The following is a 144,179-nucleotide window of genomic DNA, read 5'->3' as shown; positions in this document are numbered from 1 at the left end:
TTGACCCAGTTCACTGCCCGTTCGGTACAGTACTGGAGTCTCTGCAGTCTCACCATCCACGGGGCTAACCCACTCCACCACAAAGGTCTGTTAGTGGGTAGTTAGTGGGTCCCCTTGGTCATACGTTTCCTCCACGGTCGGGAAATCAATGCTTCATCAGGAAGCAATGAAGCATGGAGAATTCTTATCCAGACTCAATGGGACCTCTGGCGACTCAACAGATATCGCAATGTTCTCTCTGGTTCTCCTTAGTGCCTCCAGGTCCGCCCGGACTAGACGCCATAATACAGACTTGGCCGAGGCCTCTTCTGAAAATATTTTCCCGATCGCTCTGCACCAGGAGTTCTGGAAAGAGCACGCCGGTACGGCTAGTCCGAGCATGAAAAAAAAAAAAAAAAGGAGAGTCTTGGACCTCCCCTCTCAGGCTGGGGGCGCGATCTGCTACCCCCACATGGAGAGGTGAAAAGTTATGGGTATGGTCCCTGGGGGGGCGCAACTCACAGACTCTGGTCTCTCAACCGAGGTTGTTGAGACCCTGCTCCAATCCAGAGCTCCCTCTACGAGGAAACCTTAAGTGGAACCGGTCTGCTTCAGGGTGTCACGAACACCGTCTAGACCTAGTTACTGCCCGTTGGTACAGTACTAGAGTCCCTGCAAACTCACCTGTCCACAAAACCAACTCACTCCACCCTGAGGGTGTTCGTGGCGGCTTACTGGCCTACCACGCCCCTTGTGGTGGCTCGTTGGTATGGTCTCCTCGATGGTGCACTCAGGTTGAGACCCCGAGGGGTCTCAAGCCTCTATTACCTCCACTCGTAGAGTGCGACCAATGGGAATCTGCAGTGCTGCGGGTTGGTCCTCGCCTCTGACATTACGTCAGATTCTATGAACTCGACCTCAGAGCCGCTCCAGGCTCCGCTGTCCTCTCGACTTAGCGAGTCTAGGTCCAAGAGAGTCAGCCACCTCCCTAGCCAGGAGGAGACTTCTCAAGGCGCATTCTTTCTGCGGAAAGAAGAGAAGTCGTTCTTCGCCACAACGCTCCACGTGTGCCTGAGGGCCGAGGAGTGTCCCTGCATCCTCGTGAGCCCGAGGGCCGAGGATCAGGCTGCCCTACTTTGTTCTCGTGTGCCCGAGGGCAGAGAACCATACAGCCCTCTTGTCCGCGGAATGCTAGACAATGGCTTATTCCCCCTCGTTTTCTGGCGCAAGAAGCTACCAGACCGAGTGTATTTCGGTCCCTCTGGTTCTGGCCTTTCCCAGACCAAGGACTAAGACTCCTCGCGTGCCTGAGGGCCGAGGAGTGCCTCTTGCGCTGGCTGGGCAACCAGGCAGAGGCCCACTGCTATCCTCGTGCGCCTGAGGGCCAAGGATTTTACAGCCCTCTTGTCCGTGAAATACTAGACAATGGCTTATTCTAATCGTGTCCTGGCAGGAATACCAGGCCGAGCTTTTGGTCCCTCTTGTTCTGGCAGAACCCCAGACAAAGGACTAAGACTCCTTGTGAGCCCGAGGGCCGAGGAGTACCTCTCGCACTGGCTGGCGAACCAGGCAGAGGTCCACTTGTTCTCGTGTGCCTGAGGCCCGAGAACCATACAGCCCTCTTGTCCGCGGAATGCTAGACAATGGCTTAATTCCCCTCGTGTTCTGGCGCAGGATGCTACCAGACCGAGTGTATTTCGGTCCCTCTGGTTCTGGCCTTTCCCAGACCAAGGACTAAGACTCCTCGTCTGCCTGAGGGCCGAGGAGTGCCTCATGCGCTGGCTGGCTACCAGGCAGAGGCCCCTACTGTCTTCCCCGTGTGCCGGGGATTGCAGTGCCCTCTTGTCCGCGTCATGCTAGACAATGGCTTATTCCCTCGCGTCCTGGCGTAGCTCCAGGCCGAGCCTTGGGTCCCTCTTGTTCTGGCTGAACCCCCAGACAAAGGACCACCCTCTCCTCATGTGCCTGCGGGCCGAGGAGCACTCTTGAGGTCGAGTGCACTGTCCTCGTGGGTCTGCGGACCGAGGACTACCCACACCATCTGTCCGCGGAATGCTAGACAGTGGTCATTCGGTCCCTCTTGTTCTGGCTAACTCCCAGACAAAGGACTAAGACTCTGCGTGTGCCTGAGGGCCGCGGAGTACCTCTCGTTCTGGCTGGCAACCAGACAGAGGAAGACTACCATTCCTCGTGTGCCCGAGGGCCGAGGATTACAGGGCCTTCTTGTCCGCGGAATGCTAAACAAGGGCTCTCTCTTTTCCACCCTGGTTGAACAGACACTGCGCAGGGCTTGGAAATTATGGGGGCGTTGGTAGTCTCGTTCCCCATAGCGTTCTATGACGCGGCTCGAGTTCCCGGAAGGGAACGTCTCGGGTTACGTATGTAACCTTAGTTCCCTGAGGGAACGAGACGCCGTGTCTCGGACTATAATTCCCGCACCCTGCGGCGCTCGCTTCATTCCTAAAGAGCTGCCGCCGGCTTCAAACGCACGCGCTTTATACTTCCCGGTCGCTGACGTCACCGCGCCTGTGACGTCACTCCCGTCATTCATTGGTTGTAGACATGATTCAGAGTGCTGCCCGCCAATGGCGTTCCCCATAGCGTTCCATGATGCTGCGTCTCGTTCCCTCAGGGAACTAAGGTTACATACGTAACCCGAGACGTTTTACAGTTTATTCTGACATCTTGTCCTTGAGCTGCTGTTATTAATGATGGACTCTGCGTTACAGTGTACTGTCCTCTACACTCTGAAAGAAAGAATGAGAATACAATTAAGAAACAACTGCAAATGATTAATAATTTAAAAGTCAAAAAATTTATTTCTTTGTTAAAACTTTACTACACAAACCTTGAGCAAACAGTGTGAGTGTCCAGATGAGGATGATGATGTTGTTCATTGTTGTTGTTTTGTCTTGTGTGATGATGAAGATTCTGTTCTGTTCTGCTGTCAGTCATGAAGTGTTAAACTCACAGCACTATAAACACTCTCATGCAAAGTGTCTCTCTACGTAAATGCTCTTCACACACAGAACAGGCAGCTGTCAGTCTCAGATTAATTACTTACTGTGTAACGCTCAGCCAAATCAGGCAGGCTACACAAATAAAAGTTAGTTCGGTAATCCCTCTCTTAACCCTTATTCAAAGGGAGTTATACAGAATAGACAAACAACGTGAAGACTGGATACCATCCACAAGTGTATTTACAGTGCAAAAGACCAATACCAAAACGACAACATATGAACATATAAAACATATAGTATGAGCGTGTGTAAACTCCAAAAAACAGTCCAATGTTTGTGTATGTGTGTGCGTGTGTACGATTGCTTCGGCCTCACCGGTAAAGCATTTAAGTCCGTGAGCACGAAGACGATGAACAGCGCTGTCCTGTAACAGAATCGCCCGAAACACAGTCCAACCAGGTCGTAATCCTCAACGAGATTAATCCACCAGTGCAGTATTTCCACGAAGGCTGATAATCACAGGTAAAGACAGCTTTAACGATCGTATATCCAGAGAGCCCTCCGGAACGCTGAAATGCCGGCTTCTTTTATCGGAAGTGTATAATCAGGTGTTTTAGATGACGTCAGGGAATTCCCTAACGTAGCGCGGCAGAACTCTCGCGAGACAAGAACAGGGGAAACCACATTTTGCGGGACAATACAGACAAGGGGATAAAATTGCACCAGCAGATACAAATAAATAAGCAATTTATCAATTCATTAACTGCTTATAAATATCCCTCTTATGTGGCCGTGCTACAACTGAATGTTCATGAGAAGCTTTAAATGCTAATAATATGAATATGAACTATAGAAAACAGACAGACAATAATGAGTTGTTGTTGTTTTAACAGATAAATGTTCCCAAAACTATTTTCATTTAGCTTGTATTCATACGTATATTATTCACATATTCTATTTGTTCCCTCATAATTTATTCACAATTGTTTTCTGTGTTAAAAATTAACTCTATAGGTACATTATAAATTATATTAAAAACATGCAATTGAATTTTCATTGAAAATGTCTTTTAGAAATTAATGAAATCAATGACAATTGATTTTGAACAACCTTTTTTTAAATAAAATGTATAAGCATTTTCTCTCTCTCTCTCTCTCTCTCTCTCTCTCTCTCTCTCTCTCTCTCTCTCTCTCTCTCTCTTTTGCTCTCGATTTGAAATAGAGCAGAGCTGGCATCATCTCTCCTACATTGAGCGTGAAGAGATGTCTACAAAGATCAGCAGCACTGATGTGAGACAAACACAGGTGTCCCTTCAGACCGAAGCCGGAGCTGAAGGTGTTCAGGAGCATCAGGTCTCAGGACAGCAGTGCTGGAGTCCAGCAGAAGGACGGTCTGAACATCTGGAGCAGCAGCCTGACTCTCTCATGAGGCTCTCAGTAAACTGTGAGGAGAAGTGAGGAGAGATCAGTGTTTAGGGTAGATCCACTCACTCTCTCCTCTGGATTGTCACTGATGTCTCAAATGGAGACCAACAGCAAATGAGACTCCATTCATTCTCCACACTGAGCTTTACTCTCTCTCATCTGTCATCTGCTTTACGTTTCACAAACAACATCAGATATGACTGCATGTGTTTTTTTACACAGCTTATATGCTTTAAAATGAATATTTAAAGATGTTGTTGTCACACCCTCAGCACGTTCCCTCAGCCCCACCACGATCTGTCACAAACCAACCAATCTCCAATGCACCACACCCGTGAACCATCACCAGAAATACTTACCTCTGTCATTCACTCACCGGCTGGAATCGAAGTTACATGGACACCTTCTGTGGATCTTCTCTTCTCCGCGCTGATTCTCCTGTGCTCCTCATTGGAACCCCTTTGTGTACCTGTGGACACAAAACACATGCCTTTAAGGGAAGTGCCTTTTGCTCTTGCTGGTGACTGTTGATGGACTTGTACTTACCTGCTGGATTGTGCTAGAAAGATTTGTATGCTTCAATCCATACTTGCCTGTTTTTAACCTGTTTGAAGTATGCACTATTCACAATAAACACTAATTATTACCTACCTTCTCCGTGTGTGTGTGGACGTGACAGTTGTATCTTCATGCCTTGATTGTTTTTCTAAGTATTTTCCATTTCACCGTAACATGAGAGGATGCTGAACATCTGCTGATGGAGCTGCTCTATTCTGAGAGGAACAGAATCACTCAAATATGAGTTTGACTGTTAGACACTTTATTCTCTGAAATGAGTCAGTTGAGTTGGACTAATGGAGAGATGAGGTTCATATTCATCAGTTCACACTGAGACTCTCAGCAGTCATACTGACCTCTGAATGATTGAATCAACTGTTGACTCTGTGATGAGACACAGTCAATGATTCACTCTGATGTGTGTCCTTCAGTATCTGTGTCACTCACAGCTGTTACTGAATCACTCTGGCTGCTGTTTTTGATTTTGAATGATGAACTAAACCAGGGTTCCTCAAATCAAGTCCTGGAGAGCCACTGCCCTGCAGAGTTTAGCTGTCAATCCTTGGTCAAACTAAGGCTAAGAGGCTAAGTGTATCCCATTATGCATCATGTTCTAGTAATAAATAGGGATAATTTTTGCTATTAATAATACTTAACTTACATATAATTTGGTAGTAAAACAAAGTGATGCACTTTTTATTGAAGCAAAGATTAGTATATTTGTATTGTACATCATTTTCAACTGACTTTTAGCATTTAATTGGAAGCACCACAAGTTAAATTGTGACTACTGAACAGACATTTAGAAGTTTATTTAAAAATGCAAAGCATTGCAAATAAAAATAAAGGTCTGTAAACACTTGCATTTTTATAAGTGTGTCCCATCAGGCAATGAAAAGTTCTTCACACACTTGTGGTCTTCATGCTCACTTGAACACTTGGGCCAAATACAGGAAATATGTCATATGAGTAGTCAAGTGGTTAAGTGGAAAGACAGCAAGTGTGGTTATTTGGACAGGGCATCACTTACCTGTGATTTTCTATGAATTTGATAAGGTTGAAGCTAAACTCAGCAGGAATCCTGAACTAAACCCATCCATGCTGATGTTGTGTGTGAAAATCGTATGAAAGAATCAGATTATCCAGACAATAAATTACTGATGAGACTCGATCATGAGTCAATAAGTCTATTATAATCATGTGCTTGTTTAGGACTGATGATTTACCTGCTCAACAAAAACCTACACTGAGTTCCTTTAGATCTCCAGTCAAATCTAGACATCACAATATTATCAACACAAGAAAAATCTTGGAAAGATTTTAACTTTGTGGCAGCAAGTTTTGATGAACAAGCACCTCACATGTTTATTTATTTATTCATTTATATGTGAAATCTAGTAAGTGATATATTGTATTATTTTTTCTTGGTAGCATCACACCCTCAGCCACTTCTCAATCGTTACATTCACCTGAACTCTTGATTGGACTGTATTTAAAACCCTGACTGTTTGTTCACTCAGTGTGAAGAACTGTTTGTTTCACACTGCCATTCTGAGTTGTCTGTTGTGGATTATTCACATGGTTTTATGACTCTGGACATTATAACCCATGCATTCTGATCTTGCATGGCCTGTGAATGTTGTTTGTCTCTCTGCCTGTGTTTGCCTTTTGTTTGACCATCACCTGGTTTTGAACACTCTCTGGATTCTCCTTGTTGTTTTTACTAATGCACTTCTGCACATGGATTTAGACCCTCACTGCTCACTCTCTGCCTGATACAACTACTGTATATCATATAAAATAAATTGTCTCTGAAAAGTTTTACGCTGTCATTGTGTTGTTTGTCATCCTCTCATCAGCAGCTGCAGTATCTCTCAGCTGTATCAGTGCAGTCACTGTAACTTTGACTGACGAAGGTTTTTGTACGTCTCTTTATCACTGTGTGAACACATCACCACTGTGATAACTCTGACAGTAATAATCTCCTGTATCTTCAGTCTGGACTCCACTGATGGTCAGAGTGAAATCACTTCCATAGTTTGATCCACTGCCACTGAATCTAGATGGAGTTCCTGACTGGAGGTATTTTATGCCATATATGCGGAGTTTAGGAGCTTCTCCAGGTTTCTGCTGATACCAAGACACACAGTCACTACAGCCAGAAATCGGCTGACTGGTTTTACAGCTGATCATAACAGTTTCTCCTTCTTTTATGGATTTTATTGCTGGATTCTGAGTCACTGTCACTTGTCCCCAGATCTCTGAAATAAGACATTTGATTCATTTAGTGGTTAATGGACATTAGATGTGTGTAATGTTATTAAGTACAAAGTGTTTACCCTGGATGCAGAGAGTCAGAGTCCAGATGAGGATGATGATGTTGTTCATTGTTGTTGTTTTGTCTTGTGTGATGATGAAGATTGTGTTCTGTTCTGCTGTCACTCATGAAGTGTTAAACTCACAGCACTATAAACACTCTCAGAGCACTGACGCATGTGCTGACAATGCAAACAAGTGGGCAGGATTTACAGCAGCTTGAGCTGCTACCAAACCCATGTTATAGTATTTTTGATTTTACATTCTGACTAATGTGATGTCGTCAGTGCAGTTGGTTTTGTTTTAATCTATTGGTCTTTGTGGAAACGTGGCATGAGCCACGACAAGAGGATATTTCCCATGGAGTTTACTGAACTTCTTGAACAATGGAGTCACACAGTGCACTCATATACACACAGTTTGTATGTTGTTATTCGGTGCTATTGCTCCGGGACAGAACAGCAGTTTTTCCGACCGTGTGAAGACAATGCGAGCAACCTCCAAAAGACAAGAAAACACGTAACTCCACATACTCTATAACTAAACAGCTAATATTAATACTAAAATAAACATAAGACATAAACTTAAAGGGACCATGCTCTTTACCACAGTTACTTTTAATAACTATCGTTGAAAACCGTTTGAAATATCTAATTTTCTGTATTTGACTCAAGCCAGTGACCATCATGCAGCTGCTTTGTATTATTGTTGATCACAATAATCAACTAATTTAACAAAAGACAATTTTGCTAAAGAATAATTAGTGTGCACAATAAATGTTTGATTCATCTGCATTTTTTTGTGATCTGTGATGATTGAACTGCATATGAAGAACTGAAGAGGTCAAAGGTCATCAAATATATTTCCTTAAAAAGTGTTATATCAGCACATGACAAGAGAATAAAAGATAATTAAATGAAAAGTGAGAAAATGAGACAACTAAAGTTTGAACCTGGTTTTGAAAAAAGTACACAAAAGTAAATTTCAAACATAAAATAATAATAATAATAATAATAATAATAATAATAATAATTTAACTAAAACTAAATGACTGAGTGTTGTCAACAGCTGTGGTGTTTGTACTATCAGTGTGTTGAAGTGTTGTTTGCTCTCTCTCTGCTGGAGTTTGTGTTCACTCGAGTGGAATAGAGGTTTTTGTACGAGCGTTTCATTAGATTGTATCACTGTGGTACACATTCGGTGGAGGAACTAAACTGGTGCTCGGTAAGTCTGTCTATTTTAATTCTCCACTGCAAACATACACGTTAGATTGTGTACAATATTATTTTTAATTTGAAACAGACTTTTGTTTCTAACAATAATATTTTTAGTGACACTTTACAGTAATGTTTCATTTGTTAATATTAGTTCACTGCATTAAATAACATGAACTAACAGTGAAAAATTATTGCAAAGCAGTTATTAATCTCAGTTCATATTTCCTGCAGCATTTACTAATACAGCATTACAATCCAAAGTTTCTTCTGTTAATATTAATTAATGGACCTGAGTTAAAATGAAGACAAAAATAACCAGTTGTACCTTTATTAATCAATGTTAACAAAAATTAATACATACTGCATTGTATTGCTCGTTGTTAGTTAATATTAGTTAACGCAGTAATTACTGAACCTTATTGCAAAGTGGTACCTATTTTGTCGCCTTGGAATTATAAGGTTCTTTCTGGTTCCATAGACTTCTGTAGATAGAACCCTTTTTGTTTTCAAAAAAAGCCCAAAATGTGCACAGCTTACAAAAGAAACATCACATAATGTAAATAATTTGTCACAAAATAAGAATATGTGAATAACTCAGTTTCGACAAAAATGTCAGATAGAACCTTATAATTCCAAGGAGACAATTTTTAAATATGGTTTTACAGTAAATATTGAATCTGATTGATATTTCATCAATATGTATTTGTTTATCAGATACATATTATACATGGAAAATAGACATGAAATGAAAAAATGTTAAAATACATGTAACAATTTAAATGGAGGTACTTTCTGTAGATCAATAATTTTGAATCTCTTTTGGTCATGTTTTGCTAAAAATTCAGTATTTGAAATTGAGTTTTGAGTTAAATATCTCACCTAACTAAAATGCAAAGACAATATTTAATAAATAACAATTATAAGTGCAAATAACTATAGATTCTATTTACACGATGTTGAAACAGCAGGATTTTCTGATATTTATACTTAAATAGATGCAATTATCTGCACCTCAGTATTGTAGTAAATTAAAACAGTGTGCAGTATTTACGTACTGAGTGTAAATTATAGTTTGAATTCAGTGTATTAAATGGTACTGCCTTATTGCGACAAAAAGCCCTCCCTACACCTACCCTAAACATAACCGATACTTTATTCTCAACTTTTCAATGATGTCCTTCATTTTTACTGATAATAAATGCCTTTCTGATATGATATGAGATTTGAAAAGGGAGAAAAAAAAAAGTTCATCAAAAGGGGGATGCATCGGTCACGTCGAAAAGAGTGACATATACACTTTATCCCCTGCACCACAGGAGCTGACTATGTATAGCCATCTTTTGTAATGTTGACTATTCCAATCACACATTGGTGGGTGGAGTTAGTGTAAATAGTCTCTGCCAACAAGACGGGCTATTTGCACTTAAATAGACACTCCAAAAAAAAAAAAAAAAAAAAAAACTGGGGTATACTTATCTTGCTATGGTTTGTTTAATTTAGGAGCTTTCATTAAAATGCATGTAGTGTTTGTGTTTTTTCTTAGTGTTTGTGAATGTGTTATGTTTGTCTCCTGCAGCTGGTCCCACAGTGAAGCCCTCGTTGTCTCTGCTGCCGCCCTCTTCTCTGCAGATCTCTGGAAACTCAGCCGCACTGCTCTGCCTGCTCAGCTCTTACTCTCCACAGGGGGCGCAGGTGACCTGGACACTGGACGGCTCAGAGGTCAGAGAGGGGGTCGTGACCAGCGCAGAGAGCGAGCAGAACGGCCGCTACAGCCGCAGTAGCGTCCTGACCCTCAGCAAAGCAAGCTGGGAAGCGGGAGAGCTGTACGTCTGCAGAGTAACACATGATGGAGCTCCTCATGAGGTCTCGTTCACCAAGAGTCACTGTTAGTCGCTCATAGTGCTGATGTTTGTGTCCTGAAGATGAGCCGTATCTGAGTGTCCTGTGTCAGGCAGGATTCACATGAGTCTAGTGCTGCAGCTGTAGTCATTTACAACTCAATACTGAAAGAGAGCTCTAGTGTCAAAGCACTGGCTGATCTTTCAATCTGCTGTGTTTGCTGTAACATTCAATAAAGCTTCTCAACAAACTCCATTTGTGTCTGACAACATCATTCAACTAACAGATGAAGATGCATGTAGTGTTTGTTCAGGTGTTTTCCAGAAGCTTGATCAGTAGCAGTAAATCTAGTCAAATAAAGCTCTTGGGGTTTGAACATGGTCTCTGGAGACAGAGCTGCTCTATTCTGAGAGGATCAGAGTCACTCCACCCTGACAATGCAAATGGGATTTTCAGTCCACACTCCCAGTGTCACTGTTTGATTGGTTACATGATCTGGACTGAAACACACCAGTTTCACTTCTGCTGTAGTCAAGCAGCCCAGGTGAAAAGGAAATGTATTTAAATAGTGCTTTTTGGACATACATATATTTAAATTATACCATAATAAATGCATATTAAATTTATTATTTTGAAACAATAACAATAAGCATATTTCAAAATATGCTTAAGGTAAATGTTTAGCTATTTGGACTATATTTTAAAATATTAAATTATGTTAAATTGGAACAACTTTAAGTACATTTAGTGAAATTTAAGTGTGTTTACTTTACAATGAATTTAAAATATTATTTAAATACTTCATTTTAATGTGATTCAATAAAATTTCAATAGCATTTTAGCTAATTAGAAACACATTAGCATTACATTACTAGTTTACTATTAAGCAGTTTTTGGTATTAAAAATAGTATAAAAAGTGAAAAAATCTTTAAACATACATGATTAAACATAAAGATAAAATGCTGGAGTACATTAAAAAAAGCACAGCAGCATTTATAATATCTTGACCAAAATGCATAATATAAATAAAATATTAATAAAATGCTTTGGGAACCGTTTTTAACCATTTGTAGAAGATTTCAGTTATGCCATACTATGAATATTACATCACTGAATATAAGCATCAAAATGCAATTTTACTGAAAAACTCATTGCAAAAGTGAATAGCCCTTTTTATTTATTTCATTTTATTATAATGTTTTTTAACTTAAGCTTGTAAGTGGCTGAACAAAACAAAGAAACAGAGTTTATTGCCACAAGTGTATTGTCACTTCATTGAGTATGATATTGAGTTTTCAACAAATAAGGGCTTGTGATTCAGACACAGGGCCTGTGAAAGAGAGAAAAAAAAAGATTAACAGTTTTGCATCCATGTTTGAATATATGAATTATAATTTGTATAGAGACACATTAGAATTTTTTGAATTAAATATCCTTATTGAAATGCTTAGATTAGAAGTTTATACATTGTGAGAATACACTTATAGCACATATAGCTATAATGTATTATGCGGCAGTGAATTAATGTGCTTTATAAAACATTAACATTTAAAAAAATAATAATAATCAAACTACCTTACTTTTGAAAAACAGATTGAATGTTCGTTATGTAAATATTGAAAACATATTGCAGCAGGCCTACACATGGTTATAAAGTACGTATACAATAAACCCTATCAGACCTGAATAATTTTGCTATCTTCTTTCATAAATTACACAAAATATGCTTTAAGAGTAAAATTAAAAGAAGAGAAAAAAAAGTATGTTTTCTGTAAATACACTAAAACTTCACTTAAAGAATGCTTGTGTTAAGCATAAGACTTAAAAGCTCAACTATTAGCAAACTATATGAAACAAGTTCAAAATAAAGTATCAGGTAGAGTTATAGGGCAGGTGTAGGGAAGACTTATATTGTTCCAATAAAGTGGCATCCATTTAATAATCTGAATTCAAATATATAATCTACACTCAACATTTTATAATGTTTTATCCTGCTATTTGTACATAGTGTAAATCGCTAAAAGAGCAAGACTTCTGTAATAATAAATAACATTACTGAATAAGTAATGTAAAAAAAATATATATAATTTTAATATAAATTTAGAATTTACAGAATCACAAATTTTGTGATAATTATATGTTGATTCATTGTCAAATATATTTTTGTTTATGTTTTGCTGGCTGCATTTGAAGAACATAATAGATGAAATCAACTGAAATAAAAGAAGACATTAAATCTATTAAGCTAATGCATTCCCAAGATCAAGAAGATGAATGAATATGAATATAATTTTGTTCATTGTGTCTTTTATTAGTTCAGTTCAGTTCAAGTAGCTTTACTGGCATGACATTTGTTACAGTATTGGCAAAGCATTTTATATACAGAGTATAATAACATCAAGGTAATAAAACAGACAATAAATCAGAGAATACAATAAATATATTAAATTAAATACAATAAATAAACATAAAATCAGCAGACAGTATTTATTATATTGATTATAATAATGACAAATATATAGTGAACAATATGTGAAATTAAATATAAATAATTAACCATTTCGTATGGTGTGTATAGAATATACATATTTTGCAGCTAGTTTGACTGCCACATCATCGTCTCCGAGTCTATAATGTAATTTCTCTGAGTCATTTAGAGACAAAAATGAACAATTCAGTGCTTCAAATAATGGAAAGAAGATTTGCCTTGTAGTGGCAATTATTATTATATTATGTAGTTATTATCACAGTGCTATAATCACTCTCAGAGCACTGAAACATGTGCAGACAATGCAAAGTGACTTGGTAACACTTTTTATGAAACCCCTATTTATAATGCATTATAAGGGCATTTTTCTATATATAAAAAAAAAAAACTAAAAACTTATAATATGTTATACCACCTCATTAATAATCAACAATTATAGTAAATTATAATACGTGAGTATTTGAGGTTATAACTTTTAAGATTGTGATTATTTATAACACACAATGGAAATCATATTAAATCTACTTAATTTATAATGGACTATATCATATTAAATTAATTTTATTTACAATGTATTACATTTTATTTTGAATCGAATCTTGAATTGTCTGATTCTCTGATATCCTTCAGTAGTTTGACGATTGACTCAAAGTAAACAAAGAAGAGGTTGAGACATTACAGAACTGCAAAAGTATTATTTTAAACAAGAGCAGCTGCAATTAAAGAAAGATCACTGTAATACATTTACACTGTAACCAGATGAACAGATATACTGTAATGCTTAAAGATATAATGCTTTTGCAAAAAGCTTTATTTATTTACGTGTCACAGCTGTTACTGAATCACTCTGGCTGCTGTTTTTAATTTTGAATGATGAACTAAACCAGGGTTCCTCAAATCCGGTCCTGGACAGTCACTGCCTTGCAGAGTTTAGCTATCAATCCTTGGTCAAATAAAGGCTAAGAGGCTAAGTGTATCCCATCATGCATCATGTTCTAGAAATATATATATATTTTTTTACTTTTGTTTTTATGTTTTTACTAATAAGAGTTGTTGCTGAGATCTCACAAGAGGTCACAGAAACCTTGCTGATGTAAGTTAAGTATTAATAACAATTAGATATTACATTTAATTTGGTAGTAAAACAAAGTGTTGCACTTTTTATTGGAGCAAAGATGATTTTTTTTTATTGTACAACATTTGCAACTGCTTTTTATCACTTAATTCAAAGCACCACAAGTTAAAGTTTAAATGTTTATTTTAAAATGCAAAGTACTGAAAATACAAATAAATCTTTGTAAACACTTGCATTTGGACAAGTCAGTACTTACCTGTGATTTTCTATGAATCCTAAAGACCTATAAATCAGATGAAAGAATCAGATTATTGGGACAAGACTTGATCATGAGTCAGTGAGTCTATTATAATCATGTGCTTGTTTAGGACTGATGATTTACCTGCTCAACAAAAACCTACACTGAATTTTCTTAGTCAAATCCAGACATCACAATATGATAAAGACAAGGACAATCTTGGAAAATTGTTAACAGTGTGACAGCAAGTTTTGAAGAACAAGCACAACACGATATTTTTTTAAATTTATGTATTTATAGACAATGTAAAATCCAGCAAGCGATATATTGTATGATTATAATTTTTTCTTGGTACACAGCAAAATCCCCAGTGGAAAGGTGGCTGCACACTAGAGGATTTTAAGACCGATTTGCACCCCTGAAGGATCGGTGGTGTGGCACGTATGATCTCGCGAGTATCCGTGAGATTTCGTGTCACTGTGAAATCGTTCCTACAGTCAACAAGTGTGTGGTCTCGTGGTCTGGTCGAATCATCTAGTGTGCGCGTTCAGAGGTATTTAGGCTAAAAATCTGTAGAAAGTGTCTTCATGTCTGTGGTCTACAATGATTTTAAAATCGGTTAAGATGTGAAAATCGTCTAGTGTGCAGCCAGCTTTAATTTAACACCCTAAATGTGGGCTCATATAGCAGTGTTGAAGTTAATGAGATAATTAGGTGATAAACTGATCATTATTGAAGACACCTGATGTTAATAATCAGAATCACCAAAGGAGAAAACAACAATTTTTAAGCAACCATTACCCTTAAATCAGGGGGTGATCATCTTTTAACATATTCATTTATTTGATTTGTATCACTGAGCTCTAGTAATTATAACTTAGAAACAGCAGCCAGACATAATCTAATATTGAAAACATCAGGTGTCTTCAATAATGTTCAGTCATCACTTTGTTAATCGCCTAATTATCTCATTAACTTCAACACTGCTTCAGTGTCTATATGAATCCACACTCAGTATTAAATTAACATTTTGCTGTGTAGTATCACAGCCTCAGCCACTTCTCAACCAGTCATTACATTCACCTAAACTCTGATTGTAGTGTATTTGAAACCCTGACTGTTTGTTCACTCAGTGTGAAGTGCTCTTTGTTTCACGCTGCAATTCTGTGTTGTCTGTTGTGGATTATTCACTTGGTTTAATGACTCTGGATACGCTGTGTCATTGTGTTGTCTGTCATCCTCTCATCAGCAACTGCAGTATCTCTCAGCTGTATCAGTGCAGTCACTGTGACTCTGACTGACAGAGGTTTTTGTACGACTCTTTATCACTGTGTGAACACATATTGACTGTTTGGATAGTGAAAACTCTGACAGTAATAATCTCCTGTATCTTCAGTCTGGACTCCACTGATGGTCAGAGTGAAATCACTGTCAGATCCACTGCCACTGAATCTAGATGGAGTTCCAGTGTTATGGGTTGATGTCTCATATATGAGGAGTTTAGGAGCTTCTCCAGGTTTCTGTAAGTACCAGGCTAAAAAATCACCAACATACACTCTACTGCTGGTTTTACAGTTTATTCTGACATCTTGTCCTTGAGCTGCTGTTACACTCTGAATGAAAGAAAAAGAGTAGTTAGACAAATCTGACAATGATGTACATTTCACATTTTAAAAAAGGTAATAAAATAATATTTTTAATTTAAAACCTTGAGCAAACAGTGTGAGTGTCCAGATGAGGATGAGGATGTTGTTCATTGTTGTTGTTTTGTCTTGTGTGATGATGAAGAGTCTGTTCTGTTCTGCTGTCAGTCATGAAGTGTTAAACTCACAGCACTATAAACACTCTCATGCAAAGTGTCTCTCTATGGAAATGCTCTTCACACACAAAACAGACAGCCGTCAGTCTCAGACCGCAGATGAATTATTTAATGTATGTTCATGTTCTACAAAAGATTAAAAGGTTCAATACTAGTATGAATATGAACTATAAAAGACAGACAGACTGTAATGAGTGTTTGGTGTTATTTTAACACATACATGTATCCCAAAACTATTGTCATTCAGACTGTATTTTATTCACTTTTTTGTGTGTGTGTGTGTGTGTGTGTGTGTGTGTGTGTGTGTCAATAAAGTACAGCTCCATTGGATACTTAAGTGTTGAATGTTTATACTGATAATGCTATAACCCATAAAAAAAACATAAAAAAAAAAAACATGTAGCAAATGAATGTAATTAAATTTTTTTATCAAAAATGAGTTTTAGAATGAAAAGAAATTAATAACAATTGAATGGAACCTCAATTTTTCTTTAAACAGGCGTTTCCCTTCAGGCCAAAGCCGGAGCTGAAGGTGTTCAGGAGCATCAGGTCTCAGGACAGCAGTGCTGGAGTCCAGCAGAAGGACGGTCTGAACATCTGGAGCAGCAGCCTGACTCTCTCATGAGGCTCTCAGTAAACTGTGAGGAGAGATCAGTGTTTAGAGTAGATCCACTCACTCTCTCCTCTGGATTCTCACTGATGTCTCAAATAGCCCTCCTGTTACCCTAAAATCCGCTAACACCTTTTTCCCACTGGGGTCAATTTGACCCCAAATTTAAAACCTCTAGAATATGATATTATTTTGCTAAAAGGTTAGTGTCAGGTAATTGATGTCTTTGTTGACTACTTAACAACACTCTGAAACACCCCCCAACTTTCACTGTCAAACACCTGTGACAAAATCTCACTGACAGAAAACCTTTGCTTAGAGGCCATTTTCGATTGAGAGAGCAATTCAGTTGACAGTGGTTCTCGCAATACTACAGGTATGGTTGTGTTAGTTTTTATTTTTATTTTTATTATACTTAACATATAAAATTATAGTGCATATTATAAAATCATAGCATGTTATAGTGACCTCAATATCACCCAAAACAAATGTGTGTAAATTTTTTATATTTCTTATGTTTTATACAGCTAAAAGAACCTGGGGTCAAATTGACCCCAAATAACACCGATGTGACAAAATGTGTACAGGGCATTGAAAAAAATAATATCATGTTAATTTTATGTTTACCAAGTTTTCCCCATTAAATTAGGAAAAGTCATTCAATCTGAAGCAAAAAAAAAAAAAAGTCAATTATATATGTACATACGTTAAACATTGAATGGGGTCAAATTGACCCCAAGGATAACAGGAGGGATAGAGACCAACAGCAAATGAGAATTCATTCATTCTCCACTCTGAGCTTTACTCTCTTCTGACATCTGCTCTGCTTTTCACAAACAACATCAGATATGACTGTATGAATGATTTTACACAGCTGACATGCTTTAAAATCAGTAATTAAAGAAGTTATATCTTCATGTCTCGATTGTTCTTCTAAGTATTTTGAGTTTTACTGTAATGTTAATCATACCTCCCACCAACAATACCTGCCAGACCTTGAGGGTTTGAATCTCAGGTCTGAGTCTATTTTTACCATTATTTACCTAAACTGCTGTAATTATTCATTATTTTATGATTAGTGTGATGAGGCCCTGGTTCCAGATGTTATGAAATACAGCTGAATTAAGAATTATACTAAAATATTTGATAATGGCCAGATTGAATTTGTGTCCTGTCTACTTAATCATCTTATTTATATTAATAATTCAGACAGACATGGGATACATATTATTGGCTCAATGATGATCAGTTGCTTGTTTGAATCCTCATTCGTAAATTGAATCCCACATTTCTTCCTCACTGACACCTCAGATCTACTGCACTACACCAGAAAACATACAGAGATCATCAACATTGCCCTCCGCACCTGAATAAAGAAATACATGTAAGAATGATATTTGTGGACTATAATTCAGTCTTGAATTTCAGTACAACCCACAGAATAACAATTAACACTACTCAGTGTTTATATGGGAACCACCAGTAGAGCTTTGCCAAAGTTAATAAGATAATTAAGTGATTAATTACACAATGATTGAGTATTATTGATGATACCTGCTGTTAACACGTAGAATCACTGAAAGAAAAAGGAACAAGAACAGGAAAAAAGACCAGCAGAAACACTATGAATGACTAACAGACACATTTTTAGAGAAAATCAACTGAAATAAAAGTGGTTATTGAATCTTTCAAGGTCTTAGCAGTCAACTATTAAACAGCTCCACAAACAGCATTACCATCTTCACTCTTTACAAACCAGTTTGTCTTGATTTCTTTTTCGAATTTTACCAGAGTTAACAAGGGTTACCTGTAGTTTGTTCATGCTTTTGAAAGATCATCTGAAAGCTTTACCTTGGGTTTCTGTTTGTTAATCATTGTTTAACATTTGCAAAAATGTTTTTCAAGAACATCTGTGTTTTGACAAAGAAAGAGAAGTTCTGTTTACAATATTCAAATGACTGTCAAAAACTTGTTTAAGTCTAATGTAGTTTGATGATTGACTCAGTAAACAATAGTGAGATTTTGACTTTACTCAACTGTGAAATGTTTTATTAAACAAAAGCAGCTGCTATTGTAGAAAGATCACTGTGATGCATTTACACTGTGACCAGATGAACAGCAATTGTTTCTCAAAGATGCAACAACAAAAGCAATAATTTTTCATTGCTGACACGTCAAAAATCATCACACAAATCTCAACAATGGTGACAATAAACAAAACATTCAGGTAAACAGATCCACTCTAAACCTCACAAAACAAGCTGTTGAAAAGTCACAAAAACAACAACAACAATAATAAAAAAGGTGAATTATGCTGCATAATTTATTCAAGCCAAAATGCATGCTGGAAACATGGATGAGTTTTATACGCTGAATCCCATCATGCACTGCGATGTGAAGCTTTTTGTTGGTGGAAAGGGACAGAGCTTGAGCTTATATTTTATAGATAAACATTAACCATGACAACATCTGCAGAAACAGATATATATATATATATATATATATTATTATTATTATTATTAGGGCCGGGACTCGATTAAATTTTTTTATCTAATTAATTAGAGGCTTTGTAATTAATTAATCGAAATTAATCGCATTTTAATCGCATATAAATATTTGACCTGAGAACAGTGAAAAGTACGTTTTTTTATATGGATTTTTAGTACACCATTGAATAATGACTGAATACATAAGCTTAAGCAACAAAATATTGTTTATTTTTGTTCAACCAAGTCCAACAGACCAGTGCAAGATTGCCATTAAGTGTAGCAATAGGCTCGATGTGCTGCGGTGATATGCGAATTCCTTGTTGCATAGCTTGCACACAACCATGCTCTTATCGACGCTTCCATCCATTCGTTTTTTATAACAAAATTTCCCATCCACAGGGCCAACCAAAGCGGTCCCATCAGCTTTTTTGTCCATGTTCACTGTGGTTTGTTTTGCTGCGTCCCAATTCACCTACTTATACTATGCCCTATGAGTATGTACTCTTTTTGTGAAGAAAAGTACATACTTTTGAGTATGTAGCAGAATAGTAGGCAAGCTTTGGGACATACTACTTCGTCATAACTGCTTCTTTAAGGGACGCTCTGTTGCTTAGTTACCTGAATCCTGTCACTGTTTAAACTGCCCTGTCAATCATCACAGTTAACATCATCTACATTTCGTTTAATTTAATTTCCTACCGTATTAGAGAGAAATTAAGAGGCACGTTCTTTAACGAGTCTTTCATGCCGATAACTCTGCTCTTGTGTTTGCTTAATTATGCATTTAAACATTAATGACCAAACCTATCATTCTTAATGTTGCTGCACATGGAATATAATGCGGATAACATTTAAAAAATATTTTTTATCAGGTTACACACTGATTATTTATCACTCAAACCCCTTTCTCTACCTGTCCGTTGGTCGCGCATATCCTCCATGTTTGTAGTTTTTTAACACTTTTTATGCGTGTTTGTAGTTCTAATCGAATCCTCGTTCACGGCGCAGTGTGTTGTGGGCAATAATAGCCGTTAGAGTGTGCATTGATCGTTAAGTAGTAGACCATCCGGGAATCTTTGGAATACTTTTTTAAACATACTACGATTTGGGACATATACTATGGACGGACACAGCTTGTCTGAACGCTAGTTGGTGCTCCAGTATAATCGGTCCGCCGAATCTCATCCAGTGAGAAACGTTCCGCGGTGCAAAACTAAGTGCGATTAAAATGCGTAAAAAAATTTTAACGCGTTATTTTTGTGTAATTAATTAATCTAAATTAACGCCTTAAAGTCCCGGCCCTAATTATTATTATTATTATTATTATTATTATTATATTTTTTTTTACAACAGTTCTTTTCCGGTCCTCGAATCTAAGAGTGCGATATAAGAGTCCAACAGAACTTCAACAGCCGTTTCACCATTTGTAATTGTATCACTCGGTTTGCAGTACTTTTCACATCGAGAGTCATGGCAGACACCCAAACCCACTATAATTGTAAAAAATATTTAAGAGGTTTTCAGAGAATGTACTTGTTAGTTCAAATAAGCAGTTTATTAATAAAGATAGGGCTGGCTCTGATGTCAATAGGGGTTAAACATAAGTTATACTTTGTTTTGGGCAAATCTAACGGGCAGTCTTTAGTCTCATTTGTTCCAGAACAAATTGTTTTGGCAAAATCTTATCATGTTTATATAAATTCAATGCTGTATATCAGAACGTTGCCTGAGTACATTCAACTGAATTGCCTAGCAACTTTTTGATGGCTGTTGTTGTTTATTAAATATTATTATTCAATAAATAAGTATTAAATACCACTATTATTATGTAAATAATAGCGGTATTAAATTATGTATATTATATAAAAAATAGTAGTATTTAATAGTGTTTAGTAATGAGAAGTGGTGCATGTGTTTGCGATTGATTGTTCCACCGATTGTTTTTACAAATCAGCAATAAAGACTTTTACATTAAAAAAAATTATGCTGTCAGAAACGGAAGTTGTTTTTAGTTTCAACATCAGCTTAACGCAGCTAACAAATGCACTGAGCAGCGCTGTCATCAGAAATCAGATGACAAAGATGAATCTTTCCTCAGCAGACATTCAAACTAATGTTTTATAGTGAAAATGGGATTGATCTGAAGAATGAATGCTGTATCAGATGCAGGTGATCACACTCGCCCAGTCCATCTCTCTCTCATAATACTGTACTACACACAATACGGTCAGCCTTTAATGCAGTAATACAACAAGCTTTCAATGAAGCAACTCAACGTTTCTTCGCTACTTGTTCTAAAGTGACGTTTTAGAATTATGTCGTGTTCCAGGAAACCCGTTACCCGTGTTTTTCCAACCTTTTACCCATGAAAGTGCACTGGAGCGGCAGTCAAACCCGTGACTTCGCACCCCTGAACTCGTACTCGATCGATGTACTCCCAGTTCGGAGCTTTGACGTAACATAGCCCACGAAACAACAATGTCAGCCCTTACGGTGCGGTGTTTATGCAAGTAGTACACGGTGAAAAAATAGAGCTTAGGACAATATAACATTGCACTCAAATTAATAAAAATATAAAAAATAATAAATGCGCCCAGGCAGTTTGGCGTGACTTACATGGAACACTACAAAGTGGTGAGTTGTGGCTTAAAGTCGTGATTTACCAGCTCAAAAACCTGCCCGGAAAGCAGCAATGGTAACGGAGGCCTGGGCTCAGCTGTTCAGCTGTCAAACTTAAATTTTAATCAGTGGTGGAAGAAAGTAGTTCTGCACAAAAGAGGGCTTTTAAAGACATATGGGTCCATATCAGCACACCGTGATTACACTGCAGCACTCGGTCTGTGAATCACATCCGAATCACAGCCGTGACGATATACAGCAATATCTCACGTCTACTCACTCTTTTTTTTTTTTTTTTAAACCTACTAATCTTATGGCATTATTAATAGAATTCTTATTGCACTGCTCTTAACAGTCTGTGCAATTATCCCCACATTATTAGACAGTAGTAAGAATTTTACAAATGCAGCTATAAATGCCTTTTTCTTGATTTTTAAACATATCTATAATGTGTTTAATAACTGTATTTTCATACTTTGTTAATGATCATATCATATCTAAATTAAGTGTTACATTATTTACAAATCAATTATTTAGTTGTCATTAGTGGTTCATAAGATCATTTAGAAAGTGTAAATAAATCATTATACATATTATTTCAAAATATAGTAATAGTGTGTGTATATAAATGCCTTCTTAACACATATTCCTACTATAATTCATGATTAATCAGGTATTTTAGTAGTTGTCAGTTAACTGTTTTTGTGAGCTCATCTAAAGTGTAGACTATTTATACCTTGCAAAGCTTTTACAAAGGAGATTTAAAGGCTCAGTTATCAAATGAAGAAAAGGAAACAACACAGAGCAATACAGAACACACACACACACACACACACACACACACACACACACACACACACACACAAATATACATATAAAATAAAACTGTACAACTGTACACTTTATAAAATGTTGTTACTTTTTGTTTAGAAGATAGCTGAGCCTTTAAATCTGCTTTGTAAAAGTTTTAGAAAGGGCATAAATAGTCTTCACTTTAGATGAGCTCACAAAAATAGTTAACTGACAACTACTAAATGTTTTTACCCACCTGAAATAATCCTGAATTACAGTAAGAACATGTGTTAATAAAGCATTTATTAGCACATTGAGTAACTATTGTATGTCTTAATAATATGTAGAAATCTGCATTTAAAGTGTATTAATCATTTAGTTACACTTTCTAAATTATCTTACGAAACTCATAAATAACTGTTAATAATATAATACTTAATTTAGAAATGATTCATTGATCATTAATACATTTATGTAAATACTATTATTAAAAACATTACAGATATGCTTATAAATCAGGAACAAAACATTTATAGCTGCATTTATAAACTGCTTACTACTGTCAATTATTGTGGGGATAATGCTTTATAAATGATGAAGTGACTATTTACTAATGCTTAACTAAGGGTTCATAGTGTGTAGTTATTATAAAGTGTTACCGAACATTAAATTCACAGGCAACAGCTCTGATGGACATTCTTGCATTCAACATGGCAATTGCACGCTCCCTTAACATTTGCAACATCTGTGCTGTGTGATAAAACTGCACATTTTAGAGGGGCCTTTTATTGTGGCCAGCCTAAGGCACACCTGTGCAATAATCATGCTGTCTAATCAGCATCTTGATATGCCTTAGATCTTTGAGTTCAGCTCATGGTACCTATTATATACCTATTGTAAAAATGCTTAATATTATATTAATTGTATGTTTTATTATTAATCTTGAAATCTGAAGTTTCTTTAAACTCTAGTACAACAAGTCGTATTGGATCCTCTCATCAGCAGCTGCAGTATCTCTCAGCTGTATCAGTGCAGTCACTGTGACTCTGACTGACGGAGGTTTTTGTACGACTCTTTATCACTGTGTGAACACATATTGACTGTTTGGGTAGTGGAAACTCAGACAGTAATAATCTCCTGTATCTTCAGTCTGGACTCCACTGATGGTCAGAGAAAAGTCTTTTCCACCGCTAGATCCACTGCCACTGAATCTAGATGGAGTTCCTGAATAAAGGTTGTTTATGTCATAAATCAGAAGTTTAGGAGCTTGTCCAGGTTTCTGCTGATACCAGGATAAGTCATTAGAGGTTAGTGCTACATCCAAACTACACTCTATTGTAACTGTTTGACTGAGCTGGACATTTTTAACTTTAGGCTGAGTCACAGTGTATCCTCTGGATTCTGAAAAAAATAAAATAAAGCCAATGAATGTGTAAATCTCATTTATAGCACAATACTGGTATATTCAAATGCTATAAGACAACAACAGCACAATAATTTTGTCAAAAATTGTCATTCCACCTTGAATAAAACCTGCAACGGTCCAGATGAGGATGAGGATGTTGTTCATTATTGTTGTTTTGTCTTGTGTGATGATGAAGATTGTGTTCTGTCCTGCTGTCAGTCATGAAGTGTTAAACTCACAGCTCTATAAACACTCTCAGAGCACTGACGCATGTGCTGACAATGCAAACAAGTGGGCAGGATTTACAACAGCTTGAGCTGCTAAAAAAATCATATAGTAGAATTATAGAATATATCACTTTACATTGACTAATACAACTGTTTAGTAACAATTGTTGAACCATTTTGCAATAAATCAATTTTTGTTTATATTTGACTGACTGATATGACAGTGTTCTTGTTTTTCATACTGATGTGTATAATACGGTGGCCGACAGAGGCCAACGCGCTGCAAACAAGAAAACACATGCAAACAGAAAAAAACAACAACAAATTAAGAAAACATCTTCATCAGTTTGACAACACACCCAGTCAGCAAATTTCCTCTGGGCCGGATCTGGCCCATACCAACAGCTAAAGCGTGGCCCAGATAAGTTAAGGTTCCCCGGCCCAAAACTGGTCCACACCTTTTTACCCAGAACCGAACCAAAACAGTGCCATAACCCAACCTAAAATGAGCCAAATCATGAAAACAGATGGGGCTGATATATGGATCTTATGTGGTATTCTTATATGGCTGAGTTCTGTAAAGGGCAATGGCCCCTATGTGGACCACATTTGGCTGATAGATCAAAAGCCATAATTTAACCATATTTATGCCACACCTATTATTTATTTAAAATACCAATAACACAGTAAATCTTAAACACGTATTAAACACAAAATTGATTCACAGACATTTGTAATATAATACAATTTTAATATCAGAAGTACAATACAGAACATAAAATGTAGTGTAAATGTCAAATGAGTAAATAAATGTACAAAAATGGATACTTTTAGTAAGTCTCGCCAGCCTTTCTTTCACAATCTGTCAGGAAAAAGGAGAGAAAAAAGATTATTAGCATATCATAATTAGTATTAGATATTATTTCAATATTAAAACAAGCCATGACATGAGTGCTCGATGGTGGTAAAGGTAATCCTGTTTTATTAGCATTTTTCGACGGTATTCAAACTAATTGAGATTACATGAGACGAAAGATTTGTTAGTTTTTAAATCACGTTATAACTAGTAGAAAGGAGAAAGGATGATTGCATTCATGCGCTCTCCGCTTGTAACATTACTTACAGCGGTCTGTCACGTAACATCAAAGAGCGTCAAAAAGGCATTTGTCATTTAAATTTTCTGATATAATAGACATAATTTTAAAGATGAGACTTATCGAAATAACAAAACCCAAATCTTATAATGATTTCTGGACAGCAGGTTTGTATAGTGACGTTTTATTCACGCATATGAATTCAGCACATGATCGTGGTCAAAACGAAACTGTGTTTGTTCGGTACACATACCTAAGCACACAATTTTTTTCTGTACGAATAAGCGTACCATTACATCCCTAGAAAACATTTAAAACACCAAAACTGCACTTACCTGAATAAGAGTGTGTCTGGGCAAAGGCTGTTGTAGACTCAGGAGCAGAGCGGGAAATAACGGACATATATTTTCAAATTTTCAGTAATCCACCAATAGGAATACAGGAAGAATCAATGAATGGGCTGACATTTGGACTGCCACAAACCAGCCACACATGACTATAGCAGCTATGTGTGTTTTTCCAAGTAAAAGCCAAATGTTAACCATAAGTTAACATATTTCAGGATGTGCCATAGCCTAGCCAAATATGGCTCTTGTCTGTGTACTGTCATATGGGCCATATACCTTAATACAAAAAGTCACCCAAATGAAAATTCCCTCCAATTCTAAAGCCATGGCAAAACATATATGGTACAAGTTTGGCCCATATGTGCTCAGCCATGGCATACCTAGGCCAAACGTGACAGTTTTCAGCCACATTTGGCAACAAACGTTCTTGCTATCTGGGCAGGCACTGCAAATCCTCACAACGCAAACACAAATACGGAAACGCGCTGCAAATTCTCACAACACAACCAAACTCAGAAACGCGCTGCGAACACACGAGGGCGCTGCAAACTAACAAACGCGCTGCATATAGCTCGGTCCACAACGGAAATGTTTCAGGGGGACCTCAAAAAGTGACGAACTCATCTGGGACCTGATTATTTATATCACTATATTACCTGATTATTTATATCACTATCACCTTTAAATGATACTATACTATCACTAAAAGGTGATAGTTCACCAATAACACCTCTGCTCTGGCCAACAGCCACTGAACAAATAATCAGGTCCCAGATGGGTTCGTCACTTTTTGAGGTCCCCCTGAAACATTTCCGTTGTGGACCGTGCTATATGCAGCGCGTTCGTGTGTTCGCAGCGCGTTTCTGAGTTTGGTTGTGTTGTGAGAATTTGCAGCGCGTTTCCGTATTTGTGTTTGCATTGCGAGGATTTGCAGCGCCTGTGTTGTCAAACTGATAAAGATGTTTTCTTAATTTGTTGTCGTTTTTTCTGTTTGCATGTGTTTTCTTGTTTGCAGCGAGTTGGCCTCTCTCGGCCACCGTAGTATAATCATGAATGAAGCATCACACAAAAGCTGTTGAAATATCCTCCTCACACACATATTTCACCAATGATGTATTTATTCTGTAAGCAGCAGTGTGTAATGTGTTGTTGTAACAAAGGAGGATGAAAAAAGAGTTGAATTCAGCAAACAAACAGTCTTAAATAATACATCCAGAACTCACAACAAAAATTCAAGCACAATACTTATTATCATGGCTATTATTAACATACTGGCTGTTTATTAGTACTTATAAAGCACTTATTCTACATGATTATATTCTACATCCCTAATCTGACCCAATACGTAAACTTAACAATGACCTTAGTATCTATTAATAAGCAGGAAATTGGAAGTTTGTAAATAGCTAGAATTAGACCTTAAAATAAAGTGTGACCAAATAATTGTATCTTGTGTCGTGGGTTTGTTTGAATTTGTGTGAGAAAAAGGTGAGAGTGAGGAAAGATTACAACACATTAAGATCACACATGTACATGTAGTACACATATGATGAATTATGGACTGAAGCAAAAATCAATCAGTAATTAAACAAACCATAAAAATAGCATTACAGTGTTTAGAATTTAACAGAAAAGGTCAATGCTTGTTCAATTGCAAGATTTTATTATTATTATTATTTTTCACATCACCATCAGGACTCATAACCAGCTCATTTAAGTCTGAACAATGTGCATCTGAGGATTTCACTTTTTTTTTTCTCTGAAGCTGCAGGTTTTTCTGTGAATTTTGATGATGAATAAAGATGAAGAACAGGAGCATCATTATGAGAATCTCCACAACATCATCGATGATAAAAGAGGTCAAAGGTCACCTGAGGACATAGCTAATCGAATGTTTCTTTCAAGTGTGTTAAATCAGCACACAAGACAAAGAATGAGAAATATCGATCAAAACATCATGCACGTTTCTGTTTAATTTTGAAAGGAATTTGTGTGAAAGAGTTTTCTTACTTTTTGAAAAAAGCACCCAAACTAAATGACTGAGTGTTGTCAACAGCTGAGGTGTTTGTACTGTCAGTGTGTTGAAGTGTTGTTTGCTCTCTCTCTGCTGGAGTTTGTGTTCACTCGAGTGGAATAGAGGTTTTTGTACAAGTGTTTCATTAGATTGTATCACTGTGGTGGACTTTCGGTGGAGGAACTAAACTGGTGGTGAAATGTAAGTCTTTCTCTTAAATTCTCTGTCAAAAAAAAAAAAAAAACATACAATTTAGATTTTCATTTTAATTGAAACAATGAAATAATTATTTTGTAACAATAACATTTTTTTTAATTGCTTTACAATAAATATTTAACCTAAAATATTGTCATGTTTAGATATTCAGGAGAATTGAACTATGAGTTTTATCAGTTTATTACTTGTTTATTTGTCTTTCATTCATTTCATCTCTATGTTTATATATAGCTAATCTTATATTGTAGTCGTCAAGAAAAAAATTTGTTGAATGTAAATAGAGCTATTTTCTTTAGTCAATAATGTTGAATCTCTTTCAATCAAAATAGAAATGTAAACTAAATTTATGTTTGCAAATAAAATTTATTTTATGTAAATGTATAAATTCAGATGTTTTTCTGTTTATGAAAAAGTGACATTTGTAGTCACAAAATCTGTTTAGAAATGAGTTACAAAGAAAAAAAAAATCTGAGTTGAAAAAATATCTTGCAGAACCAAGATCCAAAGACTATTTTTGGAATAAAAAACATACTGGAATTAAAGCAGTCTGTGTTTTAATAAGTTTAGTTTTGTTCATGAGGTGTAAATGACATATACAGTGATTGTGTAACTTGTATATCAGCTCATTTAAAATGTTGATTCAGTTGTTTTCTAATCTCATTAACAAAATAATTTTTACTTGATCTGAACCACGGTCACAAAATTTAACTTTGAAATATTTACAATTTGAAAAGTGTAAACAAAAGAAAAAATAAGAGTGAGGTATTTAGCATAAAATTCTAAACTTTATTCCAGGATATAAAATCTACTTTAATTAAAGCAGTTAGTGTCTTAGTTTAGTCCAATTAGCATGTTTAGTTTAATTTATGAGGTTTTATCTATATATATATCTATATATCTATATCTATATCTATATCTATATATATCTATATCTATCTATCTATCTATCTATCTATATATCTATATATATATATATATATATATATATATAGTGATTTGTCTATTGATTTGTATATATCAGCTGTAGTGATGGTGAATAAGATGAATGATGAGATTGTTGTGATTTTGACTGCATTCCACATGTCTGTTTCTGAAAGTCATGTTGAAATGCTGTGAATGATGCAGGGCAAAAGAGTGCTGGAGCTGCAGTGTGTTTTCTTTGTGTTTGTGAAAGTGTTGTGTTTGTCTCCTGCAGCTGGTCCCACAGTGAAGCCCTCGTTGTCTCTGCTGCCGCCCTCTTCTCTGCAGATCTCTGGAAACTCAGCCGCACTGCTCTGCCTGCTCAGCTCTTACTCTCCACAGGGGGCGCAGGTGAGCTGGACACTGGACGACTCAGAGGTCAGAGAGGGGGTCGTGACCAGCGCAGAGAGCGAGCAGGACGGCAGCTTCAGCCGCAGTAGCGTCCTGACCCTCAGCAAAGCAAGCTGGGAAGCGGCAGAGCTGTACGTCTGCAGAGTAACACATGATGGAGCTCCTCATGAGGTCTCCTTCACCAAGAGTCACTGTTAGTCGCTCAGAGGCTGATGTTTGTGTCCTGAAGATGAGCCGTATCTGAGTGTCCTGTGTCAGGCAGGATTCACATGAGTCTAGTGCTGCAGCTGTAGTCATTTACAACTCAATACTGAAAGAGAGCTCTAGTGTCAAAGCACTGGCTGATCTTTCAATCTGCTGTGTTTGCTGTAACATTCAATAAAGCTTCTCAACAAGCTCCATTTGTGTCTGACAACATCATTCAACTAACAGATGAAGATGCATGTAGTGTTTGTTCAGGTGTTTTCCAGAAGCGTGATCAGTAGCAGTAAATCTAGTCAAATAAAGCTCTTGGGGTTTGAACATGGTCTCTGGAGACAGAGCTGCTCTATTCTGAGAGGATCAGAGTCACTCCACCCTGACAATGCAAATGGGATTTTCAGCCCACACTCCCAGTGTCACTGTTTGATTGGTTACATGATCTGGACTGAAACACACCAGTTTCACTTCTGCTGTGGTCAAGCAGCCCAGGTGAAAAGGAAGTTAATTTAAATAGTGCTTTTTGGACATACATATATTTAAATTACACCATAATAAATGCATATTAAATGTATTATTTTTAAACAATAACAATAACCATATTTCAAAATATGCTTAAGATAAATGTTTACCTATTTCGACTATATTTTAAAACATTAAATTGTGTTAAATTGGAACATCTTCAAGTACATTTAGTGCAATTTAAGTGTATTTACTTTACAATACATTTAAAATATTATTTAAATACTTTGATTTGATTACTAAAAAAATAATTGCAAAAGTGAATAGTACTTTTCTGCAAACTTAATCTTGTACATGGCTAAACAAAACAAAGAAACAGAAGAGTTTATTGCCACTAATGGATTGTCACTTCATTGTGTATGACTTGTATTTTCAAGAAATGAAGGCTTGCAATTCAGACACTGTAGTATTTAAATACTGCTTTATCACAGTTTTGCATCCATGTTTGAATATATAATTATATATGTCTTTTTTTCACCTGGGAGCACGCAGACAAACCCATTACAATTCAAAATAATAATGTATACAAAGATGTCATTTAAATCACAAAAATCTATGATCACAAATAACGTTTTTGCTGAACTTTCTTTTCTCCTTTTTAAACATCACATCATATTGGAAAGGCATTTATTTTCAATAATAATGAAGGAAAATAATAAAAAAGTTGAAAATAAAGGATCAGGTCGGGTTAGGGCAGGTGTAGGGGAGACTTATATTGTTCCAATAAGGTGGCATCCATTTAATAATTTGAATTAAAATTATAATCTACACTCCATGCGTTATTATTGTATACCATTATATATTGCATAATGTTTTATCCTGCTATTTGTACATAGTGTAAATAGAGTCTATAGCTATTTGCACTTAGAGTGAATAGCACATTGCTCAGAAAATACTGCTACTTTCACTTAATGTAAATAGCATTTTTCGCTATTTACACTTAGTGCAGCTGCAAAAAAAAAAAAAAAAAGACTTCTGTAATAATAAATAACATTAACGAATAAACAATCTAAAAATCCTTAATATTACTTTAATTGTAAACTTTTTATTTAAATTAATTAATTGTATACTTTATTATGTTAATCAATCAATTTGGAAATTTAAATTCTCTTTAATTTTTAAATGCCAAGTTTTATGCATTGCATTCTTTCATCAGCAGCTGCAGTATCTCTCAGCTGTATCAGTGCAGTCACTGTGACTCTGACTGACGGAGGTTTTTGTACGACTCTTTATCACTGTGTGAACACATGTTTACTGTTGATGTAGTGTTCACTCAGACAGTAATAATCTCCTGTATCTTCAGTCTGGACTCCACTGATGGTCAGAGTGAAATCTTTTCCACCGTTCGATCCACTGCCACTGAATCTAGATTGAGTTCCTGAATAAAGGCTGTTTATGTCATGAATCAGAAGTTTAGGAGTTTCTCCAGGTTTCTGCTGATACCAGGATAAGTTGTCAGAGTATATTCCTACATCAGTACTACACTCTATTGTAACTCGTTGACCCTGTTGGACAGTTTTAAGTTTAGGCTGAGTCACAGTGACTCCTCTGGATTCTGAAGAAGAAAAAAATAAAATAAATTAGTTTGCAAATCTTCTTAAAGCAGAATATTTAAATGATAAAAACAATACATATTAGCAATATCAAAAATAAACATCCAACCTTGAATACAAGCTGAAATGATCCAGATGAGGATGAGGATGTTGTTCATTGTTGTTGTTTTGTCTTGTGTGATGATGAAGATTGTGTTCTGTTCTGCTGTCAGTCATGAAGTGTTAAACTCACAGCACTATAAACACTCTCAGAGCACTGACGCATGTGCTGACAATGCAAACAAGTGGGCAGGATATGCAAACAAACTCATAAACTCTTCATATATAATATTTTGCTTTCAGAATAATGTTTTGAACCATTTAGTGATAATTACATGTTGATTCTTTGTAAAATATATTTTTGTTTATATTTTGCTGGCTGATATGGCTTTATTTTAACATTTAGCAATTTGGATGCAGAATTATCTGTAGAAACAACCTATTCACAGTCATGCATGATGCATTTATTTATTAAGTTAAAGAACGTTACCAAGATAAAGTGAGTAGTTTTCATCTGGTCATGTGATCTCAAGATGGTGGCCACTATAAGAAGGGACCAACATTATGAATAAAAGAAGCTTTTTTCTACTGAAATGACTGAAACTTTCATGTAGTTAGCATAGATCATGTTGAACATATTTATAACTGTAATAATCAAACTGCAGTACAAGAGTCCTCCGTTTAAAGCCTAACAGGTTTATTCACTTCGAGCTGTTGTATAAGACTGAAGGGCTTTATTCTGTGATAACAGGCTGGATGTACATTAACCCGCTTATTACATGTCTTCTTGCCACAAATGTAAATAAATAGACATAAAACATTGATCTGAGTTGTGAAGAAAATCATAACAAGGAAGTGTTAAGTTCAAACTATACGGTCATTTAAGGGAGACACATAATTTCAACACATTTCAATAATTATGGCGTTAAAAGATATTGATTTATGATGAAAAGGTTTCCAAATCGTACCAGTTAGTTAGTTATCTTATAATCCATTAAAGTGTACAAAACAGTCTTTGCAAAATGGCAGCAGCTGGGTTTGTTTGAAAAGAGACACCAGTATGACATACTTAATTAAATAATTGTACTCATAATATTGAGTTTTAATATTTCGTTAGCCAGCCAAAGTTTCCACAAAGAAAATATGTTCCCAGCAATTGAACAGCACCAAATGCAGGCATCGACTCGGATGAGCCTCTTAATAGTTTTTAGCAGTTGTTTTCTGGGAATAACAAACCTTGCAATACGGTGACTGACCAATCAGAATCGAGTATTCTACGAAACCTGTAATAGATTATATTATAATTTCCTAAATTCATCATATAAATAAATAGTCTATGAAATGTTTAATACAGTGTGTCATTGTATTTTTGTGATTCTCTCATCAGCAGCTGCAGTATCTCTCAGCTGTATCAGTGCAGTCACTGTGACTCTGACTGACGGAGGTTTTTGTACGACTCTTTATCACTGTGTGAACACATGTTTACTGTTTGGATAGTGGTAACTCAGACAGTAATAATCTCCTGTATCTTCAATCTGGACTCCACTGATGGTCAAAGTGAAATCACTTCCATAGTCAGATCCACTGCCACTGAATCTAGATGGAGTTCCAGACTGAAGTCTCCTAATGTAATATATGAGGAGTTTAGGAGCTTCTCCAGGTTTCTGCTGATACCAAGACACACAGTCATTACAGCCTGAAATCGGCTGACTGGTTTTACAGCTGATTGTAACAGTTTCTCCTTCTTTGATGGATTTTATTGCTGGATTCTGAGTCACTGTCACTTGTCCCCAGATCTCTGAAATAAGACATTTGATTAATTTAGTGGTTAATGGACTGTACATTAGATGTGTGTAATGTTATTAAGTACAAAGTGTTTACCCTGGATGCAGAGAGTCAGAGTCCAGATGAGGATGAGGATGTTGTTCATTGTTGTTGTTTTGTCTTGTGTGATGATGAAGATTGTGTTCTGTTCTGCTGTCAGTCATGAAGTGTTAAACTCACAGCACTATAAACACTCTCAGAGCACTGACGCATGTGCTGACAATGCAAACAAGTGGGCAGGATTTACAACAGCTTGAGCTGCTATCAAACCCATGTTATAGTATTTTTGATTTTACATTCTGACTAATGTGATGTCGTCAGTGCAGTTGGTTTTGTTTTAATCTATTGGTCTTTGTGGATATGTGGAATGAGCCACGACAAGAGGATATTTCCCATGGAGTTTACTGAACTTCTTGAACAATAGTCACACAGTGCACTCATATACACACAGTTTGTATGTTGTTATTCGGTGCTATTGCTCCGGGACAGAACAGCAGTTTTTCCGACCGTGTGAAGACAATGCGAGCAACCTCCAAAAGACAAGAAAACACGTAACTCCACATACTCTATAACTAAACAGCCAATATAAATACTAAAATAAACATAAGACATAAACTTAAAGGGACCATGCTCTTTGCCACAGTTACTTTTAATAACTATCGTTGAAAACCGTTTGAAATATCTAGTTTTCTGTATTTGACTCAAGCCAGTGACCATCATGCAGCTGCTTTGTATTATTGTTGATCACAATAATCAACTAATTTAACAAAAAAACAATTTTACTAAAGAATAATTAGTGTGCACAATAAATGTTTGATTCATCTGCATTTTTTTGTGATCTGTGATGATTGAACTGCATATGAAGAACTGAAGAGGTCAAAGGTCATCAAATATATTTCCTTAAAAAGTGTTATATCAGCACATGACAAGAGAATTAAAGATAAATAAATGAAAAGTGAGAAAATGAGACAACTAAACTTTTCACCTGGTTTTGAAAAAAGTACACAAAAGTACATTTCAAACATAAAATAATAATAATAATAATAATAATAATAATAATAATAATAATAATAATAATAATAATAATAATAATAATTTAACTAAAACTAAATGACTGAGTGTTGTCAACAGCTGAGGTGTTTGTACTATCAGTGTGTTGAAGTGTTGTTTGCTCTCTCTCTGCTGGAGTTTGTGTTCACTCGAGTGGAATAGAGGTTTTTGTACGAGCGTTTCATTAGATTGTATCACTGTGGTACACATTCGGTGGAGGAACTAAACTGGTGCTCGGTAAGTCTGTCTATTTTAATTCTCCACTGCAAACATACAATTTAGATTGTGTACAATATTATTTTTAATTTTAAACAGACTTTTATTTTCAAACAATAAAATGTTTAGTAACACTTTACAGTAATGTTTCATTTGTTAATATTAGTTCACTGCATTAAATAACATGAACTAACAGTGAAAAATTCTTGCAAAACAGTTATTAATCTCAGTTCATATTGACTGCAGCATTTACTAATATAGTATTAAAATCCAAAGTTTCTTCTGTTAATATGAATTAATGGACCTGAGTTAAAATGAAGACAAAAAATAATCAGTTGTACCTTTATTAATTAATGTTAACAAAAATTAATACATACTGCATTGTATTGCTCGTTGTTAGTTAATATTAGTTAACGCAGTAATTACTGAACCTTATTGCAAAGTGGTACCTATTTTGTCGCCTTGGAATTATAAGGTTCTTTCTGGTTCCATAGACTTCTGTAGATAGAATCCTTTTTGTTTTCTAAAAAAAGCCCAAAATGTGCACAGCTTACAAAAGAAACATCACATAATGTAAATAATTTGTCACAAAATAAGAATATGTGAATAACTCAGTTTCGACAAAAATGTCAGATAGAACCTTATAATTCCAAGGAGACAATTTTTAAATATGGTTTTACAGTAGATATTGAATCTGATTGATATTTCATCAATATGTATTTGTTTATCAGATACATTATACATGGAAAATAGACATGAAATGAAAAAATGTTAAAATTCATGTAGCAATTTAAATGGAGGTACTTTCTGTAGATCAATAATTTTCAATCTCTTTTGGTCATGTTTTGCTAAAAATTCAGTATTTGATATTTGAAAAGTTTTAAGTTAAATATCTCACCTAACTAAAATGCAAAGACAATATTTAATAAATAACAATTATAAGTGCAAATAACTATAGATTCTATTTACACGATGTTGAAATAGCAGGATTTTCTGATATTTATAATACTTAAATAGATGCAATAGTATGCAGTATGCAGTATTTACGTACTGAGTGTAAATTATAGTTTGAATTCAGTGTATTAAATGGTACTGCCTTATTGCGACAAAAAGGCCTCCCTACACCTACCCTAAACCTAACCGATACTTTATTCTCAACTTTTCAATGATGTCCTTCATTTTTACTGATAATAAATGCCTTTCTGATATGATATGAGATTTGAAAAGGGAGAAAAAAAAAAGTTCATCAAAAGGGGGGTTTGAACATGCATCGGTCACGTCGAAAAAGTGACATAGACGCTTTATCCCCTGCACCACAGGAGCTGACTATGTATAGCCATCTTTTGTAATGTTGACTATTCCAATCACACATTGGTGGGTGGAGTTAGTGTAAATAGCCTCTGCCAACAAGACGGAAAAAAAAAACAAAAAAAAAACAAGTCCAAAAAACAAAACAAAAAAAAACTGGGGTTATACTTATCTTAATATGGTTTGTTTAATTTAGGAGCTTTCATTAAAATGCATGTAGTGTTTGTGTTTTTTCTTTGTGTTTGTAAAAGTGTTGTGTTTGTCTCCTGCAGCTGGTCCCACAGTGAAGCCCTCGTTGTCTCTGCTGCCGCCCTCTTCTCTGCAGATCTCTGGAAACTCAGCCGCACTGCTCTGCCTGCTCAGCTCTTACTCTCCACAGGGGGCGCAGGTGACCTGGACACTGGACGGCTCAGAGGTCAGAGAGGGGGTCGTGACCAGCGCAGAGAGCGAGCAGGACGGCAGCTTCAGCCGCAGTAGCGTCCTGACCCTCAGCAAAGCACGCTGGGAAGCGGCAGAGCTGTACGTCTGCAGAGTAACACATGATGGAGCTCCTCATGAGGTCTCGTTCACCAAGAGTCACTGTTAGTCGCTCAGAGGCTGATGTTTGTGTCCTGAAGATGAGCCGTATCTGAGTGTCCTGTGTCAGGCAGGATTCACATGAGTCTAGTGCTGCAGCTGTAGTCATTTACAACTCAATACTGAAAGAGAGCTCTAGTGTCAAAGCACTGGCTGATCTTTCAATCTGCTGTGTTTGCTGTAACATTCAATAAAGCTTCTCAACAAGCTCCATTTGTGTCTGACAACATCATTCAACTAACAGATGAAGATGCATGTAGTGTTTGTTCAGGTGTTTTCCAGAAGCTTGATCAGTAGCAGTAAATCTAGTCAAATAAAGCTCTTGGGGTTTGAACATGGTCTCTGGAGACAGAGCTGCTCTATTCTGAGAGGATCAGAGTCACTCCACCCTGACAATGCAAATGGGATTTTCAGCCCACACTCCCAGTGTCACTGTTTGATTGGTTACATGATCTGGACTGAAACAGACCAGTTTCACTTCTGCTGTAGTCAAGCAGCCCAGGTGAAAAGGAAATGTATTTGAATAGTGCCTTTTGGACATCGATTTAAAATTTACATAATAGATGCATATTGAATGTATTATTTTGAAACAATAACTATATTAAGCATATTTCAAGATTTTTTTTAATCTATTTTGGAATGTATTTTAACATATTAAACTGTGTTAAATTGGAACACTTCAAGTACATTTATAGCTATTTAATTGTATTTACTTTACATTTAAAGTATTATTGAAATACTTCATTTTAATGTGATTCAATAACATTTCAATAGCATTTCAGCTAATTAGAAACACATTAGCATTGCATTACTAGTTTACTATTAAGCTGTTTTTTTTTTTCAGCATGATAAATAGTATAAAAGGTGCAAAAATCTTTAAACATAAATGATTAAACATAAACACTCTCAGAGCACTGACGCATGTGCTGACAATGCAAACAAGTAGGCAGGATTTGTGCCACAAACAAACTAACCTTTGTGGAAAAGTATGCTTCAAATTCTAAACTTGCAAATAATATATTACTCAAATTAAAGACATCTTAAGTGTGTATAAAGAGAATACACTTTCACGACTTTGTTTCTTAACGACTATGTTTACTTAAAAAAAATGCACTTTGGTATAATGTGTAATTATTAAGTTTTGCTTAAACGTGCATTAGATAATCATGAACTAATCATTTACAAAACATTACTACATTCACAAATGATTATTAAGGAATATGCTTACGATTCACAAATCGTTCGCAAATTATCTTTAAAAAATAGCATATTATGAAATAATCAAACAGATCATTAGTAAATGGTTAATAAGTTACTAGTTAATATAGTTTTGATCACATATGATTTGTTGAATTGTCAACATTGTGCTGTTATCTCAATTGACATATAGGGGCGTAGCAGATGGGGGGGGACACGTCCCCTTCACTTTTAGAAACAGGCAATTCTTTCCCCCGCACTTTTTTAACCTAGCGCCAATATTTCCGCCCTTATTCTCTGATTTGTTATTTAGATTTGAGTGAACTATCATTTAGCCATTCACAGCACTAATCTCTTGGGCATCTGCCATGAGCTTCAAATGTTGTTGCTCCTGTGAATTTTCATTCGTTCATCCACTTTACTGTTTGGCTGTCAATTTGTAATTCATTACTACTGTGGAACATATGTGGCAGTATCTATTCTAGAATCTCTTCTTGCTTCTGTTAGTGATAAATAATTATTTGCCCTGTATGGTATAATGATTTCCCTTCACACATAGTGGTAAAAAAATAATAGTATGCAGATTTTTACTATTTTTTATTATATCAGTAAGAAGAAAAAAATGTGTTTTTACTACATTATTATAATCTAGAATTGTGTTTTCTCTTAAAAATAAAAACTTTTTTAAAAATTTTTTTAGAGGAAACATTCAAGAAATCTTTTTTAAGATTTAAGTTTTTTTCAAGGCATTGTAACTTGCCAGTGTGTCCTGTCATCATAGCTATGCAAAATTTTGATTTTGTAACAACAGTAAACAATTTTTTGTTATAATGTCTGGTTTTGTGGTGGCTGTACTTTAAAATCAAATTAATATAATCTTAATTCAAGTGATGAAAGATTTTGAAATTCTAACAGTAAACTACTGTAAGGTCACACCTGCTTGGTATAAATGCTTGAAAATGATTTCACGAGTTCGCCCTTACATCTAATCTGCTTGAGCGAGTATTAAGCATATTTTGGCGTGCTGTCCTGGGGAAGGGTTCCGGGCCGGAATACAGGCCGGAACCAGAGAACTCCCCCTGCTAGTGTAGGATCGAAACAGATTAGAAGTGGGGAGTAGGGGTGGAGGAGGGATGCCAAGAAACTATCGCTGGATGGAGGTAAGACGGCTGGTAATATATATAGAGGATGCGCTGATTGAATGATTGGTTAAACAGGTTGCACCTGTGCCGAATGGGTTGAATATCTGATCGTGCTCCTCCTGAACCTTGTTTAATCAAACATCATTTCACGAGTTCGCCCTTACATCTAATCTGCTTGAGCGAGTATTAAGCATATTTTGGCGTGCTGTCCTGGGGAAGGGTTCCGGGCCGGAATACAGGCCGGAACCAGAGAACTCCCCAAAGAAGCTTTTATGCATAGGACAGCTGCCACGAAGCAAGAAATTTAGAAAGCCCCCCCAAAATATGCGTACAACTAAATTTATGTAAGGAAAAGGAGGAGAGTGCCAATTTTTTTTTTTTTTTTAAACGATTCGATGGTCGGATGTGGCCCCCTAGCTGCGACCGAAGGGAGCCGCGACTCTGCTGCACCGGGAGGGAAAGCCCACCCGTCGTCGAGTACGCAGCGTAACTCGAGCGACGGATAGGGGGCTCACACTGCGACCGAAGGGAGCCACGACTCTGCTGCACCGGAAGAAGGGGGCCTAGTCCGACCCTGAAATGGGCAAAATATGAGGCGATTGGTGGAGGGACCCTCACTGCTTCCGAAGGGAGCTTCGGCTCTGCTGCACCGGAAGGGAGGGTCTCCCTTGCGAGGTGCCTCGGATGGAGGGCTCCCACTGTGACCGAAGGGAGCCGTGACTCTGCTGCACCGGCGGGGAGAGCCCGTCCGCTGTAGAGTATGCAGCGTAACTCGGCTGACAGACGGAGGGCTCACGCCGCGACCGAAGGGAGCCACGGCCCTGCTGCACCGGAAGAGGGAGCCCAGTCCGATGCTGAATAGGCAATAAGATGAGGCGATTGATGGAGGGACCCTCGCTGCTTCCGAAGGGAGCTGCGGCTCTGCTGCACCGGAAGGGAGAGTCCCCCTTGCGAGGTGCGTCGGATGGAGGGCCCCCACGCTACCGAAGGGAGCCGCGACTCTGCTGCACCGGGAGGGAGAGTCTGTCCGCTGCCGAGTACGCAGCGTAACTCGTGTGACAGACGGAAGGCCCCAACACTGCGACCGAAGGGAGCCGCGGCCCTGCTGCACCGGGAGGGGGAGCCCATTCTGATGCTGAATGTGTAAAAATAAAGCGATTGATGGAGGGACCCCTTCTGCTTCCGAAGGGAGCTGCGGCTCTGCTGCACCGGAAGGAAGAGTCCCCCTTGCGAGGCGGGGGTTGGCGCGTCGGATGGAGGGCTCCTACTGCAACCGAAGGGGGCCGCGACTCTGCCGCACCGGGAGGGAGAGCCCGTCCGCCGTCGAGTACGCAGCGTAACGTGTGACAGACGGAGGGCTCACACTGCGACCGAAGGGAGCCGCGGCCCTGCTGCACCGGAAGGAAGAGCCCCGTCCGACGCTGGATAGACAATAAAATCGGCGATTGATGAAGGGACTCTCACTGCTTCCGAAGGGAGCTGCGGCTCTGCTGCACCGGAAGGGAGAGTCCCCCTTGAGGGGAGCGTCGGATGGAGGGCTCCCGCTGCGACCGATGGGAGCCGCGGCCCTGCTGCACCGGAAGAGAGAGAGCCCCGTCCGACGCTGGATAGGCAATAAAATAGGCGATTGATGAAGGGACTCTCACTGTTTTCGAAGGGAGCTGCGGCTCTGCTGCACCGGAAGGGAGAGTCCCCCTTGAGGGGAGCGTCGGATGGAGGGCTCACACTGCGACCGAAGGGAGCCGCGGCTCTGCTGCACCGGAAGGGGGAGCCCAGTCCGATGCTGAATAGGCGATAAAGATAAGGCGATTGATGGAGGGAGTCTCTTCCGAAGGGAGCTGCGGCTCTGCTGCACCGGAAGAGCGAGTCCCCCTTGCGAGGCACGTCGGATGGAGGGCTCCCACTGCAACCGAAGGGAGCCGCGACTCTGCTGCACCGGCAGGGAGAGCACATCCGCCGTTGAGTAGGCAGCGTAACCCGAATGACAGACGGAGGGCTCACGCCGTGACCGAAGGGAGCCGCGGCCCTGCTGCACCGGAAGGGGGAGCCCCGTCCGATGCTGGATAGGCAATAAAGTAGGCGATTGATGGAGGGACTCTCACTTCTTCCGAAGGGAGCTGCGGCTCTGCTGCACCGGAAGGGAGAGACCCCCTTGCGAGGCGACGAGCGTCGGATGAGGGGTTCCCACTGCGACCGAAGGGAGCCACGACTCTGCTGCACCGGCAGGGAGAGCACATCCGCCGTCGAGTAGGCAGCGTAACCCGAATGACAGACGGAGGGCTCACGCCGTGACCGAAGGGAGCCGCGGCCCTGCTGCACCGGAAGGGGGAGCCCCGTCCGATGCTAAATAAGAAATTGAATTTGACGGCTGGTGGTGACCAATGATTAAATTTAACATACAACGGGGTGGTTGGAGTCGACGACAAATTGAGGATACAGTGCAGATTTAGCTTGCGCATCCCCAAATTGAAAGTAATAAAAGGGGTGTGATAAAGTTAAATTAGAGAAAGGAGGTTAAATGTCAATGTAGTAGCCTTTTCTTCTTGGTTTGTCTTTGTTTAATCGAAGAAGCGATAATTTCGTTATCTAGAATGGGTAAATCTGATGCCGTTGAATTTAGACGTTATTGTGGTTTCCGAAAATCTCCAAGCCAAAGAAATTGCTTGGAGGATAAAGTCGAGTGACGTGTCAAGGAGCGGTTTCAAGGGATGAGTTATGGGAATATGAGTTGCGAATAGTGAGGTACTGGGGTTGGCGATTGGCCCGCCTCCAGATCCAGTGCTCTGAATTTTTGCAAGAATCTGGAACTTGATGATATTAGGCCCAGGGGGTGGTTCCAGAGCGACAGCATTCAGTGGAGTAAGTAGTGGGACTGCTGTGAATAAAGTGTACCAAGGTTTAGATTGAAAAGAAGGATCAGAATGAAGATAGGGCGGTGCCATAACAGTTTGTGGAGGCAGCCTCACGCATGGATTAGCCCCTGGTTACTGATAGGGAAAAGGAGTAGCAGGAGGGTAAGAGTAAGAGGTCTTGAGCGGCCAGCGGAGGCAGCTTCACTCTAGCGTCTGCTGCAGGAGATAGAAGGAAAGGCATGGGAAATATAGGAGAAAAAGCCATGATAGCGTGCAGTGTGAGGAGTGGCCGAGTCTGGGGCGCGGCCTAGGCTTGCTGATGACCTGCTTCATCCTGATGCTTAAGAGCCAGAACTTGACCTGGAGAAAGACAACATTATTTTGAATGAAGTAGAAAGCTGTGAGGGAGAGGAGCATGGGCCGCAATTGTCAGGGAGGTAGCCTCATACTTAAATAGGGCTAGTGTCTGCTATGGGAGCTGGATGCCACTGAAAAGAAAGAGGTTATTAGTAACAGGAGGAAAAGTCTGAGATGTGTGGGCCTAAGTTGCAAACACAGACAGCCTCATGCCTCCTTCATTGGGAAGCGAGTACGGTTTGAGACATCTTGAAGAGCCTGTGTAGCCTGCACAGCAAGTGAAAGCGGCCTCGCACTAGCGTCTGCAATGGGAGCTGTAGGCCACTGAAAAGGAAAAGGGATTAGAAGTAACGGGAGGAAAACACTGAGATGTTAAGGCTTGTTGCAAGCGGAAGCAACTTCGCTTTTGTTTCGGCTGCTGTAGCTGTAGGTCACTGAAGCTTGAGATGTGCGGAAGAAAATGCTGGAGAGTCTGTGCAGCCTTTACAGCTTGCGGAGGCAGCCTTATGTTTGTTTTCGCTGTTTTAGCTTTGGGTCACGGGAAAGGGGAGTGGTTTGTGGTGCTATGATACATACCGATGTTTTACTTCTTCAAAGAGCAAACATTTCTTCTAAAACGTTGTCGGCTTTGGGTCATCATAGATACTGTGTCTATTAATTCTGAACATGGGTGCTTATAATCAAGTACATTATTTACCGTTCTGTCTATTTGTGCTGGCTGTGCGTTATGACTTTTTTTTATTTTTTTATTATTATTATTATTATTATTATTATTAAAATATTGTGTATAGTACGAGCTCTCCTTCGCATTATTAACGTGACAGTGTGAATGTACGTTGAATAATGCGCCCAGGAATAAACATGACAAAATCATAATACAATTTGTTAAGCTTATTTGTTAAATTTATGCATCGACAGGAGAAGTATAATTTATTCTTTGGAAAAATGTGCATTTGGATATAAATGCTGTAATAATTTAACGGAGTAAATTGAGAAAACACGCTCAAATTGACCAGAGTTTGAAAACAGAAACCAGCTGGCGCTATTGAGCATATTATTTTGTCAGCGGTCAGCAGCCTGAATGAACATATATATTACAAACTAGTAAAACGTGTCTTTGTTGATAACAACACTTTGAAAAACAGAAAAGGTAAGAGGCATTATTTTAAACGAGGGCATACGACAGGTGCAGACCTGTAGCGGAACAAACTTTACCTTGAGATTGTGTGTGTGTGAAAAAAGTCTAAATACCGGTAGGTTGCTATAGTTGAACTCAACAAAAATATTAATGGTCGCCTTATGATGCGCCTTAGTTTTTAGTTTGCCACTTCAAAATAGTTAATTTAAGAACACATTTTAACGTATTTTCTATAATCTTTATCTTATTTATCTCGGAGTACAATGTGTAATTTAAAAACCCAGCTACAATACTGAAACATCACGCACAGAAATGTTTAATAATTTCATTTGTGTTCTGGTTACGAAATGACATGAACAAATTATGCATCGCATTGTTTATCGGCTTTTAGCAACAACTGACTGCCTTTAGCGGCTTAACAAGTGGTGTAGTAATGCCTGGAGAAGTGGCCATACGCTTCATTTATGAATTTCGTTTTTAACTTTCTATTTGAACGCATTACTGGATCCTTGGACTAAAATGTTTACAGGGGTTCGCTGGTTTAAGAAACGTTTGATCGTAAAAATCTTACTAGTTTTCTTTGTAAGGTGTTGTTTTTGTAGTGATTCAAATGACTAGGGAGCGGGCGTATTAGGCGCAATCATCAAATACATTTCATAGCAAGCCGGCGCCACGGTCCTGGCTGCATTATCACTGTCTTTAGCGAATATTTACATTTATTCACATATGACTGGATGTGGTAGACTGTCATGATTTTGGCTAATGCGGAACACTAACATTACTGAATAATGCACATCAAAAGGGGTTTTAAATAGTGGGTATACGCCGTATACCGTCCACTAAACTTACCTAAAAATAATTAACAACACGGCCCGTCTCTCGCTAGCGACTGCTACGAGAGCTGGTGGTCTGACTACATGAAGCGCTGCGGCCGGAAAAGGCAGCGGTGAATAGTTGAACCAAAGCGGGAAGCGAGTCGGGTTTGCTGCGGTGAGAAGTAGGGCGCGACCCAGGCTGGTCTGAGGCTTGTCGCTGCGACGCTCGAAAGCCGGGTCTCGTGCGGTACTAGTGGTGTCGAGCGAGGCGAAGTCAATCTAAGGCCGACAGATTGCAACGGATGATCCAAAAACCCCGGTACAGGTTTAGTCTTTGACTGTAATATTTTGACCAACGCCAAACCGAATGCCAAGAAACTATCGCTGGATGGAGGTAAGACGGCTGGTAATATATATAGAGGATGCGCTGATTGAATGATTGGTTAAACAGGTTGCACCTGTGCCGAATGGGTTGATTATCTGATCGTGCTCCTCCTGAACCTTGTTTAATCAAACATCATTTAGTTGAAAATATCCATTAGAAACTTAAAAGTAATCAAAAAGTAATCAGATGTAATCAGTTACTTTACTTTTATAAAGTAATTGAAAAAGTACACTACTTATTACATTTTAAATAGGGTAATTTGTAATCTGTAATCTATTACATTTCCAAAGTAACTGTCAGGATATCACCCCAGTCAGCCACACAAGACACACCCTCTGAAGAACCACCCACTCGTTCCAGATCACCTGACTTCTGATTACACTCACCTGATTCCACTTACCACACCCTTTATATACCCAGCACTTGCATTCACTCATCGTCTGGTCTACAGATCGCACCCCTGGTTCCTGCTGGTTCTCTGCATCTCATGGACTCTGTTTCTCTCATCTGGTTCCGCGGATATTTCTACCTGTGCACAAGGACTGTTCAGATAAGATTACTCTTCATCTCAACCAACCATATTGCTGTTTACAACTTACCTGCTGTTCAAATAAACTTACCTCTTTTATATTATACTCACCTCCGTCTCTGCCTCCGTCTGTGTGTGACAGAAGACCAGACCTATTAAAGATGAACACCGAAGAAACCACTGCACCAAACCTACTCACCGAACTCGTCCATGCTTTCAAGGCGGCGCTTACTCCACCTTCGCCGCCATCTGCCTCAGGAAGTCCCATGGCCGTACCAAACACATTCGCTGGAGAAGCGGCTGAGTGCAGCGGTTTTTTGCTACAAGTCGAACTATACATCCGGATGCAACCACACCAATTCACTACAGAGGATTCCAAGGTAGCCTTTTTGATATCCCTTCTATCTGGTAAAGCTTTACAATGGGCGAAAGCCATATGGAACGCCAATAACCCCATTATCCATTCATATGAACAATTTACCAGTCATTTCTCTGAAGTGTTCAGCACAACCACCAGTGTACTCACCATTTCTGATCAACTGTTCCGGTTACAACAAGGATCTTCTTCGGTGCAAGAATACACTCTCCACTTCCGGACGCTGGCGGCGGCTATTGGCTGGAACGAGATCGCCCTGCTAGGTGCCTACAGGCAAGGTCTTCACCCAGACATTCGTGCTGCTATGGCGCTGTATGATGATTCCATCGGCCTGGAGACCTTTCTACAACGAACAAATCGGGTATCCCAGCGACTAGCCGCCTGCCAGCCATCACAAACCGCTCCTCAGCCCGCTTCGGTGGCAGCTTGCACTCCAGTACCAGAACCAATGATCATCAATTCAACAAGATTGTCTCGGCTGGAACGTCAACGCCGCATCACTTCCGGACTTTGTCTGTATTGTGGCAAACCTGTGTAACAGTTACCTGTACTGAACCTTACATAAAGAAAAGAAGGGGGATCAATCACCATCAAACATCACATTATATTTTTCAAGAAGAGCATACAACTTCAACATTGAACATCACAACATCTGAACCATAAGCAATAATGTAAACAGTCCATTCGTACTGAGTGGCAAAAACCTTTTTAAATGTCCAACCAGCGTTGCAGACCCGAGTTACCATCAATGTCCTTGGTTCATCACATCATTGGAGAATGATGAAAAGGCTGATGAAAGGCTAAAGTCCAAGATCATCCGCAGCTTTAAAGTAGTTCAAAGGAAATTCCAAAGTCCAGGTGAATGGTACATCAGCGACGATAACCAGTTGAGATGCCCTCAACATTAAGCGGATAAAAGAAACCCTCTAAGCAAAACAAACCAAACAATACAACATGAGGCTCAGTAAACAAAATACATTTTCCACTAGAAACCTCTGATAAATCTACAGAAACAATAAAGCAACTCACGTTGAGATGTTGAACCCAAAAGTTCCTCAACAAGGGTTTGAAAAAGCATAAAGAGAGCAAACACTCTCAGCTCACAAGTGCCCTCATTCACACTTCCCACTCCTCTTATTCTCTGATCTAGAGAAACTTCCTTTGATACCAACTCCCTTGCACCCTCTCATGATCGGGAGTAAAATTACACTTAAAATACAAAAACAGGTAACAGTTTACCAGATCTGTTACACACCCCCCCTCTCAGAAGAAGGCCTGACCTGGCCGTAGAACCTTTTCAAATTTTCTACATGGTAGGTCTCGACCTGCTTGGGATCGGCGGACATCTCAACTTTGTAATTTACATTATTCAGCTGCTTTAAAATTTTGGCAGGCCCTTGCCACTTAGGAGCTAGCTTGGCTGTAAAAGCATCCCCTGCACGAGACAACGGATGAGTACGAGCCCAAATCAATTCCCCTTCTCGGAAGGTCTCTTGCCGTCTCTTTCGGTTGTAGTACTTCCGTTGTTTGCTTTGGGCTTTTGCAACATTCCCTTTCACTTTTTCCAGAAGTGACTGCTGGCGCTCAATAACTTCATACGCAGATTGGTCAGGATCAGGAGAGCGATACTGGAATAGTTCAAGGGGTCCTTTCAACTTACGTCCTAGAGCAATTTCTGCTGGAGTATAGTCTGTACTCTCCTGCCAAGATGAATTGATTGCAAACCTGAACTCATGGATCCACTGATCCCAATTCCGATGATTATCCTTGACATATGATGCAATCATGGTCTTGAGAGTTCTGTTCACCCTTTCTGTCAAATTAGTCTGCGGATGGTACGCAGTGGTGAGTTTTTGAATTGCACCCCATTGTCGACAGGTAGCGTTCAGAAGTTGTGATGTAAACTGAGGTCCTCGGTCCGACACCAAATAAGTAGGTACCCCCCATCGGGTAAAGATATCCTTAATGAGAATGTTAGTTATCAAAGGCGTTTTAGCTGATCGCAAAGGGAATACCTCGACCCACTTGCTACAATAATCCACAGTGACCAGCAGATACTCGTTCAGTTTCGTGCTCTTCGGAAACGGACCCATAAGATCGACACCAATCATATATCCAGGTTCTTTCACAGGAGTAGATTGAAGAGTTCCAGAAAGTTTGGATATATGTGGCTTGTATTGCTGACAAATTTGGCATCGTCTGCAATAATCCCATACATCCTGTTGAACCCCTGGCCAATACACCACATTGAGCAGCCGACGCAATGTTTTCATGCGCCCAAGGTGCCCGCTCAAAGGATTATCATGTGCAAAATGGAGAAATTGCCGTCGTAGATCTTCTGGGATGATTACTTGCAAGGTATGTCCCTTCTGACCATCAGGGATACATCTAAACAGAAAGTCATTTTGTACAACATAGTGGATACGTTGAGGATCGACAGGGTTACGCTTTGCTTCATCCCACAGAAACTGCAACGATTGATCACCTTTCTGGCCTCGACCAAGTTCTTCCCAGTTAATTGGTAAATCTCCATTCACATCCTTTGCTTTGCATACAACAATACACCCGAGTGGCTTTTCTTCAGGTATTGCTCGAGACAGAGAATCAGGTACTACATTACATCTTCCTTTCCGATACATCACAGTAAAGTCAAACTCTTGGAGTCTAATAGCCCACCTGGTAAGTCTTGAGGTCGGGCGAGGATGGTTGAAAACCCAAGTAAGTGCGGCATGATCTGTAAGCACTTCAAATGGTCTCCCTTCTAGGTATTGACGCCACTTCTCTACCGCCCAGACTACAGCAAGACACTCTTTCTCTGAAACTGCATATGATTTTTCTGCTCCTTGAAGCAGCCGTGAGGCATAAGCAATAACATGCTCTCCCCTCTCTGAATCTTGAGTCAGTACTGCCCCAAGTCCAAGGTCGCTCGCATCAGTTTGCACTTTGAATGGTTTACTTGCGTCTGGAGGCATGAGAACCGGGGCTTTTTGCAGAGCATCCTTTAAGTCCTCCAAAGAATGCTGACACTCTTCAGACCAGTTCCAAGATACACCCTTCTTTTTGAGGGCATGAAGTGGGGCAGCCCGTTCTGAGAAATGCGGGATAAAACGGTGGTACCACCCAGCAAGACCTAAGAACCGCTCAACCTCCTTAACATTTTTAGGTGTAGGGAAATTCCTAACAGCACCTACTTTGGAATCCTCCGTCTTGATCCCTTCCTCTGAAATGACGTGTCCTAGGAAAGTCAATGATTTCCTTACCAGTTTGCACTTCTTAAGGTTAAGCGTCAGGCCAGCTGATTCCAACGCAGCAAATACCTTCTTTAGATCTTGAAAGTGTTGCTGGACATCCCTAGAGTATACGACAATATCGTCTATGTACACAAAACAGCACTTGCCTATCAACTCTTGCAGAACTTTATTCATCAGCCTCTGGAAAGTTGCTCCAGCATTTTTTAACCCAAAGGGTAAGCGAACAAACTCATACTGGTTGTACTTGGTGACAAAAGCCGTCTTCTGGATACTACTTTCATCCATCCCCACTTGCCAGTACCCACTTCTAAGATCTAAGGTACTGAATACTGTAGCTCCGAAGACAGACTCCAAAATATCTTGTATTTGGGGCATTGGAAAGCCATCCAAAGGAGTCTTAGCATTTAGTGCTCGATAATCCACACAGAAACGCATACCTCCATCTTTCTTGGGCACTAGCACTACTGGAGCAGCCCATGGAGATGTAGAAGGTCGTATTATACCTTTATCTAACATGGCTTTGACTTCTTCATCAATAAAATTTTGCTTATTGACTGAAACGGGATAGGCTCTTTTGCGTACTGGAATAGAATCGCTGGTTAGGATCTGGTGCTTAATAATAGATGTTTGGCCCAACACATCCGTACAGACAGTTGGCCAATTAAACAGCAATCCCTCTAAGCACCTTTTCTCTGCCCGAGAAGCATCAGCATGATCCACCAAATCCTTGATGGCACTTACGGTATCACTGCAAACTCGCACTATCGGCAGTGCACAGTATATGTTAACAGAGGGTGGTTGATCATAGCAAGAGAAAGGATGTGATGTTTCCTTCTGTCCAGGCAACGAATATGTGGAGGTGTCAAAATCCAAATTGATTCTACATGACACAAGGAACTCAAGGCCTAAGATGAAAGGAAAAGCCAAGTCTTCATCCTTCATGATGAACAGGCGCAATAGGTTTGTGCACCCTTGCAGGGTACATTCCCAGGTTACTTCACCTAATGCCCTCTGGACATGGCCGTTGGCAAGGGCAAATGTCTGTCCCCGACTGGACTGCCAAGACTCAGACTCATCCTTCCTTCTTCTCCACAGTGACTCCTGGATCAATGAGTATGAGCTGCCTGTATCCACAATAGCTTCACAAGGCTGGCTACGCAAAATTACCGTCAAGGTAAGAAGTTTGACATTACCTCTTGTCAGCAATGCCATGCTGTGGCTCCCAGGCTTACCTCCACTGGATTTATCAGGGCCTCCTTTCTTAGAAGCTCTCTCAGCCTGCCGCTGCTTCCAGAAGGCCCTCTCCTCAGCAAGGTCCCTTTCCACCAAAGTTCCTGTGCGTACAAGGTCATCAAAAGTAATTACTGTTCCTCTTAAAATACTCGCAAGACGGGGATTACAGTTTCTCAATGTAGCCTGCAGAATTTCCTTCTCTGACATTGTTGGTTTAAGTCTAAGGCATAAGGCTCGATACTGAAAGGCAAATGATCTTAAATCCTCATCAATTCCTTGTTTTCTTTCTCTTATCCTCCTTTCCACTTCAACCTCATGATCATCAGGTAGGAAGGAACGCAAAAAGGCAGTTTTGAACTGGCTCCATGTTTTAACATGTGCCTTTTCGGCAACCCACCAATCCTTGGCTGTGTGTGTTAGCACAGATGGCAATGTAGCTAATATCTCAGCATCGCTCATAGGACGTACAGCTAAATACTCTGCACATTTCTCTAGATAAGCAATTGGATCTTCATCTATTGAGCTCCCAAACTTAGGGAATTCTATTTTTACAGCCATTTTACAAGGCAATTGGTGTAGCAGGGAGGGGAACTGTGCATGTGGTGTTGTTGTAGTAGTTGGTGTAGAAGTAGCTCCAGGTGTAAGACAAATCAAAGATCTGAGATGGTTGTCTCTTCTTTTCATGCAATCCATCACAGCTTTTCCCATGTCTTGCAATTGGTCCTCTAAAGATTTCTTCAGGAGACTACTCTTTTTATCTACTAAATCAGTAAGTCTCTCCTCCAATTTTATCAGACTTTGTGTGTCAAATGATGTCTGAATGCTCATTAGTTTAGCCAAATCTGGCATCTGTCCTTCTATAGCAGCCAAACGACGGTCATACTGCTGAAGACAGTTCTGAACATATCTTTCCAATCCCTGGACTCGTTCTACACTCTCTTTCTCCATTTTATCTATTCTGAGTGCCAGTTGACTCACCTTTGTTGCAATGGTCAAACTAATCAAACTTTCCTCATCCTCTTCCTCATCTGGTAGAGGTGGTGGAGGGGGTAGATCACTTAAGTCACGGTTCTCTTCTGGAGCAGTCACCCCTCCCTCCGATTCTAAATACAAACTGCTGAAAGAGTGTATCAGCTCTTGAACTGGCTCACGTCGGGTCGTGAAAGGCTCAGAGGTATAGTCTGGATCCATTTCGGGAATACAGTCGATGTTGTCTCATGCAGGAGATCCAGCCAAGACTTTAATTAAAATTCATCTCATTCTTTAAAAGGATCTGTTAAGGTGGTGATCAGGTCCCTGTTCGGGCGCCAAATTATGTAACAGTTACCTGTACTGAACCTTACATAAAGAAAAGAAGGGGGATCAATCACCATCAAACATCACATTATATTTTTCAAGAAGAGCATACAACTTCAACATTGAACATCACAACATCTGAACCATAAGCAATAATGTAAACAGTCCATTCGTACTGAGTGGCAAAAACCTTTTTAAATGTCCAACCAGCGTTGCAGACCCGAGTTACCATCAATGTCCTTGGTTCATCACATCATTGGAGAATGATGAAAAGGCTGATGAAAGGCTAAAGTCCAAGATCATCCGCAGCTTTAAAGTAGTTCAAAGGAAATTCCAAAGTCCAGGTGAATGGTACATCAGCGACGATAACCAGTTGAGATGCCCTCAACATTAAGCGGATAAAAGAAACCCTCTAAGCAAAACAAACCAAACAATACAACATGAGGCTCAGTAAACAAAATACATTTTCCACTAGAAACCTCTGATAAATCTACAGAAACAATAAAGCAACTCACGTTGAGATGTTGAACCCAAAAGTTCCTCAACAAGGGTTTGAAAAAGCATAAAGAGAGCAAACACTGGCTGCGTCCGAAATCGCCTACTCAATGAGTAGGTACTTAATTTCAATAAGTACTTACTTAACGAGCGCTAAAAGAGTACCTACTCAACAGCCAAATCTCGTTGAGTATGGATGCGTTCCGCCATGTTGACGTTATCACGTGACCTATGACGTTATAACAAGCGCAACATGAAATGATATGAGCGACGGATTTAATTCATCTATCTGTAAACATTTTGATGTTGATGAAATTTGCTTATTTTGGATTGATTGAAGTTTTTATATTTTTAACAATACTAAAATGACTAAAACCCCCAAATTTGTTGTCTTGAATATGTTAATGGGCAAAATTGTGCAAAACTAGCTTAGATCTGATTTGTTTTCCTTTTTCTTGCTGAATTTCTGTCCTTTCATCCCTGAAACTTAAAATAATAATAAATAAATAACAAAAACAAAGGCAATTTTTAATTCATTGCGATTTTATGAATATTCAAATATATTTAATATTTTTTTTCTGTATCTAATCTTGTACTATGTACGCAAACCTTTTATAGTTATGTTTTCTGTCATGATTGTTCTTTGTTAAAGATACTTAAGTCTTTCCCTGAGTTTGTATGGAATTATAAATTCTGAAGTAATAATAATACAAAAATTGGAGCGACAGCGACACCTCATGGCATCAGTAACATGACAACCCTACCCAGTACGCTCTCCTCCATGTTTACAACATCTGCACAAAAGAGACGTCGATCAGTTGCTCAAAGATCTTACCTTTGGAGAAGACTGTTGATTTTACACTCGAAAAATTTAAGTATTACTATTTAGAAATTAAAATAACTTTAGAATGCATTGCTAGGCCACTCCAACACGTACCAACAATAATAATGATAAATGCTGACTAATAATTAATGATATTTTTAGTTAAACAAGCATAATGTTGTTGTTTTTTTCAATGAAGTAATGAATAAATGCATAGGCTTATGAAAATGTTATATTTTATTTACTGACAACATCAGGAAACATGAATAAATTAGTAAAATAATAAAAGTAACCATGAACATAAATAAATACACATGGAACAAAGCTTTATTAAACATATTGGTCTTCTAGTCTTTTTGATGAAGAGACCGCAGCAACTTCTGGTCCAGATGAGGCAAAGGGCAGGTGGAGTGATGGAGGGTCTCATTTCCAGGATGCTGCTGTGGATTTCTCCTTTGTCACTGCACACACCAGTCTGCAGACATTTCAGATCATACAAAGATGCACAAATATAATACAAAAACTGTCATTTTAACAGCACAGTGTCATTAGATCTCTGTATTGGAAGTTACAAAATGATCAATCTTTATATTAAGTTTCGGATTTTACTTTTCCCCAAAAATGCTGCAGTCACCTTTCCTTTCAGGTCCTGCTCCACCACAAAACATCTGCAACAAAGGCACATAAATCAAGAATCAGAAAAGTTCTGTTATAGCTCTATTTGAAATGAATTTGAAGTTCAGTTAGGCCTACTATATGTATATGTGTTTATTTACATTACTTACATTAATGTAAAGCAGTGACAGTGAATTCTCACATAACGTCCATCACTCACTCAGATGTTTTGTGTTTTGTGTTGCTCTAGTCTAGAACATTTTCCTGTCATTTGTTAAATAGACATTTATTAAACGTCTTTAAAATGTATATGTTTTATGTAAATCCGCTTTTAAAGACGTGCGTGTGCTACCTGAAGCTTAATGTTCGCTATACGTCATAAAACATGTTTTAACAGCGAAATCACAAATATACTAACTATAGCATACTGTATAACATCTTGGCACCTTATGCAAATCAACAGTTTACGATAAAGTAGCTCAACAAATATGATTTTTAAGACAGGGAACCGTGTTTTGGTTGTAATACTCACATTTGTAAACACCCTCGCCGTGGTTCTCAATCACGTTCGATGATGACGTTTTGGCCTCCTGTGGACTCCTGGGATTGAAAAGTATCCATCGATGAAGACTTCAGGATCTGGGCTGAAGCAGTAGGACATCCGGGGATTTCTCGCCTACTCTTTTTTGAATACTGAGGTTTCGGACGTACTTCTTTCTTCACGTACTCTTTTTTTCCTACTATATAGTAGTTAAGTAGGCATATTCGGACGCACTTTAAGTAGACGTACGCCCGAATCTCGCGAGAATTAGTGCATTCGCCTACTAATTCTCGCCTACTCTTTTATAAATACTTAGGATTCGGACATACTTATTTGCTCGCCTACTGCTTTTCCCTACTAAATAGTAGAGAAGTAGGCGATTTCGGACGCAGCCACTCTCAGCTCACAAGTGCCCTCATTCACACTTCCCACTCCTCTTATTCTCTGATCTAGAGAAACTTCCTTTGATACCAACTCCCTTGCACCCTCTCATGATCGGGAGTAAAATTACACTTAAAATACAAAAACAGGTAACAGTTTACCAGATCTGTTACACCTGGTCATATCCTCCGCAACTGTCCAGTCCGACCCCCACGTCCTGTGGTGAGTACCATACAAACTGATATTGAAACTGCCAAGTTGACGCTGATTCCCGTAACAATTCATACTGCTGAACATTCCTTCTGTCTGTCTGCTCTGATCGACTCAGGCGCCTCCGGAAATTTCATCTCACAAGACTGTCTAGATCGCCTGCAACTGCCTCGTCTACGTCATCATCCAGAATATGCTGTAAGGACTATACAGGGAAAACCATTAGGACGTGGGCGGATTCGTCACTCTTCACCTGTACTCACTCTGCAAGTCGGTCTGTTTCACCGCGAAAGGATTAAACTTCTGGTACTGGAGAACTCCACCGTGGATATCATCCTCGGACGTCCCTGGCTCCACTCTCATCATCCTGAACTCCGCTGGGATCCGTGTGACATCATCAGCTGGAGTAAGCATTGTCTTAAGAACTGTATGTCAGAAGAATTGCCATCTACTTCTGTCCCCCTGTCTCTAGCTTCTACACGTGTCGAGAGTCCGGACGTTACGACCTCGATTGAAATCCCAGCGGAGTACATCGACTTCGAGGATGTTTTCAGTAAGCAAGCTGCCACCCACCTTCCTCCACATCGGCCATGGGACTGTGCTATCGATCTGCTACCTGGAGCTCAACTACCCAAGGGACGGGTATACCCTCTGTCCAACCCGGAGCGCCAGGCGATGGAGGAGTACATCCAGGAGGCTCTCGCACAGGGATTCATTCGACCATCGACCTCACCAGCCGCTTCCAGCTTCTTCTTCGTGGGTAAGAAGGATGGAGGTCTCCGTCCCTGTATTGATTACCGTCAAATTAACTCTCAAATAATTCAACAACCATACCCACTTCCACTCGTGCCTGCCACCCTCGAGGAACTCCGTGGAGCTCGTATCTTCTCCAAACTGGACCTGCGGAGTGCTTACAACCTTGTTCGTATTCGTGAGGGAGACGAGTGGAAGACGGCCTTCATAACACCCAACGGCCACTATGAGTACCTCGTTATGCCCTATGGTTTGTCCATCAGTCCCTCCGTCTTCCAAACGTTTATGAACGAGGTGTTCCGGGAATTTCTGCATCGGTTTGTAGTTGTCTATATTGATGACATTTTGATTTATTCCCGGAACCAGGCCGAACATCGCCAGCACGTCCGTCAGGTCCTACAAGTCCTACGTCAACACCATCTTTTCCTGAAGTTGGAGAAGTGCGAGTTCCACAAAACTGCTGTGCAGTTCTTGGGCTATAACATCAGCTCCGAGGGTGTGCAGATGGATCACAATAAGGTTCTCGCCATCCAGAACTGGCCGCAGCCCAGCACCATCAAAGAACTGCAGAAGTTTCTCGGATTCTCCAACTTCTACCGCCGGTTCATCAAGGATTACAGCTCCATCACGGCACCCCTGACCTCCCTCCTTCGAGGCCAACCCAAACATCTCGACTGGAACAACTCTGCCCACGAAGCATTCCAGCAATTAAAGAAGATCTTCAGCACTGCTCCCCTCCTACGTCATCCTGATCCTGAGCTCCCATTCGTAGTCGAGGTTGATGCATCTACCATCGGCGTCGGAGCAGTGCTGTCACAAGCGGCTGGTGACTCCAATCTCCTCCATCCCTGTGCCTACTTCTCGAAGAAGTTATCCCCGGCGGAGCAGAATTACGACGTAGGCAACCGCGAGCTGCTAGCCATCAAGCTCGCCTTGGAGGAGTGGCGCCACTGGCTGGAAGGGGCTAAACATCCTTTTTTGATCATCACAGACCACAAGAACCTTCAATACCTCCGTGAAGCAAAACGTCTCAACCCAAGACAAGCCAGGTGGGCTCTGTTCTTCACCCGATTCCAGTTCAAAATTACCTATCGACCAGGATCTAAGAACATACCAGCTGATGCTCTATCCCGTCAATTCTCCAATGACTCAGTTCCCGAAACAGAGCCCATCCTATCACCCGATCTGATCGTTAGCCCCATCCAGTGGGATATTGACACCTGGATCCAAGAAGCCACCCTCCAAGAGCCTGCTCCGCCGGAGTGTCCAGAAGGAAAGATCTACGTCCCTAGCTCCCAACGTCAACACCTTCTGGACACTGTCCACCAATCTCCGGGCTCTGGACACCCAGGTAGCAGAAGGACCCTCTCGCTCATCCAATCTCGATACTGGTGGTCCAGTATGACCCGGGATGTCATCAGGTACGTCCAAGGTTGCTCAGTCTGTGCCACTACTAACTCTCCTCGTCATCTGCCTACAGGAAAACTGGTGCCACTCCCAGTCCCACAGCGGCCCTGGTCCCACCTCGGGGTAGATTTCGTAACGGACCTCCCGAACTCAGACGGCAACACCTGTCTGCTCGTCATTGTGGATCGATTCTCCAAGGCTTGTAAACTGCTGCCTCTACCTGGTCTTCCTACGGCTATGGAAACAGCGGAACTCCTCTTCCAACAAGTCTTCCGACACTTCGGTCTCCCTGAAGAGATTGTGTCGGACCGGGGTCCGCAATTCATTTCTCATGTCTGGAAAGCATTCTTCAAATCACTCGGAATTTCTGTTCATCTCTCCTCAGGGTACCACCCACAAACCAACGGCCAGACTGAGAGGAAGATCCAGGAACTTGGACGCTACCTCCGGGCATACTGTTCTGAGGACCAACACAGCTGGAGCAGGTTCCTCCCGTGGGCCGAGTACGCACAGAACTCTCTACGCCAGGACACTACCGGACTTACACCCTTTCAGTGCGTGCTCGGTTTTCAGCCTCCGCTGTTTCCCTGGACGGAGGAACCCACGAATGTTCCAGCTGTAGACTACTGGTTTCGAGAGAGCGAGAGAGTGTGGGACTCAGCTCACCGTCACATCCAAAGAGCCATCAGACGCCATAAGGACTTTGCCGATGCTCGCAGGAGAGCAACTCCACTGTACCATCCTGGAGATAAGGTATGGCTCTCCACGAAGGACATCCGGCTAAAGCTACCTTGTCGCAAGCTGAGTCCCCGCTATATTGGTCCATTCGAGATCCTGAGGCAGATCAACGAAGTGACATATCAGCTTCAGCTCCCACCCAGGTACAGAATTCATCCCACCTTTCACGTATCCCTTCTAAAACCCTTTTTCCCTTCTGCCACAGAGTCCACGGGAGCTGAAGCTGAACCTCCTCCTCCTGAAATCCTGGATCAGCCCTCTGTCTACGCGGTACGTGAGATCCTGGATTCCCGACGTCGAGGCGGACACTTGGAATACCTGATCGACTGGGAGGGGTATGGACCAGAAGAGCGATCCTGGGTGGCCAGAGACAACGTCCTAGATCCCCAACTCCTAGCGGACTTTCACCGGAGCCACCCAGACTGTCCTGCCCCTCGCGGTCGTGGTCGCCCTCGACGTCGGATTAGGGCGTCGGGAGCCGCCCCTGGAGGAGGGGGTAATGTCAGGATATCACCCCAGTCAGCCACACAAGACACACCCTCTGAAGAACCACCCACTCGTTCCAGATCACCTGACTTCTGATTACACTCACCTGATTCCACTTACCACACCCTTTATATACCCAGCACTTGCATTCACTCATCGTCTGGTCTACAGATCGCACCCCTGGTGTTAGGGGTGCGTGCAGGAGTTGACGAGACGGACGACAGGAATTACCAAATACAATATATTTAATATAAATCTTCGACAGGAACAAGGCAGGAACAAGTCAGGAACATCACACACATCTATTCAACCAAAAGGACCGACAAAGGACAGAACTCAAACACATGCTTATAAAGACAGACTAATTACGGGGACACAGGTGATACAGATGACACAGATGATGGGGCTAAACCAAAATGACACAGATCCACAGGGGGAGACAATGGGAGAAACCAAAGACATGACATGACTAAGACATAAACTGACAGAACTGTAACATTACGCCCCCCTCCGGAAAGGCGCGTCCTCGCGCCGTAGAAAAAAAAACGAAAAAACGAGAGGGGCGGAAAACCAGGAAAACAGAGTCAATAAGGGAGGGGGCTCCGGCGGAGGACGCAACCCCCGGAGGAGGACCAGAACACAAGTCCAGGAAACAAAAAGGACAGTCCAAGGGGGCGACGACGGAGGGAGGAGCCAGGGAAGACACAGGAGGGACCTGGAGCAGGGGAGCAGGACCCAGATCGCAGCCAGGATGACGGCCCACGGAGGAGCCGACGGAGGGAGGAGCCATGGTGGAGGACGGACCGCCGACTCCGTGGGGCCGACCGACAGAGGCAGAGCAGCTGGCAGAGGAACCCGAGGCGGAGATGGAGAGCCGAAGATCCAGGGCGACACCGCGGATCCGGAGGGCCAAGGCGGAACGGGCTCTGGCGGCCGAGGCGGAGGCGGAGTCCCGGAGATCCGCGGCGGAGCCGGAGCGACAGAGGATGGAGGCTGTGCCCGCAGGAAGGAGGAGTCCCAAGGAGCCGGTGGGACGGCGTGACGAGGCGCAGCCGGAGGAGCAGAGTCCTGAGGATCCGATGGGGTGACGACTGACCAGGGCGGAGCCGGAAAGACGATGGAGCCCGGTGGAGCTGGTGGACCGACGGGCGACGGTGGAGAGGAGGGCGCTGAGAGCCGTGGTGGAGCCGCAGGGTCGGAGGACCGAGGTGGAGGTCTGGATTCGGAGGCTGGAGGCGGAGCTGAGGGAACCTCCAGCCTTGCCACCGAAGTAAGCAGGCATCCCTGCGGCGAGCCCACTGCAGAGATGGTGGGCTGAGGGTGAGCACGGGGACTGACTGCTGACTTGGGGAACTTAGGACGGCTGGGCGGAACCAGCGGGGACTCAGGGCGGCTGGGCGGAACCAGCGGGGACTCAGGGCGGCTGGGCGGAACCAGCGGGAACCAGGCAGATTCGGACAGATGAGGGCGGGTGGGAGGGAAGTCAATGCGGGTCAGTGGCTCAGAGAAAAAGTCTATTAAATCCGGCGTGTCAATATCCACAGTCTCAGAAACAAAGTCAATTAGTTTATACTCCATAACTTCAGCAACGAAGTCAATTAAGTCCCCAGAGATATCCAGCAAAGACATGACATGACTAAGACATAAACTGACAGAACTGTAACACCTGGTTCCTGCTGGTTCTCTGCATCTCATGGACTCTGTTTCTCTCATCTGGTTCTGCGGATATTTCTACCTGTGCACAAGGACTGTTCAGATAAGATTACTCTTCATCTCAACCAACCATATTGCTGTTTACAACTTACCTGCTGTTCAAATAAACTTACCTCTTTTATATTATACTCACCTCCGTCTCTGCCTCCGTCTGTGTGTGACAGTAACCTCCCCAACGCTGATTATTATTACATCAAATTAAGTCAATCAAATATTGTTTTAAATAATTTTGGTAAGATAAGGGTAAGGTTTTTGGCCTGTCCAAAGTGATTTTTTTTTTCCAGCAGGATGTTTAATTTGCAAAAGGAAGGCAAAATCTTACTAAAATCACATGTGCATGTTGTTCTAAATACAGCGCGAAACACACTGCACAATTTCCAGCTGTCCCAGATGAAAGATTGGCATCGTGAAACAATCATGGTGATTTCTGTGATCATGGCCCCTAATCCATGGTCCTATCAGTAAAAGAGTTTCAAAGGCGGCAGTTGTCACCAAAGAAAGCCTATGATCATTTTTTGACAGTGTCAGAAATTCAGGCCAATCATTGCACAATGTGTTTGCTGCCAAGACCCACATTTACTGATCAGTCAATAAAAATGCGACATGAAATCTGACATGGCGCTAAAACATAAAAGTGTCATGACTCTGGGCTGTGGGTTCCCTCAGCCACCTGAGGTCGCTGTTCCCTTTCCCTTGCACTGCACTTCCCTGATCGTTATCACCTGTCTTTGTCATTAGCACTATCAACCCACATCTGTTCACAATTATCCGGACTATAAGAACTCTCATTTCCCACTCCTCATTCTGGTTGCATTATATGTTTTGTGTCACCAGTTCTATGTCTATCCTGCTCCTGCTCAGTTCTTGTCGTGTGTGCCGTGTTGGCCGTTTGTTTGTTTATTTGTTTGTTTATTGTCAATTAAATATATCTTCACCTGCTCTTGGACCCAGACCTCATCTCTCAGCCGTGTGTAACGTGACAAAAAGTTCTTATCCCTTCCTCTTTTGCCGCTACCAATTTTTCAGCACACATAAAAACAGCAATTGCTAAAGTGTGATTCATCTTGTTCATTCTTTACCACTAGCGCATACTGATGACGTTTAATGCTTCAATAGTAACGGCTTGACTGAGGGTGGGGACATCATTCAATGTCAATACTGTTATTATTTTGTTTCCATGTACATTTATGCAATTATTTATTATATTTAATATAAATAAATAACTGCACGTTTCATCTTTTCAAAGTATACAACGTGTGCTTTTGTGAACTTGACAAATTAGCAAATATGTTTGAAATTGTCAAACCTATAACAGGTTTTGACATGTGGGTAACAGGGATGACATGGATTAGGTGTCGCCATTTTTCATTAAAGGTTGTCTGTGTAAAATTCTAACTTTTTACAGGTCACCCTGGGTGTATTATATAACTGGGAGTTAATGCCGGTATCATTCAGTGTGGCTTGCATATGATCATCAGCTACATTTTTAATTAGTACTGTTGGTATTTTTACTATTAATATTGTTTTCTTAATGACCGGGATGTCTTCATTTCATGGATATTTAAAAAATGTTGATTAAACTTTTTTTTTTCTAAATGAAAAAGGTACTGATTTTGTGTAATGACCCATATATTACACCTAAAACATGATGATCACATTGAAACAATCCCTCATTCTCTTTAGAAATACAAGACTGATGTTGAATGATATTGTATTATTAGTGTTTGTGTTGAGTGTGATTGTGTTAGGCAGCTGCAGTCTCACTCAGCTGTATCAGTGCAGTCACTGACTTACAGAGGTTTTTGTACGACTCTTTATCACTGTGTGAACACAGCTTTACTGTTGATCCAGACAGTAATAATCTCCTCTATCTTCAGTATGGACTCCTCTGATGGTCAGAGTGAAATCAGTTCCATAATCGGCTCCATTTCCACTGAATCTTGATGGAGTTCCAGTGTGAAGGGTCTTGATGCTGCGCACTAAAAGTTTAGGAGTTTCTCCAGGTTTCTGTAGGTACCAGGAGATACAAGAGTTACACCAACCATCTGACTGACGTCCAATGGAGCTGCTGGTTTTACAGGTCAGAGTGACTGTTTGTCCGTTCTGAACATGTTTCTCTGTTGGAGTCTGAATTACAGTCACCTGTCCTGTAGAATCTGAAGAACAATTAAGACATATAAACCTTCAAAGCAAAATAAAGAATACAAAGAATACAAAATTAATTACAACTGTAATTAACTATAAAGATCAACTATAACGTATTACAATGAAAATGCAATCCCAAGATCGAGAAGAAGATGATGAACGTCATTGTAGTTGTTGTGCCTGTTAAACAGTGTCAGTCATGAAATGTTGAACTCACAACACTATAAACACTCTCAGAGCACTGAAGCATGTGCTGACAATGCAAAGCGGCTTTCACTATTTCAATAATTTATCTGAAGACTGTAACTCAAACCAGGCCCGCGTAGAACCAAATCACTGAGGTGCTTCTTATATTAGTGAGGAGCATTCTCACTAAGCACAAAACACTGGATTGCTGGCTAAATCTGCAATAAAATGTCCTAATTACAGCTTTAACTGAGGGTGCCAATGCCGATTTCGTTTGACCCTCTAGCACCCCCATAGAACCCGGCCTGACTTGAGAATATGCATAACATTAAACATGGACTGACCTACTGATAAATATACTGCCCAAAAAAATAAAAGGAACACTTAAACAACACAATGTACAACAAAGTGTTCCCTTTATTTTTTTGAGCAGTTTACATTAAAAAAAAATATGAAAAAGATAAGCAACAATTGAAGGAAGGAAGGAAGCAACGAACAAATTGTATGGCATTTTCACGATACATATTGTTTTAAATCAGCTTTACAGAAAATATATGATTCTACATTAAAAGGTGCCATAGAATGCCGTAACCCTTAAGCTCTCCTTGGGGTCAGGCTGACCCCACTGGAGTTTTCCTTCATTTTTTTATAAAGTTCCCTTAATCTCAGGGGCATGAGACTCTGTGACTTTTCCTAAATAATTAATCTAAAAACACAAAAAAAATCCGGACTTAATTCGGTTGTTCTAAAGGTGTTGGTTGTTCTAACTCTACAAAAACACACCATGCCCCTGCCCCTAACACACACACACACACACACACACACACAACTCAACACAAACACACCACACAGCACCCCCCAAACACCCCCCCCCCCCAAAAAAAAAAAAAAACACTCCCCCCCACACCCACACACTCACACAAAGAGAGAGAAGAGAGGGAAAAGTGCAGATAAAAGAAAGATGAAAGAAAAATTCAGCAATTCTAAAAAACAAAAATTCTACGCTTTTACAAAAAAACACGTTTTTTATTTATTTTAGAATGTTCAAATATATATTTACAAAATATATATCATAAAGTTGTGAGGAGAAGTTGAAGCATGAAGAAAAATAAAGTGAAAATGAAATTAGTCCCTAAGGGCCTCTGCTGGATGTATGTGGTCATTGCACTTTCTTTCTTTAACTATATCTTCAAAAGTTTTTCCACTAACCTGTAGATGGCAGTACTGTATCCCTAACACTTAGAGCAATGTCCAAAAACAATTTAGATTAAATTTAGATCATCATTAAGGTGATTTTTTTATTAAAAATTAATTTTTTATGAGCCACTTGGTGGCGTAGTTGAGTAATTGTGCAGTAAATGGGTAAAAAAGTACAAAATATCCATGAAAACACAGCAGAACTGTAAAGTTGAGAAGTAAACGAATAAAATGATATATAGTTTATAATATTAAAAATGTATAATTCATTATGGAATCACACTTTCAATCCTTGGGGTCAGTCTGACCCCAAAGAAAGTAAAGATAAAACCTACTTAAGGAGAGTTGTAGGGTTAAAACAACATTTTAAATTGTTCTCTGATATCTACATAGAAGGTATATGGCATAGGAAAGGGCAAAAATTCTCCAGAAACGGTTGTACAGGTCCATTTACAACCCTAGGAATTGTCCCTAGAAAGAAATGCTCTGTTTTTGGCTTATTAGGAAGGTTCATGAATATTAATGATGAGCTCTGCTCTGATTGGCTGTTTCACATGGAGGAAATATATAATTAATTACGGATCTGTAGCCACTTTTAATATTTGGTTTGTTGAATCTGCCGTTTTGAATCGGCGACATTTTCCTCTCACTATGTTGATCGCATGTGCTCTGTGTAACGTTATACTGCAGAGGGAGTGCTTACTTACCATATAAGTTCAGGTTCTTGTCAGAGATGCTCAGGATCTGTAAATCATTCGCCATCATCAGCGCAGTCATCTCTGTTTATGTTGTAAGTGAAATATTATGTACTGCAATGTAACAGGCTAGCGCTAGCATTAAGCTAACCGTGTCCCTTCAGTGGCTCGCCATATTTTACTGATGTACTGAAGTTAATGATGATTGGCCGATGCAAATGTTGGGAGCATAACTATTAACGATCCTGGGGCTATTGCATAAAAGTCTGTGTTATGTTGGAATTTACCTATTTTTCATTGGTCTTTTGCAAAAACTAGATTTACATAGGGAGGAAATGGTGGTTTTTGAGACTCACTGTATGTCATGTCCATGTACTGAACTGTTATTATTTAACTATGAAATTCAGCATAGTTATGTAGTTCTTTGCAAGTTGCATATCTGGTTTGTTACCCCTTTATTACCCAAATTTGACATATTGTTCCCTTATACCTACATGTTTGTTCTATATAGGTACACTATAATTATAGAAATGTACACCGTAAATTCAGCTTACTTACGTAGTTCTTTGCGGGCTGTACAGACCATTTCATTCTAGGGACAAATCCTAGGGTAGTAAATTTCCTTTCCTATGCCATATACCTTCTATGTAGATATCAGAGAACAATTTAAAATATTGTATCAATGCATTCTATGGCACCTTTAAACGGTTCTTTGTTGTCCTTTTTAAATGAAATGTTTTGCTGAAATCTGAGCCGGCGATGGGCTGCTGTTCACCCGGGGGAAATGCGAACTTCAGACCGCCGCCTCGCTTTTCAAGTCAGAGGGACTGTTAATTTGTCCATTTTGAACATGTTTCTCTGTTGGAGTCTGAATTACAGTCACCTGTCCTGTAGAATCTAAAAATAAAAAATAAAAAAAAAACATGAAATTGAAAAAGTTTTACAATTATTATTTTTTTTTATTTCATGAGCTAATTGATAATAAATTGTTAATTAATTCAGTTAAGTCTCACCTTGAAAATATACCCCTAAGGTCAAAATCAAGATGATGAAAGCCATTTTAGTAGTAGTGTTTGTTACGATAAACAGTGTCAGTCATGAAGTGTTAGACTTACAGCACTATAAACACTCTCACATCACTGAAGCACGTGCTGAAAAATGCAAAGAAATGGGCAGGATTTACAATGTTACAATGTTGAAAATACCTTCCAAACCAAACAAACAGACAGAGACCAACCTCTTTTCAGGACATTATGTGATCTTAAAGAGGACAAAATGCTTAAGCATACCTGTTTCTTGTCATCGAAATAATTAATTAATGGAACTAATGTTCCCCGTTACAGTTCAGTACAGCTATCAGAACCACTGTCTCCTTGCAGAAGATCTGTGTGTGCAACAGTGTTTTGACTCCTTTACCCATTTTATTAGCTCTTCATGAGTTATGAGCTTCTAAACATAACACCATTTAGCCCAGCAGACAGCATTGTGTTTGCAGCATTTAGTAAGTTTGCAAAATATATATGACCCTGGACCTCAAAACTAGTCATTAGGGCTTATGCCTTTTGTTTTGTAACTTTAGGTTCGGTGTCCTATAAAATAGTAGTTCAAAGTTTTAATGTCACTATTAATGAGGATTGTATGACCTTTGAATAATACAATCTTGTCTTTAAATGCAAGATATGGCAAGTATAGCTCGATCAAATATATTTCACTATATCTTTAGGTGGACTAAAGACACTACTTCTTATACGACTAATTAGTTGTTCCAATTTAGCAGAGTTTAAGTATAACTGTTTAGTATACTAAAAGTACAGTTGCAGGGTAAATTCATAATAGCATACCTAAATACATGTATTTCAAATACATTTATTTTTCACTAGGGAAATTTTCAATGTGAAAATCTAGTCATATGTGGTTATATCACATTTACTTAGAACATCATAAAAATAAACTTTGAAACATTTGATACACTGTGTCAGTGTGTTGTTTGTCATCCTCCCATCAGCAGCTGCAGTATCTCTCAGCTGTATCAGTGCAGTCACTGTGACTCTGACTGACGGAGGTTTTTGTACGACTCTTTATCACTGTGTGAACACACCACCACTGTGATAACTCTGACAGTAATAATCTCCTGTATCTTCAGTCTGGACTCCACTGATGGTCAGAGTGAAATCTTTCCCAGTACTCGCTGTTCCACTGCCACTGAATCTAGATTGAGTTCCTGACTGGAGGCTGTTTATATAATATATGAGGAGTTTAGGAGCTTGTCCAGGTTTCTGCTGATACCAGGCTAAGTAGTTGCCATATATTCCTACATCTATATGACACTCTATTGTAGCTGTTTGACCCTGTTGGACAGTTTTAACTTTAGGTTGAGTCAGAGTGACTCCTCTAGATTCTGAAGAAGAGAACATAAAACAGTGTTTAAAACTGCATCATATACTTTTACAAGAACACCAGCATAGTGTCAAATTGTTTATATCTTACCTTGAATAAAACCTGCAATGGTCCAGATGAGGATGAAGATGTTGTTCATTGTTGTTGTTTTGTCTTGTGTGATGATGAAGATTGTGTTCTGTTCTGCTGTCAGTCATGAAGTGTTAAACTCACAGCACTATAAACTCTCAGAGCACTGACGCATGTGCTGACAATGCAAACAAGTGGGCAGGATTTACAACAGCATATCCTGCTAACAAACTCATATACACTGTGGGCCTAAGCTTTCTATAATTGATCATATTTACTCACAACTTTCACATAAAAAATAAATAAATAAAATAAGTCCAGCTGTGCAGATGAGGAGGGTTGTAATTCAAATTTACAATACTGTTTATGCTTTGCCATACAGGTCACATGACTCTCAGGGTGTGTTCAGATTTGACAGGTTTGGTTTGATTAAAACAAACTTGGGCTGCATTGTTCTGATCGTGCAATTCGTTTTTAATAAGTATGCTGTCATCCAAACCTTGAAGTGCACCAAACAAGCAGACCAAGGCCCATGTTTTCTAGATAAAATGTCTAATAATGACAAAACACTCAAGCATACCTGGTTCTTGTCATAGGAATGTTGCCCATTACAGTTCAATACAGGCATCAGAACTGCTGTCTCTTTGCTGTAGATCTGTGTTTATGCAGTGGTGTTGTGACCCTAAACTGGACTAATCTGAGACCAACTAGCAAACAGCCAACGGGTAATAAGTCTTATTTTTCAGGTTCAAATTAGACTATGTTTTGTAACCAACTTGTTATGACCAGTCTATGGGCGTTTTCAGCCCTGTATTTTGTTTGTTTTGCTTCAAAACAGTGACTTTATCTGCTATAATGTTGCATTTTCTTCTTGGTCCGGTTTGCTTTCAGAAGGCAAAGCGTTCCAAACATTGTTTATCCATGTTACATGTAAAACTGTCCTCTTATTGGTCAGAGTTCAATTGCTTTGTCAAGATAGATTGACAGATTCGCTCCGCGGGTTTCTGTAGCTGTTGTGACACTCGCAAACATTTATACATAGCCATCATTCCCACTCTAGCTGATAAAATAATTACAATTATTTAAAATTAAAATATAACGTATGTAGTGTTATACTTTTGCCGTTCTATTGCAGTTGGACTGAGACCATCTTTTTCAGGCGATCTCAGACCGATTATTTTGGTGTGGATTTGAGCATGGCTGCCAGGTTCACATATGCCTAAACAAACCAAACTAAGGGAGAAGAGGGACAGGTTCCGAAACAATTGATCCAAATGAGCCAGGTTTTAAAGCACATAATAAGAGAAAAATTAAAAAAAAGACTAACCCGAAGGTCGCAGGTTCGAGTCTCAGTGCCAGCAGGAGCTGTAGGTGGGGGGAGTAAATGAACAGGACCATCTTCCTCCCTCAATAACCATGGCTGAAGTGCCCTTGAGCAAGGAACTGAACCCAAAAAAAAAAAAAAAACAGTTATGTGAATGTGAATTTTAATTTAGTGACTCTAGGATGAGTTTCATGAAGTCAGTAAATCTCCACTGCTGGACCAAACTTTTGATAAATGATCATAAGGAAAGGAAAGGAAAGGAAAGGGGGTGAGTGAGGCCAAGTATGGTGACCCATACAAGGAATTTGTGCTCTGCATTTAACCCATCCAAGTGCACACACACAGTAGTGAACACACACACACACCGTGAACACACACCCGGAGCAGTGGGCAGCCATTGCTGCGGCGCCCGGGGAGCAGTTGGGGGATCGGTGCCTTGCTCAAGGGACTCACCTCAGTCGTGGTATTGAGGGTGGAGAGAGTGCTGTACATTCACTCCCCCCACCTACAATCCCTGCCGGACCTGAGACTCGAACCTGCAACCTTTGGGTTACAAGTCCGAATCTCTAACCATTAGGCCACGGCTGCCCCAAAAGACCCAGTATAGACAAAAACGGTAGGCTACATTCCTCAATCTATTTAACATCTCTCGGTCACTGAATATGTTTACATGCACCCACATAAGCAGATTATAATGGGATTTTGCAGTACTTTGATCAAAATAATGTGATTAAGCTCATAACCTTATAATCATACTCACATTACAGTTTTTCTCAATTGCGAAAACACTATAACCAGGCTTTTGAACTAAAATTTCAAAACCCTAACGCCATTTTTCAAAAAGCACACCCATTTCCCCAAACTATAAACACTATTCCCTGCTTTGACACATGAGTTATATTTGGTGAACTGTTACTGCAAAACTCTACACGAAAAAATTTAATTTCTCAGTGCTTACACTGTGTGGTCATTTAGAAAGCACAAGCATTCAATATTGTTCACTCAAGTCTGCGAAGTTTGAGCTCAATTAGCACACAATTACCCAAGTGGAAACACTAGGAGTCAAAAGTTTGCACCAATCAGAACCTTCGATGGAGATAAAAGGGACAAATCAATCAAATTTATGCACATCATAAAAAGCTTCTCATTCTTCTGATCAAGTTGCGATTGCTTTGCAGTTTCCTACATTATCAGTTGCTATTGTCATGTCGCTCAACATGTATTATATAGTTCTCTGTGCAATAGTCTCACCCCTCAAAACATCAAGTCATTAGCTCATCGTATAAGTCATTACCTAAATGCAAAATTTTTGATCTAGTTGTCATAAACTGTCAGTCATATATCACATTTCTATTAGACTTTTTGTAAATTTGCCATGAATTATTCAAGTGAATCTTGACTTTCACTAATGAAGATACAGTTTTTCTCAATTGCTAAAACACAATTTCTGAAACCTTGCTCCATTTTCTGAAACAATTAAACACAAAACCTCATCTTCAAGCACCATTTACAAAACCTCTTACTCCTCTTGCAAAATGGAACTTTTTGCCTCAAAACAGTTTTACCTGTGTTCAAAATCAAGCACTGCTCTCAAATCATAAACAAAGTGAGCAAAATGATATACACTATCAAGCAGTCAGTAAACCATAAAACAAAAAACAGAAAACACATTGTTCAAAACATATAGTTCTCAGGGAGAAGTACATTTTTAACCTCAAAGTTCAGGCCCATACAATTTGTTCATTGTACAGTATACAGCCTACAATGCACTGTATTACAGTATACAATACTAAAAGGGACAAAAATCAAAGGAGGAGTAAACATGTGATCAATGTGCTTCCTCTTGTCTTTGGGCTGAGTCAGGCCAGAGCACTTTTTTTGAAATCACAAGCAATATTGTCCTTCCTGAGGCAACGGGGGAAGAAGCCTCTTGTGTGCTGTATCCAGCCCTGACATGATTCCTCACCTATACAAATACAATCTTTCTTGCCCTCCTCCTCTTCCTCTTCCATCTCCTCCTCCTCTTTCTTGCCCTTCTCCTCCTCTTCCTCATCACCCACCTCGCATAAGCACTCGTCCTCGTCCTCTCACATTGTTTCTTCTATCCATTCTCAGACTTTCTCCTTCCCATCTTCAACAATCTGTTACAACCTGAACTGTCTTATATTGGTTGTGTCACATCATTTGAAAAAGTTAACATCAATTTTGAGTGCTTGTGTTTAACCAATGACATTAGTTCTCTATTTGTATTTGATTGTTGCCACTTGTGTTTACCAGTATGGATGATATGTGTATTAGAGTGCATAATGTGTTTTGAGAATGAGAATGTGTTTAGAGTTTTGCTGAAAAGTCTAAGTGTGATCTGAAAATTGTGTTTTAACATGTGAAATGGTTTAAGGTATTGACAACAGACTGCGCAATTAGCTAAATGAGGTCAGGCAACTGAGAACTTTGTTCAGCCAATGGGTTTTAGTGTTTTAGCAATTGAGAAAAACTGTAATACAGATCAACCAATGATAAAGCAGTTCTCTAAAATAGCTCAAAGGTACATCTCATGAACCTTCAATTAGAAAGCATATAGACAGAGGACAACGCAGGAGTTACAAATTCTGACAGTGGACTTTCTAATTTTTATTTTCACCTTTGTGCCCATATTTCTTTTTCTTTTCTCTGTCACAATGACATTGTAATGCGTTTTTATTTTTATTTTTTATTTTTTTGTCAGACCACTAGTAGAAGTGTAACTGTGAATCCTATTCGTCTTTTTCAATCAATATCCCACATACAGTAATGTGTAATTTTGAAGAGGAAGAGTAGGAGGTGAAAGAGGAAGAGGAGGAGAAGAAGGTGGACGACGACGACAACGTGGAGGAGACAGAGGAAGGGCAAGGGCAAGAAGACAAGCAGTCTCATATATTTTAGTTGATGAGTGCCAGGGTTGGATCAGGCATGCAAGAGGATTTGACCCCTGCTGCCTGGCCAGGGCTAATTTAGCCTGTGATGTTGAAGAGGTTCTTTGGCCTGTCCCGGATCAAAGGCAGGATGCTGGGCAGAATAATTATTTTTGTTGTTGTTTGCGGTTTTGTACTGTACTCTACAGTACATTAAATTAAGGAATAAAACACTTGCAAATGCCTACATTTGTTGTGTTCATCATGTGAAAAGTGTTTTATTTGTATTGTTTTCGAAGTATTGTGTTGAATTTATCTCATCAGTGTGTAAAACTGTGTTGTAGTGTGTGTGTGTGTGTGTGTGTGTGTGTTTGAGGATTTGTGTGTCATGTCTGAGAGCAAAGTTTGGTTTTTCAGCAAGATTGAGTTGTTTTGAGTGGAGAGCTTCATTTTGACCTCAATATAGGAAGTTTGGGGAATTGAGTTAGGAGTTGTGGATTTGTGTTTAGAGTTTCGCAAATAAGAGGCATAATTTCAAGAAATGTGTTTAAGCAATTGAGAAAAACTGTAATAAACAGGCATGTAATCATCTTAATCACATTAGCTCTGGTCAAAGTGTACACACGGATGCCAAACGAAAGCAAGAGCATTCACAATACGTATTTGTTTTTGCACTTAGTAGAACTTTAAAGGTTTCTATTAAAACACGTTTTTACATCATTGATACCAATCAGCGGCGTTTAAATTCAAGTGTCCTCTCACCACTTAAAACACCCCAGTTAATTGGCTGTTACATATTTAGTTCCCTCCTGTTCTATCATCCTTGTTCCTGTTAATTCCTTCAACAAAGTTCTTCTGCATTTTGATCCCCTTTTCTTTGTCCCTGAATTACACCAAGTGTAACACTAGTCATATTTTGATGCAACTGGACAGTGGCCAGAAACGCAACTAATGTATAATATGAGTTCATCATTTGTGCTGTGGAGTTTGCGAATATTGAGAATGTGAATAATTCAAAAGATAAAAATTGGGTAATACTATAATAATAACAATTAATAATGTATAATTATATGGAAATGACCCTAAGGCAAATCCTAATACTAACCCTAACAGTAAAAGTAAGTACATGTAGTTGATAAATGTATAATTGCACTGTAACAAGGACACCCTAAAATAAAATGTAACCGGAAATTGCACGTTTTGATTCTAATTCCACAATTTCAAACATTCCTATAATTTGAGCAGTTTTAAGATGATGCTTCACTGTATCTTTGTACATGTATTGCACTCAATCCTTTATTATTGTATGTATAAATGCAATCCAAAACGATATGTGACCCTGGACCACAAAACCAGTCTTAAGTCGCTGGGTTATATTTGTAGCAATAGCCAAAACTACATTGAATGGGTCAAAATTATTGATTTTTCTTTTATGCCAAAAATCATTAGGAAATTCAGTAAAGATCATGTTCCATAAAGATTTTTTTTTTTGTAAAATTCCTACTGTAAATATATCAAAATGTAATTTTTGATTAGTAATATGCATTGTTAAGAACTTAATTTGGACAACTTTAAAGGTGATTTTCTCAGTATTTTGATTTTTTTGCACCCTCAGATTCCAGATATTCAAATAGATGTATCTCGGCCAAATATTGCCCTATCCTAACAAGCCATACACCAATAGAAAGCTTATTTATTTATGATGCATACATCTCAGTTTTGTCAAATTTAACCTTATGACTGGTTTTGTGGTCCAGGGTCACATATGTTGAATATAATTGATCGTCACTATTTGCCAAATGCTCATGTCAGCTGGGGTTCAGAAAAGAGTCATTCACATGATAGTGATGCCCCCTTCTGTGTGTACAGGGAATAAACCACTTAACATTCTTCTAAAAATACTTAATTTACTCCTTCGTTAAATTTATTTCTTTATTTTATTATTATTTCATTGGGGATTTATTTTTGTAAAATATATTCGTGGAGATCCAGGTGATTCTTTTTAACTAAGTATCATCATACACAATTCTGACCATCTGACCTATTAATCAGATTTTTTGCCTGATTCTAAACATCTTGTAATTTTGTGCGTACTTTAAAGCAAATAATAAGTATTTATTTATCTGTTTATTTATTTATTTTGGTCTGAAGGCAAAATCTTCATCAAAGGGCTTTCAGATTTATTATGCATTTAATATTAAATTAAATGCATAATAAAAACGTTTGCATAAACACACATGCATGTACACATATAAACGAATGGAAGTTTGGTTACTTTACTGGGCTGATATTAGATTTAATAAAACATCCATCTTAATGTTTGACTGTCAATCCAATAATCTGATGTGATTTTGAGGTGTTTAATGATTGTTAGTTTAATGATTGACTTTAGGATCAAAGAAAGTGTTCATGGAGATCAGTTTATTATTTAATTAATTAATATTTAGAATAAAAAAATATAAAAGAAAGCACAGATGAGTGAAACGTTATTTAAATGTATATATAAAAATATGTTAATACTATATTAAACAAACAAAACTAATAATAAATAAAGTAATATTGTGTCTTTATGTTTTCATTCATTTTCAAGTCAAGCTCATTTTTATAATCAAATGTCATTCAGTGAACCATGAAAACACCTGCAGATGGAGGATTATGAAACGTCTTGAAGTCAAATTATGAACCTCAAGCATTTAAATATTTCCTATGATCACTACTTTCTGAAACTAATTAAAATGTAAATTTGTGCTTTGTTTGCTGGTTCTTCTGTGTGTTTGCAGTTTTACTGTAACGTGAAGTTCCTGTGAGGACTCTAAACATCTGCTGATGGAGCTGCTCTTGTCACGTCCACACACACACGGAGAAGGTAGGTAATAATTAGTGATGTTTATTGTGAATAGTGCATACTTCAAACAGGTGAAAAACAGGCAAGTATGGACTGAGGCATACAAATCTTCTAGCACAATCCAGCAGGTAAGTACAAGTCCACAAACAGTCACCAGCAAGAGCAAAAGGCACTTCCCTTAGAGGCGTGTGTTTTGTGTCCACAGATACACAAAGGGGTTCCAATGAGGAGCACAGGAGAATCGGCGCGGAGAGGAGAAGATCCACAGAAGGTGTCCATGTAACTTCGATTCCAGCCGGTGAGTGAATGACAGAGGTAAGTATTTAAAGGGAGTGGGTGATTGCTGGTGCAGGTGTGGGTAATTAGAACTCTGGTGATGGTTCACGGGTGTGGTGCATTGGGGATTGGTTGGTTTGTGACAGATCGTGGTGACTGGGACTGAGGGAACGTGCTGAGGGTTGTGACATTACTCCTCCCTCCACGGGTGACTCCAGGCACCCAAGAACGGCGACGGGGACGACCTCGACCTCTGGGAGCTGGGCGTTCCGGATGTTGGCGGTGGAACTCCTCGAGGAGAGCAGGATCCAGGATGTCATCGCGGGGTATCCATGATCTCTCCTCAGGTCCGAACCCCTCCCAGTCTACGAGGTACTGGAGTTGGCCGTTCCGCCGCCGGGAGTCGAGGATCTCGTGGACCTGGTAGATGTTGTCTCCGAGGATTTCAGGCTGGTCTGGAGGGGGGGCGGCTCCAATTCTGTAGAGGAAGGGAAGACTGGGTCAGTGTGACGTTTGAGTAGGGAGACGTGAAACGTGGGGGAGATCCGGTAGCGTGGAGGTAAGTTTAGACGGTAAGTGACGGGATTGATCTGTGAATGGATGGTGAAGGGCCCTATGTAGCGGGGACTCAGCTTTTTGCAGGGCAGACGGAGGCGGATGTCCCGAGTTGAGAGCCATACCTGGTCTCCAGGGAGGTAAGTAGGATTGGGTAACCTGCGACGATTGGCGGCTTCCGTGTGCCTCCGTATAGCCCGTTGCAGATGGATATGAGCTGAGTCCCACACCCTCTCGCTCTCCTGGAACCAGTGATCTACCGCGGGCACTTCTGAGGTTTCTCCAGTCCATGGGAACAGTGATGGTTGGTATCCTAGAATACATTGAAATGGGGTTAAACCAGTGGATGTCTGACGGAGGGAATTTTGAGCATACTCAGCCCACGACAGATACTGGCTCCAGGTGTCCTGATGTTGTGAGCAGTACGTCCGAAGATACCGGGAGATTTCTTGTATCTTCCGCTCGGTCTGCCCGTTAGTTTGAGGGTGATATCCTGATGATAAGCTGACAGTGGTTCCCAGAAGTTGAAAGAAGGCCCGCCAGACCCTGGAAATAAACTGGGGCCCTCTGTCAGATACGATGTCCTCTGGGAGCCCATAGTTCCGGAACACGTTGTGAAACAGCGCCTCGGCTGTTTCAAGAGCTGTGGGAAGACCTTTTAGAGGAATTAGTTTACAGGCTTTTGAAAAACGGTCTACAGCCACAAGAATTGTTGTGTAACCTTGAGAGGGAGGTAAGTCCGTGGCAAAATCCACTCCCAGGTGTGTCCAGGGCCGGCGGGGAATGGGTAAAGGCTGAAGTTTACCTTCGGGTAGGCGGCGAGGTGTGGTGGTAACGGCGCAGACCGAGCATCCACGGACGTACCGGATGACGTCCCTAGTCATGTTGGGCCACCAATACTTTTGTTGGAGGAGCGAGAGGGTTCGCCTGCTGCCAGGGTGTCCTGAGCCAGGGGACGTGTGCGTACTATCCAGTAGAGGTAGTCGGTGATTATTAGGGACATAGGTATGACCCGGGGGAAGCCCGGGTGGAGCGGGCTCCTCGAGGGTGGCAGTCTGGATTTCTTCATCTATTTGCCACAGGATGGGCACCAGGAAAATAGAAGGAGCTAAGATTGGGTCAGGAATGTCAACGGTAGGTTCAGGCGAATACATACGGGATAAGGCATCTGCTTTGGTGTTCTTGTGACCGGGTTGGTAGGTGATTTGGAAGTTGAAGCGAGCGAAGAACAGTGACCAGCGTGCTTGACGGGCGTTGAGTGTTTTGGCATGTTGGAGGTATTGGAGGTTTTTGTGATCGGTGATCACTGTGAAGGGGAACTGGGCTCCTTCTAACCAGTGCCGCCACTCCTCGAGGGCAAGCTTAATGGCTGGTAACTCGCGATCACCTATACCATAGTTACGCTCGGCCTGGGTGAGTTTTTTGGAGTAGTACGCACACGGATGGAGAGACCGGGGTTCACCAGACCACTGAGATAGTACAGCTCCGATACCCACGTCTGCCGCGTCCACTTCCACTATGAAGGGTCGTGAAGGATCAGGATGTCTGAGGATAGGTGCTGAGACAAACATGTGCTTGAGGTGGTCGAAAGCTTGTTGTGCTTCAGATGTCCAGTGCAACACTCGACGTCCTTCTTTCAGGAGGGAGGTTAGTGGTGCTGAGAGAAGACTAGTTTATGAAGCGACGGTAAAAGTTGGCGAAGCCAAGGAAGCGTTGTAGCTCCTTCACAGTTCTTGGTTCCGCCCAGTTAGCTACAGCATCCACTTTACCTGGCTCCATTCGGACTCCCTCCGCAGAGATCACGTACCCGAGGAAGGAGACGGTAGACTGGTGGAATTCACATTTTTCGGTCTTTAAGTAGAGTTGATACTCTCGAAGGCGTTGGAGAACTTGACGGACATGGTTCTGGTGTTCTTCCATGTTGCGGGAGTAGATCAATATGTCGTCAATGTAGATTATGGTATAACGGTGGAGGTAGTCACGAAAGATTTCGTTCATGAAATTTTGAAATATGGATGTACTGTTGGCCAGGCCATAGGGCATCACCTGATATTCATAGTGGCCAGTCGGGGTAATGAAGGCAGTCTTCCACTCGTCCCCTTCTCGGATACGGATCAGATTGTATGCACTGCGGAGGTCGAGTTTGGTAAATATACAAGCTTCCCGAAGCTCCTCTAAGGCAGCTGGTACAAGTGGAAGTGGATAGGCAAATTTGACAGTAGCATCGTTCAACACACGATAATCTATGCAGGGCCGGAGTCCACCATCCTTCTTGGAGACAAAGAAGAAACTAGACGCTGCAGGGGACGTGGAAGGTCTGATGAACCCCTGATGGAGAGCCTCTTTGATGTAACTTTCCATGGCTTCCTGCTCAGGACGTGAAAGTGGGTAGATTTTCCCATGTGGTAGCTTGGCATCTGGCAGCAGGTCGATACTACAATCCCAGGGCCGGTGTGGAGGTAATTGGGTGGCTCGTTCCTTGCTGAATACGTCAGAAAATGACTGATAGATGGCAGGAATGGTGACTGAGGCATGAGTGGTCGGACTCTCGACAGTTGTGGCATGAAGGGGAATAGAGCGGTGTGGAGATTTCGAGGTTGCTGATGGAGAACTGTAGCCGTGGTTCTTGCATTCTGCACTCCATTCTAGGATTTCTCCTGTGCTCCAGTTGATGTGGGGTTGATGCTTTGCGAGCCAGGGTCTACCCAGGATGACATCGACATTCGCTCGGGGAAGTACTAAACGGGTGAGGTTTTCAAGATGGTTATGCTGAGAGATGAGCATTAATTCCCTTGTCCTCCGGGAGATTTTACCATCGCCCAATGGTGAGTTTTGAATGGTGGTTATTTGATACCTAGTTTCACTGAGGACGGTGGGAATCTGATACTTTGTGACGTAGTTGCCAGCCGCTCCAGAATCCACCAGCACATGTATGGGGACAGTACGAGAATCTACTATTAGGTTGGCTTTGATATGTGGTATGTTAGATATTGCAGGAGTAAATGACACTGAACTCACCATTGGGCGAGGCGGGCGAACTGGGCAGACATTGATGAGGTGTGAGGCTTCTCCACAATACAGGCATAGTCTGCTTCTAATCCGTCGCCTCCGCTCTGCAGGATCCAGTCGGTAGGAATCCGTGATTATGGGTTCCTCGGTGTCCCGTTGGGGCGAAGGCGCTCTGGATGGAAGGAAACTGGCCACTGACATCGTCGAGGAACAGGCAGAGAGATGTTGAGAGATGCTAGTAGCTTTCTTGATGAAATTCTCTAGAGGTACGTTGTCGTCATAAGTGACCATGTGCTTGCGAATTTGTGGCTTGAGTCCCTTTCGATATGCTGCCAAGAGGGCGATCTGGTTCCAACCACTGTTGGCTGCTAGTGATCGAAAACGTAAGGTATAATCGTGAATGTTAGAAGTACCTTGACGCAAGGTTATGAGTTCATCGTGCACTGAGAGGGGAGTGAGAGCTACTCCAAACACCTCCTTGAAATGAGTGACGAATGCATTGTGAGAGGCTAGTGCTGGACTTCTAGCACTCCAGAGCGCCTCCGCCCATTGGAGTGCTGGTCCAGTGAGGAGGGAAATCATGAAGGAGATTTTGGAAATTTCATTAGGGAAATTTCCAATTGTGAGCGTTAGCTTCTATATAGAGGGAACTTTGGAGGAGAAAACCATTACAGCTGCCTGGATCGCCGGAATAACTCAGGGGGCGAGAGAGGGGTGTGTTAGGAATCGTCGTACTGTTCGTTCGGGCAGCTGTGGGAACGGATTGCAAAGACTGGCGGAGAGCGTTCACCATATCAGCGAATGGATCCGGGGAAGTGTCGGTAGATGCTGCATTAGCCTCCATGGGTAAACTGGATCGAGCTTTTCCCGGGCTGGAATCCTGTCACGTCCACACACACACGGAGAAGGTAGGTAATAATTAGTGATGTTTATTGTGAATAGTGTATACTTCAAACAGGTGAAAAACAGGCAAGTATGGACTGAGGCATACAAATCTTCTAGCACAATCCAGCAGGTAAGTACAAGTCCACAAACAGTCACCAGCAAGAGCAAAAGGCACTTCCCTTAGAGGTGTGTGTTTTGTGTCCACAGATACACAAAGGGGTTCCAATGAGGAGCACAGGAGAATCAGCGCGGAGAGGAGAAGATCCACAGAAGGTGTCCATGTAACTTCGATTCCAGCCAGTGAGTGAATGACAGAGGTAAGTATTTAAAGGGAGTGGGTGATTGCTGGTGCAGGTGTGGGTAATTAGAACTCTGGTGATGGTTCAAGGGTGTGGAGCATTGGGGATTGGTTGGTTTGTGACAGATCGTGGTGACTGGGACTGAGGGAACGTGCTGAGGGTGTGACAGCTCTATTCTGAGAGGAACAGAATCACTCAAATATGAGTTTGACTGTTAGACTCTTTATTCTCTGAAATGAGTCAGTTGAGTTGGACTAATGGAGAGATGAGGTTTGTTCATATTCATCAGTTCACACAGAGGACCCTATGTCTGAAGCGCATGGCGCAGTTGTGTCCGAATCCACTTTTGTGTGTAAAAAATAGAGTGTAAGCGCGTTGTGCACCCACCTATAATTGCAGAAAGAAAGAAAGAAATGTAAACCAGAACTGGGTAGACAAAAAATTTGCTAACTGTTACAAATTGTAGTCCGTTACTGATTTCAAATCAGATGAAAAAAATGTAGTTAGTAATGCAGTCCCTTACATTAGACATTTTAGGTAATATAATCAGACTACTTTTTGATTACTTTTAGATTACTTTAATTACTTTTTTTAGATTACCTAATTAAACCATTGATTTAAATTGAATAATCTTATACCATATCAAAATGACCAACCCAGTCTCATAAAAATCATAAAGGTACATTTTTGTCATGAGACCAGGCAGGCATTACAGTTTTTCTCAATTGCTAAAACACTAAAACCCATTGGCTGAACAAAGTTTTCAGTTGCCTGACCTCATTTAGCTAATTGCACAGTCTGTTGTCAATACCTTAAACCATTTCACATGTTAAAACACAATTTTCAGATCACACTTAGACTTTTCAGCAAAACTCTAAACACATTCTCATTCTCAAAACACATTATGCACTCTAATACACATATCATCCATACTGGTAAACACAAGTGGCAACAATCAAATACAAATAGAGAACTAATGTCATTGGTTAAACACAAGCACTCAAAATTGATGTTAACTTTTTCAAATGATGTGACACAACCAATATAAGACAGTTCAGGTTGTAACAGATTGTTGAAGATGGGAAGGAGAAAGTCTGAGAATGGATAGAAGAAACAATGTGAGAGGACGAGGATGAGTGCTTATGCGAGGTGGGTGATGAGGAAGAGGAGGAGAAGGGCAAGAAAGAGGAGGAGGAGGAGGAGGTAGAGGGCAAGAAAGAGGAAGAGGAGATGGAAGAGGAAGAGGAGGAGGGCAAGAAAGATTGTATTTGTATAGGTGAGGAATCATGTCAGGGCTGGATACAGCACACAAGAGGCTTCTTCCCCCGTTGCCTCAGGAAGGACAATATTGCTTGTGATTTCAAAAAAAGTGCTCTGGCCTGACTCAGCCCAAAGACAAGAGGAAGCACATTGATCACATGTTTACTCCTCCTTTGATTTTTGTCCCTTTTAGTATTGTATACTGTAATACAGTGCATTGTAGGCTGTATACTGTACAATGAACAAATTGTATGGGCCTGAACTTTGAGGTTAAAAATTTACTTCTCCCTGAGAACTATATGTTTTGAACAATGTGTTTTCTGTTTTTTGTTTTATGGTTTACTGACTGCTTGATAGTGTATATCATTTTGCTCACTTTGTTTATGATTTGAGAGCAGTGCTTGATTTTGAACACAGGTAAAACTGTTTTGAGGCAAAAAGTTCCATTTTGCAAGAGGAGTAAGAGGTTTTGTAAATGGTGCTTGAAGATGAGGTTTTGTGTTTAATGGTTTCAGAAAATGGAGCAAGGTTTCAGAAATTGTGTTTTAGCAATTGAGAAAAACTGTAAACATTAAATTACATCAAGGCATCCCAAACAGGGGTTTGCAAAGGAACTGCAGAGTTTAATGAAAAGATAATAATTAATTAAATTCAGTGCTCAAATTGAGGGGGGCTGCGGGAATCTGGGACCTCCCATAAGGCATTAGGGACCCTCCATAAGAAGAAAAAAAGATAGCTCAGGTCCCCCCAGCTATTTTATATTAGTATCGACAACAAAGACAAATCTGAAAAGACTCACACAGTTAGGATAATGAGATTAAGCGATGGAGTCTGGGGAGTGAAAAAACGATTGTCCAAAATTTAAAAGACATGTTGATATCATGCTAACAGCATGAACATCAAATTTATACTTTTGCTTGAGTCTTCTCACTTCTCACATTGCTTCTCAAGAAAAAACTCTAAAGTTCAGAAGAGATTTCAGTAACAGTTCTCTGACAATTCTCCTTAGCTAGAGATGATGGTGTTCTCACATTTGTCTCCTCTAAAGTTTAGAAGAAATCCCAACAACTTCACAAAGTGTGCACCGATTCAAATGTCTCAATATGAACTCAGACATTTATTTCGAATATATTATATGTATATTTAATCAAATTAGTCAAAGATTTAGTCATTAGCCATTTACCGTGCCTATCAGCAAAAAGAACTCCAGAGTTACTGTTTCACAGTTTCACAGTCCACAAATGTTACAAACTTCAAACACATGTAATTCCTCTCTTGTGTGTTTGTGTCACATTTGGTTGCAGAAATGGATGAGTTGAAGTGTGATCTAAAGCCTAAAGATCTAAAAATCCTGATTGCTGTTTTAATTTTATTTCATACTGTTTGTGTTGTGTTACAAACAAAACAACTGCTCTGAGTCCCACCTGAGATTATGATGATGCTTTTCACCACTAGAGGGAGAACAAGACAAGTAAGATACAAGAGTCACCTTGACCAGGTGACTAAATGAAAGTAAAATACAGAATAAAAATTTGAGGGCTTAAATCTATGCGTGGACTGTCAAGTGGCAGCATATTGTGGTAAGTGCTCTCTTCTAATTCTTTCTTCATGTAACCATGTAGATATAGAAAAATAACTTGTGTAGAAACATTAACGCTGAATAAACAGTGAGAAATGATTATGTACCGCATTATAATAAAACCTGAAAAACAGCTGAAGATGCTTGATATGCACCATTAACAAAAATAAATAAATAAATAGAAAATTGGACAGTTTACAGCTAAGCAGTATTTTTATTGTAAAATGACAGTATGTCAATAGATGAAGAAAAATGTATGTCATGATCATTTTAAATACATACTAAATTACACTAATTAAATAATATGTAGCACTAAATAATATTACTTAAAAATATTTTTACTAATATTTAAAAATGGATTACATATTCTCTGTGGATACACACAAATTATGTATGTCAGTTCCTTGCACACGCTGACCTTGAGTTACCTTTGACTTTGAGGATATCAGGAGTTGTGGACTATGTTTTAGTTAGTTTTATTCGTGCAGTATCAGAAGTTGATTTTAGTGTAAAAACAAAAGGGGGGGGGGGGGGGGCAGTACAGTATTGTTTGTAGGCTACTAAACAAAACTGCACATTTACTTAACAGTTAAGTATCCAAAGCTACTTTATCTTTTTATACTGAAATTGTGAAATCAGTGTGGGAATTGTTTGGCTTATTTAACCACACTGCTTTAAAAGAGTGATATAGAAAGTCTTCCATCTGATGTGAGACTAGTTCAAGTTCCGTTTATTTATGCAGTATGTTTAAAAAAGCCACAAGAGTGACCAAAGTGCTTTGGAAATGTTCAAGAAAAAAAAAATCTAAAGACAAATCATTGAAAAAAAAGCCACAATTAAGTAAAGAAAAGATTAATAATAAGATAGGGAAAACAGATATGTTTTAAAAAAGACTTAAAAGTAGTCAGAGAAAGTGTTAATCTAATCTCTAAAGGCAAGTTATTCCACAACTGAGGTCTAACCACTGAAAAAAAAAAAAAAAAAAAAAAAACTCAGTCCCCTCTATGTTTAAGTCTGAAGTGTGTGACTAAAAGAGGAAATAATTTGATGATCGCTCGTTTTATCCCAAGAAAACTTTAATCTATATATCATAATAGAGTGGTCAACAATATCAAATGCTGCCGATAGATCAAAAGAATAAGCACCACAGTGGCTTTAAAAATGTTGTTTAACACTCTCAAGAGGGCTGGTCAGTACTATGAACAGATCAAATGTAGTCAAAACAAATGTGACCATGATATGCTGTACTGCTCCTCAGATGTTGTGTTTGTGTATCTGGTGTCATTTAAATTTTATGTGTTTATATTTATTTTTTTTAGAGTAGGTGAGCAGTGCTTCCAAAATGAGTTCACATGAGAAAAGAGAGAATGAAGACCCTATTTCTGAAATAAGATCTCCTTCTCCTGACTGTGCATCTTCATCCATTTGCAATCTGCCCCAAGAAATGAGTGATGCAACAGAGTCTTCCAATACCTCCAGGTATGACTTAAGCACTTTTATTAAGGTGACTTACATTTCAGTAGCTCAAATTGTAGAACACAATTCTCATTCATGGGTTTGATTTCTATAGGCTTGTTTGCACTGGACCAATAGATGCTGACCTGCTCTAAAAGACATATTTGTTGGGTTTTGTCCAATAGTGTAATGTAACGAAATAATAATACTTTGTTACAGTACTTAAGTATTTTTGGGGAGTATATGTACTTTACATGAGTTTTTATTTTTCAGCCTACTTTTACTTTTACTCCACTACATTTCCTGATTAAAATGTTTACTTTAACTCCGATACATTCCCCCAAAGTATATTCCTTGCTTACTACAAAAAAGTCAGAAGTCAGGATTTCTCTTAATTTTGCAAAACTGTGTAAAAAAAAAAAAAGATCTCACAAAAGATCCTATTGCATTCTATCTAGAAAGTGTTTCCTCACAAAAGTATTGCCTTTCCCTCACAAAAATGTTTCATTACCACTGAAATTTATTACAAATTTGTAAAGTTTTTGTAAAAAAAAAAATTTAAATAAAAAATAGTCAGTTATTTTGTGTTTCTTACATTTGCTAATAATCGCACCAACTGTTGTCACCTTCTCATCAAGCTGCTTGGTGATGGTCTTGTAGCCCATTCCAGCCTTGTGTAGGTCTACGATCTTGTCACTTACATTCTTGGACAGCTCTTTGGTCCTGGCCATGGTGGAGAGTTTGGAATCTGATTCATTGATTGCTTCTAGACAGGTGTCATGTATACAGGTAACAAGCTGAGATTAGGAGCACACCCTTTAAGAGAGTGCTCCTAATCTCAGCTCATTATCTGTATAAAAGACACATGGGAGCCAGAAATCTGATTGATAGATGATCAAATACATATTTCACTCATTAAAATGCAAATCTGTGTATTACTGTTCAAATAAACCTACCATTAAAATTATAGACTGATCATTTCTTTGTCAGTGGGAAAACGTACAAAATCAGGAGGGGACCAAAACATTTTTTTTTTCCTCACTGTATGTATACTATGCATACTCATTTGTCTTTTGCCACTATTAGCAGGAAGAAGAGACTGGAATCAGAATCTTCAAAACTCAGCACTGTGTCTATGAATAGTGCAAGATCCATGTATATTCCTGTTGAATTTAGTGATGGAACAGAGATGTCTGCCACACAGTTAGTATACATATTTAATTGCTGATTTACTGCAATTCATCTCAAATAAATACTGACTTAGGAACTCCAATGAACAATAAATATTCTCCAAAATATCCAACATATACAATCAAAACAGTCATTATAATCAGTGCCATTTTTGCTGTTCTGTTCTGTTTTTTTTTTTTTTTTTTTTTTTTTAGCAATGTGGAGACAGATAATACTTGCATAATTGCATCCCCCAATCAGACTCAGGTCAGGCAGGAAAACACTAAAGCAGTCCTGCAGAGAGTCAAAGACCAGCACAAAACTAGTATGAAGAACAAGTATAACATCTTATTTGAGGGAAACAAACTACAAGGAAATGAAACACTGTTGAACAGGATCTTCACACAGCTCTACATCATAAAAGGAGAGAGAGAAGAGGTGAATGAGGAACATGAGGTTTTACAGATGGAAAAAACTCAAAAAACACAACACAATTCAATCAACTGTAATGACATATTTAAAACCTGGTCTGAACCAGGATATGAAGAGAAAGGCAAAATCAAGACTGTTCTTACTAAAGGCATCGCTGGAATTGGAAAAACCGTCTCTGTACAGAAGTTCATTCTGGACTGGGCTGAGGGAGAAGCCAATCAGGATGTAGATTTCATGTTTGTGTTTCCATTTCGAGAGCTGAACTTAATTAAAGATCATCAGTACTCTCTTCACAGACTTCTGTTGGACTTTCATCCTGAACTTAAAGATCTGGACTCAGTTATTTATGAGGAGAGTAAAGTTCTGTTCATCCTAGATGGTCTAGATGAAAGCAGAATGACACTGTTTTCAGATGATGAGAAGGTTTGTGATGTGAATAAGTCTTTATCATTGGCTGTGTTGATGTCAAACCTCATCAGAGGAGATCTGTTTCCCTCTGCTCGCATCTGGATCACTTCCAGACCAGCAGCAGCCAATCAGATTCCATTCATTAATCGTGTAACAGAAATTCAGGGTTTCAATGATTCTCAAAAAGAGGAATATTTCAAAAAGAGAATTAGTGATGAGCATCAAGCCAGCAGAATCATCTCACACATTAGAAGCGCAAGAAGCCTCCACACCATGTGTCACATACCTGTCTTCTGCTGGATGTCAGCCACGGTTCTTCAAAATGCCCTGAAAGAAGATGTAACTGCTGAAATCCCTCAAACTCTGACTGAAATGTACATCCACTTTCTGCTAATTCACATTAAAAGAAAGTGTGATGAAAGAGATCCTGAGAAAGTCCTGAAGTCCAACAGAGAAGTAATTATGAAACTTGCAGAAGTCGCTTTCAGAGAGCTGATGAAAAGCAATGTGATGTTCTATGAGGAGGACCTCAGAGAGAGCGGCATAAATGTCACTGATGCCTCAGTGTTTTCTGAGATTTGCACTGAGATCTTTAAGGAAGAACCTGTGATTCATCAGAGAAAAATCTACTGCTTCATTCATCTGAGTGTTCAGGAGTTTCTAGCTGCTTTCTATGTGTTTTACTGTTATTTATGCAGCACAATGGAGGTCCTTAAGACTTTTGATGCAATGCACAATTTGCATAAAGGTGCAGTGGATAAAGCCTTAGAAAGTAAAAAAGGACACCTAGATCTGTTCCTGCGATTCCTGCTTGGCATCTCACTGGAGTCCAATCAGACACTCCTACTGGATCTACTGACAGACACGGAGAACAGCTCAGAGAGTATCAGTAAAACCACACAGTACATTAAAGAGAAGATCAAAGATGGGCATGAACTTTCCATTGAAAGATCAATTAATCTGTTCCTCTGTCTGCTGGAAGTGAAAGATCAGACTCTGTCCAGTGAGATTCAGGAGTTTGTGAAATCTGACAAAAATTCAGAGAAGAGACTCTCTCCTGCTCACTGCTCAGCAATTGCCTACATGCTCCAGATGTCGAAGGAAGTGCTTGATGAACTGGATCTCAAAAAATACAACACATCAGATGAAGGTAGAAGAAGACTGATACCAGCTGTGATCAAATGCAGAAAAGCTCTGTGAGTCTTGCATCCTTACATTGAATCATCCTTTCATCCTGTTACAATAAAGATTCCCTTCGGAATGGAATTAAATTTTCTTTTGTTAGAAACAAAAATGATTGAAACTCCACTAATTCCAGGATGAGGTTAAGAAATACAGTTTTATGTGCTCTGTTTTAGTCTCGCTGGCTGTAATCTCACTATTGAGTCCTGTGAAACTGTATCATCAGTTCTACAATCTTCTGACTCTGTCCTGAGAGAGCTGGACCTGAGTAACAATGACTTGCATGATTCAGGAGTGAAGCTACTCTCTGATGGGCTGAAGTGTCAAAACTGTCAGCTGGAGATACTGAGGTATTTTAGAACATGACACTCCACACTAAACACTAAATTCTAAGTTCTACATTCTGAACTAAGTTGGTGTCAATGAAAGAGTTTCTTAAGATCATTTGTCAAAAAAAAACAATTTCTCTCTTCCCCTATTTTCACCTATTTAATTCTTTGACATCAAGCTGACACAGAAGGTGTGTCAGTAATGGATGGTCTTCCTGAATACTCACTGACCAACTCAATAAAACCCCAACTTTGTTGCAGCACAGTGTCTGCAAAACACTAATATGTGTGCACAGTATTTATTTTGGCATGACAGAAGTTTAGCACTCAGTCTTGCATTTTTAATGAAAAAAAAAACATGAGCATTACATAATCGATGCACTTTTATCTTTGAAGTTTGAATGATTATTCACATTAGTATTTTATTATTGGATAAGAATAACAACTTTTCATTTTATTCACTGTATTGGAGCACAAATAATAAATGAGAAAAGCAGCATTTCCACCCTATTTCCTATTTTTATTTCCCATATTTCTTCATATACCAAAACAAAAACCCATCGAAATTGACTAAATTTACTTGTAAAAAAAAAAAAAAAGGTGAGAGAAAAAATAAATAAAATAAAAATCAATCTAGTATAATGATGTACTGTATGTGCAGTATTGGAGTCCCAGCTGCTGCATTAGACCTTTTTATGTGGAGTGTGTATGTTCTCTCTGTGTTGATGTTGGTTTCCTCTAGGGATGTCCCGATCAGGTTTTTTTGCCCTTGAGTCCGAGTCATTTGATTTTGAGTCCCAATCCGATACTTCTATAATACATAAAAAAGAATAAAGAAGAGCGAAGAAACAGATCCAGGATTTTCCTTATTTTATTTTTTATTTTTTTTTATTTTTTACCATTCAACAACTCAGTTAACAAACAGAGCACTTCTGTGAGGTAGCTTGAACAATCAAGTAATAAATTACATAAATTCTTCACTTCTGGACTTTAGTGTAACACTAAATATTAAAAAAAAGTCTAATATAAAAACAAATAGCACCTCAACTTAAAATACCCGGCAGGCATGTAAACAAATAAAAAATAAAAGTTTCACAGTGTTTGCTGTGTTTCTGTGTGGAGTCAAGAGGTCTAACTCGGTGCCACCGCATAACTATAGATGTGTTAAAAAATAATGAGAATATATATATACCAGAGGTTTTGTTAGACTGTTACGTTGCCCGTCATTTTGACGGACAGGGTCGTAAAAATTCCATCATAATTCAATTATTACCCATCATTTTAATTTTCATATTTTAATTATAACACATTTAATTGCATTTTGTTCACATTTTAATTTTTAATATGTTGAAGAGAACAGATGAGACTGCTTTATTTTTCATGTTCAACACCGCACCCCTTTTCCAAACACTGACCACAATAATGGCTGCTTAAAATTTTTAATTTTCTCCTTTGATGATTCTGCTTATTAACATCAGGTGTCTTCAATAATGATCAATCATCACTTTGTTAATCACCTAATTATCTTCTTAACTTCAACACTGCTTCAGTGTTTATATGTGTCCACACTCAGAGTGTTAAATTAACACTGGGGATTTTGCTGTGTGATGGACTGACCATATGTCCAGGAGTTTTCCTGCCTATGACCTAGGAAAGGCTCCAGCCCCTCCATGACCCTATACATAGGACAAGTTCTAGGGAAAATGTATTGAATAGATGAATGGATGTTCAGTACTGTGATGGTTGTACTCCTCCCTCTCTCTGCCACTCGTTTTCCCCCACCAATGTGTCTTTCTTGATCCATGGTTCCAAACAAATTAATTCCAAAGCTGTTCATTTATCAAAAGATAACCACGAAAAGAAAGAAAGAAAGAAAGAAAGAAAGAAAGAAAGAAAGAAAGAAAGAAAGAAAGAAAGAAAGAAAGAAAGAAAGAAAGAAAGAAAAAGACTAAAATAGCACGTCTGGCTTGGCTTTCAGTTGAAATTGCATTTAGTTGTGTTTGGAATAATTATTATTGAATTTCATTATAAATAGTGTAAGGCTTCATATGATGTAATCCATTTTGTGTGTCTGTAGGTTGTCAGGTTGTATGGTGACAGAGGAGGGCTGCCGTTATCTTTCTTCAGCTCTGAGTTCAAACCCTTCACACTTGAGAGAGCTGGATCTGAGCTACAATTACCCAGGAGAATCAGGAGTTCAGCTGCTCTCTGACAAACTGGAGATACTCAAGTATGTGGGGAACAAGTTAAGAAATGTTAATGTGTGCAGCACAAAACAAAACATTGTTTGGAAATTAAAATCATATTTTTTCTTTTCTGGCACTTTTCATCTCTGCATGTTCTAATTAAATTCCCATGTTACCTCACAAAATATAGTTTTTCCATATTATTTACTGCTTTTTAAATATATTTTATAGTTACTTAAAGGGGTCATCAGATGCCCATTTTCCACAAGTTTATATGATTCTTTAGGGTTTTAATGAGAAGTCTAGGAAAGGAAAGGGGGTGAAGTGAGGCCAAGTATGGTCACCCATACAAGGAATTTGTGCTCTGCATTTAACCCATCCAAGTGCACACACACACCCGGAGCAGTGGGCAGCCATTGCTGCGGCGCCCAGGGAGCAGTTGGGGGATCGGTGCCTTGCTCAAGGGACTCACCTCAGTCGTGGTATTGAGGGTGGAGAGAGTGCTGTACATTCACTCCCCCCACCTACAATCCCTGCCGGACCTGAGACTCGAACCTGCAACCTTTGGGTTACAAGTCCGACTCTCTAACCATTAGGCCACGGCTGCCCCAATAACATACTTTGGTTAAAACTTCTCAAGGATTGTGTTAAAAAATCCTCTTTTTACCTTGTCAAATAATCATTTACAACGAGCTATTCTGTTGCATGTTCTTTTAAATGACAGGCCGAAATGTTTACTTTAGCTGAATTTAGCCAAATTTAGCCATGTTTAGCTGTGAAACTTGCTAGCACATTATTAAGAAAGGCCATTTGCAAAAATGCATAAAAAACCCTTATACTCACTTCTACTGTAGGTGAAGCTGCATCACAAATGCTTTACCTGCTTACCCCCAAGGCATCCAAGATGTAGGTGACTTTGTTTCTTCAGTAGAACACAAACTAAGATTTTTAACTCAAAACTCAATCTTCAAGAGTAAAGACAAAACCAAAGTAAACCATGTGGCTTATGACGATACATTGAGGTCTTAAGACACAAAACGTTCGTTCTGTGCAAAAAAAAAACTGAACAATATTTATATCATAATTCTAAATCCAGAGAGTTCTACTCTCCTGAGCGTGTTCGTGCTTGTGATGCGTCAATGTGATCTGCCATAGTAGATGCATGCGCGGAAGTGATCTGTCGTGCATATACCTCACTCATTGTTTACATAGTGCATACCGGTCTCTCAAAATGGTAATTACTTGTGCTTACCCTGATTCTGGCAACTGATCAAAAACTAAGATTACGTTTCCTTGTGCGAACTCATCTGGGAGTGTTGACTTAGCGTCAATCAACTATTGTGGGAGCAGCCTCTGTCGGTGTGTCGCCACACCATCAAGAAGCTAAGAATGATGTGATTTTAAAAAAGGGGATATTACTTTTAAAGATACCACCTTGTGGGGTGGTGGAGTACACAAACTGCCAACACACCTTAATGTTAAAACAACACGTAAAAGTGAGTTTTGCATCTGATGACCCCTTTAATTTAAATTGTTTACATATGAATTTAAACATGAATTATGAAGACATTAAAGCTTTTTCTTGTTAGGCTGTCCACTATGTCCTAAAGGATGGGACTTGACTCTTTGTATTAATGCTCTCTATGTGAATACCATTTTAACTACTTATAATTCTTTATGTCTGTATTTGTCTGTGTGTGCATGTGTGTCACTGTAGCTCGGACCATGGAGAGCTATTCAGGATCCAACCAGGACTACAAAAATGTAGGTTCTTTCAACACTCTTGTAGATTTTATTGACAAACAAACAAAATTATACATCTCTGTTTGTCTCTCTACTTGTGTTCAGATTTCTGTCATCTTACACTGGATCCAAACACAGCAAACACTCAACTCATTCTGTCTGAGAACGGAGAGTTGAAATATGTGGATGAGCAGCAGCCGTATCCTGATCATCCAGAGAGATTTAAAGATGTTCCTCAGGTTCTGTGTCGAGAGAGTCTGACTGGACGCCATTACTGGGAGGTTGAACGGACCGGCTGGGCTCGTATAGCAGTGGCCTATAAAACAATCAGCAGGAAACAAGGGACTATCGGTAAGTTTGGATACAATAACAAGTCTTGGTGTCTTTTCAGCACTATTGATGGTTTTGTTGTCTGGCACAACAATTTGAGCAACAACATTCCTGCTCCTTCACCTCCCTCTAAAAGAGTGGGAGTGTATCTGGATTGGCCGGCTGGCACTCTGTCCTTCTACAGCATCTCTGACACACACACACTCACAGGGCCGGTCCTACACATTTTGGTGCCCCAGCAGGATTGGCATTTGGGTGCCCCCCCCCCCTCCACAAATTACAGAACAAAAAGATGTTTTTTTTTGTTTTTTTGTTTTTTATGGCTCGCATATTTTAACAAAATTAACAACAAAGTAGATGTCCCTTCTCCAGGAGTTGGGGACTTTAAGAATTTGGTGAGTGAGTCTGTACAGACACAGGTACAGTTATTATCCTAGCAAAGCATGTATAGCTGCACAGGACAAACAATTTAAATAGATTTTTTAATTGATAGCTGTAGCCACATCATCACTGATATAATGGTGCAGCCTGCTACTCATTTTGAGACTCAAGGCAGTTAGGTGTATAGTAGTAACCTAGTTTTTGGTAATAAACAGAGGTGGGTAGAGTACCCAAAATCTGTACTCAAGTAAAAGTACAAGTACTTATGGAAATATTTACTCAAGTAAGAGTAAAAGTAACATATCTATATCTTAATAGTTACTTGAGTTAAGTATCTTAATAGTTACTTGAGTAAAAGTAAAAAAGTATCCGATACTCAAGTAGCTAGTTAGTTACTTCTGATCTGATTGATGTGAAGTGAATTTCAAACTGTTTGGAAAGCTTCTCATCAGATTTTGGTAGCCCGAAAATTAATTTAACTAGCCCAAATTAAAAAAAAGACCTTTTTTTAAATATAGAAAATCAGATAGGAGTCTAATCAAAACTGTTTTTAATACACAAATATAAACAAATATCAAGGACGTAATTTTATTTCATTATATTTATTTCATTTAGTGTATCTGCAGAATTTTAAACTATTGATTTAAAGCAATTCATAACCATTTTTAAGATCTGCAAAAGTAAAATAAACATGGGATTGGACAATGTAAAGAATATTAAGCCATAAAATGGCATGATTTAAAATTCAGATACAGTTTCACATAAAAACAAAATATGTTACACTATGGCATTTCATCCTTTATAACATTAAAAGGGATAAATTGAGTATATCATTGTGACCCTGGACCACAAAACCAGTCTTAAGTCGCTGGGGTATATTTGTAGCAATAGCCAAAAATACATTGTATGGGTCAAAATTATTGATTTTTCTTTTATGCCAAAAATCATTAGGAATGGAAATTAAGTAAAGATTATGTTCCATGCGATTTTTTGTAAAATTCCTACTGTAAACCTATCAAAATGTAATTTTTGATTAGTAACATGCATTGTTAAGAACTTAATTTGGACAACTTTAAAGGTGATTTTCTCAGTATTTTGATTTTTTTGCACCCTCAGATTCCAGATTTTCAAATAGATATATCTCAGCCAAATATTGTCCTATCCTTACAAACTATACATCAATAGAAAGCTTATTTATTGAGCTTTCATATGATGTATACATCTCAGTTTTGTCAAATTTAACCTTATGACTGGTTTTGTGGTCCAGGGTCACAATTTATTATATTTATTTAAAACATAAATATTACTGTACTTGTTTAGATTTTTAGAAGGCACCTTAACTTTTAACATTTACAACAATAATTGCAATCATTTGACCATAAACAGCTGAAAAGAATGTTTTGAAATGAAAAATTAATTATCTGTCACGAGGGGGCGCTTTAGGAGCGCTGAGATATTACGGTTTCCATAGTAACAGCTGTACACACAGCAGTATTAACGCAGTTTTATCAGACATGAAATGAAAATTCCAACGACACGTTTCTGAGGACAGTAACGGAGGAACGCCATCAAATGTAGCGAAGTAAAAGTAAAGTTTTTTCACTATAAATGTACTTGAGTAAGAGTAAAAGTACCTATCTTTAAATATACTCTAAAAGTACTAGTTACCCCAAAAATTTACTCAAGTAAATGTAACGAAGTAAATGTAATTCGTTACTACCCACCTCTGGTAATAAAACTACTAAGCCCAAACGTGAGGGTTGAGCATTCATCTCAATCTGTATGAATCTAGCAATAGCTCATCATAACATTGCATTATCTAGCTAGCTTTGCCTTTATTTTTATTACTTAGCTAACGCTAGCGTTAGCGCCAATCAGCTTAAAAATAACACAGAAACGCAAAACAGCGCTTTGTTGACATAGCTTACCTCTTAATTGGGCTTTCCTTTCCTCCTCCTCTTTCCTCCGTTTTCTGCCCTGCGCACCTGAGGGCTTGTGCCTTTTCATTTTTACACCTGTCTGCCTGGTGTGATGTGCGCCCATACACAACCATGTATTTGTGTTTACATTACATCGACGGCGCACGTCTTGATTGGGCTGCGGGCCTGGGGCTGCCAGTTGTGCAGAGACATATCCCCCCACTAAAGTAAGCAGCAGCATCGTGTCTCTGTTCAAGTGCATCAGCCAGGCCAGATGAAATATTGTAAATAAAAAGTGTATTTATTCTTGCTTATTTGTTCATTGTGTAGAAAAGGAGGGGGGCACCTGAGCGCCCACATGTTGTTGTTTTTTTTTTTTTTTTTTGTAAGGGCCACTGGCGGCGCCCTACGCACACCTGGCGCCCCAGGCAGAAAACTGCTTCGCCTGTAGGACGGACCGGCCCTGCACACTCACACACTTACACACTTTCAACGCCAAATTTACTGAACCCCTCTATGCTGGGTTTAAGGTTTTTGATTCCTCCCTGTCATTGTGTAAAATGTCTATTTATTAAAATATTGGATGTAGCCTATGAAGTATATAATGTATAATTTTCAACTACAGAAACAGTAAATGCATATTGTACATTCAAAAGTGGTTGTACACAAATGTGTGTAAAATGCCTATTTATTCCATGGAATGTCTGGATACTGGATTCTGATTGGCTGGCAGGTGTGCAGTAAAACCGTTTAATGCACAGGTAGTTCCAAGTCAGTTTAATCACCGTTCTATATTAATGCGCTGCTTTAATTTATGCACGCAAAAGCACACCGAGAGAGAGAGAGAGAGAGAGAGAGAGAGAGAGAGAGAGAGAGAGAGAGAGAGAGAGAGAGAGATCGGAGATCGCATTGTGCTGTGCTGTGCACATACATAAACTTCTTGTCAGCGTTTGCCTGCGATCCTTATTAAAATAGCCTAGATACTAGATCGCTACATTATATTCCTCAGCAACGGGGTGGTAAAGCTGCTGTTTTTGAATGAATTGTTGTTTGTAGAGAGAGACGCAAGCATGCAGGCAGGTAACGTTACGCACACACAACTGTCATCTCTCGTGCCTTTACACTCTCTCTTGGTCGATCGATAATCTACTGAAACAAATGCTATATTTCATTCAAATAAATGTGATTTTTACCGGACTATTTAATCTCTGAGTCTGATTTGAAGCGGCCAGAATGCTAGAGCTGCATGTCATAACTGACGAAAATAACCGTCTTTTTTATCCATTCAGTCAAATTTTGCGCTGCAAATATCAATCCTAGTTTTAATTTGTCTATAACCATGGAATAAGCGGGATAATCAACGGCTTGCCGTGCGTTAAAGGATTTAAAATGCACTTCGTGGAGGCAACCACCCTCCGCTTCGCGTCGGGCGGTTATTAGCCTCCACGTCGTGCATTTAAAATCCTTTAACGCACGGCAAGCCGTTGATTATCCCTTACATATTCAGTCCCACTTTATATTAGATGACTTTAACTACTACTTATTGTGAAAAAGTACTTGTTGTGTTGCTGTTGTATTACAAGACAGCGTTGTTGCTTTTGATGTGAAATACAGGTAAACTTATAAAGACAGGTTTTGTCATATGGTTAAGTTTAAGGGATAGGTATAGTGTCAACAGTGTAATTATAGATTTAACTTCAGAAATAATATATGTAATATTTGTGATATATGTGACCCTGGACCACAAAACCAGTCATAAGGTTAAATTTGACAAAACTGAGATGTATACATCATATGAAAGCTCACTAAATAAGCTTTCTATTGATGTATGGTTTGTTAGGATAGGACAATATTTGGCCGAGATACATCTATTTGAAAATCTGCAATCTGAGGGTGAAAAAAAATCAAAATACTGAGAAAATCACCTTTGAATTCTCCCAATTAAGTTCTTAACAATGCATATTACTAATCAAAAATTACATTTTGATATATATATATATAGTAGGAATTTTACAAAAAAACTTCATGGAACATAATCTTTACTTAATTTCCTAATGATTTTTGGCATAAAAGAAAAATGAATAATTTTGACCCATACAAAGTATTTTTGTCTATTGCTACAAATATACCCCAGCGACTTAAGACTGGTTTTGTGGTTCAGGGTCACATATAAGAGAGCACATTTAAGGACTGCTACATTATTTCCTACATTCATATATCATATATGTACTGCAGTAATTTCAATATATATATATATTTTTTTTTCTGTTTCTGTTTAATTCTTACTGTATGTTGTATGCTGTGTTGCATTCATAAGTAAGTTAAAGATAGGACAGAGTTTCATTTTCAAGGATTTGTTATCATAGGATGATGTTGTGAAGCTGTCCTTTTTTTTTTTGAATTTGTGTCGGTCAAACAATGTCTAAATGTACATGGAAACAGATGATTAAACTAAAATGATTCAATAAACTCTATTCATTTTTACAATTAATTCAATTCCTGGTTTCTGAACTCACTGCTGTCTGCTTTTGGGCAAGTTTTTTGATAAGCTTGATATTTTAAACTACAGAATCACTGGGATCCTCTTGTCTTCTTAGAACAGAATGTGAAACTAAATTGAATAAACCAGTTTCTCCAGATCTATTCCAGATTCTGTTCCTGCCGTTTGTTGACTGTAAATCTCCAGTGTTTCATATATAAATCTGCAGGATGTGTACTGGGTCAATATCACTATAAAGTGCCTTTGAGCCTTCACAATTTCCAAACTATAAATATGAGATTTTCTATTAAACTTCATATTTGTTGTATGCTGTCAGAAATGCATATTGGTCATATCTGCAAACAAATGAAACAAATATGTCCACCCTGTCATGGACAAATTCAAAGTAGATTATATACATTTTCATTGAATTGTGATATAAAATGTAGATTTTTAGAAATTTTGTCCTTTTCTCAACAATACATTTAACTTAGTCAGCAAAGTATTGAATTGAAAATACTGTTACATAGTTGTTTCCTTATAAAATATTTGAATTTTTTTTTTCTAAATAAAATCAAATGACAAAAATGTCTGGTTAGTATTGACTTTCAGTCAATACTAACTGGTCCTCATTTCTTTATAAATAAATCACACAAAATGTTTTGCTTACTTGTTAAAATAATTAGTTTGTTTTCATAAAAGATGAAGATGACAGGTTGGACAACAGGATGAAAGGGTGTACCTTGGCATGACAGGGCGAACAAAGTAAATTATTTTTTTGTATTATGTCCTGATACCGAAAACCATAGAATTGAATAGGGTGTACAGATATTTTCACATGACTGTATATATAAATCTCTTGCACTGCAGAGGCTTGGTACAGAAGCTGCATCTTGGCATTTCATTAACACAGACTGTTTACACTGAAATTAAACGTGCATACATATAATGCTATGAGATTAATATGTTTTTAATGAGTATTAATGGGGTTTTAAAAAAAAATGAATATTAAATTATGAAAGTAAAAAAATTAAATGATACTCTAAATATAAAACTAAAGCTCCTCACTTTGTTAAAAAGTTATTTGTTAAAAAACAATGTTTCTTTTAGACTATAAATAGAATAAACACAGACAATATTGACAGTATGGTGTTTAAAATGTAATTTTGTTGTTGTTTTGTTTATTAAACTGTTGTATAAAATCAATATCACATTTGCCATTGAGCAGATATGCAGGAAAATGGCACTTTTGCTTGTGTGATTGCTTGACTGTCATATGATAAAAATATAATACAAGGACAATTTTTTGTCCTATCTTGAATTTTAAGCATATTTTAACTGCATTCTAATTAACTACATCATGCAGTGAGATGCATGCATCGTGTTCATCACTATGCATCTGCATGCAATGTAAGATGTCATACAGTTCTGGGTTGGGGTGCATTAAATGCATTCATCAATTCAACATTTTTTCCAAACTGTTAATCACACCAATTTAACATATTAAATCAACAGCCCTTGCTATTAAACATTTGGTGGGCATTTTTTGGTTAATGTTAGCATTTAATAAACATGGTGTACCTTCACTCAGCAAAGTGGTTCATTGTTGAAACTGAATGTGGACTGTTTAAAATGCATATTTTGAAATTGAAAATGGACATGTTAAGCTTGTCAACATGCAACTTCAAAGACAATATGATGATAATTGGGAAATATAAGTGTAGATACTTAGTTTACTTGCATCAGATGTTTTAACCTCCACTGAAGAGAGGCAAAATGGCAGTGGGGAGGACACTGAGTACAAATCAGAGGGTTTCTTAAAGGGGCATTTACCACATTATGAAAGGGTGGACAGCAATTTCAGGTACACATCCAAAATGTTTAATATTATTATGAAAACAGAATACAAATTATCAAAATTATTTTTTTTTCCAATTTTAATCAGTGTTTTATCAAATAACTAAGCACAATAAGAACATTTAAAAAGAATTTTAATTTTATATAATTTATCTGCTTTTTACACTGTGAGGGACATGCCAAAAACATATTTCAAGAGACTTATCATTATATTTGTATGTGTGTGAATATTTGGCAATTTATATTAAAACTTTAGAATTTCAATATTTTGCATAATGTTGATGATGACTGAATGACTGAATAACACCAAAAGGCACTTTATAGTGACTTTGACCCTCATACAGTTTGTTCTGCGCCACTAGAGGGAGAGCAACTCATGAGACAAGAGTCACCTTGACCAAGAGCCTAAATGAAAGTAAAAGAAATTGTGTGATTTTGAGGGTTTAAATCTATGCCTGGACATTTAGGTGGCAGCATATTGTGGTAAGGTCAACATTTATTCTTCATGTAACCATGTAGATATATAAATCAGTTGGTAACATTAATGGAGTTCACAATTTACACATAATATATAATACTAAATAATAGTATTTTTTTTTTTTTTTTTTACTATTATTAAAAATATATATATTACGTTTTCAGTGGATACACACTGCAATGATGTATGGCAGCTCCTTGCACAAGCGGATCTTGAGTTATCTTTGAGTTTGAGTTTACCAGGAGTTTTGTGTTTGTTTTAGTTAGAATTTAGTGGATTTGAGTAAAAGCTCATTGTGCAGTACAGTATCGTTTGTACTATACAAAACTTTACATTTTAATCAACAGGTACAACAGTCTGTATTTAATTGTCTAGCTTTCTATCTGCTTAAATTTTTCTTTTTCTTTTTTTCTTTTATATTCAAATTTAAAATCAGTGAGGGATACGTTTTTATTTAACAGCGCTGCTTTAAAGGAGCAATACTGTACTTAGTGTATGACATGTTGTGATTGTTTTGTTTGTGTATCTGGTTTAGTTTTAATTTTATGTATTTTACAAATATCTTGTTTAGATTAAGAGGGAAGTTCTTCCAAAATGAGTTTCCATGAGAAAAGAGAGAATGAAGTCACCTCCAGTGACTCAAGGTATGACATTCTTCTTATGATGGTGACTTATATCGCTGTAGCTCAGTAGAGCATAGCTTTTATAATGCCAAGATCAGTGGTTTGATTTCTGACAGATGCTGGCCAACACTATAAGACATATTTTTGGGGTTATGCCAAGTTCAATCTGTATTTGATGGGCTGTGGAATTTCTGAGAAGTGACAAACTGTAATCTGGTGATTGCCTGCACTGGCCATGTCTATCAGTGCTGTGTGAAATTATGTTATTCAGATAAAACTGAATGTGCCTTAACTAAATGTGTCTAAAAGTCTAAAAGCCAGTGTTGATTGTAAGGTTGTTCCTATACATGACACATACTTGTTTGTCTTTTGCAACCAACAGCAGCAAGAAGACACTGAGATCAGAATCACCAGTACCAAGCGGTGTGTCTGTGAAGAGTACAAATTCCATGCTCAGACCACTTGTTTTCAGTGGTGTAACAGTGGCCTCTACTTCACAGTTAGTATACTTAGTTTATGATTTACAGCAATTCATCTCAAATAAATAATGATATATGGAACCCAATGAACACTTAATTTTCTCCAAAATATGCAACACATATAATCTACACTATGTTTCTTAAAATCTTTAACAGTCATTGCAATCCCTATTATTGCCATTTTGTTCTTCATTTAAATTTTAGAAATGTGGATATAGATGGTACAATTGCATTCCACAACCAGACTCACATCAGGCAGGAAAGAACTGAAGCAGTCCTGCAGAGAGTCAAAGACCAACACAAAACCAGCATGAAGAACAAGTATGAATGCTTATTTGAGGGAAACAAACTACAAGGGAACGTAACCCTCTTGAACAGGATCTTCACACAGCTCTACATCATAGAAGGAGAGAGAGAAGGGGTAAATGAAGAGCATGAGGTTTTACAGATGGAAAAATCTCAAAAAACACAACACAATTCAATCAACTGTAATGACATATTTAAAACCTTGTCTGAACCAGGATATGAAGAGAAAGGCAAAATCAAGACTGTTCTTACTAAAGGCATCGCTGGAATTGGAAAAACCGTCTCTGTACAGAAGTTCATTCTGGACTGGGCTGAGGGAGAAGCCAATCAGGATGTAGATTTCATGTTTGTGTTTCCATTTAGAGAGCTGAACTTGATTCAAGATCATCAGTACAGTCTTCACAGACTTCTGCTGGACTTTCATCCTGAAGTTCAAGATCTAGACTCAAAGATTTATGAGGAGTGCAAAGTTGTATTCATCTTAGATGGTCTAGATGAAAGCAGAATGACACTTTTTTTAGATGACAAGAAGGTCTGTGATGTGAATGAGCCTTCTTCAGTGGGTATGCTGATGTCAAACCTCATCAGAGGAGATCTGTTTCCCTCTGCTCTCATCTGGATCACCTCAAGACCAGCAGCAGCCAATCAAATGCCATTCATTAACCGTGTAACAGAAATTCAGGGTTTCAATGACTCTCAAAAAGAGGAATATTTCAGGAAGAGAATCAATGATGAGCATCAAGCCAGCAGAATCATTTCACACATTAGAAGCGCAAGAAGCCTCCACATCATGTGTCACATACCTGTCTTCTGCTGGATCTCATCCACTGTACTTCAGAACCTCCTTAAAGAAGATAAGAATGCAGAAATCCCTCAAACATTGACTGAAATGTACATCCACTTTCTGTTGATTCAGATTAGGAGAAAGTATGATGGAAGAGATCCAGAGAAACTCCTAAAGTCCAGCAGAGAAGTGATTGTAAAACTTGCTGAACTGGCTTTCAAACAACTGATGAGGGGCAATGTGATGTTCTATGAGGAGGACCTGAGAAAGAGTGGCATAGATGTCACTGATTCCTCAGTGTTTTGTGAAATTTGCACTGAGATCTTTAAGGAAGAATCTGCGATTAATCAGAGCAAAGTGTACTGCTTTATTCATCTGAGCATTCAGGAGTTTCTTGCTGCTTTCTATGTGTTTTACTGCTACTTAAGCAGCACAATGGAAGCCCTTAAGACTTTTGATGCAATGCACAATTTGCATAAAGGTGCAGTAGATAAAGCCTTAGGAAGTATAAATGGACACCTAGATCTGTTCCTGCGGTTCCTGCTAGGCATCTCACTGGAGTCCAATCAGAGACTCCTACTGGGTCTACTGACAGACACAGAAAACAGCTCAGAGAGCATCAGTAAAACAACTCAATACATTAAAGAGAAGATCAAAGATGGACAAGGACTCTCCACTGAAAGATCGATTAATTTGTTCCTCTGTCTGCTGGAAGTGAAAGATCACACTTTGTCCTGTGATATTCAGGAGTTTGTGAAATCAGAAACAAATTCAGAGAAGAAACTCTCTCCTGCTCACTGTTCAGCAATTGCCTACATGCTTCAGATGTCAGAGGAGGTGCTTGATGAACTGGATCTCCGGAAATGCAATACATCAGATGAAGGTAGAAGAAGACTAATACCAGCTGTGATCAAATGCAGAAAAGCACTGTGAGTCTTTCATCCTTACATTGAATCATCCTTTCATCCTTTAACAATGAAGGTTCCCTTCTGAATGGAATTACACTTTCTTTTGTTTATTTTTAGAATGTTCTGATCTGTTTTTATGCAAAAATGATTGAAACTCCACTAATTCCAAGATGAGGTTAAGCAAGACAATTTTGTGTGCTCTGTTTTAGTCTTGCTGGCTGTAATCTCTCTCTTCAGTCCTGTGAAACTTTATCATCAGCTCTACAATCCTATGACTCTGTCCTGAGAGAGCTGGACCTTAGTAACAATGACTTGCATGATTCAGGAGTGAAGCTACTCTCTGATGGGCTGAAGAGTCAAAAATGTCAGCTGGAGATACTGAGGTAGTTTAGAACATGACACAAATTCTCAAGTTGTTAATAATGCAGGAGTTTCTTAAGATTATTTAAAGGAAATAAAGGAATTGTAAATTGGTTTAAAACTAAGATCTGTTGATGTGTTTCTGAAGGTTGTCAGGTTGCATGGTAACAGAAGAAGGCTGCCATTATCTGTCTTCATCTCTGAGTTCAAATCCTTCACATCTGAAAGAACTGGATCTGAGCTACAATTACCCAGGGGAATCAGGAGTCAAGCTGCTCTCTGACAAACTGATAGATCCAACCTGCTCACTGGAGATACTCAAGTACGTGGGGTACAAGTTAAGAAATCTTAATGTTTGCAGCACAAGACAAAACATTGAGTGCGTTTACATTGACCCTCTTAATGCGATTATAATGAGATTTTGGTAATATTGCAATTAAACTTTACCTCATGTAAACGCAATACTTCGATTATAATAATGTGATTAAGCTCATAATCGCAGCAAGCATAATCGCATTAACACGCCAATTTTAATCGAAATATACAGGCATGTAAGCACGTAGATGGAGTGTAGAATGCAACGGCAGTGTAAACAAACCCAGCTGAAGTGGCATTGTTATTACATTTCTGTGATGAATTTCCATCTCATTTCTAGGATGCAGAATTAAAGCATGCAATACAACCATATGCAGACGTCTTGCATCAGATGTAAATTAATTAAAATAGCGGCCAGTAACACTCCTACTCTTACTCTTAAATCCATTTATTTAAGTGAATATTGGTGGTAAAAAAGTAACCACAATTCTTAGCGAATAATAGGAATAATAGAAATTCCATGTAAACGTAGTGAAAAGCTTTGCTCTTGACATGTAAACATCATAATGCGATTAAGTCCTTACTCTGATTTATGGAAATAATCTCATTATTCGTGTGCATGTAAACGTGGTCACTGTTTAGAAATTAAAATCATATATATATTTTCCTGGTACATTTAATCTCTCCATGCTGTAATTAAATCCCCATGTTACCTCAAAAAATATAGTTGCATTTTACTGCTGTTTATAAATATTTTGTGGCATTTTACAGTGAAAGTACAACACAAGCAGAATTGCTCCATTTTATGAATATTAAATAACAGAGTTACTAAGTCCAACTCATTTACATATGAATTTAAATATGAATTATGAATACATTAAAGGTTTTTCCTGTTAAACTGTTCACTATGTCCTAAAGCATTGGATTTGACTCTTTGTATTAAGGCTCTCTATGTACTTAAAATTCTTTATGTCTGTATATTTGTCTGTGTGTGTGCATGTGTCATTGTAGTTTGGACCATTGAGAGCCTTTCAGGATCCAACCAGGACTGCAAAAATGTAGGTTCTTTCGAAACAGTCTTGCACATTTTATTGACAACAAACAAATTATACATCTCTGTTTGTCTCTCTTCTTGTGATCAGATTCTTGTGATCTCACACTGGATCCAAATACAGCAAACACTCAACTCATTCTGTCTGAGAACGGAGAGGTGAAATATGTGGAAGAGCAGCAGCCGTATCCTGATCATCCAGAGAGATTTAAAGATGTTCCTCAGGTTCTGTGTCGAGAGAGTCTGAATGGACGCCATTGGGAGGTTGAACGGACCGGCTGGGCTCGTATAGCAGTGGCCTATAAAACAATCAACAGGAAGCAAGGGACTATCAGTGAGTTTGGATATAATAACAAGTCCTGGTGTCTTTTCAGCACTCTTGGTGGATTTGTTGTCTGGCACGACAATCAGACCGAAAGCATTCCTGCCCCTTCACCTCTCTCTATAAGAGTAGGAGTGTATCTGGACTGGCCGGCTGGCACTCTGTCCTTCTACAGCATCTCTGACACACACACACTCACACACGTATACACATTCAACACCAAATTTACTGAACCCCTCTATGCTGGGTTTAAGGTTTTTGAGTCCACACTGTCATTGTGTGAGATTACACAACGGGCAAACAACTTACTTCTACCTCCTTCCTAATTATGGTCATATGTCTATTTATTAAAAGATTGCATGAATTAAATATATATTATATATGTACATTTTAACTACAGAAATGGTAAATGCATGTTGTACATTTAAATGTGGTTAAACACAAATGTGTAAAATTAGTATGCATATTCAGTCCCACTTTATATTAGATGACTTTAACTACTGCAAAAAAAAAAAAAAAAAAATTATTTTTATTCTTATTGTTTTGATGAATTACAAAACACTGTTGCTGTTATTGATGTGGGATACAGGTAAGGTTAAGAACAGGTTTTGTGTTATGTGCAAAAACAAAGCCCTATGGTCAAAAAAAAAAAAAAAAAAAACTGCCTGTAGAGCTCAGAAACAAGGCACAGAGCCGTGGGAGAGTTCAGAAAAAAATCTGCTGCATTGAAGGTTCAAAAAAGCATGTAGAGCTGATGAGCAAATCTTCTTGCATCATACCCAAAAAGTCCCAAAAGGCTGTAAAGGTGCTTCAAGTAAGTACTGACTTAAGGGTATGAATACTTATGCAAAGTACTTATTTCAGGTTCTTTTTTCACAAAGTTATGACAATTCTATTTTTCTTTTTAATTATGATGTATGGAGTATAGATTTAAGTGGGTAAATAAGTAACTTAAAGCAGTTTAACATTAGGCAGCAACATAAAACGTGTACAAAAAAATGAAGGCGTATGAATACTTTTGCAAAGTACTGTGTGTTGTAAGTCATTCATTCTGTTTCTTCATTTCTTCCACATCACTTCCTACACGTATATAACATTTCAATAATTTGTGTTATCTTTTTGTTACTGTTTAATCATTATTGTATGTTGAGTGCTAAGTTAGAGATAGAAAATCTCCATTACAAAGATTTATCATCACAGGATGACGTTGTAAAGCAGTCATTTTTGTTTTAGTATAATAACACTTGTTAAATGTGTGTTGGTCAGACCATGTCTAACTGAGCATGGAAACAGATGTAACTTAAATCATTCAATAAACTCCAATCATATTTACCAACACTTCATCTTCTGCTTTTGGGCTGACAGGGTGGACAAAAAATATTTTATGTTGACTAATTTGATTTGTGTGTGTATTTTGAACTCCAAAGTCACTGAGATCCTCTTGTCTTCTCAGAACTGAATGTGAAACAAAATCAAATGAACCAGTCTCTCCAGATCTATTTCAGATTACATTCCTGCCATTTGTTCACTGTAAATCTCCTGTGTTTAATATATAAATCTACAGGCTGTTTACTGTCCAGTTTGACATGACCTAGATCATTACGTATTACTGTCAGTGTTCTTTTAAATTAATACTGGATTCAGTCCAATTCTATTAATTGTCAAGCATTTGTTTCTGTGCAGAGAACAGATCTTTCTCAGACAACTGTTGAATACAAAAATAAATTCTTCTTCACTTAAAACGTCTACATACATTGTAACAATGACATTGACACAAAATGTCAATTATTATTCATTTGTCTCATATGTGACCCTGGACCATAAACCCATACAAGCTGAATAAACAAGCTTTATAAGCTAAATAATCTAAATCAAACTAATATAAAAAATAAATTATAAGGTACAAAATATCTTCATGGAACATGATCTTTACTTAATATCTTAATAATTTTTGTCATAAAAGAAAAAAATAATATTCTTGACCCTTTACAAATATACCTGTGCTACTTATGACTGGTTTTGTGGTCCAGGGTTACATAAATGTTATTGTACCAGTAGAACACACTGTAAAGCTGTTTTACTGCCTAAGAGAAAACATTTGTGTTGGTTGCTAATTTTAACCACAAGTTTGTTATTAGTGTACATAGTGTACTCCAGCATACTCTCTCTTTCTCTGTCTCTCTCGTTCTCTCGATAGTATGTGAATTATGTGGTTTAAAGAATCTCCCAGTTCATAAAAAGTAAATATAAAATGAACAAAGTGAGTAAAGTAGAAAAAGTAAAGCATTAGCACCATTAGTAATAAGAAAAAGTATTGAAGTTGTATTCAAAGGATATTATTATTATTATTTTGTAAAGCTGCTGTGAAAGCTAACATAGCTAACAAGCTAACACACGAGCTTCATATTTGAAAATTGATACATTGTATCCATTAGTGAAACTCATCCATTGCTCTGTACTGATTAGTGAATAGTGCGTAATGGAATTTAGTTTGATTGCTGTTTTAATAGAGCTGTGTTGGGATTTAAAAAGTAAACAGTGGGTTTTTAAAACTTTTTTAAGAGTTACACTTTGACATTGAGAGGCATCACAGAATCCATTAAGGATCAGTGCTGATTAAATTACCCATACATTTTACCTCAGGAATAGAGGTAAATCTACTAAGACTAAATACCATTACATACAGAAGATAGAGAAGGCAGTTATTGTGCAATCCATTTGTTAATTTACATTTTAGAGGTATGAAGTACTAGTCAACTTTAGACAGACCTGAAAAAAACCTGAGAATGTCTCCATCTAGAGGTGAATGTGCACAATGACACAGACACATTTCATTGAGAAGCCCTTCAATCAAATGTGATGACTCTGACAAGCGTTTTGTCAGAAATGTGTCAATGTTCCCTTTGAGAAAGAAGTACACTTAATCATATATTTTTTTAAATAGTGCAACATTTAAAAAGAAAATTCGTGAGAATTCAAACACTTACTGTAACTGTATTTTATTTGCAGTGAAAATAAAAAAAAATATTGATTTTTAATTTTTATTTAAAAAAATAAATCAGCAGAACTTCAGTTAAGTACATATTTATTTATAATTTAATTAATATAAACTTAAACATATACCTTAAAAAACAAAACATATAACTTCAAGTAAATTTTATTTATCAATGAAGTACACTTGATTTCATAAGGGTTATCTAAATTAAAACTGAAAAAAAAAAAAAACACCTTAAAAGTAAAGCTTAAATCTATTGGTTTGCTGCAATAGCCAAAAATACATTGTATGAGTCAAAATGATGGATTTTTGTTTATGCCAAAAATCATTAGGATATTGACTAAAGATCATGTTCCATGAAGATATTTTGTAAATTGCCTACCATAAATATAGCCAAATTTAATTTTTCATTAGTAATATGCATTGCTAGGAGCTTCATTTGTACAACTTTAAAGGCATTTTTCTCAGTATTTTTGCACCCTCAGATTCCAGGTTTTCAAATAGTTGTATCTCGGCCAAATATCGTCCATATTCTAACAAAGCTTATTTATTCAGCTTTTAGATTATGTATAAATGTAAATAAAAAAAATATATAAAAAATAGACTGGTTTTATGGTCCAGGGTCACATTTATGTACAATAAATGACTAAACCAGAATGTGTCAATGTTCACTTTGAGAAAGAAGTACACTTAATACTTGAAAACACTTGATACTTGAACAAAAAAATAGTGCAACATTTAAAAAGAAAATTCGTGATAATTCAAAAACGTACTGTTACTGCATTTTATTTGCAGTGAAATTAAAAAAGATTTATTTTTAATTTTAATTTTAAAAAATAAATCAGCAGAACTTCAGAGTGGTTTTGACGCACTTAGGACACTTAAGCACATCTTTATATGTAATTTATTTATAATTTAATTATAATTTAATTAATTATAATAAACATATACCTTAAAAAACATATACCTTCAAGTAAAATTTATCAAAATCAAGTACACTTGATTTTCACAAGGGTTATCTAACTTAAAACTGGAAGAAAAAGAAAATGGAAAAAATACCACCTTAAATTGATTTGCAGCAATAGCCAGAAACACATTGTATGAGTCAAAATGATGGATTTTTCTTTTATGCCAAAAATGATCAGGATATTAAGTAAAGATCATGTTCCATAAAGATATTTTGTAAATTTCCTACCGTAAATATATCAAAACTTAATTTTTGATTAGTAATATGCATTACTAAGAAATTAATTTGGACAATTTTAAGGGTGATTTTCTTTATGTAATTTATTTATAATTTAATTATAATTTAATTAAGCAATAAGGTACGAGAGGCCGTGCTGTATCATGAATAAATCACGGCTGAAGGGCGTTGTTAGACACGACGCGAAGCGGAGTGCCTGCAACCCCTTCAGCCGTGATTTATTCATGATACAGCACGGCCTCAAGTACCTTATTGCTTTTATAAAACGGTTACCACACAATAAAAATATTAAAATCAAAAATATATATTAATTTATATATATTAAGTTGTACGTTTTCATAAAGTAAAATCATTAACTGCCTTCCGCTGTAAAAAGTAGTCCCTAACTGCTGCAGCTGTGTTTACGTTGCTAAGGGTGGTTGCTAAAGGGGGTTCAATGATACACAAAACCGTTGAGTGAAGCGGTCATAGCAGTGCCGTATCATGAATACGACACAGCTGCTGACCAATCAGAATTGAGGAATGGAACTAACCGTTTTATAATTAATTATAATAAACATATACCTTAAAAAACAAAACATATACCTACAAGTAAAAATGATCACAATCAAGTACACTTGATTTTCACAAGGGTTATCTAACTTAAAACTGGAAGAAAAAAAAATGGAAAAAATACCAACTTAAAAGTAAAGCTTAAATCTATTGATTTGCAGCAATAGCCAGAAATACATTGTATGAGTCAAAATGATGGATTTTTCTTTTATGCCAAAAATCAGTAGGATATTAAGTAAAGATCATGTTCCATGAAGACATTTTGTAAATTTCCTTCCATAAATATATCGAAAACTTAATTTTTCATTAGTAGTATGCATTGCTAAGAACTTTATTTGGACAACTTTAAAGGCGATTTTCTCAGTATTTTGATTTTATTTTTTTTGCACCCTCAGATTCCAGATTTTCAAATAGTTGTATCTCGGCCAAATATCGTCCATATTCTAACAAAGCTTATCAGCTTTTAGATTATGTATAAATGTAAATAAATAAATAAAAAAAAATAGACTGTTTTTTTGGCAGAACTTCGGAGAGTTTTTAAACCACTTAGGACACTTAAGTACATCTTTATATATTTTTTATTTATAATTTAATTAATTTAAACTTAAACATATACCTTAAAAAACAAAACTTATACTTTCAAGTAAAATTTATCACAATCAAGTACACTTGATTTTCACAAGGGTTATCTAAATAAAAACTGGAAAAAATACCACCTTAAAAGTAAAGCATAAATCTATTGATTTGTAGCAACAGCCAAAAATACATCGTAATGATGGATTTTTCTTTTATGCCAAAAATTATCAGGATATTAAGAAAAAATCATGTTCCATGAAGATATTTTGAAAAAACTTTTTTTTTTTTTTTTTTTTTTGCACCCTCAGATTCCAGATTTTCAAATTTTTGTATCTCAGCCAAATATCGTCCATATTCTAACAAAGCTTATTTATTCAGCTTTTATATTATGCATAAATGTAAATTAAAAAAATAGACTGGTTTTATGGTCCAGGGTCACATTTATGTACAATAAATGACTAAACCAGATTCAGTTTAAAAAAGGAAACTGCACGTCAAGCTAGTGAAGTAGAGGAGGAGCCATCAATCACTCAAACCAACGGTCCTTACATTCCTGTGTCAGACTTTCACCGGTTCAGAAAGGATAACTTATAAATTAACAAAAGTAAGTACCAAAAGTTATGTCTTTACATATGCAATGCATTTTGAGATATGATTAATGTCATGCATATATTTTGCTATAACCCTAATATCTGTATTAACGTGTCAGTAAGTAAGGCTGAGCTCTACTATAGAAATACTAGCAGTTCTATGATCTTAAAAATACAAAAGTCACAAAGTTACATGCAAAGTATTACCAGGTCTTTTTTGATTACTTCATATGAAATGATTAGGTACAGAGGTCGAAGTGATTTTTTCGCTGACAATGTTTTGGTAAGCTCAAAATGAAAGTATATCTTACAATGAATTTCCTGTTTATGGTTTCAACTTTACCAGATTGTGAAAGTAACCTCCGACTGGTATAAATGGACTTCTTCCCGAGATACAAGGAAGTCTTGCGCTAACATGTCGTGTGTAATTGATTTTCAACAATATTGCATTTTCTACAATTATTTTGTGGTATCCCTTTCATTAGAAACATTAATAATGATTTTGATTCATGTTTCAACCAGAACACCGGGTTTAACAGGAATAAGGAAATGCTGAGTTTTGATTTGTTGGCGCAACTTTTACTTCCCCTTTCCCTTGTATAATAATGCCTACATGTGAGAAATAGATGCACTTTTCTCACAATTTTCGACATGAATTATTGCCAGCATTTCAACTGAAGAGTTTTTCCACGATTGCATCTGCAAGTTTCCCTTCTTCATTAAAAAAAAAAAAAAAAAAAAAACATAAATCAGGAGGCTTGAAATATATGTACAAGTATGTATTTATTTTTTTTGTATTATAATGCCTACGTTTGAGAAATAGATGCATCAAACTTTTTACATTTTCAACATGAATTATTGCCAGCATTTCAACGTAAGAGTTTTTCCATGATTGCATTTGCTAGTTTCCTTTCTTTATTTTAACAAAAAAAAATCAGAAGGTTTGAAATATATTTACAACCACGTATTTATGTATGCATTGTTAAATTAAAAGCAAATTTTGGTAACATACAACATACGGTGCCTTGCAGAAGTATTCATACCCCTTCATTTTTTTCACATTTTGTTTTGTTGCAGCATTATGTTAAACTGCTTTAAATTAGTTTTTCCCCACATCAATTTACACTCCATACACCATAATAATGACAAAGCAAAAACCAGATTTGCAAATTTTACAAATTTATTAAAATCAAAACACTGAAGTAAGTACATTGCACAAGTATTCACACCCTTAACTCAGTACATAGTTGAAGCACCTTCACAGCCTCAAGTCTTTTTGGGTCTGATGTGACAAGCTTTGCACATCTGCATTTGGCAATTATCTGCCATTCTTTGCCTCACCTTTTCACCTCTCAAGCTCTGTCAGCTTGGATGGGGGCTGGCAGACATTTTCTAGAGTCCTAGTTTTTCCAATCGTCTTCCATTATGGATAATGCTTCTGTCAACCTTCAATGCAGCAGATTTTTTTCTGAATTCTTCTCTAGATCATTGCCTTAACGCAAGTCTGTCTCTGAGCTCTACAGGCAGTTATCTTGACCTCAGGACTTGGTTTTTGCTCTGATATGCATTTTCAGCTGTTAGACCTTTTCTGAGAGGTGTGTGCCTTTCTAAATCAGACTCATTCAAATGAATTTTGCCACAGTTTAACTCCACTCCAAGTGTAGTAACATCTAGAAGCAATATGAATGCTCCTGAGCTAACTTTGGAGTGTCCCAGAAAAGGGTATGAATACTTATGTAACGGGATCTTTTCAGTTTTTTATTTTTAATAAATTTGCACAAATGTTAAAAACCTATTTTTTGCTTTGCCATTATGGAGTAGGGAGTGTAGATTGGTGTGGGGAAAAAGTAATTTAAAGTAGTTTAACATAAGGCAGCAACATAACAAAATGTGAAAAAAATGAAGGGGTATGAATACTTTCGCAAGACACTGTACATACAATATGATAACATACAATATAAAACATATTACAACCTTTGCACCGCTTTTGAATCTCTGTTAGCCATATGAACTATGTTTCAGAAAATGGTTTGTATTTATATTTTACTGGTTTAACTTTTGCTAAACAAAGCATATATTTCAAAAAAAAATTGAACAGAATCAAAGAACATAATGCTTCAAGATATTGAGAAATATTAATTTTTTTATTGTTTTTATTCTCAGCTGCAATGGACATCATAGAACCGATCCTAGCCATCGCAGAAAAGCTGTACGGCCTGTGTGAGGAGGTGAAGGCCAACAAGAAGCGCTGTAAGCGTTTGGCTCACCGCGTGCACACTTTGGCTGAGCTGGTGAAAGCTGTGAAGGTTCAAGGCTTTGGGACTGAGCCCAAACAGGTTATAAATGGGCTTGAAAATCTGAAACTCACTCTGGAGTCAGCTGAGAAGGTAGTGAAGAAATACACTTCCATCAGTTATTTGAAACGCATTGCCAAAGCGTATAACATCGGCGAGGAGTTCAGCGGCCTGAATGAGAGGCTGAACGATGCAGCTCAAGTGCTTTCTCTAGCGCTTCAGGTCGAGCACAGAGCCAGTATAGAGAAAGTGTTTCAGGAAGCAACGCGGCGGCGGGAAGATGAAGAGGACAGGCAGACTGACTCTCTGGAACTTCGGGATTGTAAGTTGTATGGATTTTAAGTAAAACTAGATAAAAAAAGTTTGTAAAAAACTAGATAAAAAAGTTTGTCAAGACAAATTTTAAGTTGGCTTAAGAAAGCCGGACCAGAAAGTTTGAAAGTCTGAAATAGTTTGAAGTTTAAAGTAATTAAGCTTAAAGTTGCTAGCATGTTAACCATGTTGTTAGCATTATTTTATCACGATTAGCATGTTACTAACATGTTTTAACATCATGTTCCAGTTGCTAGCATGATTCTATCATGATTAGCATGTTTTCAGCATATTGTTAACATGATTAACAAATTACTAGAATGTTACTAACATGTTGTTAGCATGTTACTTGCATGATTAGCAAGTTATTAGCATGATTCTAGCATGTTATTAGCACGTTTCTATCATGATTAGCAAGTTGCTACTATGTTGTTAGCATGATTAGCAAGTTTCTAGCATGATTTAACATCATGTTCCAGTTGCTAGCATGATTCTAGCATGATTAGCATGTTACTAACATATTGTTAACATGATTAACAAATTACTAGCATGTTATTAATATGTTGTTAGCATGTTACTTACATGATTAGCAAGTTATTAGCATGATTCTAGCATGTTATTAGCACTCTTCTATCATGATTAGCAAGTTGCAAAGTTGCAAGCATTTTGTTAGCATTATTAACAAATTGCCAGCTTGTTTCTAACATGATTAACATGTCATTAGCATGTTGCTAGCATGATTAACAAGTTACTAGCATGTTGCTAGTATGATTGACAAGTTAATAACAGGTTTCTAGCATGATTAACATGTTACTAATATGTTGTTAGCATAATTAGCATGTTGTTAGTATGATTAGCATGTTACTAGCATATTGTTAACATGGATACAACCTTAAGACCAGGGCTCTGTCCTCCAAAAGCAAAGCGCAGTAACTACACATTTGGTCAAAATTGAGTAAAGGCTTAAAATGGACTTTGTGACAACGGTTTTGTCTTTTGGCAAAGTCTCCTGGTTCAATTTTGTCCAGCTGGTGTAAAAACTTTAAAGGCATTTTTCTCCGTTTCAGTGTTGGCGTAGTTACTGCACTTTCCCTTTGGAGGGCTGTCCAAACCTGTTCCTGGAGGGCCACTGTCCAGTTTAGCTCCAACCCTAATTAAACACACCTGAACAAGATAAACAAAGTCTTCAGACTCACTAGAAACATCCAGGAAAGTGAAACTGAACTGGTTGGAGCTAAACTCTACAAGACGTTTGCCATCCAAAAGCAGGATTGGACATCCCTGATTTACAGTGTTTTTACAGAGTATACATTTGTCTCCTATAGTGCTCCAGTCTTTAGCCCAGGAGAGCAAAGAAACGAACACGTTAGTTGATGCCGTCCATCAGACAGTTGACCAAACTCAAAAAGATGTGCTGGACATTAAAGAAATCCTGGAATCATGTAAGTACAGGGAAGTGGCCCAATGAAAATCAAGTGTCCATAAAAAAAGAAAAATATTTTTAGAAACCGAGTTCTTAGAAATACTGCTTGTATTCATGTTGGTTTCATTTAAAAAAAAAAAAAAACTTTAAAAAAGTTTAAAATGCATTGGTGTTATTTATTTTAATTTAATGTCATGTGGTGTAACCATCAAGTAAAAAGTATTAACATATATATTTTTTAACACTCTTAAAAATCATTACAGCCCTGCACCTTGAAAAATAAATTAATCTGAATAATTTGCTGATTCACAAAAATTGAACAAAATTCATTTAATAGCTGAATAAATTTAATGATACTGAGTAAAAAATTCCATCATGTACAATTTTTTAACAAAATTATCATTTTTCAAATTATATTTAGATTTTAGCTTTAATGAACTTATCACAATAAAAAAGCAGGCAAATATTAAAGATTTCAGCTTTAATAATAATATTTTATTTATAGGCGTTTTTCATGGTTCCCTTTCAAGCAAAAATAAATTACAAACAGGTTACAATTGCATTAAAATACAGGCTCAATAAGGTTACAAAAAGGTGAGTTTTGAGGTGAGATTTAAAATGAGCAGAAGATTATTACTTTTGCGAATATCAAGAGTAAGATAATTCCATAAACAAGGGGCAGTATAACTAAAAGTTCTAGATGCTCTGGTTGGTCAGGCAAATAAGTGGTAAGACAAGATAAATGGAGATTGAAGATCTGAGAGAGTGTGAAAGGGTTTAAATATAAAGAAGATCAGTAAGGCATGGAGGAATGAGATTATTAATAGCCTTGAATGAATAGTAAGAAGAAGAATTTTAAAACTGATACAATACTTTACTGGAAGCATGTGCAATCGCTGAGGAAATGGGGAAATGTGTTTGACAGAAGGAGTTCAAGAAAGAACACAAGCCAAGTGAGGTTTAAAAGGGAGACCAGAGATGAGAGAGTTACAGCAATCAATACATAGAGCAACCAGTGCATGGATAAGGATTACAGTACTATTCATTCAATGCAAGAGAGGGATGGATATGTTTAAGGATGACACCCAGGCCTGGTTTCATAGACAGGGCTTAGTCTGAGCCCGAATTAGGCAATAGTTCAATTAGGTTCAATTTAAGTAATTTGTATAAAAGTGCCTTTGAAACAAATATATATTTTAAGATCAGTCAGTGCAAGTTTCTTTCAGCTGAAACAGCTCAGACTTACATTTTAGTCTAAGACTAGGCTTAAGTCTTGTTTGTGAAACTGGGGGCCAGTCTCTTAACCTGCAGGGATGGAAAATAGTAGAATTAACAATAACCACAGAAAGACAAATTAGATTTTGTTAGAATAGATGTTGTGCCTACAAGGAGGACTTTGAAAATTGCCTTCCTAAAAATATGACCAACTTGTCTCAAAACACCTGCCTGGAAGTTTCTAGCATGCCTAATAAGACCTTCATTAGCTGATTTAGGTGTGTTTAATTGGGGTTTGAGCTTTTTAGGGAGTTTGGACACCCCTGGCCAAGAGGAAGTAAGTAGATAATGAAAAAAAGAGGGCCCAAAACAGAACCCTGGTGAACACCAGTGGTAACTTTAGATTGTTTTGATCTGAAATGTTTAAGTTGGATGAACTGAGTATAACCAGAGAGGTATGATCTAAAGCAAGATTTTGTGTGGGGGGATTGGTTGTGCATGCATGTAATCCCAAGGAAAATCTAGCCAAGAAAGGAAACCAAGGACTTAGAAGACAGACGGGTAACATCAGTGTAGCAATAAAAATTGACTTCCTAAAAATATGACCAAAAGCAGGGGTGTCCAAATTCAGCCCAGGACGGCGGGTGTCCTGCAGAGTTTACTAGCTCCAACTTACCTCAAAACACCTGCCTGGAAGTTTCTAGTATGCCTAATAAGACCTTCATTAGCTGATTTAGGTGTGTTTAAGTGGGGTTTGAGCTTTTCAGGGAGTCTGGACACCCCTGACCAAAAGGAAGTAAGTAGATAATGAAAAAAAGAGGGCCCAAAACAGAACCCTGGTGAACACCAGTGGTAACTTTAGATTGTTTTGATCTGAAATTTTTAAGTTGGATGAACTGAGTATAACCAGAGAGGTATGATCTAAAGCAAGATTTTGTGTGGGGGGATTGGTTGTGCATGCATGTAATCCCAAGGGAATCTAGCCTGTCAAGGAGTATATTATGCAAGATGGTATTGTTGGAAAGTAAGAAGCAATGACCAGGAGACTCTTGGGTATCTTCAGCAGAGTTCTTTTTTGGGAATGCGCTCCGTGATCAGTCATCAGTCATCGCAGTCATCAAAAGTCTAACTAAGGCAGTGAAACATTGTAATTTATATACTTTTAGGGGGCAGTGCTTAGAAATGGAAATGGGTGACGACCTTAAACAAAGCATGCAAATGAAGCATTCAGGTATAGCGACCTGTCCCATTTCACCAGTCCTAATCAAATCATCATAATCACTCATAGAGTGGCTATTACAAACAAAAGGTGACAGTCTCAGTAATCTGTCTTAGTTGCCTTACAAAAAGAGAATAGGAACCGGCAGGAACCTCTTGCTGCAAACTTTGCTTGAGAGAATCATTTGTCTGATGTCATCATATTTACCATAAATGCTAAATACAATGTACTTTACCTTAGTTTTTCATGTGATGCTATGGCAGAACATAGGATCAGCATATCTTTAACAGATTCTAAAATTTGTAATCCCACAGTATCAAAAGGTTGCACTCAAAATCAAAAGGACAAGTATGGTTAATAAAGTCAGCAGTGATTTTAACATGGGCAGTTAAAATAATGTATTGTCCAAGAGGTGATCGAACACATTTTTCCAAAATTTTGGAAACAACTGAAAAATTAGATCGAAAGTTATCACAATTGGATGTAACAGCAGCTGGTTTCTGATTAGGAAAGTATCTTCTTAACAGTTAGTAGAGTAAAGAAAACAGAGTCTGGAGGCACAAAAGAAGTTATTTACAATAATTTTCAATTTTAGACTCAATATAAAAATCATAAAAGTATGGTGGAATGGTGGAATACATATTTGGTAGAAGAAAATCAGATGGTCATTCCTTTTTTAACACAGAATAGAGAGATTTAGAGTTTATTTTACTAATTACAAAAAGGATTTGGGGTACTCGGACTTGTACTCGGACTCCGGTCTCAAGTACAATTTTTAGCGGCCTCTGACTTGTCACGGACTTGGATGTATTTTGACTCAGACTTGACTCGGACTTGAGTTTTCGGACTCGGGAATTATTGCCAGGGACTCGATGCATTATTACAAAAGTGACATTCAGTATTGGCACGTGTTTAAAAGTCTTGCCAGAACTTGGAAGCCTGCTGGTTTCTTTGCATACACACACCCAAAGCGTGCTCACTAAAAGCGCCTCTCAGTCAGCGTGCAAATGCTGAATTAAGTTTCTTATGCATGTTATTGCTACACACTTGCATGAAAAGTAATGTCAAAATGCACCGTCTTGGAGAGTATTCATGCAAATGCAGTTGGTTTTGACTTGAGTGAATTTGAACAGTTGGGAGAAATACAGATGTGTCAAAATATATGATCTGTGCGTCCGGTCTTAAAGCGACAGCAGCGTAAAACTGCTGCAGCAGACTGCGTCATATTACATTTCCCTATTTTATCTCACAATTCAGAAATTTTCTTAATGTTGTTTATATGTTGCATTTCGGACTTTATAACTCAATTTAACTCAACAGTAGCAAGTTTGTCAGTTCTGAGGGGAAAAATGCCAGAAGTGTGGGATATAAACTCATGATTTTGAGCTGAGGGGAAAAGGGAGAATGTCTTTTCTTATCAGAATTGTAAGATATAATCTCGGAAATGTGAAAAATAAAGTCAGAATTTTGAAATATAAACTCAAATTTAATTTTAACTATAATTTTTCACATTCTAAAAGCTGTTTCACTGAAATATGTCACAATACAAAAGCTATAACTTTTGTTACATGACTGAAGCAGGACACTAATTATGAGATGAGAATTATGAGAAATCAAAATGGCAATATGCAATAGAGGTTTGCTTTTGTTACATTTAAATTGGCATTGCCATATTCTAGTTGTAAAGGTTAAAACTAGGTTAAGATACTGACAAACAGTAGTGTTTAGTTGGGCTCGGACTCGACCCATTTGGACTCGGACTCGACTTGGACTCGGATGGTTAAAGACTCGGACTCGACTCAGACTTACCTTAGGTGGACTCAAACCCAACACTAACTTTCAAACTGCAAAGGAATGGGTAAATGAATTCAAATACTTTTTAATGTCAAAGAAATATACATAAACACATAAACAAATAAGCTTTTTCATCAAATCTGACATTTTCTGTCGCAGTAACCTAGCTTAGAGGAAGATGGAAATCATCTTTGTGGAAGTTTTTCCAATGGTTAATGTATAATACAAGGCTTCTTCACCTTGCAAATGGTTGTCAACAGCAAAAAATGCTACGAAATGTGTGACATGCTGAAGCAAAAAAAAAAAAATGCTTTTGGAATCAGCACCCCAAAATTAGTAAGAAACAAAAGTCATGAATGAACATAGTCATTAATTTATTATTAAATATCACTTGATAAATATCAATCTATTTTTCAGGGAGTTGCACCACATGACATTTTACTTACTTTTAATTTTTTGATTTAACCTTCTGCCATAAATAGGACAAAATTTCTGACTTATCAACCCTGACTGCATGGGTCTCTCTGATAGGATTTCCATTTTTTTTTCTTCTTATTTGTTGTACCACATGATTGATTTAAATGTTTGACGTTGGTTTTTAAATAGTAAAATTAAAGAGATAATAAAAGGTCACTTTTTTAAAGAATGTCTATAGTAATGAGGCTTCGATGAAGTGTGAAGTCATTTTTAGTTTAGCATTTTTGAACGGTGTCTTAACTGAACAGTTTTATTTGTCATTGGTTCCCAGTGAAAAAACCCCAACTTCATCTGACAGACATTAGAGAGATTAAACCAGAAGAACTGTCCTACAGTTTTCCTATTAAACCCCTTATGAAGTGCAGCCATTCTGAGCTTTACAAAGGGACGTACAACAAGTTCACTGTGGCTATCAAGAGATACTCATGTCAGCTGTGCACCAGCCCCAGGTAGATGATAACATTAATTGTGGTCAAATGTTAGATTTTATTCTGAGTGAATCCAGTCTACATACCAGTCATTTTCATGACTTCATTAAATAATAGTTTCCTTGTTGCATACTCTCTAGGGACCTGAGAAGTATTTTTAACAAGGAGGTGGAGACCATGAAGCGCTTTGAGTCGCCCAATATCTTAAGAATGTTTGGGATCTGTGTTGAAAATGAAAACGGTGTGCCAATCACAAATCACTAAGCAATGAATAACCATCATGTTTGAACTTTACTTGAGGTAAACATGCATCTAATTGTCATTGTGTCTTTCTCATACAGGACCAAATCCAAGTTACCTTATAGTCATGGAATACTGTGAGAAGGGGAGTCTTCGAGAAGTTCTGGACAGTAACTGCAATCTTCCCTGGGAGAGAAAGACTCAGATGTGTCTGGATGCAGCGCAGGGACTCTACAGGTCCAAATCTAGCTTTACTGTCATAAGAAAACCAACATACTGTTATTTATACTCTTTGCATTTAACTATAGCAAAGGTATATTTGTCATCACAGTCTCATTTTTTTTTTTGCAAAGTACAGGCTGCATCAGTCAGAGGAGAAGTTTAAAGTGCATGGCTCCATCAAAAGCTGTAGTTTTTTAGTGGCCACTGGCTACAGAGTGAAGGTAATGGGTATTCACTTTCGCAATATCAACATCATTTAACTAATCATTTAACATGTTTTTGTAGTTCCCAAATCTCAAACATACCAATTTAACAGCTGGATGTCAGGGTCAGAAATTAACGAGGGCTTGTGGCAAAAATGCCACTAAAATGAACTGAAAGGACAAAAAGGTCAAAAAGTGTCCCTGCACAATTAAACAACACATTATGGCTGTGAAAATGAAAAGTGTGTAAATGAAAAGTGTCATTTCGCAGAATTACATTTAGATTCACTCACACTGCATTGGATTGCTTTATCACACTGTTTTGTGCAGCGTTGAGCTGTATAACCACTCAAACGCGTTTCTGTTGAATTTAAGGGGAGACACTGCAGGCAAAAACGCTGTTTTTTCATGCACCCATCAATTTTGAGATTTTGGACTTTATGGTTTTTCATACTGTTTTTTCAGACTATTGCAAAGAAAACATCCAAACAACACTGTTAAGTGTTTCTTTTATAGCACTATATCTATGTGTGTCAATAGATTTCAATTACAATGCGTATTTTTAAAGGCCTTTTTCTCAAAATGAGTTTTTTCTCCTACACTGAGCCATAAATCGCCACTTCAGTAACACTTACACACACCAAACTTTACATTTGTATTCATGTCTATAACCTGAAGGTTTTTACAGAGGGATTTGTTCATATATAATTAGCTTGATTTTATACATTTTATTCCCCCCAAAATGGTAAAAAAATATAGTGTTTCCTGTAAGTTTTTTCCAAATTATGTCATGACGAAATGAGGGCTCAATCCCAATTCTACCCCTTACCCCTACACTTAGCCCTTCCCCTCCGTTTGGCGCGTTCACGTGAAGGGGTAGGGGTGTCTCATTTCTCTTTTGGTTGGAGGGGTAGGGGTAAGGGGAAGGGCCAGATAGCCCTCCAAACGAAGATTTTTCAGGACCTCACTTCAAACGAAGGGCTAAGAGAAATTTCCAACATGGCTGCTCACTCGAGCAAGCAGACTCGTAAATATAAGTAATTTTTGTCTTTAATAAGGATTTTGATGACAATGTTTCATTATATGTATATTACCTTCAATCTTGTGTTTGTGTTTATGGTGTTGTTTTGTAAATAAACGTTTGCAAAAAAATCGCTTAAGTTTGCTAGCAGATAGCACTGATTGCACGATATTACAAAATATATTTTTATGTCATATACACTTGACTGCATGTTAGAAACATGAAAGACCAGTGGCACGGCAATTTGCAACGGTGGTGTAGTGGAGGGTGTACGCAGGTATACGGTGTATACATACTTCCACTTTTTAAATCCCCTCTGATGCGCATTATTCAGTAGTGTCCTGCATTCGCCAAAATCATGGCAGTCCACCACATCCAGTCATGTGAATAAATGTAAATATTCGCTAAAAACACCCAATAAAGGCAGTGATGATGCAGTCAGGACCGTGGAGCCGGCTTGCTTTGAAATGTATTTGATGATTGCGCCTAATGCACCTGCGCCCGCTAAGTCTACTGCACCAGTAATCTAAATCAGTACATAATAATAAAAACGAAAACGAACGCGTTCAAAGAGAAAGTTGAAAACGAAATTCACAAATGAAGCATATACTTCTCCAGGCAGCACTACACTGATTAGCAATTTGCCGCGCATGTGATAATGCGTTGTTTGTTTTGCTTACGGCCACATGTGAATGAACGGTGCGTACACCGTACATTTGTACTTTTTGCAACATGACAACATTTTGAAATCTTGGAATGAGTGATAAACATCTGCGCATGTCCTCTGACGTAACATTAGGAACTAGCGACAACCTATGATGACGTATAACAGTGTTGTAGTGGTGTCCCATTTCTTAGGGGAAATATTTTAGCCCTTCCCCTTTACACTTTGTTTCAAGGGACAAGGGGAAGGGGCGAGGGGTAGGCGAAGGGGTAGAAAATAGAATTGGGATTGGGCCGAGATACCCAAATTACCCAAAAAACTTTTGACTCTAATATGTCTAAAAAAATAAACAACACTTTTGAAATTGACTTCATCCAGCGCATTACTTTTTCATTTACAAGAAAATATTGCTAGAGTTCGTTTATCAAATAAGTAACGCCAGTTACTTTGTTTTCACTACATTACATTTAGTCATTTAGCAGATGCATTAAATATATTTTATTTTCTTTATACATGAGAAGATATAAGTATATATTTCGGTTACTAAACCAAATTTGTTTAACAGATAATGAAAGAAAAATAAATTAAAAAAACTGGAAAGTTTTTATGTTTTATGTTGTGGTTTCATCTTAATGTTCTTTTGTATGTTTCGCAAGTTGGGAGGCTTTGAGTTAGCAAAAACAGAAACTTCTCTTCAGAAGAATAAATCCAAAAGGAGCAGTGCTTTACATTACAACTCTCCACAGCTGCTTCAGAATATCAACTATCCATACGACAAGGCATGTGAGATCTACAGGTACGCGATCCAACTCAAATATCATATGCACACATCTTATTGAAATAAAGGATGGTTGCTGACTATACATGCTCTTTTTTAGTTTTGGTATTGTCTTGTGGGAAATTGCAACACGAGATATTCCTTTCAAAGGTGTGTATCTCCAACACTATTGCATTTGCTCTGAATTTCACTTAAATGTTCATTAAATACATGATATACTTTTTCTGTGTGTTTTTAGACTGTACAAACAAGCAGCTCTCCCAAAAAGTGTGTGTCGAGAAGGACATGGAGCCACTTCCACCAGACTGCCCTAAAAAGCTAAAAGAGCTCATCAATGCTTGTCGATCATTTGAGCCCTTCCAACGACCAACGGCAGGAGGTAAGACCCTGACACACAGGTGAAGTGTGTCATCACATTTTCTTCTGTGGTTAGAAATGAGTTACACATTACATTACACAAACATTACTTTTGGGAACTAGTGAAAAAGCAACTTCTCTTTATACGGTTGTCACATAATCACATTGTGTAGTCCAATGCAAGCATAGCTGATGTCATTATTTTGCAAACAGCTAAAAATGTGGCATAATTTAATTTCATTGATACTTCAGATGCTACAGTATTATGTGGTTCTCATTCTATGTGCAGCAACTATAATAATCTCTTGTTACATCCTTTTCTTTGTGCTATGTAGGGGCCATGGCAATTAGTTTGAATCACCAGAATTAAGTAAAACTGGCCCATTGACAGTGTGAAGCCAAGATTCTTGGCATTATGTCTGGGTGAGATTATTGTGTTTGCTGCGAAATGAGAATAAAAGCGGTCCGAATACAGAGCCTTGTGGAACACCAAAAGTATTACCTCTGCCCCTTTACTTTTTTGTAATATTTTTATTATATGTGCGACCCTGGACCACAAAACCAGTCTTAAGTAGCACAGGTATAACATGTTCCATGAAGATGTTTTATAAATGCCCTACTGTAAATACACTATATTGCCAAAAGTATTGGAACACTCCCTTCTAATGAAAAGGTTTGACTATTTTAGTAATTTCCACAAGTACAAATCTTAAAGGTGCCATAGAATGCATTGAGAGAATATTTTAAATTGCTCTCTGATATCTACATAGAAGGTATATGGCATAGGAAAGGGCAAAAAATCTCCAGAAATGGTTTTACAGGTCCATTTACAACCCTAGGATTTGCCCCTAGAATGAAACAGTCTGTTTTTGCCTTATTTGGAAGCTTCATGAATATTAATGAGCTCTGCTCTGATTGGCTGTTTCACAGAGCTGCTCGTCTCAATAGCTCACAATAAGGATAATTCACATAATTAGGAGCTCTCGCTGCTTTTAATATGCGGTTTGTTGAATCTGCAGTTTTGAATCGCGGACATTTTAGTCTGATTACTGTGATGCATGTGCTCTGTGTAACGTTATAATGCAGAGACACAAGTACTTACCACACAAGTTGAGCTGCTCATCAGTGATTCTTTTATAGCAACAGTTTGGACACAACCCTTTTCTATTCTAACATGACAATGCCTCTGTGGATAAAGCAAGGTTTAAAAAGAAATGATTGATTCAGTCAGTGTGGAAGAACAAAACTGGTGCAACCGTGATGGAAATACAATTTTTTAAATACATAAATTATGCTTCCATCTTTGTTGCCATGTTTGGAATGGCCTTTTTCTGTTCTAAAGAAGGGGGTGTCCCAATACTTTTGTCCATATAGTGTATGTACAAGTCATTGGTGTTTGGTGGTGAGTTTTCGGCTCAATGTATTTTTGGCTATTGTTAAAAATATACCTGTGCTACTTAGACTGTTTTTTTGGTCCAGGGTCACATATATAATAAAAATACAAAAAAGAAAAGGGGCAGAGGTAAAACTACTGGTGTTCCACAACGCTCTGTATCCGGACCGCTTTTATTCTCCATTTGCAGCAAACACAATCATCTCTTCCAGACATAATGCCAAGAATATTGGCATCGCACTGTCAATGGACCAGTTTTACTTATTTCTGGTGATTCAAACTAATTGCCATGGCCCCTACATAGCACAAAGAAAAGGAGTTGCGGCAAATAGAATGAGGACCACCTAATACTGTAGCATCTGAAGTGTCAATGAAATTAAAACAGCGTCTTAATTAATTTTGTTAAATTAACAAAACATCAAATGCTTAATCAGCATTAATGGCTACAAATAATTGCTAACAGATGAACAATGAAACTGGAGGGGGAAAAAACAGGAAGGGAAAATGATGACATATAACCTGACCTTTAAAAATACATCAAAGTTCAACAAATGTCTTGCACCTACATAAACCTTTGGTGGGATAATTCAAGAAAGGACAAGCAGGTTATAAGGAGCCCAGTAAAGGCATAATCTCACAGTTAATCTTTACTCTATACTCACAAAACAAAAAAGTGACATTATAAACAAAATTTGACAAATAGATCAGGTGAATATGTGTCCAAGAACATATGAACTATAATTTTTGGTGACACTCTGGGTGGAACCCAGCGCCGGGTTAAATATGGCCAAACCCAGCGAGAAAGTTGTTTTTTTTCTTATTGCTTAAAAATCACAATATTTCTTGCTTAAAAATGAACTCAAAATAGATTAGAAATTAATGAAAAAATGAACATTTAGTAATATGCTAAATACTTAATAATGAATTAATCAACATTTTTTAAATTGCTTATTAAAGGAGTAGTTCACTTTCAGAACAAAAATGAACACATAATGCACTCACCCCCTTGTCATGTCTTTCTTTCGTCAGTCGTAAGGAAATTATTTTTTTTGAGGAAAACATTTCAGGATTTCTCTCCATATAGTGGACTTCTATGGAGTTTTAACTTCCAAAATGCAGCTTCAAAGGGCTCTAAACGATCACAGCCAAGGAAAAAAAAAGGTCTTATCTAGCAAGACGATTTATTTTCTAAAAGAAATTACAATTTATATACTTTTTTCTCTCAAATGCTCATCTTGTCTAGCTCTGGGTGTAATGTTTCACTAGATAAGACCCTACTTTCTTGGCTGGGATCATTTCGAGCCCTTTGAAGCTGCATTTTGGAAGTTCAAACTCGGGGGCACCATAGAAGTCCATTATATGGTGAGAAATCCTGAAATGTTTTCCTCAAAAAAACATAATTTCCATACAACTGAAGAAAGAAAGACATGAACATCTTGGATGACAAGGGGGTGAGTCACTGTAAAAAAAAAAGCCGTAAAATTTACAGGAAAACCCTGGCAGCTGTGGTTACCAGGGTTTTACTGTAAAAAATACAATAGCAATGTTTTACATTTTACGGTTTTCACTTAAATATACAGGGAAATACCGTAATTTCTGATTTTTTTTAAATTGATATAATGGTGATGTACCAACCTTTTGAAGTACTGAAATCTGTTTTGTACCTTTGCAATACACTGAAAACCACCAAAAGCAGGTGGTGATGATAACATCACATGATCAACCAAAGCCCATTACAAGGAGATTTTAAATAATAGAATATATAGAAGGTGCACAGTGTCATTCACACAAACACTAAACACCATCATGGTAACACACATAAAACTGATTTAAGGCAAAAAAAACATTAATTTAACAGCATTATATGTAACATATAATCCTAATGTACAAAACTGGCAAGAAAAATCTAAGAAGAAAAAGTTATTTCCACAAAAAACATCGAATAAAAAAAAAGAAACGTTTACGGTTTACAGTTTACGGTTATTCACTGTAAATTTTACCTTATTTTTCCTTTCAAAAAATGGTATACTGCCGTAAAATTACATGCAATGTCCAACACCGTATATACACCGTATATAGAAGGGGAACTTACCATTAACCATATCACAGGTTTTTATCGTAGCATTTTTACAGTTTTTTACCGTTAAATTCACGGTCATTTTTTACAGTCTGTACATTTTTGTTCTGAAAGTGAACTACTCTTTTAATAAATGTTTTCCTTTTCATTATTGCTGATGCCTCTAGTAATTTGGGTTTCATTTTAAGCCAGAAATATAGTCACTTTTAATCAATAGTTGAGTTAAATAAAACTACACAGAAAGTTTGGTCAACCGCTGGGCCAAAACAACCCAATAACTGAGTTTGTCCATATTTCATCCAGTGCTGGGTTGTTTTCAACCCAGCATGTTTTAGGGCACAAAAAGGTCTTATTTTTAGTGATTTATTTTATTTCTTTATGTATTTATTTGTTTAATTTAGCATTGGTTGACAAGCTCCTTACAATGGTGGAAGAGGATTGATGGAGCACCTCTGCATCCTTAACCGTGGCTGCTGGCAAAGTGTCCATATCAGATTCTGCTGGTGCAATCTATTAACATCTACCTGAGGAATATTCCAGAACACAGGATGAACTTAGTGTCACATAATCCCTGAACTCTTGGTTGGTTAACCCAAACCTTGCTTACTTGGGGCATGTGGTGCATATATTATTAATCTTATTGTGAATGATTTATCCATGTACATGTAATTTCTTTTCTTTTTTCTTTTTTTTTTTTTTGACCATGTAATTTTCAGTCAAAATGTCGTGAATGAACTTAACTGTGAAACAACACATTGATGTGTGTCAAACTTTTCCAGTCATTCTCCACCTTGTTTTTACAATGTATTGCAAGCATGTTTTTAGAGCTGCCTCTATTCAATCAACAACCAATTGTTAGAATCATGTGTCTGCCTACATTATGGCCGTGAAAAGTGTTTTTTTTTTTTTTTTTGCCATTTTGATTTCACCTTTACAATAATATGAGATGTGTCATATGTATATGAGTTAAATAAGTTAAAAATTTACAATTTAATTGCTTTTAGTATTCGTAAGGTAAAAAATACATTGATTTGCTATTATACTTTATAATACAGTATTACTAATCTGTGCCATGAAAAATGTCTCACCAAAATTGTCTGGGGTTTTTTTCTCTAGAAATTACTGTTAACCTTGTGGTTATGTAACTTTATGAATAAAGTTACTACTGACAGTAAAAATGACAGAAAAATAAGATACATTTAAGTGATGCATTTGCGTTGTAAGAGTTTTAGTTAAGTGATGTAAGATATTTCATCAGGTGACAATCATGTAAAAAAAGTGGTTGAATGGTTAAATCTATTATTACTTTATTAATTAACAGATATATTTATACATTTATTTACATACAGCTGTGGTCAAAAGTTTACATCTCCCTTTCAGAATCTGCAAAATGTTATTTTACCAAAATAAGAGGGATCATACAAAATGCATGTTATTGTTTATTATAGTACTGACCTGAATATTTAATATAATAAGATATTTCACATAAAATATGTTTACATATAGTCCACAAGAGAAAATAATAGCTGATTTTATAAAATAATTACCCCGTTCATAAGTTTACATACACTTGATTGATCGTTTTTTATTTGTTTGTTTTTTGTTTTTGTTTTTTGTTATGGTTGTTTATGAGTCCTGAACAATTAAACTTCCCTGCTGATCTTCAAGAAAAATCCTTCAAGACCCTCAAATTATTTGGTTTTCCAGCATTTTTTGTGTATTTAAACCCTTTCCAACAATGACTGTATGCTTTTGAGATCCATCTTTTCACACTGAGGACAACTGAGGGACTCATATGCAACTATTACAGAAGGTTCAAACACTCACTGATGCTCCAGAAGGAAAAACAATGCATTAAGACTTAACTTTACTAAATTAAAACATTATGATATTTAGGCAAAATAAGAAAAATGTTCAAAAAATTTCACTCTCACTCTTTCACTTCACTCTTAATGCATCGTTTTTTCCTTCCGGAGCATCCCTTGTTATTTTGGTAAAATAATGAACATTTTGCAGATTCTGCAAGGGTGATGTAAACTTTTGACCTCAATTGTATATATAAAATGCTTATTAATAATGTTTGCCCATAACAGTCCATCTTTGAAGCTCTTAAGGGACTAATGGAGGTTATACAATTCAGAATAGGAAATGTATTCTAATTACATTCTGATTTTTTTCTGTCAAACATTATGATCAAAGTTCATATTTAATACTCAAGCACAAGTTTAACTTTCGCATTGTGAAATGTGTTGAAGCACAAGTGAAATATCACCAGTGACTGAAATACCATTAACAGTAAAGGCAAAATTCTACACATGAAATGTCCATAAATTCGGGGGGAAAGTTGTTTTATTATATACTGTAATTATTATTAAAGCAATATTTGGTGCAAAAAAAAAATCTAAATACTGAGAAAATCACCTTTAAAGTTGTTCAAATGAAGTTCTTAGCAATGCATATTACTAATCCCAAATTAAGTTTTGATACATTTATGCTAGGAAAATTAGAAAATATCTTCATGGAACATGATCTTTACATCATATCCTAATGATTTTTGACATAAAAGCAAAAATCGATAATTTTGACCTATACAACGTATTTTTGGCTATTGCTACAAATATACCCCAGCAACTTAAGACTTAAGTTTAAGTTTTGTGGTCCAGGGTCACATATGTTATTTAGAAGTAATATATTTTCTTTAAATATGTGCCTCAGGTGTGGAATGTTTGCAGCCTTTTTGGACTGATCATCATATTTCGAATTAATTATGAGCAATAAAATGGTCAAAGTAATCACTGTTGTTTGGTAAGGGCATTCGAAACTATTTATTACAATTTAGTTTTAGCAGAATCGTGTATCTCCATGGACTACAAATCCCACTTAGCCCCGTATCCAGGAAGTAGCTCCCGTTGCTAAGCAAACTTACCCGCTGTGTGGGGCAGAATATTGCAGTGTTTACTCTCAGAAGGTAAGACATTTAATTACAGATCAGATCATATAACTCTATGAAGATACGAAGCAAATATAGAGCTTGACTAGTTACAAATTCAAGTTTTTTCCTTAAAGGTGCTGTAAGCACGTTGTGAAACATAATACATAACGTTAACTTTACATATTTATTTTAGGGCAGGTGCGATAAAGGTTACAAATGTCGAGTGCATCATCGATAAAGAAGAGACCAGGCACAGCTCTCTCCATCGTGAATGAGTTTAGTGGATCTGGTTTATTAAACCCCAAACCTATAGCTGATGCTGATCCTGAAGAGCTGAGGATCGATCAGAGTCTTTCACCTGAGAAACTGGTACGAGCTCATGATACATGTACAGTGTAAAAACGTTACTTTACATCAGAAATAAAGAGCAACAAAAGTGAAAAAACACCTGTAGCTTGTTTTTATATTTTCAGAAAATTATTTCTGGATCGGACGATTTACAAGAAGTGACTTCACTGGAGATGTGCGTTGACACGCGACAGGACACGCTAGATAACTTCGGTCAGATTTATTGAAATAACTGTTTGTTAGTTTATTTTGGTAAGAATTTGCTGGAGTCAAATGTTAACTTGTCATTAAACTTCAACCTTCACATTGTGAGATACAGTAATGGTCCAAATGTGATTTGAAGTGACTTTGGATTATGACTGAGAGAGTAAGAATAAACACAAATAAACACCATCTGTGAAATCTGATGAATATTTGTGTTTTTGTCTTGTTTTCTCACAGGAATCTACTTGCCCAAACTTACTCAGATGAAAATGAACAACAGTTTGATCTTATCTGTGCGGTAAGACCTCCGTTTACCAACAATAGATACTTTATTACATCCATAAAGGAACAGTTCACCCCAAAACGAAAAGGTGTGATCCATTACTCACCATTAAACCCTGTATGTCTTCAATTTGTGGACCACAACAGAAGATATTTAGCAGATTATTAATGCTGCTGGTTTCCATACAGTGAAAGTAAATGGAGACTTGGATGTCAAGATTTAAAATGACCAAAAAAACAAATGTAGTCCATACGAATTCATAAAAGCCAAAGTAGGCAAGTGCCAATGTAGACAGCTTGTGTTACAAGCCCTCATCCTAAAATACCATGAACAAATAGAATGTATAAAAGAATCTTCTTCGCAAAAGATAAGCATGCATTGAAATATGTGACCCTGGAGGACAAAACCATAATGGTCAGTTTTTTTTTAATTGAGATTTATACATCATCTGAAAGCTAAATAAATGAGCTTTCCATTTATGTATTATTTATTAGGACAACATTTGGCTGAGATACAACTATTTGAAAATCTGGAATCTGAGGGTGCAAAAAAATTGCCTTTAAAGTTGTCCAAATGGAGTTCTTAAAAATACATATTACTATTCAAAAATTAAGTTTTGATATATTTACAGTAGGAAATTTACAAAATATCTTCATGGAACATGATCTTGTCACGATGCAGGCAGGAACACACAAACAACGACGTAAATAAAAGACGTATATTTAATAAATCCAACAGAATACAGGCAGACACAGGAACACCAGGGGAAAACATCCATATAACATTAAAGACCGACAAGAATACAGGGGAAAACACACACCTTAAATAGACAGACTAATTACAAACACAGGTGCAGACAATAAGGGAGAAACCAAAAACACTCAGAACTGCGGGGGAAAATGGGAAAAACCAACAAGAAAGTCCGGGGGTGTGACAGATCTCTACTTAAAGGATTAGTTCACTTTCAGAACAACAATTCACCGATAATTTACTCACCCCCTTGTCATCCAAGATGTTTATGTCTTTTTTTCTTCAGTCATCAAGAAATAGTTTTTTGAGATAAACATTTCTCCATTTAATGGACTTAAATGGTGCTTCAAAATGTGAACCTCCAAAATGCAGTTTAAATGCGGCTTCAAAGGGCTGTAAATGATCCCAGCCCACGAAAGAAGGGTCTTGTCTACCGAAACGATCGACCATTTTCTCAGAAAAATATTTTTAATATACCTTTTAAGCACTGAAACTCGTCTAGCAGGGGCAATGAAGGCTTATTATTCTCAGTATTTCCTCAGGGATCTCGGAACTGGTCTTTCCCACCTGCAGGTCTTATATCTGGCTCGATGTGGTCTGACCGACCTGGAGGGGATTTCTGCTCTTTCTTCTTTAAAGGTATCAAAAAACAATGAAAACAAGCCGTTTTAATAGCAGAAAGTATTTTAAAATCCAACAAATTATACTATATCTCATGAACTACAGTATGTTTGTTTGTTCATTGAATAAAGCGAAAGAGTCATAAATGCTGATGTTTTGCTCAGGAGCTGTATGTGGCCTTCAACAGCATCTCAGACCTGAGTCCAATCAGTTTGCTGGAAGATCTGGAGCTGCTGGATCTAGAGGTGAACGAGGTTGATGATCTGGCTCAGTTGTGGTTTTTGGGCCGTTGTGTGAAGCTCAGGACACTTTCACTGGAAGGAAACCCTGTGTGCACCCGTCCCGCTCCAGGAGCCTCTGAGGTACATGAAGAATCATCTTTCTCCTTCTGTTGTGTTTCTCATTTTCCAGATTCCTCACATTCCTTTGTGCTGCAGGTCTCAGACTACAACTACAGGTCTGCGGTGCGTGATCTGATCCCTCAGCTGATCTTCCTCGATGACGTTCCTGTTGAAGAGGACAATCCTCAACGCTGCAGAACTTCACTGCAGGACTGGACTCTTCTCAGAGAATCCATCAAAGAGGCTTCAGTCAGTGACGGCCTGGAGCTCACAGATACAGACACAGGTAAAGACAAACAGCAGCTTCTGAAGACTGTTTCAGCAGCACTCCATGTGTTTAAGAACCAGTCTCTCCATCAGAAGAGAGATGTGTCAGTGTGAGCGGCGTCAGACCTGCTTCAGCCCCGTCTGGACATCTGAGAATCTCCTCCAGGAGTGTCTCCAGCCGTCCAGACAGCGGCAGACCTCTCACTTCCTGCACCGGATCGAGACCAGGATCCAGCGGCTCCGACATCGCCGTCCTGAACCACGAGGCCAGTGATCTGACCAACGGTAAAACAACTGCACTCAAGCTGATAGAGACACAGTTTAAATTCCTGCATGAGAAGCCATTCTGACACTTTGAGCTGCGTGAGCTACAGAAATAAAAACAAAATCACAATGTGGCTTAATGTGATTTTGGATATGAAGCAATTAAGAAAGCTATAAATATTAGTATTATGATTTTACTATAAAAAAAAAACAATTATTTTTATATTTTAATAAATACTATTTTTTACAATAAAACATTACAGTAGTAATATTTCTTTAGTTTAATGTTTTATTTACAAATAATGATAATTTATTAAGTATTAATAATAATACATTTATAATATGATACTAGTATTTATTGTTTTGTTTAATGTTTTTATTAAGTAATAATAATAATAATAATAACACTAATTAATTAATTATTAAAAACATTACACAAAATGAGAACTATTACTATTATGATATTATTAACTTAATAATAATAATTATTATTATTATTATTATTAGTAGTAGTAGTAGTAGTATATTACTAAATAAAAATAAAAAGCATTAAACAAAAATATTGCTGCAACATTGATGCTTTTAATAATAATTATTATTTTGTAATTAGTATTACAATAGTAACATTTCTTATTTTATTCAATAGTTTTAATTAGTAATAATAATACTAATAATATTACTAATAAGAAGAATAACAATATTAATTATTATTGTTATCGTTTTATATGACTAAAATCAGTTTATTATTATTATTAAAAACATTACACAAAATGAGAACTATTACTATTGTGATACTATCAATTTAATAATAATAATAATTATTATTATTATTAAATACATAAAAAAATTAAAAATAAATATTACTACTGTTTTTAATAATTAAAATTGTTTTAATTAACATTTCATATTTTGTTCAATGTTTTTATTTTGTAGTAATAACACTAATAATAATATTACAAATAAGAAGAATAAAAATATGAATTATGTTTTTATTAATAAAATAAATGTATTATTGTTATTATTAGTATTAGTATTAGACAAACTGCAGCCCTACAAACACAGCAAACATGTAGTTAATGTTAAGTTTATGAATAAATTAGTATAAATTAGTTTTAAAGTAATGTTTCTTATTTGGTTTAATATTTGTATTAATTTTAATATTATATATTATGTTATTTTTAATAAAAATAACGATTATTAGGATATTTTAAATAACAGTTATTGTTATAAGTTATAATACATACATTTATATTACTACTACTATTTGTTATTATTATTATTATTATTATTATTATTATTATTGTTAGTAATAATAATACTATATCTTAAATGGCAGCTGTAATTTTCAGCAGAAAAATCGAATAAATTTTTTTAACACAAATTGTGCAGCCCTATTGACACTCACAAACTTTTAAACATGATTTTGTATTTATGCTACAATCGCTACAGTATTAAGTATAATATCACATTTATTGGTGTCCGCTGTGTGTTGGGAAGTAATATGTGTACGGTGACGTTTGCACAGGTGTTGGTCGAGTTCTCTGTGGGAATCCTCTACAGGCTGCTCGAGCACGAAGACAGAAAATAAAGGTGAATCTCATCAAACTGATCCATATACTGAACACCAATATAATTATGTATGTGTATTATATATCACCCCATGAAAAAAATATTTCTGTCTATCCAGCTCCAAAACTGTGTCTCTCAAACCCGGTCCAGCACTCGACTCAGCAGTTTCATTCCCGAACACACGTATGATCATGAAGAGCCCAGCAGTCGGGATCACAGAGATGTTTTTACTGAACTCAGAAGATGGAGGATTGAACACAACAAGTACTGAACCTCCTCACACACACACACACACACACACACACACACACACACACACTCTTCCTGTTAAAATGTGCTGTACTTCTGACAGACATCTGTCGGTTATTGAGACGGAGCGGCAGCCGCAGGTGATGAAGATCCACCACAGCGATGATGAAGATGAAGATGAAGGCAGTCACAGCCATAGTTTCAGCAGTGAAGACATCACTAGAGACACAAGCTCTCCTGATTCGTCCTTTCAGTCTCGCTCAGCAGGTGCGTCAGGTTATTTCTCTCGTATAGAAATGACGCTCATGAGTCTCTTCATCATGTGCTTGTTTCTGACAGAATCTCCAGAGATGTTGAGACTCAGCTCTTCATCAGGCTGTTCGATGTCTCCCTCTCCTCCACCCAGAGCAGCAGCAGCTCCCCCTGCTGGCCGGAGGATCACACAGATCCGCACTCGGAGACTCAGAGCTCATAATGCAGACGGCAGTAAAGCGAGAGCATCGGAGGAGACTCATGGGACCGAGAGCATCATGAGATTCATCCACAAACCTCACAGGCCCTCCACTAGTCCTGCTCAATGGTGTGGCCAATCATTCCTGTTAAATCTGATTTTGGGTGATCTATTACTTTAACAAACGCATTTCTGACGACAGTTTATTCTCCTAATTCAGGTCAGAAGCGACTGAGAATCATCAACACACAGACATCCAACATAAACCAATAATACGCTCTGAAAAACTGACACCTAGACATCCACAAACAGCCAGAGCTGCACTGCAGAGACTTCCAGACCGGAAACACCCGTCTGAAGTGATGCATTGTGGGTCTGAATAGATAAATGCATCCTTACTGCAGGTTTACACACTTTAGAAACACTTTTCAGTCTGAATCACTAGGGGGCGCCATCTACATTATGATACCTGCTGTATGTCTCTGCTTTATTTCAGAAGTATTCCAGGTGTGATTGACAGGAGAGTCTCAGTCCACAGATGTCATGTGATCACTGATACAGACTGACGTTTATGTCAGATGACTGTGATTGTGAACTCTGTTCTTCAGCAGCGCAGCTTCATCTCTGGCAGATTGCTACATGTCTGTTCTTGCAGGTTCAGTGTTTGCAGACGCAGGTGCAGGACTGTTATTCCACGTCTCTGAAAGAGTTTCCACAGATGACTCAGATAGCAGTGTTGTTATGACAAACACCACAGCATTTATCTGTTCAGAATCTCCACAGGCTCTGAGTCTTTGAACAATTTTGACAGAATTTCTAAACGAGACTTTTAATGCAGATTCATGTATATATTGCTAAGATTTGGAAAATGGAGGATGGAAAATTGTTAATAAAGGCAAATGGGGAATGAAAAACAATCTTTCTTTTAGCTTACATGGGGTTTTAGGTTTATCAACAACTAATATTTAAAAATTATGTAATCTGGAATGTCATATATTATAACAAAGAAATAACATACACTACTGTTTAAATGTTTAGGGCCAGAAAATTGATTGATTGGTTGATTAAATTAATGATTCTATTCAGCATTTAAAATTTATATATTTATTTATACAATGTATGCATTTATAATCGTACAAAGTAGCCTACTTTTATTTAAAATAAATATTTTTTAACTAAGAGAATACTGAAAAAGACTATTCAACATTGATAATAATAAGCAATGTTTCTTGAGCAGCAAATCATATTAGAATGATTTCTGAAGGATCATGTGACACTGAAGACTAGAGTAATGATGCTGAAACTTCAGCTTTACATAACACAAATAAATATTTTTGATATATTTAAATAGAAAACAGCTCTTTTCAACTGTAATACATTTTTTCACAATACTGTTTGTACTGTGGTTTTGAATAATGCAGCCTTAGTGAGCACAAGAGACTTTAATAAACATAAAGACAGACCCCAACCCCAAGGTAGTTAGACTATATTTTTTATATATTTTTATTTATTTATTCAGCAATTTTATATATAATTGCACTACAGAAATATACAAAAATACATATATATCTGTAATGAAATGAACAATAAATTCTAGTAAAAGTCACAAAAACAATGACCGCAAATTGCACACAAATAAGAGAAAATTAATGCTAAAGTCTATTTATTGTTCCATATTTTTTAGATGTATAATTGTTGATAATTATGCCCCCATACACAGATGATATCCTCCTTTATTCTAGATATTTAATGATGCATTATAGTCACTTTTCAGCATATTAAATCAACACAATCTTGCTCATCAATACAGAGCTCCATAGACATTCTCTTGTCTATGAGAAACTCCATCCATAGACATCCACTGATTTCTGAAAGATGAAAACAGAAAACATTATTAGCATCTGAGTTTTGCACATTAGTTGGTAAATTAATCAAATCTCTAGTGATGATGGACCTCCATCGGGCATATACTGTAAAAAAAAAAATTAAACAACCAACTTTCAGGCTCTTATATGTTTGTTTACTCAACTCAGCTGTTTCCATTTCTGTTTCTGTCACAGTGTTTTACAGATAGATAGGCAAAGTCAGTATTGTGTATTGTTTAATTCTTTGGATCATCTTTTACCATTGAATCAAACACCAACATGAGTTTATCAACTATCCCCACTAGTATTCCTGAAAGTGCAGTGCAGTCCTCATCTCCTGAGCTCTCAGATGAGCTCACCGCTGCCCTCGCCGCAGGGCAGTAGTGGGCAATAATGGAAGTTTCTTCTCCATTATCTGAAGAGCCAGAGTTCAGTGGTGGGGAACAATGGAGGCAGGAGAAACTTCTTGCCCCACATCCCTGGTCTTCAGTGATGAATATGAGAAGGCTGATTCCCTGCACTCTGGCTTCCCAGATGAAACACTGAAGACCAAGGAGCCGTGGAGACAGAAGAAGACACAGGATGCACCCGTGCCTCCCAGGTCCCAACAGGGAGCACCTGTGCCTGCCTATACCAAGAAGAGGGACCACGCCTCATCTCTGGTCTTTAGTGATGCATCTAAGAAGGCCCAGCCTTCTTGGATGCAACTATGAAGACCACAGAGCACCAGAGGGAGTGGAGACAGAAAAAGCCTCAGGGACCAACTGTGCCCACTAAGTCCGAGAAGTCTGAGTGTGGGGACAGCATTTCCACTAAGCAGAAGAAGCAACGGCATGGGAAGTGGAGGCAGAAGAAGCCTCAGGTAGCACCTGAGCCTGCCAGGTCTCTAAAGGGAGCACCTGTGAGCACTGGCTCTCAACGAAGAGGAAAGCTCAGGATCTGCTAAAGGCCGCTTCTGAACTAGGAGCACCTGTGCCTGCCAGGTCCCCACAGAGAGCACCAGTGCCTATGGTGTCTCCTCAAGCTACACCCATGGTCACCAAATCTCTACAGAGAGAAACTGTGCCTGCACCAAAGATGCTGAAGATCCCTGAGCACCTGAGGCAGGACCTGTTGCCGCAGAAGCCTCAGGCCTCTTCTGTTCAAGGAGCGCCTATGCCCAACAAGACCCAAGAGAGGCAAAGGCCCAAGGTAGCTGAGCCACTGAGGCAGCAACTGCTGCAGGTGTCGCCTCTTCTGTGAAAGGGAGCACCTGTTCCCCAAAAGACCCCAGAGAGGCAAAGGCCTTGAATGCCTGAGCCACTAAGGCAGGCACTCTTGCAGCTCTCAGCTCGAGCCTCTTCTCAGAAGGGAGCATCTGTGCCCCAAAAGACTCTGGAGAGTCAAAGGGCCTAAGATGTCTGAGCCACTGAAGCAGGAGCTGCTGTAGCTCTCAGCTTGAGCCTCTTCTCAGAAGGGAGCACCTGTGCCCCAAAAGACCCCAGAGAGGCCCAAGAGTGGCTAAGGAACACAGAAGCCTCAAGCCTCTCCTCTACAGGGTGCTCCCATACCTTCCAAGGTCCCACAGGATGCAACTTTACCCGTGCAGGCCGGGACCCCACAGGGAGCAGGAGTAGAGCAGAGCCAGTGCCCAACAAAAGGAAAGGAAAGGAGATGAAGTGAGGCCAAGTATGGTGACCCATACTAGGAATTTGTGCTCTGCGTTTAACCCATCCAAGTGCAAACACACAGTAGTGAACACACACACACACACACACACACACACACACCGTGAACACACACCCGGAGCAGTGGGCAGCCATTGCTGCAGCGCCCAGGGAGCAGTTGGGGGATCGGTGCCTTGCTCAAGGGACTCACCTCAGTCGTGGTATTGAGGGTGGAGAGAGTGCTGTACATTCACTCCCCCCACCTACAATCCCTGCCGGACCTGAGACTCGAACCTGCAACCTTTGGGTTACAAGTCCGATTCTCAAACCATTAGGCCACGACAAGCCTCTAAAGGGAGCAGCAGTGCCCTCCAAAACCACTACAACAAGAAAACAGAGAGATCAATACTGCCTTCCAAGACCTCAAAAGTGGTGCCTGTGTATTCTAGGACCCTACATGTGATCAAAAGTTCCTAATAGCACGGAGCAAATCCCAGAATCATGGAGCAGCAAAGGCAGTAGAAAGCATCAGTAAGTCCTTCCCATTTCTCATTTTTACTTACTTTCAGATTTATTCAAAAGGTTAAACACTGTCTACACCTAAGCTACTGTGTTGTCTAGGTTGTCTACCCGGAATCCTATTATATTTCAAAATAATAGAAAGGTATATCTTTAGATTTAAGAAGCACTCCTTAAACCTGACCAGCATTACATGCTTATGTCTGTTCCTTCAGCAGGACAATGTAGATGTGTGTGAGCCGCCTCCACACACACACAAAAAAAAAAATGGCTGTGGAAGAAGGTGCAGCTGAAGGTTTGAGAAAGCAGAACCATCAAGCTCCTCAGTCAAGGTCCCAGCTCACCTTAATTCATAGACCCCCCCCCCCCCCCCTTATTGAAATGGTAGAAGCTATTTGTCTTCAGATTTTCAGAATCACTCAATGAATCTGCTCAGCATTTCATCATTGTGTCTGTTCCTTAAACAGGACCATGCAGGTGTGGGCCGGCCGTCGCCTCCAGAAAAAAAAGGAGCGTATGGCAGACAATATCAAAGGCCAGCAGTTGGGACCAAGCGGCTTAAAGAATTTATGCAGCATATTCATATGTTCTGTTTGTATGTATTTAATGTGATTGTATGTGTAATAAAATATAAACTGTGTATCTATCTATCTATCTATCTATCTATCTATCTATCTATCTATCTATCTATCTATCTATCTATCTATCTATCTATCTATCTATCTATCTAAGGACAACACACATCTAGTAACACTTTAAGTTAATCTAGATCATTTTTGGGGTTGTCTACTCCAGGATTTTTTTTTTTTTTTTTTAAGTTTCTCACTGCATTTTCTTTTTGCTTTGGATAAAAAAGTTAAACTAGAAATTCCAAATAGGCATTTATAAATAATTATTTTTATATAAATATAAACTAAACTAACAATCGTTTTGTTTGATCGGCAGCTGACTTATTAAGAAAGACATCTAAAATAATGTATCTATATAATAAAAATATATAACTAAAAAGAATGTTTATATATATATATATATATATATATATATACAAAATAAAACTACTCCAGTAAAGTACAGATACTTGAAAAATTTACTTAAGTACAGTAACGAAGTACAACTACTTCGTTACTGTCCACCACTGTATAGCACACAAACCGCAGTACAGGTATATACATTTTCTGAAATGCTGCTGACAAACTCTGAAATTTACATTGCATTTCTCAATCACTAGAGGGCACCACTGTATTTATTTTTAAATAACTCACCATTGGCTCTACGTCTTTAAAGAACTACTAAGTATTACAAACGCAAGTTTTGCTTCCAAAACTCTTCCAAAAAAAAAAAATTTCTAAACATTTTTTAAAGGCTGAATCTAGTAATACACATATTTAACTTTTTAAAATCGGTATTGGTCCATCTCAGGTAACTTTATTTAATTTATTTAAGTGGAAGATTGATGCATTTTTCTTAGTCCTGTTACCAAAACTCTAATCTCTTCTGTTTAAAAATGTGTCAACCATTCCTTTATTTTCCCCTGAGGCAGGTGTTCATTTTGAAGGAATTTTTGGTTTCATGGTCAAAAAAGATTTTTATAATAAAAATCATTATTTATCTACATAAAATAGATTTTTCTAAAGTTCACAAACCCATTTTCATTTTAAAGGTGACTCAAAGTTTAAGCTTATCAATTTTCTGTGATGCAATTTTTTAAACAATGGGATAAATGATGGACCAAACTTAATTTAAAAAATAGGGGTTTTATTCTATTTTTTTTATTTTTTTTTTAAGAAAAACCTATTTAACAAGAAGGAAACTGGGTAACAGGAATAAGCATCCATTATATAATATATAGGTTTGACTACACATGTGAGGTGTTAATGTAGAGGTTTTTGTTAGAGTTGTGTTTAGGGGTAGAGGATGAGTAATACATTAACATTGTTATTAAAAATAACAAACTTAACAAATCATGCTTTTTAATTTTTTTTCTGTGGATATTGTTTTTTTACACCACAGGTCACACTAAAACACCATACCATATGGGTTTAATACATAATTGCCACAGGACAGAACTTTCAAGTTTTCTATCATACTTGCAGGGATGTTATATAAAACTACAATGTAGGAACAACCATAGGTTATCTTTGGGAAAAAAAGACTGTGGAGTGAAAGGCAAAACACTGAGGAAAAAGATGCGATTTTAAATGTATCTTGATTAATATGGATAGATGTAGCCTAATATTTACATTAATAAATCAGATGACACTACTCACTTAACTGTTACTATTACTCAGTTACTGACTATATGAGTAACAAGGCAGAAAGTAACAGGATTGCGATTTTAGGATAAAATTAGGAAATACATATACTCTCGCCACATGGAGTACAATATTCAGCAAATTATAGTGATGCACCAAAGATGTGCATTTGTAAAATAAATACGTAACATCAAAGAAATAATTTAGGGAACAGGAAAGTATGCTTATTGACGCTTCCAGCCACCATTACAATATCATCAAATATACAGAAAAAAAAATTCCGTGTCACGGTACACAAAGGGGTCAGGGTCCAAATGCGGGTAAAGAATATTTAATTAAATAAACACAAATAAACAATACAAAAAGCCAACACGGCACACACGACAACCAGGAGCAGGACTTGAGCAGGGAAACATGAAACAGAAAACAATGCAGAATCACCAGGGAAGTGGAAGTGTGGAGATTATAAAGACAATAGTGATTGTGAACAGCTGGGAATAACAGGTGACATAATTATGACAGGTGAACATTCAGGGAAGTGCAGTGCAGGGAAGGGAAAACAGCGACCCCAGGTGGCTGAGGGGGGCCCCACAGCCCAGATCATGACACTACCCCCTCCCCACGGAACGGCTCCCAGACGTTCCACAAGTCTGGAGGGTGGAGGAACGGTGGAAGGCAAATCAGGGGGAGGGACGGCGGGCCAGGCCCGTGCAGCGGAGTCACACGAGCTGGCCTCGCCGCCAGCGGAGCCTCAGCGGACGCCGCCGCGTCAGGCACGGAGATAGCGGACGTCGCCGCGTCAGGCACGGAGATCGCGGACGCCGCCGCGTCCGGCACGGAGATCGCGGATGCCGCCGCGTCAGGCACGGAGATAGCGGACGTCGCCGCGTCAGGCACGGAGATCGCACAGCCCAGATCATGACATTCGGTCATTTCATTGTCTTCAGAAGATCCAATCGTTTATATTAGCAGTGTTCAAACCGATATGGGCGTTTTTAATATAGAGGTCCACCCAGGGGCGGACTGGCCATCGGGAGAACCGGGAGAATTCCCGGTGGCCTGGCAGCCAATATGGCCTGCTTCCATTTTTTTTTTTTTTTTTTTTTTTTTTCATATATATTGTTGTTTCTGTTGCCTGCCGAATGTACTAAAGTGATTATTTCCAATTTGGCCATTCAATAATAAAACTCTTAATAAATCGTAATCCGGTTCGTCTTCTTGACTGACAATGCAATTCGCCTCGCGCACGCTGGCTCCGCCCATCCGCGCGTCCGCCAAAAGAATGCAAGACTCCAGAATAGAGCGCCCAGGTGGAGCAGCAGAGAGGCAAAACTGTCCTGTTCAGGACATCATTTACAGGTCAGAGACATTTGTAAATAGACTATTGTAGTTTTGCCTTTGTTTACTTAGTTAAGCATTAAACTGCTTGCGAATATTATCAATAGCAGTTTGCTTCAAAATTAACAAAATTACATAACTGTTGTAAAGAGTTGGAACGCAGCAGACAAATATTCACATTGTTTTATAACAAGTTTTGAGGGAGCTATGGCTAACATCAATATGACTCTTACAAAAATTAACCATGTTTTCACTAAAAACCAAAAACCATGATTACTATAGTTAAACTATGGTAACCACAAATTAAAAAGGGGTTTGCTACACTTTATGGTATTTGTAGTAAAACTCTGGCTATACAAATTGTAATCAAAATGCCAAAAAACAAAACACAACAAACAAACACGGATACTACGATACTTTTACCATAGGCCTAAAAAACCTTTAATTATTTAGCATGGCACCAGCCAATGGATTTAAACTTTTTTATGTGTGTATATATATATATATATATGGTTTCAGAATTTGTTGTGGGTTTTTGTGAGGGGCTGGATAAGTGTGAGATTTCCCGGTGTTCTGAAATATTCGGTGTCTGAGATTTTCTGTGACACTAGGCGGAGCTAACATGAATATTCATGAGTTTCCCGTTCACGTGTTTCGTCTTAAAGTTGCACTCAAATATTAGTGCTCCTGATTAAAAAAATACAGCTTTCTGTAACGTCATTTCAAAAGTTGGTCCTGCTCAGTCTGTTAATAAATATCATATTTTTTGATATTAAGCTGTTTTCATAAGTCAATAAATTTGGCTCTTCCTCATCCCAGTAAAATGATGCGGAGGCATCAATCCGGGCCTTTGTATGCGCAAAATAGGCTATACTCTCAATATATTAAACTTTAATTAACTTTAAATTCTCAAACATTTCGTCTTTATTCTTGTAATATTCTGGCTTTATTATCGTAATATTTCGACTTTATTTTTGTGGTATTTGGACTTTATTCTCATAATATTTTGACTTTATAGTATTTCAACTTTATTCTCATAATATTTCGACTTTATTTTGTAGTATTTGGACTTTATTCTCGTAATATTTCGACTTTATTCTTGTAATACTTTGACTTTTATTCTCGTAGTATTTCGACTTTATTCTTGTAATATTTTGACTTTATTTTCGTAGTATTTCGACTTCATTCTCGTAGTACGTTGTCTTTATTCTCGAAATGTTACGACCTTCATTTGTTGTGTTCGTAATCTTAGATTTTTTTTACGTGGCACTAAAACACTGTCCTATAAATGCCTGTTGGCTCATTAGTTAGATCATGTCCTTAAATTAAATAATAATAAATTATATTAAATCAAACTTACAGCACACAGTCTACAAATTAAATCAACAATCTAAAGGAATAAAAAAATAAAAGGAATAAAAAAAACTTACATTAGTTTGACGCTGAAATTAAATTAATTTAACGAAAACAGTTTATATGGTCCAAGGAGCACTAAAAATTTTAGTGGTGCTTTAACATGAAACAGGAGACTCATGAATATTCATGTTAGCTCCGCCCAGTGTCACAGAAAATCTCACGCCTGTTTCACACATACTCCGTCTGCAGTGCGTATGCGTTGCGTATTTTTTTCCGCACCCATGTTAACGGATCAGAGCGTTCACACTGCACGCGGTCGCTGTCCGTCAGTGCGTTCCAGATGCGGTGCGTTTGCAGCAGTGGAGCGATCGTTTCGGCACAGAGTCTATTTTTGCTGTGCTGCACTGCGTTGCATGCGCTGAATTAAAGTGAAAGCGCATTGTTCGCTGTAAAAATGAACATGAACTGACACAGAAATGTACCGTAAATGCATATATTTGCAGTCTTCTGTGTTTTACAGTCAACACGTGGCTTTTTGGCTAGGTTTAGAATAGTGCAGTTTTAAATAAACAAGGCAACATAATACATGCACTTGTCCAGGTAGAAAAGTTCTTTAAAATATGGTTTTTAATAAAGATTTAATGCGAAAGAAAGGCACAGAGAGCCGACTGTTTCTGTCTGTGGTAAGTTTTAATTAAAATAAATATTTGTTAAAATAAAATATTTGTGAAAGCCCAATTTCAATATGAAAAGGAAGACATAGCCTACCTATGCTGTGTTTAAATGTGTTGCAACTTGCTTGAGCAACTTAATATACAAATCTAGATGTCAAGTGCATTGAATAATAACCTACATTGTTTATAATACGTTGATTTTACACGTGAATATGTCTAGTATTGTTGTATTACTGTGATAAAAAAAAGAGTATCCCAATGCTGAAAAAGCACGTTTGGATTTGAAATTAAAATAACTGATAAATGGTGTGTTTGTGGTAAACAGCCGCTGATCAGGAACGGACTGCAAACGCGTCCTGTGTGAAAGCAAAACGAGTCCGTGCTGCTTCTGCACCGCATACGTAACGCACACGGACTGCATATGCACTGCATACGGAGTATGTGTGAAACAGGCGTCAGGCACCGAATATTTCGAGGAAGAGGTCTCTGCAGAGCAAACGTGGGCGTTTCTGAATTTTGTGGGTGTTTTCAAACTGCTGGGTGTTTCTAAATCATGATATCGAAATGATTCCCTTTACCTAACCCCACCCCTAAACCTACCGTCACTATGACGTCAGCCAATCAGGTACCATGGTCTAAAAACGCCCCGATCTAGTAACTCCCATTACTTTCCTGCAGAGACCTATACTTGAATATTTCAGAACACCGGCCTGAAATTTTGTCCCAGTCCGCCCCGCCCATGGTTTGAAAACGCCCCACATTTAGGCCTCTGGATTCGGACAAACAGGTGATTCGTGTTGTAACATGCATTAAACGTTCCAAATAAAACCATATCTAGAGCACAAACACATCACGTTCGCTTCAAATGTTGGCGTTTAGCTTCCATGAATGTGATTGAAACAACTGTAGGTTTATTTCCTTTAACAGACATGGATACAATAAGCACAGAAATAGATGGAGTTTTATTTTCGTGTAATAATGTCCTCTGTATTAACGCCAATACGCGACTTTTAACTTCACCGTGAACGCAGTAACTGGGATCAACAGCGCACAATGGAAGGGAAGGGATTATTGAAACTTGAATTGCTCTACTAGTTTCACACAAAGGCACGTGTGTACAGATGTAACCCGCCCTCTCTGAGCCGCTCAAAGAATTTGATCACACTCTTTCCTCAATAAACCGCACTGAAAACATCGCCTTGGATTGTGTCGCTAAACCTCTAGAAATCATGCTCCGGGAAACACAAACGCACAGCGGACATTTGCTGGTGGTCACATACATGTCATGAATAAATGATTATTGAGACGATGAAGAGAGCAGGTGAGTTGTAACGTTGTGTCATTTGCAAGACAAATCGTGAGAAGGACCTCAACCTTACCACTTGTTTATGTTATGCTTGGTTGAACTCACTTTTTAGAGGCAAAGATCAGTGTATAAAAGCAAAGTGTTGTCACTCGGAGAGTTGTCAAAGTATTTCACTAACAGATGTGTTTTCTGTAGAAGAGTTTTTTTTTTTTTTCATGTTTAACAACTTCCTTAAATATTGACTGGAGTCAAGAGTGATAGCTACAGTGTCAATTTACTATGTGTATTTCATCGATTTTTTAAGTGTTTGTTTGTTTAACAAAGGTAAATGGTAGAATATGCTATAAATATTGCTTCCATTAAAACTGGGGACTTTCCATGTACAGTACATTCCTGCAATCTAGTGATCAATGTAGAAACTGAAAATGACAGCATCATAAAGGTGCTTATAAGAACTACTTCAAACATTAAAGTCCTTATCCTTTGTGTTTCGGGTTTTGAGAGACCCCAAGCCTATTTGGTGTTTAATGTAATGCCTTATGACATTTCTTAATTTTATGAGTTGACAGTTTACAGAATAATGTAACGTATTACAAGTAATGCAAGTTACATAGATTACTGTTTCAAGTAACTAGTAAAGTAATGCATTACTTATACACTTACAAAATATCTGTTACTTTTTTCAAATAAAGTGACATTGTTTTCCCATTTACATCTTTCCTGTACCTGTGTTAAGAAAAATTG

At 38.0% G+C, this 144,179-nt stretch overlaps 3 protein-coding genes, 1 long non-coding RNA gene, 1 pseudogene and 6 gene segments (V, D, J or C); 7 read left to right on the top strand and 4 right to left on the bottom strand.

The window, feature by feature from the left end:
• Nucleotides 1-4,201: 4,201 nt before the first annotated feature.
• On the top strand, nucleotides 4,202-10,344 carry LOC141301461 (immunoglobulin lambda constant 7-like). The segment is given in 3 exon segments: nucleotides 4,202-4,375; nucleotides 8,413-8,461; nucleotides 10,031-10,344. Coding segments are annotated over 3 exon segments (537 nt in total).
• A 13,158-nt stretch (nucleotides 10,345-23,502) lies between these two features.
• On the bottom strand, nucleotides 23,503-23,994 carry LOC141301459 (Ig kappa chain V region 3547-like). The segment is given in 2 exon segments: nucleotides 23,503-23,825; nucleotides 23,946-23,994. Coding segments are annotated over 2 exon segments (372 nt in total).
• A 1,020-nt stretch (nucleotides 23,995-25,014) lies between these two features.
• LOC141301458 (immunoglobulin lambda constant 7-like) lies at nucleotides 25,015-29,422 on the top strand. The segment is given in 3 exon segments: nucleotides 25,015-25,026; nucleotides 27,661-27,712; nucleotides 28,923-29,422. Coding segments are annotated over 3 exon segments (378 nt in total).
• Nucleotides 29,423-30,990: 1,568 nt separating this feature from the next.
• LOC141301457 (immunoglobulin kappa variable 1D-13-like) lies at nucleotides 30,991-31,469 on the bottom strand. The segment is given in 2 exon segments: nucleotides 30,991-31,313; nucleotides 31,421-31,469. Coding segments are annotated over 2 exon segments (372 nt in total).
• A 1,344-nt stretch (nucleotides 31,470-32,813) lies between these two features.
• LOC141302084 (immunoglobulin kappa variable 3-15-like) lies at nucleotides 32,814-33,298 on the bottom strand. The segment is given in 2 exon segments: nucleotides 32,814-33,148; nucleotides 33,232-33,298. Coding segments are annotated over 2 exon segments (384 nt in total).
• Nucleotides 33,299-35,705: 2,407 nt separating this feature from the next.
• LOC141301456 (immunoglobulin lambda constant 7-like) lies at nucleotides 35,706-36,334 on the top strand. The segment is given in 2 exon segments: nucleotides 35,706-35,727; nucleotides 36,021-36,334. Coding segments are annotated over 2 exon segments (336 nt in total).
• Nucleotides 36,335-52,432: 16,098 nt separating this feature from the next.
• Nucleotides 52,433-53,711, bottom strand: LOC141301074 (uncharacterized). The gene is made up of 3 exons (XR_012342097.1): nucleotides 52,999-53,711; nucleotides 52,848-52,881; nucleotides 52,433-52,688 (listed from the first exon to the last, which is right to left on the bottom strand). It is a non-coding gene; the product is annotated as an uncharacterized lncRNA (long non-coding RNA).
• Nucleotides 53,712-77,488: 23,777 nt separating this feature from the next.
• LOC141301455 (NACHT, LRR and PYD domains-containing protein 3-like) lies at nucleotides 77,489-92,779 on the top strand. The gene is made up of 10 exons (XM_073831676.1): nucleotides 77,489-77,554; nucleotides 77,605-77,661; nucleotides 77,739-77,812; nucleotides 83,211-83,327; nucleotides 83,510-85,330; nucleotides 85,493-85,666; nucleotides 87,723-87,875; nucleotides 89,549-89,595; nucleotides 89,680-90,099; nucleotides 92,670-92,779. The coding sequence occupies exons 1-10, from the start codon at nucleotides 77,489-77,491 to the stop codon at nucleotides 92,777-92,779; spliced, it is 3,039 nt and encodes a 1,012-aa protein (XP_073687777.1).
• Nucleotides 92,780-97,612: 4,833 nt separating this feature from the next.
• LOC141301453 (protein NLRC3-like) lies at nucleotides 97,613-102,492 on the top strand (annotated as a pseudogene).
• A 7,759-nt stretch (nucleotides 102,493-110,251) lies between these two features.
• Nucleotides 110,252-125,276, top strand: LOC141302059 (mixed lineage kinase domain-like protein). The gene is made up of 10 exons (XM_073832255.1): nucleotides 110,252-110,699; nucleotides 112,015-112,131; nucleotides 117,089-117,266; nucleotides 117,386-117,486; nucleotides 117,587-117,722; nucleotides 117,844-117,928; nucleotides 120,252-120,391; nucleotides 120,474-120,523; nucleotides 120,612-120,752; nucleotides 124,602-125,276. The coding sequence occupies exons 1-10, from the start codon at nucleotides 110,252-110,254 to the stop codon at nucleotides 124,640-124,642; spliced, it is 1,437 nt and encodes a 478-aa protein (XP_073688356.1). The 3' UTR covers nucleotides 124,643-125,276.
• Nucleotides 125,277-127,348: 2,072 nt separating this feature from the next.
• LOC141301095 (leucine-rich repeat-containing protein 56-like) lies at nucleotides 127,349-133,295 on the top strand. Its single transcript, XM_073831348.1, is given in 12 exon segments — nucleotides 127,349-127,501; nucleotides 127,606-127,693; nucleotides 127,922-127,982; nucleotides 129,260-129,356; nucleotides 129,503-129,700; nucleotides 129,776-129,965; nucleotides 130,040-130,231; nucleotides 131,736-131,800; nucleotides 131,898-132,043; nucleotides 132,132-132,295; nucleotides 132,368-132,608; nucleotides 132,682-133,295. Coding segments are annotated over 12 exon segments (1,776 nt in total). The 3' UTR covers nucleotides 132,863-133,295.
• Nucleotides 133,296-144,179: the final 10,884 nt, after the last annotated feature.

Source organism: Garra rufa, chromosome 25, assembly GCF_049309525.1.
Source record: "Garra rufa chromosome 25, GarRuf1.0, whole genome shotgun sequence".
Lineage (NCBI taxonomy): Eukaryota > Metazoa > Chordata > Actinopteri > Cypriniformes > Cyprinidae > Garra > Garra rufa.
This window is presented reverse-complemented; position numbering and strand designations above follow the sequence as displayed.

What these genes read in the sequence shown, in the direction of transcription:
- LOC141302059 (XM_073832255.1), top strand. Translation starts at nt 110,252, where the DNA reads ATGGACATCATAGAACCGATCCTAGCCATCGCAGAAAAGCTGTACGGC. An exon ending in TAAAGAAATCCTGGAATCAT is followed by an intron (nt 112,132 to 117,088) that starts GTAAGTACAGGG and finishes ATTGGTTCCCAG; the next exon opens with TGAAAAAACCCCAACTTCAT. An exon ending in ACGAGATATTCCTTTCAAAG is followed by an intron (nt 120,524 to 120,611) that starts GTGTGTATCTCC and finishes GTGTGTTTTTAG; the next exon opens with ACTGTACAAACAAGCAGCTC.
- LOC141301455 (XM_073831676.1), top strand. Translation starts at nt 77,489, where the DNA reads ATGGGTAAACTGGATCGAGCTTTTCCCGGGCTGGAATCCTGTCACGTC. An exon ending in ACAGAGATGTCTGCCACACA is followed by an intron (nt 83,328 to 83,509) that starts GTTAGTATACAT and finishes TTTTTTTTTTAG; the next exon opens with CAATGTGGAGACAGATAATA. An exon ending in GACAAACTGGAGATACTCAA is followed by an intron (nt 87,876 to 89,548) that starts GTATGTGGGGAA and finishes GTGTCACTGTAG; the next exon opens with CTCGGACCATGGAGAGCTAT.